The following is a 143,743-nucleotide window of genomic DNA, read 5'->3' as shown; positions in this document are numbered from 1 at the left end:
ACCCAAAAAAAAACCCCCCAAAAACCCCAAACCCAACACTTTATTATATCGATTTTAATGCACAGATTGATGATTTTCAAGGTCACTGGCTATGTCAGGCACAGATTATTGGAGGGAATCCAGCTCTCATGTGGTTGGGGCTGGTGTATGTGCAGATGGTGTGGTTCATAAATCTCATGTGTAAAGCGTGTGACAAGTGCCGAAACTTTAATTTTCCTGCTTTTCCTCCTACCTTGGGCTACCTTTAAAAGGAAAATGATGCAGGTTGCCCGGAGAAGCTGTGGCTGCCCCATCCCTGGAATTGTTCAAAACTGACCTGTGATTTTATTGCTGAACCTATGCAAAAAATCCTCATGGTTTCTGAGTAATGTGGGACTTTCTAAGTGGAGGCTGAAGATGCTGATATAAATGAAATCTGCGAAGGAGTGGCTCTATGACCTGATTCAGGAACTTCAGCAGACTGAACTTAGCAGAAACCTTGCTGAGCATGGATCCCACACTCCAGTGAGATTTCCACAAGCTTCTGCGTTTGTGTGACAAAAATCTGGTTGCTTCTGGCTGGCTGGGCACCTGCATGAGGGTATCATTACTGTTAGTAAGAAGGATTTAGAGGAGGTGCAGGAGGACTGAGTCTGCCCAGGGGTGCAGTGTTCACTGATGTGCCTTTCCCTGTGCCTTCTCCATTTCATGCCTTCAGTGATAACTCATCCATCTCTTTTCCTTAAGAAACCCCTTGGAACCACTGGAAGCACCCACTGTCAGGAAATCCCCCTTGATATTCAGCCTTAACATTTTTCTCTGAAACACCATCTCATTATTTTTATTTATAACCTTGAACAGTTCCTTCCCATTCTTTCCATTTTCAGACACGGGCAGGCAGATACTCACATTCCTCTCGGCATTTACGCAGCCAGGCTCTTCAGAACTTTCCTTTAAACTTTCTTCAAAAGCTTCTGCTTCTGCAAGTCCCGTCTCCTTCATCTTCAGCAGGGTTTTGGGTGGGGAAGAAAGTCTGGGAGTGAAGCTGTGCAGTAAAAAGAGAGCACAAACCAAGTGTCTTTTGGGGAAAGAGGGAGAAAATAGAAGAGAGCATCCAGCAAGAAGTGGTCTGTGCTCTTTCTTTAATAAAAGCTTGTGTTAGAAAAGAACTTTTCGGTTCTGTCGTGCTTTTTTGAAACCCTGGCACGGGCAGGTTCCCCACAGAGCAGTGGCTGCAGGAGCTTCATGCCTCACTCAGCTCCTCTGCTTGATGGTGGGGAAGTTTTTTGGTGCTGCTAAGCCCCAGCATCTGCACTCACTTCCCAGCACGTCCTTTCTCCCACCATGAGATGGCATTTCCGTACCGGCAGCTGGCTTTATCTGCTTCTTACAAATTGACCTTCCAAAAGCTCATTTAAGGAGCTGCAGTGGAAAAGCCGAAGGTTTCAGCCAAATGGTGGTTGGCCTTTGTGACTGAACAAAGGAGCCGGCCAGGTTTTTTGTTGTTCGAATGCCCTTGTCTGAGTTCACAACTTGTAAACCCATTTCCCTCTTCCAAACTAATTCTTCCTGCAGGGGCTCGCACTCAAAAGCTTTTGTTCCGACTGCTGGGGAGTGGGAAGGCTGAGGTACCACCGAGGTACCTAAGTGCCTAATTGCCACCAATTTCAATGGGAGCTGCCCTAAACGTACCTCGAGGGATGCATATCAAAGACAAACTTTCTAAAGGGGATTGCTCTCTATCTGAGTTGATAATCTCCTTAGTTCCTGCCAGCCGTTCTTTTTTTTTTTTTTTTTTTTTTTTTTTTCCCGGTTTCAAAATACTTAATTCGTTCTTTTTCCCTGCTGCCTGGAGAAGCTGAAATGCAGAGGGGAGGAGAACGGTGAGGTTGGGACAAAACCCGGCTTCAAAACCTGAATCCTGGAAAGGAGAGGGTTTGCAGGGGCAGTTTGCTGCAGCGGTTGCATTGCCCACTGGTTTAGAAGGTCCCTGCACATCTAACACACGCTCAGCTTCCTCGGAAAGAATTCCCTCTTGTCCTCTGCTCTCAGCCCGTTCTGTCCCAGCCTTCAGAGCGCATCAGCTGCATTTTCAAAGTGCCTCGAATTAGTTTCCCCTGTCAAAGAGGTATGAGAATAGCAGGGAATCCCGGTGATCCCCTTGCAGCGTTTAGCAAGCAGTGTGTCACTACGGCTCGTTTCTCGAATTTCGCACAGAGGATGCCGGGCGCTGCTTGTGCCCATATGTTACAGCTATAAGGCAGCAGCTCCTTGACCCAGAGTTCTTCTCGTCTAGGTACAGCAAAGCCAGGAGAGGATCAGAAGGAATTCAGTGCTGGTTAACGCATCTCCAGAAGCAGGACATGACGGTGTCAGCCAGGCTGCTCCCGTGGCTCCGCAGATGCTCCGAGGCACCGTGAGGATGTGTCTGCATGGCAGCGCCGCTTGCTGCGCTGGGAGATGTGCCAAGTGCCACGTTATTTATAAAAACCCCACTCTCAGATGTAGAGCTGTTACGGCAAGTCCCTGACACTCAAGGTACGTGACTGTAATTACCTCAGAGTGATTCCCCTCTTTGCTGAGGCGGAACTTCCACCCTGTTAATTTATCTGTACTCCAAATAGCCCAGAAGGCATCACGCACTGAGAAGCCGGTGCTTGTTGCTTTGTTAGGGGCTGCTCTGACTTCAAATTCAAAGCAAAAGCATCTCTTTGGAAGCAAGTGGAATAGTGGGGATATTTTAAAATATCTGGCTTGCATCCACCTTCTGGTAAGTGCGCTGATCAATTAGAAATGCAATTACCTAATCTGACTCGGGCTAGTGTATAGTTAATTTACCTGATAAAGTCAGACAGTCAACATCCATCTCCAACACAGAGTAAATCACATCTGTACATAAACTACTTCACATCCCCCTTGCCCTCGCTGAGCCTTGAGTGATGTCAGACTTAGATGGATTTTCAAAATCATTTTTCCACTTGTGTTTTGGTAAACACTTGACAAAAATAACAATGTTCTGCTTGAAACAGTTTCCCTCTTCTTTCTGTTTCAGTGACTTTTCCAATTTGCTGAAGTGCCTCGTTGTTCCCAATTTGCAGCGTCTACAGATGAAAGCACGGCCGGTGAGGTCGCCCAGAGACAATTTTTTATTTATGAATTTATTTTTGCAGACCATGTAAAAAAGGCTGGAGCTTCCCCACCTCCTGCATCTTCCTGTCCTTTACAATCCTGCTGCTCTCAACTGTTCTTCATCCACGAGAGCAGATAAAGCCCTGTCCTGTGGTCCTCTGTGATGCCTGGTGGGATTTTCTGCAGCATTTCGTGGCTGTCCTGCTTTGTAAAAGAGCATTTTCTGTACATCCATCAGGGAGAAGGTTCTGTCCTTTGCTGGCCTTTGTGCCAAACTCCACGAGCTCAAGGTAGCCCTGAGAGTTTCATGACTTTGCATATTTTATTGCAGCTGCCAGCATCATAAAAAAGGCTAAAACAGCATCCAGCAAAAAAAGAGGGAAATCAATGGAGGATGCATTTGGGGGGTTTGACAGCTCCAGAGGGATGCAGCAGGATTTAAAGCTGGACACAGACAGCCAAAGTGGAGCAAAGAAGGGGGAAAACACATTTTTGGAGCCATGAATTTTTTGTTTACATGAATTTCCTCCCAGGGATCAATACCAAGGCCAGGTTGGATGTGGTTTGGTGGGAAGTGTCCCTGCCCATAACAGGGAGTTGGGACAAGATGATCTCTAAGGTCCCTTCCAACCCAAACCATTCTATGGTTCTGTGGTTGGAAGGACGTGTCATGATTTCGGCTTTCAATCCAAGGAAGAAGAGTTCCTTCCCACCTTGTGTTTTCCAGTAATTATGTGCAATTTCTTAGATGCCAACCAAGGAAGGGTGACAGAATCAGCTCCTTGGATAAATATGCTCACCTTGGCCACTGCTGAAATTTAGAACAATATGTGGAGCATAAATAAATGCATTTGCTGAACTAGCCTGACGTTTTCACTGCAAATTCCCAAGGAAGGTGCTCTTTTAACTGGGTTTTGTTGCTGTAATTCAGTCAGGGTTGCTCTGCAGCTGATGAAAATGATTTTTACAAGTTGGTCTTTACTGAACTATTAAAAAAAAAAAAAAAACAAAAAAACCTGCCACCATTTACCAAATCCAAAATATTTTTCCCATCTCTAGTTCCCAACGTTTTTTTGTCATTGTGCCTGGAATGAAATAATGATTTTTTTTTAATGCACAGGATTTTGAAAGAATTTTCCTAAGGAATCCTTGGAAGCCTTCCACATACCCTTTATTATTTTGACTTTTTTTTAAATATTTTTGCTTTGGTGCAATTTTCATGATGTGTTTGAGTTTATTGAATACTTTCAGGAGAAGAGCAAAAATAGATAGGCTGGGCTTTACTGCCTAAGCACGACTAAATCCAGAGGGCTGCTTTTGAGATAATGTGGACTTTTATGAGTGGGAGTGGGATTACTCAAGTGGAATAAAGTATCCTTAGTCCCTGGCTAAAATACCTGCTGAAGGATTTTTGCTTTTAGAGAGTCAGTTTAGGGAAAGAACAGAGCTTACAATCATATTTTATGATTTAGCCCAGCCCTGCTGGTGGGAGCCAGCCTGCAAATCCCTCTCATGAAGAGGCAGTTTTTGCAGAGGATTATGTTCCAGCAGGACTCCTTGTGCTAACAGCTTTCCAAGATGACTTAAAGTATCATCACCTACCCCTATGAAATATAAATCAAAACTTCAGCCCTTCCTGTGGCAGGGAGCAAGGGAGGCTAAAATGCAGCATGATTTGTAAAGGAATGAGGACCCGCTGAAAACGTATCCAGCTTTCAGTTAGGAAAATACAGGGTTTTTGCAAGAGGCAGAAGATGTAAAATCCCGTTTTCCCATGGGGAACAAAAATAAAACTCCATTTTAGAGAGTTTTCTGCTGGTCTCTTCAAATTTGTTGAGTTTCTCTGGGAGACAGGAATTCCTGGCAGGGACAAGGCCTTTGATTCTTCACCTCTCTGGAAACCGAGCTGATGTTTTATTTTTCCATGGTGCAGCCTGTTCCTGCTTTGTTGACCTGGATATTCCTCCTTGTTTAGAGAACTTTTGTGTTAGGCTGGAAAAACAAAAACCATGGCCTTTTGCTCATTTTTCATCAAGCTAAAATGAAATACAAAAACCCCAAGAAGGCTTTTGGGTTTCCAGAGGCATTTCGGATATGTTAAAAGTATTAAAAATTCCAAGTCTGACAACTGGAGCAAAGGAACTTCAGTTGATGTTTATTTCTTTTGGTCTTTTAAAAGCCTTCCCCTCCCTTGTTTTGTTGGGTTTTTGTGGGTTTCTTTTTTGGGGGGGGAGGGGACTTTTTGGTTTTGGTTGGGTTTTTGCTTTTTTCCCCCCCTACAATGGTGAAAAATAATTCAGGAAACTACAACAGAAAAGGACCCTTTACCTCACTCTTTCTCCCAATATTTTGACTACGAAACTCCCCAGGGGCTTGGAAGGGAGTGATGCATCTCCCATAGCAGGACACTCATCGCCCCTGTTGTGGAGGATACTGCAGTGATGGGAATAGCAGCAGGAGGAATGGTTTTATGGCGTCCTCCTTCTCCTGAGGGCATTTCTAGTCCCGTTTGTACCTCCACCACCAAGCCATGGGAAGGCTGTAAAGCCTCCCCAGCCTGGAGTGTTTGTGGAGGAGCAGGGCCAGAAGAAGGAGGAAACAAACAGCAGGATGGGATAAAACAGCCTCCAAGTATTCCCCTTGCTTTCTCTCTCCGTTCTTGGCTACAAAAACTTGTGGGAGGCTGTGCTTTCCCTGTCCGAGGCCCCCTCAGCAGCCATGGGATCACAAGGACAAAGTGTGGAACAGAAAAAGGAGAGGATTCTGACAACCGATCAGGAAACGAGCATTGAGAAACACAATGTGCTGCCATTCGGGCTGGTGACACCTGAAAGCCTGCTAAAAACTGCAAAAGGTAAAAAAATATAAACTAGAAAATGATCTCATCCTTGATTCTTACAGGATGGGTGGATTCAAGGAGACTGAGATGAAGCGTGGCCCAGGGCAGTGACTCGCTTGCAGTCAGCATCTGCCTGGGGATGGCTTCGCTTCCAACGCTGAGCATTCAGATATTAAATGGGCTGAATGCTTCAATCAACCCCAAATTGAGTCAGCTCCTAGTCAGGGTCTAATAAAGCCTTGATCATTCCAGAAGAAGCTGAAGCTGCAGCACAGCAATCGTCTGACATCCCTTGGGAACGCTGACACACGTCATCGGCAGGAGCAGCTCGGCAGATGAACCAAAAATGTCAAAATGTCACCAGAGGAGCTGAGATGGGAGCTGGGACGGAGGGGCAGGGTGGGTTAAAGCATCCCTGGATGATGCAGGGCTTTGACAAGGGGCTGAACTGGCAAAGAGAGGAGCTGCTGCATCTCGTGCTGCAGGCATGGGCTGGCAGGAAGCTGGAAGGGAGGCTCTGGGAGCTGTGGATGCAGAGGGAACGCGAGCAGAGCACCCTTCCCTGCCTCGGGAGTGCTGGGCACTGCCAGGTGCCTCCAAAGCACAGACTGAGAAATCATCAGCTCAGGCTCAGAAATGAGCTTTGGGCACAGGCTGCAGATACGTGTGGAGGACAGAAAACCAGTGCTGTAAATTAAAGATACGAACAAAATGAGGGGAAATGCCAGCTCCTGCCACAAATGGACAAAAGCAATGTTAATTTTAAAAGGTGATGTGCTACAAGGGAAGAGGCATTAATTACATGCATGGCGATGCATGCATTAACCTTTCACTGTGTTGAAAATATTTCAGCAACAGGCAAGGAGAAGTCTGTGCTCTGATTACCTTGGCTTTGGGTTCACATGGTACAAATGTGAGTGGTGACAGTTTCCTGCTTGACGGGACAAGTTTTGTGTCATTGCTTTAAGGCACAGCTGCCATGCCACGGTGGCACCACAGACCGCATCCTGCAGCACAGGGAGGGCAGAGGGTGCTCCCAAAAAGCCATCCCTGAGGAGAACACGCCATTGGCACCGTCCCAGTGCGGTGCTGCTGTTCATAACACATTTGCCACATTCATCACTGCTGCATCTCTAGCGTGAATCATCGCGAAGCAGTCAAATCCTGACCTGTGTGCACAAGTCAGGAGCCCGCTGCTGACACAGGATAATTTCCCTGAGTGAGAGCTTGAAGATGAACTCTTGATTACTTGATACCTGGCATTAGCAACATTACAGGGCTGATCCTGGTTTCACAATTAGGAGAGCGGGGTTGGAAATCATAGATCACTTGACATCCAGGAAAAATGTGCTCCACCTGTGGGTAAAGATCTTTTAAAAGGTGAGAATAGTACCATCCCTTCTTTCCCACCAGGAGCAATGACATACACTGCCTGCATTCCATTTTGCTCTGCACTGCCTGCCTGGATTTTTGTTTTAATTCTGACAGAGTGCATGGAATTGCAACAGAACTCCCCATGGCACAGGGATAAAAGGAAATCAATCATGTTTTTGACACTTCCTGAAGGAAAGTGTTTAACATACAGGAGATCCATCACAACCGCTTGTCAGATAAGCCACCCTGTGCTTGTGGTAACCTGAATATGTGGCATGCCTTAAGTGAAATTAAGCTGTTATTAAAGGACGCAAAAAATCCAGCTCTGCACCAGACTCCTTGTAAAGCATTCTGCCAATTTCTGCCTGTCTTTTTATAAGCACACCCTTCCTATAACAGGGTACAAATGCATTTAACTTCTGCTGCAGCTCTTGGTTCAACACTAGCAAACTCGCCATTAATCATTGATCTGGCTTGTCAAGTTCCAGCATCAATTATTGCAGTCCTGGCACATGGGGCTTTGGAATTAAAAGCATCCATAACCTTTGTGTGGAAAGGGCCTTCCTCTTTTTGGCTTAGGAATCCCATTTTTCTTCCACATCGCACTCATGACTTCCATACAGGTGGCTGTTTCCCAGTGCAGGCTAAACCTCTGGGGTGTTTAAATGGCAGCAGTAAATGGCACCAGACAGATCCCTCCATAAGCAGAAGGTGGTTTTGATTTTTGTTTGTTTGTTTGTTTGTTTGTTTGCTTTTTTTCTGGAGCTGATGCTCTGTTCCCTCCCCAGAATTCAGAACTCTGTCCCACTCCCTCTGGGGAGAATGGAAACCTCTGTACCCCTCTGGGTGTTTTTGTTGTTTGTTTTTTTTTTTTTCTCCTCAGTATGAATGCCTTTCAGTTTTAGGTTTGTGAGAATATCTCTGCTTTTCATCCATTCTGGCTGTGACAGATATTTGATAGGTAGGAATGGAAGTTAGGGGTGGGAGATGAATCAGTTGACATTCCCCTGGAGTAACAGGATTCAGATTGGCTCCTGGAGGATGGGAAAATGGCTCTGACAGGGAATCCTGAAATCCTGAGCTGGGGAAAGATGGTTTTGTAATTACGCTTGTTGATGAGGAAAGGATAAGCAAAGGATGGAGCAGTATTTCTTTTCTGACTGATCCAAGAAATATTAGCGTGCCAATTTTAGAAATCTATGAAAAATCACCTTGTAGTTATTAGGGCTGGGAGTTACAATGAATTACAGAATCCTTAGAGCAATATTTCTGAGAGGTTTTATATAGACACATTTCTTAGCACTGAAAAACAGGGAAATAATACCACACATGGGATTTGTGGGTTGGTAAATGAAAGCAACACTTGCTCTTAGCAACATGAGTGCATAAAAGAGCTGAGTCTTCACTCTGACCTCGGTGGATTTTGCAATCCACAAATTAATGCTCCCATTCTACCTGCTCCTGGGATGCTGCTCCAAAATGGGCATTTCAGAGGGATCTTCACTTCCAGAAGTGTTGTTTGGTCTTAGGTGTGGGCAGGCAGCTGCCAGGCTGTTTTGTCACCATTTCCTCTCGTGTTTAATGGTTGGATTGGGAATTTCTCTGCCTTCCATGGTTTACATAGCACTTATTTCAAGGCAATTTTCATCCCGCAGTGGCTCCATATACTAAGGTGGATGTGTTTATGGAATGTTAAGATTAAGAAGAAATTGTAGGGTATGAGAATGGGAAGAAGTGCAACCTGCAGCACTTTTTGTTTATTTATTTTTTTCCTCTTCAGGATTTTCCAGCTAAAGTAAATCACCAAAATGTTACTGTTTAGAGCCTCACATGGAGCTCTGTCTCTGGCTGGAAGAGAAGCCGTGGCTGCCCCATCCCTGGGAGTGTCCGAGAACCAGGTTGGATGGGGTTTGGAACAGCCTGGGACAGTGGAAGCTGTCCCCACCCATGGCAGGGGGTGGCACTGGGTAACCTTTAAAGATCCCTTTCAACACAAACCATTCCATGAATCCTCTGAAGTGCATCCAGGTGAATGAGACAAAACTAAAAATCTCATTTATTTCAGAGAGAAAAGCCACGGGCATTTGCACGAAATACTTTGAGGCAAATGTTTCCTTTTCATTTATCTGCTTTATTAGACAGGAAAAATTGATCTCTGGACCTTACCAAAACACATGCCTTAAATCAACTCAAGCAGCTAAGGACATTAGGCCGGTGAGCTCATCACATCCTTTGTTTCATGCCTGACCTGGAAGCTAAATTAGTAAACAGATTTCTGCCTTGTCTGGCCAGTCAGGTGTGGGCACAGTGAAGGTTTGTCCTTCAGAGGTGGGCAGTAAACTGGGACTGCTGGAGGGGTGCAGGGCACATCAGTGTCCAGACACGTCTCCATGGCTTCACTTGGAACCAGCTGGCAGGAATTGCTCAGATAAACTCCGAGGCCGTGGGAGCTGGTTGAACTGCAGTCCAGCATGATGGAAATTCAGGATTAATGACTTCATCCCGACCTATGAGTAAAGCTCTGGCCTTTCTGGTGGGGAGCTGAGTCACTGCACAGCAGAGCAGCCCTCGGTGTCTCACAGACCCACTGCTGCTGGAACAGAGACCCTCCAGGAGCCGGCAGTGCCTTGAAAACCAGGAGCAGCCTTCAGCTGCTGACCCAATGCTCTGCCAGAGGCTGCTCTTGGAGGCCTCAGAGGGTGGAGGTGCTCAGGTGGTATTTGGGGAAGCCTTTGTGCAGTACCTTCCTCCTCCTGCCTGTTCGCAGCAACCAGCACTCCCTTGGTCAGTTGAGATTCCCCAGGAAAAATGACACATAAAGGGCTCTCCGCTCATGCTAAAAGCTGACAGGGAAGGTTGAAGAGGTCGAGGGGCCACAGATGTCTTTCTTCTGAAGAGATATAAAGTTGCTACTTCCTGTTGTTTGATTACGAATTTAGGGGAAATTAAATTAACATCAGTCATTGCCAGGTTGTTTGGGGCCCTGAGCAAGCTGATCTCATGGGTGGCATCCCTGTCCATGGCAGGGGGTTGGAACTGCAGGATCTTTAAGGTCCTTTCCAACCCAAACCATTCCATGATTCTATGATTGCACCTTTCTGGAACGCTCCAAAACCCCATATCCTGGCCTAACCTAAAACAAGCCCGTGGCTTTGGCCGTGTCTTGGCAGTGAAATAGAAGGGATGGAAGGTTTAAATGGTTTGCCATTTCCTCCCCGAAACAAACAGACTCACTCCAAAAACCATGGAAGAGTTTGGGGAGCTTGGAGATAGGGAACAAAGTAGATCCCACTCATCCTCTTGCCATTTCCAGCCCCACGGATGTATGGAAATGCAGAGTTTTCTGCCAGGAATTTATTTCCACAATTGATTTTGTCAATCCACTCGTTTCCCCATCTGAGCTGATGGTCCCACGTGACTCTGAGCTGATTGTGGATGCAGGATCACTCGCTCAAGTGGGGTGTCAGCCCCACATCCAGTGGGGAGCCTTTGCCAGAGCATCCCTGCTCCTGTCACAAGGAGGGCTACGCTGGGAAGAGCGTGTGTGCCAAAAACGGATTAGTGAAACCGCTTATGCCCCGTAACAAGCCGGATTAAAAATAATAAGTCTCATCAGGAGGCTCAGTTTAATTGCTAGGATTATGCCAGCAGAAGAGAGGAAAGCTAATGGGAGATGGGTCTGGAGAAGCGCATTCCCTTGACTTCCCTCACAAACTGGAGGAGAAAACTGGCCCGTGATTCAGTTTTGCCTCTGATTCCACATAATGACTAAATCCTGGGAAGATAATTGGTGTTATGACCATTTGTGCTGGCAGCTGTACTCCAGTACTTTTTAAAATCATTATCTGTTAAGACATTTGCAAATATACAGTGAGCCTTGCAATGCCTCATTAAAGCACCGAGGAAGACAGTCATAAATTTTATTGCCTCAGCATTACATGTTGGAGTCATAATAGTGCAGATCTGTTCTGAATATATAAATTCCCTTATCGCTTCAGCAAAATCTCTTGCTTTTCTGCTTTGGAGAAGGGCATAAAAATGAAAAATGCCATCAGCATTCAAACAGAGAAGTCTGACTGGCTCCATTTTTTTTCATTTAAGGAAAATGCTTGCTCTAGCCACACAGAGAATGTATTTTAGAATGTAACCATACAAAAACATCAGACAAATGCCATTCCTGCAGCAATTTTAGGCAATAGATTGGTCAATGTTGTTTCACTTCCAGCTCGCTGTTTCTCCTGATACACATTAGCTTTTAATTCACGGTCTCTATCCAAGTTTATTGAGGTCAGTGGAAAGATTATCACTGGTTTCTTTCACTTTTGCTTCAAGCCCTTGATCAGGGCATCTCAATTTTTAGTAAGAGAGAATAGAATAAATTTGCTAGTGGTTTAGAAAAATTATTTTGCCATCGGGTTAGAAAAATGGGGTGTTATTAAATGGAGCTGAAACACAGAAATTCATGTGATATAATCCTGTATTCTAGGGACAAATCTCCAGTCCATCTTCAAGAATTTGCTGTTTGCTGTTGTAAATTTGTACGTATAAAAAAGAAACTTTAGAGTGAAAGTTTAGTGCTGTGAGCTTTCCAGACGTTTAATGGTGTTTAATAGTGTTTAATAGTGTTTAATAGAGTTAGTAATCCCATCAAGTGAGTCACCTGTGTCTTATTCCACATAAACCTGGTGGATAAATGAGCACAGATAAATATTATTTAGCCTGATGCAATCCTCATGGGCTGGGATCAGCTTCTTGCTGTTCCTCCTTCCTCTCTGCAGGCCTTTGGATGTGGGGAGGGACTTTTCAGGGTGTGTTTTCTCCCTGATGCGCACACCAGTCCCCTTGCTGTGCAGCTGTGTATTTACATGCATACGCAGGGAAAATAAATCCCCTCAGAAGGAGTTAATCTGTTTAGGATGGAGCCATCCATCCTGTGAGACCAGAGACAGTGGCATTAAGTGACAGGGATGCTGGAACATCCACAATGGACTTTCACTGCCACACTGACATGGGGAAGGAGACGCAGAGCAGGGACAATCAGGTGACACCATCAATATAAAGCCAGCTTTACCATCATCGTCCCCAGTGATTTAATTCAAGGGGATGAGATCATTCACTTTGAGTTAATGCAGAAATACAGCCTTGTGCTTGAAGGTCTGAGCATTTCCATAGAGATAAAAATACCGCTCGTCACAAACCATTCAAAGCCTTCACTTGCTTCTTTGGAGCTGGATTGGCACGAAGCAATCTTTCAATGTTCTCCTAAACTCTGCAGGAGAATGGAATTCCTGCCCTGCACTGTGAAATGGAGCTGGGACAGCATCAGCTGGGATGGAGGAGCACAAAAGGGAAACCCCATTGTCCTTCAGCCTCCAAAAAATGTTCACCTGTGCCCTGAATGATGGAACCAAACTTTAGACTGGTCCATAGTCAGGATCCTTGACATCACACAGCAACTGATCCCTCCACAGCCTCTTCCATCCTCCTGCATCTCTTTGCTACCCTTGTTAAGAGCAGTTTTAAAAGGACAGAAATAAAGCAAACACATTTAGGGTTTGTCATTTCACAGGCAAGACAAAAATCTATAAAAAGAAAACTAAACAAGGAACTGTAGGAAAATCTTACCAATAAATGAGAGGCCTCAGAGTGTTTTGATCGCTGAAACTGTCCAGAGGTGCTGCCAGATTTTTTTTTTTTCCCAGCATGCTGGAAAAACTCTTCCCTGGGATAGATCTGCTTTGTCAAGTGTTGGGAGAATTGGTCTGGCCTTGCTGAAGCTGAGGGTGGAGTTGGGAATGAAGCCTGGCTCTTGGTTGAACCTGGCTTTGAGCTGGATTGCAGAGACAGGAGCCCTTCTTGCTATAGTTTAGGAACTGCCACAAATGTTTAAGCTTCAGACTTTTTTCCCTTCCTTTGCCTTTTCCTGAGCTTTAGGTTTCTTCCTTCCCCTCTTGGACGGTCTCACAATTTTGGGAGCTTGACCTCTGAGCAATGCTGGCAGCTGTGCATGCCAGTGTTGACATCTCAGCCCCGTGCAGCTGCACAGCCTGCAAACCTCCGTGGGCAGCAGGTCACAACACCCCTGGAAAAACAATGAAACTGAGAACCAATGATTGGCCTATGCCCACGCCTTCAGCCTGACCATCTGAATGCAGCTGGGAGCACAACTGGCACCTTTCTAAGGGCTGGCACTGCTACTTCTCACTCAGAGTGGGCAGATTAGGAGGGACAAAGGCTTGGCTTAGCTCCCCGGAATCCCAGACAGCTTCCTAAAACACACCAAGGCAAGGGAGCTGGCTCAGGCTGATTCCTGTCTGCACCAAGAAGTCCTTCAAATCTGAGTCAGATCCTCGTTCTTGCCTTGTGTAGGATGTTGTACAGCTGAGTGCTTGGTGAGGGAACATCCCAGCCCTTGGTGAGCTTCAAAGTACTGTCAAATGTGTTCTTGCTGAACCTCCTCCAGGCCATAAAGAGAGTATTCAGCATCTGCAGGAAATAATTTTAGGATTAAACACAGGAAAGGACTTTCCTTTCTACCCTCTTCCCCCCCCCCCCCCCCCCCCCCCCAACTTGGAAATTAATATATTGTCCCTAGTTGCATAGTTAAGGGATATTGATGAAAGAGAGGCTGATTTTTATCAGATCCCAAACATCTCTGGTGCAGCACCTTTATTTCTTTTAAGGTATCCCACAAGAATATGAGGGTACAGGACAGCAGAGCAATCTGCAGCATGACATTAAAAAAATGGATAATTTCACCAGCACCCAGTGCTGATATTACAGTTTTCATTACATTCCTATTACAGCAGCACATTTCAGTGCCTCCTTTTCAACTCAGCCAGAGACTTCTGTAGGAATTCCTGTGCGTTCTCCCTCAGGCTCAGTGCACTTTGAGGATGTGAGGCTGCCCCAAGGAGAAACCGTGAGAATTGTGTCCTCAGCACAGCTGATGTGCAGCTCCACGTGGGACAATGGGCAGATGTACAAGGCTGCTGTGGCACTGCTGTGAGGTGACCTGCCCTGAACTTTATGCTGGTGGGAACCAAGCAGCTCCAAATGTTTTGCAAATTGACCCTCCTGCCCAGGGAAACCAAAGGCAAATTTAATTTAGGGTTAAGGGGAGAGGTCAAATGTTCTCACTGCAAGGTGAAGGACTGAAAAGAAGCCTGGGCTTTTCAAGGTTCAAACTTGCTGCAATGTACGACAGGCCTCTGCTCCTTGGATCCATACCAGGAAAAGCTCTTGTTTATGTTGGTGTCAAGGATAGCAGCATCTGGCCCAAGACAAGAGGCTCATCCACTCAAGCCCTTTAATAATACCAGACATGGTGCTTATCACTTCTCATTAAAACATAAAAGGGAAGCCAAAAAAGGAAGAGCACAGTTTGTTCCATTTCTACTCCAATTAGATGCACTTTGTTGCTTTCTAGATCGTTCACCCCTGGTTCAGTTTAAGTTTGTTTCAAGGAAGGCTAATCAGCCTTTTAACCAGAGAATCCTGGGCCTCCCGCTGCTCTCTTGCAGTGGTGCCTAATCAGGTAGAAGGAACATTTCTGCTTTGTGTAAAGGCTGATGCTGACCTGAAGAAGTGACCAGCCAGTAAATCACCACTGAAGGCTGTCATGATGCTCTCAGTGATGTGGCACAAATAAACGAGACATTACATGTCCAAGAAAGAGGCCAAGAATCTGGAAATATGTGAGTAAAATGTACATCCACGTCCTTCTTGCTTTCCTCACATTTAATTCTTTTCAAGCAAGGGCCAAAGGAAATTCCTCCTGTGACCAAATGTAGGCTGAAAATAGGCCTTGTGATGAACAATTCAATTTTTCCTCAGTTTTTCAGCAAAGCAGAATACAAGTGGTACCTGTGGAAGAGGGAAGGCTAAGCACACATGGATGTTCCCATGCAGGCAATACTGTGAGGAAACCCACTCTGGGATTAAATTAATTAACCCCTCATTTCTGTCCTGGTGCTCCATTTGCTTTTCATCTGGGCATGTAGAGCATAGAGGAAAGCAGCCAACTCTGATTAAGAGTAAAAAAGAAAAAAAGAAAAAAAAAAAAAAAAGGATCATTAATAGCAAAATCAATAACTTGTTCAATTTGCAAACATCAAAGAAATCTCCTAAGAAGTCCTCTTAAAGAGGACAAGATAATAGACTCTCTTTTACTGTCTATTATCACAGTCCATTTGTATCATGAGCACAAGAGCTCTCCAGGTAACCAAAGCCTTTGCTCTTGATCTTTACTTCCCAGTTTTTCTGAAGTGGTAATGGAAATGAGGCAGACATGATGGTGGTTGGGATTCTGCACTGGAAGAGAGGGAAATTCTTTGCATGTTTAACTCTGCTAACTTCACCAGGGATGATGTTGGGCTATTGTCTTGGTACAAGATGTTTTTATATTTTTATGAATGGGCTATTTATGCAGCTTCTATGGAAGATCTTCATTTGGTGGAAAACAATGGGGAGTGATGAGGATCTGCTTCACAGGGTTACAGATCTGACAATCAAGGGCCCCAGTGAGCCCAGTAAAGATAAAATCCATTGTATTTAGAATTGAATAGAAGGAATGCTCAGACTTGAGGGAAGCATTGCTTGATACCCTGAAGGAGCTTCCCCAGTGCTTTGGTTCTGGGTGAGAGGAGGACAGGTAGCTCCAGTTTCTTCTCCCTGAGAGAAATGAGCCTCTTACTGGGATCAAATAATTTGAGGCAAACGTCTTCTCCAACACCTTATTACAGGGCTGTGCCTGAGCTTGGCTCACTGCTCATAGTGGGACTGTCTTTACTGCAGCAGGACCTTAATTCCCACCTTTTCCACCTCTCTGCTGGCAAATTTCTAAGTAGTGCAATGGCAATTTACTTTTGAGTGGAAACATTAACAGCGTGAATATGTTTATACTCTCACCAGGAGATCTGGCATGGAATAAACTATGCATAGTTTTCTTACATAATTACTCTCAAACAAATTTCGCACTTGGAAAGCTGTCAGGTTTTTTTCCCCCTATTATTTCCATTTTTTTCTCTGTGTCACTTTTTTTGTCTGTTTACCATCTTTGTGACTTCTTGGGTGGCAAACATTGGTTATTTATGTTGGATTTGTGACATTGGCGTTGGTCAGGTTCCTAGAATACAATTGCAATCACCTTCTTTGATCTCCTGCACAACGCAGGCTAAAGGAACCAAGTCAATAATTCTGTCTTCAGCTCATAAAGCACACTTGAAGTATAGCCTATCTCTCAGGGAGTTATTGTCTTGATGCATTGGAACACAGACCTCAAAAAAAGGGAGACTCCACCACATTTTCCTTTCTCATAGACTTCAAATAAAAAACTGGTGAGCCACCATCCCCTAGGCCTAATGTTTTCTGCATACAGCACTGGCAGAGACAACAAGTGGGAAAATAACTTCAATAGGCTACAAAAATAATCGCTTTGAAATTAAGATATCCCTGTCTGATGTAGCATGATAAACTCACCCTTTTACACTTAACCAGCAGTCAGAACTGTGTCCTCGCACCACCTTTGAGACTTGATGACATCCCTGGTTTCCACTGGGCTCGGCTGGAAGTCCTCACAGCAGGAGGAGACGTGGTGGCCCTGTCCCATCCTCTGCGGTGACAGCGTGTGACAGCACGGCTCCGCGCCACGCTCTGGGCCGCGACACGGCACAGCAGAGAGAATGGAAATGCAGGAATTAAAGCTTGGGGGAAAGCGACATTTTCCATCCCTGTGAAGTGCCATTTGTGACCAGCTTCCCCTCCTGACTCCCTGTCCTCGGGCAGGGGAGAAGGCCGGAGTCGCAGCCTCCCCTTGAGCTCCCCGCCCCTCACAGCGGGGTAACAATTAACCAGGGTGGAAACACGAGGGGGGACCAGGCCTCTCCTCCAACCAAACGTGCTGGGCTCCATCTACCACAGAATCCGGGAATGGTTTGAGTTGGAAGTGGCCTCAAAGATCACCTGGTTCCATCCCTGCCATGGGACACCTTCCCACTGTCCCAGGCTGCTCCAAGCCCCAGTGTCCAACCTGGCCTTGGGCACTGCCAGGGATCCAGGGGCAGCCACAGCTGCTCTGGGCACCCTGTGCCAGGGCCTCACTTCCCTTCCAGGGAATAATTCCTTCCCAATATCCCATCTAAACTGACCCTCTGTCAGTGTGAATCCATCCCCCCCTTGTCCTGTCACTCCTGGCCTTTGTCCAAAGTCTCTCCCCATCTTTCCTGTTGGCTCCTTCAGCTACTGGAAGGCCTCAGTTAGGTCACCCTGAAGCTTCTCCTTTCTAGGCTGAGCAATCCCAATTCTCCCAGCCTTTCCTCATGGCAGAGCTGCTCCATCCCTCTGATCAACCTGGTGGTTTCCTCTGGACTCATTCCAGCAGGTTCTTGTCCTTCCTGTGCTGGGGACCCAGAGCTGGAGGCAGAACTCCAGCTGGGGTAGCAGGGTAGAAGGGCAGGCATGAGTCTCCCTGCACAGTTTGCTCCCTAAGATTATCTATTCACGAATGCTCAGAGCAAGAACAGGCAAATTTGTGATTCCTCTATTCATGAATGCTGAGAGCAAGAACAGGCAAATTTGTGATTCCTCTATTCACGAATGCTCAGAGCAAGAACAGGCAAATTTGTGATTCCTGGGGTATAAAATAACACCATCTCCATGTGATGCAGCAGGAATCCTCTTGTTTCTGACAGATTCACGTCTCTTTTGCAGCTCAAAGTACAGCATTGCTTTCTGACTCTTTTATTTTTAATAACCATAGATGTTTAGCTGTCTGTTAAGCTCAATGAGAATAATTAGACTGGATCTGGGGGAACAAAGTAGACACAGTGTTGGTTTAGCACCATGCTATTCCCCGGGGGTGCTGTTCTGGTGGCTGAGAGACTGGAAGAAATCATCTTCAACAATGAAAAAAGACTTGGTGAGTCATTCCAGCTATGAAAGGGATTAAAATATTTTTAAACAGAAGAGCAGTTATTAATAAAGTGCAGGAAATGACAGGGAGTTGTTGAACTTTGAGCAAAAAGACAAACACGACTCCCTCCCACGTAGTACCTACTTTGATGAAACTCTCCCTCCCTCTTAAATCTTATTTTTATTCCCCCTCAACTTTCTTTCAAAACTTGTTTACTGCAGTGGCCATGATGTTATCCTTCCTCTGGGTGGATACTCCTCTGCAGTAAATGATTTCTACTTCTCAGTCTCTGAAACGGGGAAAAATATCTCCACTCTTTGTTCAAAATGACAGAACATCAGTAGCCAGTGCAAGTGTCCCAGACCTCCTGAATCCTCCTGAGGCTCCTTCTTCACAGATTTCTTACTAATGCAGGAAGTTTCACCTGTGACATGTATTCATGCAAAGAAAACTGCCAGTAATTTTGGTCATACTACATAGGAATGGCTGCAGAATATGGTCCCAGTGCTGTTCTGACTGCAAAATTACAACAAGGGGGAAAAAAAAAAAAAGTGATAATTATATTTTCAATGTCCCCCACCAGACAAAACGTACTCTACACCCATTTAACCCATGGCTTTCAGAGATGTCACCTGGCATCTAGGACACAACATTTTCTTCATTCGCTATGTTAACCTTTGACTTCTTTTTTGAAGATAAATTTAATAAATTCAATTACTGCACGAGTCCTTTCACGTGCTGACATTTTCCTTCCCTGCAGATATCATAACACACCTTATTTTTCTCAGTAAGTTTATGAATTTACTGTAACTTCTTGAAGTGTTTTGGCTGTTTCCCAAGGAAATTCAAAGCAATCCACCCAACTTCTGCTGAAGTGCAAAGTCCTGTTAGTTTGAGTGTTTTTTGACAGGAAAGCGTTTTCCCCAGAACCTTTGCATCAGCTCCCTTCTTAACTCGCTGATGCTCCAAATCAAAATGTTCAAACTGTCCCCCACCTCATGCAGAAGGTTGTGCACAGCTCTGGTTTCTGGCTGCAGGAATAACTTTGTTCTGATTTACTCCGCTCCCTTCCTTTCATCGCCAGTAATTGGATCCCACCGCTGGAAACCAGCCCAAACCTCAAGTTTAATTTTAGTCCATGATGCTTTACTTTTGTGATAGCCACTTTGCAAAGCACAACTCCCCTCAGCTACCAGCCCGTATTTATTGTTATAAGTCCTATGAAGCACGGGAGCACAAGGGAAAAATGTCCTTCTTCATCTTGAAAACATAATACTCAGTGGCTGGAATGTGCCAAAATGGAAAAAACCCAATTATTTTATGATGTATTTGGTCCACATCTAGTGCTGTGGAGGGAAGATGCGATCCAGAAAGTTACAACCCACAAAATAGATGTTTCAGAGGAAATAAACAAAAACAAAGACTTATTTTTCTCTTTTCTTTTTTCTTTTTTTTTTTTTTTTCCCCTCTTCTCTTTAAACTGATGCTTCTATTGTCATAACACCTCAAGCCCTTTATAAGAAAACCACAAAGTTAAGGCTCATTCCCTCTCATTCTCTCTGAGTTGAAAGATGAGGCTCTGGGGCATTGAGTTTAATATCCCTATTTAATATCCCTTTAGTCTATCCTTGCTTCCCTGTTTTAACATTTGTGACCCAGGCTCATATTTCCTTTCTGGATGTCTTCTGAACAGTGAGATGAATCTTTGTTTAATTTTGGCTTTCTTCCCCACTGCTGAGATTGTTTTATTTCTTGATCAGCTGTTATAGCAATGATTTTCTGCAATGTTTCTCTTTTTTTTTTTCTTTTGGAAACTGTACATCTGCTCTTGGCATCTGTTCCATATCCTTTATGAACACTGAAGCAGGGAATTTATTTAATTTTTTTTTTCTTGCTGAAGCCGAGTCTATTGTCTAGAAATTATTTTCTTTGCCTTGAAAAGCCAACCGTCTCCTTCATCAACATTTTGCTCTTCTCGTGTTGGAAACACTTCCTATTGCTCATCTTCTGGTGGAATTACATTTTATTCCATGCCATTACTTTCCATGTTATTTCTTTAATTGCATTCAGTAACCATTCCAGCCCTTCCCCCTTATCTATCTTTTTATTTTTCCTTGTTGCTTCTTGCACATTTTTTTTTTTTAAGTGCTACCAGTGTATGTTTAATGACATCCACTCTCTCTGAACCGACTAAAAGCTGCCTTCAAAGCTGTGGCTTTTCTACTTTGTGTCATTTTGACCTCTTTATTCCACAGGATTTCATTGCATTTCCTCTGTTTGAATGCAAACATCTCTTTTTTATCATTTATCCTCCCTCTCAGTATGAAGGAAACCACTCATGCTGAAGAGTTTTATTCTCATTGAAATATTTTGCTCTTGATAGGTTCAGCTCAAGTGGAGGATCCCTCTCTGTGTAGTTTTTTTGCATTGGATTTAGCACTAAAAAACCCTTGTGCACCTCAGCAAAGTGCTTGACTAATGCATTTATTGCTCCAACTTGTTTGTGTCTGCGAAATTACCATCTTTCATCTTGAAGTATTATTACGCACTGCTGGCCAGTAAACTGAAAATGGACAAACACACAGCTTGGTTTATAACAGATCTTTAAACAAATCTTTTAATGCTTTGCTGAAAAATTACCAAGAGAGGCTTTGCTCTCTGGAGATGCCAAGAACTCCCAAAGCTGAACAATTACAAGGCACAGGGAATGTGAACCCAGCTCAGACCAAGCATTTCTAAACTCCAGGGGCTGTGGGATGTGCAAATTCCCTGCAGCTGAACCAGCGACCCTGCTCAGTTTAGAGTGAGGAAAGGGCTCAGAGCTCCTCTTGGGCAGTGTCACCACCGCACCCACCACTCCAAGACTCAAATATCAGGGCTTCAGCACAGGTTGTACCTCTTCTTCTGGCTCTTCTGCAGAGAAGGGAGTGCCTGCCTCTTTCAGCACCCTCTCAAAACAAAACTCGACTGTGGGAAAGTTTGTTTTCTTTCCTACGTGTGAGCAAGAGAAGCCCTGGAGCAGGAGATTTGTACAATCCAGGTGTGATGCAAACCCTCATCATCAGCAAATACACGAGGAATTCAAAACTAGCCCAAAAAAGACACCCAAGATGTAAAAATAAAAAATAAGTTAGAAATTCAGGAAAAGGGGCTAAGTCCAAAAATGGATTTTTAAATCCTTACTAGCTAACAGAAAGAAGGACTCTTAACTTTTTTTTTTTTTTTTTTCCCCCCACTAGGAATTCTGTTGGGAAATTCTATTTATGAATTAGAATTATGAAATTCTAATAATGAAAATTCTGTTTCATTAGGAAATATTTTCTCCTTAGATCACTCTGGAACTTGAGATGCCGGCCTACTCTTGAAATTGACTTCCTAAGTTCTATTTTGAGATGATTATTTAAAACCAAAAATCAGTAAGATGTAACCATCTGCAAATGCTTGCAGAGCCCAGTGGATCAAAGTTTTCCTGACTTTGTGCAGTAAGAGATTCACTTATCCTTCATGTTTTGGTAGATCATATATTCCTCCTTTGGAATATATTTAAAGATTGGAATGGCATCAGAGAACTCATGTCACAGAGAAAACTTTGCAAAATTGTCTGATGTTAGTTCCCCTGAATTCCACATTTCCCATTGTCCTTGGGGATGTGGAACAGATCCATCGCACCGATGCTAAAAAGGTTTATTGCAGTGAACGGAAAGAGCTGGAACTCCTCACCCCGCTGGCGTTTATGGCTGGTGGTGGAAAAGAAACACCTCCTTTGGGGGAAAGGCTGGAGGAGAACTGTGCTGGGAAATCAGCCACGTGCAGACAAAGGGATTTCCATTGGTATTTTAATGAAAAAAAAAAAAAAAAAAAAGGCGAGAACAGCATCCGAACGTTCCTTTGGACAGCACAAACAATCAAAGGGAACCAAAGCAAAAAAGCAAAGACAGTTTGTTGGCAGATGGAAAAGGATTGGGAAGTTAATGGCTTTGGGAAGGGCTGCCCTGTGCTGGAGTACAGCACATCTGGTTGGAGCTCTGTCCTAAAAGGAACAATGTAATTATTGTGAACTGAGCTGGCTTTAGAGTCTCTCACTGAAAAATCTTCAAATAAAAGCTATAGTGTGGATGAGATCAAACTACCATTTCTGCAGAGTAAGGAAATCCACATCAAAACCAACTGCAGCCAAGTCTGACAACATGTATTTTATGAGCAGAAAAAAAAAAAAAAAAAAATCCCCATTCATATCTTCCAGAAATTAGTAGGAAAAGGTGGTTGTTTTTTTGGTTTTTTTTTTTTTTTTTTAATAGAAAAACCTGCTGCAAAGTCTCCAGCTGAGATCAGATCCCTCACAGATTTGGACACTATATTTCACCTCATTTTTAGCTTTTTATTTGTTGCAAATATAGATGTTCCATGCATCTATAATTTTAAACCTTTCACACTAGAATGCAAATTACTTAAACAGTACACTACACTCACTTCTATATAATTTTTGGAGATACGCTGACAAGTACTGTGGCATTTTCTCCATTATACTAATGAAAAATTGGTTTTCAGAGCCTGGCCATTGAAATGAAATTTGCTGTTTATAATAAGCGTGATCTCGTTAACTTGTTGAGGTGGCTGCAAATGAAAACGAATGAATAATCTCAGCACGTGGTACAGAAGGCAAGAAGAAGTTGTGCACGGGAATTATTGGTGACCCGCCCAAAGTAACTCATTGCCGTGTGAGGAAGTCTCTCAACTCCACTGAGGAGGAATAAGGAGTTTAATGATGCCATTGCTGGTGCATCCTTGACAGTCCCCCCTGGCCTCTGCCTCGCTCACCAGGTGACACCTGTGGCCAGCAAAAGCCACCTGTGATGAGGAGAGATGGTGCTACCAAGCAGGAAATCATCCAGACGGCCCAAAGGCCTCCGTGATTTAATTTATTCTCATTTTTTTAAAGCATCATCGGTGCTGCACATTAAGTTAGCTGAGCTATTATCATCATGCCTGTGCCGGGTTGCTCCTCATAAATCAGCCACTGGTTCAGCGCAAACATAACCAGCAGAAAAACACTAAATACCCACATTTCCTGAGCTTCTCTCTTTGATTAATTTTCCTAAAACTTTCATTAAGCAACAGAATAGTTTTCTCAAACTAGCAGCATCACACAACACAACCCCTTCTTTTTCTCAAAGCAATGCACGCCACATATAAGTGCATGGCCACTCACTTTTTAAATTAAAAGTTTCCAGATTTCTCTGCTGCTGCAATGGAAGAAGAAAAGGAGATTTATCCACGTCCTTCCCTTCTGACCATGCCTGCGTTGAAGCTGAGGCTGGGGACCACACTGAAAATCTGGTTTGATTTATAGCATTCCAGTCTACAGTCTGCAGCGTTCTTCAGCCACCAGGAAGACGAAGACAGCTCTGCGGATATTTAACTTTATCACTCTGAGTTGTTAATTAACATGAGTAAACACTTTGCCTGCAGAGGACAGGATAATGAGGTGAAGAAGTTTGTAAAGTGACTCACAAGAGCCATAAGGACAGAGCCACGAGAGCTGGGGGAAGCTTCCAGGAGCATCTCTACCTCCTTTGATTATGTGTTCCTGGAGCAGGTGTTTTCTGTGATTCTGATTTCTAAAGAGCTCATGTATTTTTTCATCTTGGTTACTGAAGTTCTGAGTATAAACAACACTGAAATCATCAGCTATTTATTTTGCGTTTGGGGACTGTCAAGAGGAGTAAAGTGATCTGCATACACAGCTCAAATCAGCATTATTTGGCATTTTGATGCACTCAGGGCACTTAGCCATGAAAATCCTGCAGTGTTGAATAGGCAATTTTACAGCTGGGAGACTTTTTAAACTTTTGTTTATGATTGAAGCTACAAGTCACAGCCTATCCTAGCAGAAAGGCTGGACTAAAGCCAGAGTTTTGAAGTTTTCTGAAGTGGGCCACAGCATAAAAAAAGGTGGCACGTTTTTATTATAGCCTTAGTTTTCATGGGGCAAAAAGAAGTGAGTACCAAGTCTTCTCTCAATCCCTACACCACATTTAAAACACCTTTTCTGAAGTTTTACAGTTAAGGGCCTTATACTTGTTACAGACTGCCCAGGTAGCAGCTATTTCCTGGAACAGTCTAATGCTTGTCATTGTAACAATCTCTTTTCAATTGTAGGAATTAAGGAGATACGTGGTGGAAAAAAACCGTACCCCCTGAGCCTGTAATCAGCAGCTGCCTCCAAGGAGCGGCCTCAAATCCTGACATTTTTTAGCTTTGCTGTGTGAAACGCACCCATTTCAGTCAGGGTTTGCAATTCAGCTGCATCACTCTGCCTGGGCTTCTCCAGCTTTCCAGGGTAAGGGCTTTAATCAGTAAGGGCTTTAATCCCCTGGCTGATGGGACAGAGGGGCACTCCTGAAATCACTGGGCAGACAAGAGAGCCCCAGCTGAGAGATGTGAGGTTCCTTCACCTGCCTGCATGCGGGAGAAAAGCCAGTTTTTTTCTGTGCAAGTGGAGCTGACAGAAGTTATCTCGCTCTGCCAGCCCAAAGCAGGCACCAGCTGGCCCTTGCTGCACCTGGGATGGTGCCAGCAGCAGCTCTGGGCAGGCTGTGAGACGCCGTGGGCATCCCTCACCCACCACAGCAGCTGCTGGGGCAGGGGATGGCAGGGAACGAGAGGAACTCGGTCATGGATGGGCTGTGCAGAGAGAGGAGCTGGAGAACTGGTGAGCTCATCCTCTGCAAGGAGACTCCGTGGAGAGGGAGCTTGAAAAACAACGTGAAGGTGTGAAGTGGCATGAGCGCCCCAAAAACTGAGTCCCGGGCAAGATGGCAATTTTAGCGTTCCTCTCCTTGCTGTGGGGTTACATTACCCAGCAGGCATTTGTTGGAGTCCAGGGCATTCCTTTGGCTGCCCTGGAGGGTCAGAGACCTGGACAGGGGGGTCTGGGACCCTGGCCCAGAGCCCAGAGGGACACTGGCTTTGATCCCTGTCCATGGAAAAGGCTTCCTGCACTGCAGGAAGGATTGCAAGCCACAAGAGTGTGAAAGATTGGAGTTTGGCTTATCACAGGGTGAGAAAACAGTAGGTTTGTGTTTTTAGTATGGAGGTGAATGGGAGCAAGATGGAGGATTTGGGGCGTTGTCTCCTGCTTCTTCTTTCTTCTTCCCTCACTCCATTTTCTGCAGTGATGGTGGCACAAGGTAGTTTAAAGAGATTGGGTCAAAGTAGGGATGACCTGTTTAGTATAAATGATAGGTATTGGCAAATAATTATAAATAAAGAACACGTAACAATTAGTATAAGAGGCAGTGACAGCCCAATGAGGGGGAGTCGTCAGATGCCCGAGCAGATGCACAGATCTCAGCTGGGCACTGAGAGAATTGTAAGATAAGAAACAATAAACAAAGCGCGCAGCCTTGAAAATCAGAACCTGAAGACTCCATCTCTTTTTTACATCTGGCTCAGGGCTTTGCAGAAGGCAAAAAGACTCTAAAACCACCTGAATCTTGGAACTAAAAACCAAGAGGCATTGTCCCTGCTCATCGCAAGGGGGGTTGGAATGAGGATTTCTGGGGGTCCTTTCTCACCCAAGCTGTTCCATGAGCCTCAGTCATCCCTGTGCAACATCAGGGACAGCCTCACATCTCAGCTGGTGCTCTCTCACCTGCTCTTCAAGGATAAACTCCTTCCAGTAATTAACTATTCTTTTTATTAGACTTTTCTTGATACTTAACTTGCCTCTTCTGTTGTATCCTTTATGTTTACTGCATCCTTTATGTTTATTGCCCTTTCTCCTCTAGGCATAAGCATTTATTCCCTCCCTCTTTACTGCTGCTTTTACTTATTTGCCAATATTTGTCCCGACAGGCTTGTCTTGGCTGAACACACCACAGACTCTTCAAATGCTCCCACTTTTCTTAGCTGTGTGATCATTCCCACTCCATTCACCTGCAGAGCAAGGCCAGGTGGGGCCATTCTCAGCACCCAAAACAGAGGAGCCCAAAGCTTTGCTAGACTCACAGAAAGAAAGAAAGAAGGACTCAATACCTGAGGTGAACAGCCAGATAAAATCTCAGCTCGCTTTGATTCACTGTGGAATCAGCTCAATCAGCTTTTACCTAGAAGTGTAAAATAATGGCGATCCCCTCTCTTGAAAGGTTTGACTCACCTCCCCAGCACCTGGCACTGCTGCCCAGATTCCCTCTTCTCCACTTTTCATGACAACAATCATTTATCAACTTTCTCAAGCAAAACAGCTTAAGCTGGGCTGCTGCTGCTCATCCTAATGAGCCAAAACCTCTTCATATCTTTAAAAGGATTTTGGCTGTGGGAAGGTCAGAGGTAAACAATCCACTGTGTCAGGCTAGATTAGATTTCATTTTAAGGTATGACACCCTTTTCTGTTATTAATGCTGCCAGGCACTGAGGAGATTCATTAACTGCCTACAGCAAAGCCAACATGATTTTTTTTTTTTTTTTTTTTTTTTGAACAACAGAACAGCCAGTAACATGCAACAAATATTTGTGTTATAAAAGGAGGTTACCTTGAACTCCTCAATAAACTTTGGGGGTTTTTTGTTGTCTGCTTGCTCCTCCTGATTTGCTCTGGAGGTAGCCTACCTTACTTAGTGTCCTTCACAAATGTTGATGCCTTTTTCCTCTTGGGGTGGCGGTCAGTGTCCGTTGCCATCTCGGGGAACTGCAGCAGCTCCCCCAGACTCCAGGAGAAGATTCATTTCTTATTCTAGTCCTTAGTTATTCTTTAGGCCATCACAGTCCATTAATTTACACCTTGTGCCTCCTTTCATTTGCAAAACCTTTTCTTGAGTGGGTTTATCCATGGCTTTTCTAAGACCCCAATAAAGGCCCCCTGGTTCCATCTTGAATCTGGCCAGGGTTAAGGGAGTGTGACAAGCATTTCCTGGAGTTATGGATTATAACACTTAATTAAAATGTACTTCCACGTTCCTTCACTTGCTCTGAGCAGTAACTCACCTCCTTCAACAACCTCTGAAGATGAACAGCTTCCTTTAAGTGTTGCCTCTGAATAAAGGAATTCTTGTGAAAACAGCAGAAGCACCCATTATATAATTAAAACTTCCCTGTTTACATGGAAAATCACTGAGACTAAAGCTGCAGGAAGACGACTTTAAAGGGGAGAACCTTGACTTTCAAGTCCTGCTGAAGAACATGAGTCATCTTTGGGAATGGGATTAAAGTAAATTTCTGCTTCTGCAGCAGGCTTTACTTTGTGACACTCCTTTTCTCTGCTTTTCTGGCTGCTTGATGTCTGTGCTCAGAGTCAAGGTAGGAAGGGGAGAAAATTAATGCCATCAAGGCAGCAGCCTCTCAGTTGAAATTGGGGATGGGAGATCTGCATCACCTCCAACAAGATTATCTTGGCTTCTCCAGGTCTCCCTATTCCGTGCACTGATCTGGTGTCCCCAAAGCCCTGTGGTGGTGATCCCAAAACCAGTCATGTTTTGGGATGGGATGTTCTCATTCTGAACTAACTGGTGTGGAGAGAGAAGAAGAAAGTTCATGAAGAGCTTTGATAAAGGAGACTCTGCTGGAACTTTTACTCGGCGCTGTTTTTCTGGTGTTGCTTTTTATTACCGCTTGTTTTTGAGGTGGTGGTTGAATTATCTATTCTTTTAAAGGTCATAGGCAATAAAAAAGGTAGTGCCAGCAGTTCACTGCCTAGGATAAGATACTCTCAACAACACAGTTAAAATAGAAAGGAAATATGAGTTATTTTATTGATCCCTTAGGAGGAAGCAAAGCCAAACAGCGAAAAAAAAAATTCTGCAGTCTTTGACCTTTATAACATAGGTAGCTATAGAATAGGGGCTTGATCGTGCATCTCTAGATGAACTTCTACAATTCATACCTCATTTAAGGCGTTAAAAATGACATTTTTAAAAGCATGCTGACCTTTGCTGTTTGTCAGTGTGTTTAGAGTTTCCATCATCCCTGAAGGTGGAGGAGGCAACTCTTACTTCAAGGGCTTGTTGAGGTGGCACTCTCTCCCAAGAAATCTCTGAAAGACCAGGGAGAAACTCCTTGGTGAAAGAGGAAGCTATTCCAGAGAAAAGAGAGGGATAGGAGGGACAAGAGATGGGAAAAGAAGTTGCAGATGACTTCTCAGAGAGTCCCTTTTGTGAAGTCTGTGAGGGATCACAGTTATCCCACTGGCCCTTGGAGAACCCTCAGGGCCAGGATTCCTGGTGAAGGAACTTCTGCTCACCACATAAGTGATACAGAACAAAGTGCAACATTTCTGAGAAGCTGTCAGAACGGATTCTGAGTTCATCTAGCAATTCCCACACCTCTGTGGGAGCAGTTCTGTCACAGTGAGGGGAACCACTTGAGGCAGTGCAGTAAAACATCCAGGGAAAGGTGTGGGGAGGACTTGCACTGCCTGCAGCAAATCCATATTGCCAGATGTGGTAGCCCACACTGGAGTAGGGGAATTGGGGGGATTTGGAAGACATCAGCTGAGAAAATTAGACAAGGATCAGAGGAAAGCAATTCCAGGAGCTGTGTGGACACAGAATGATCCTTTAGGAATATGGTGAATATAAGAAACCTGAACCTAAAATGTTTTGATGAGCATCGCTTTGAAAACAACATATTAAAAACCAGAGTTACTGAAGTCTGGTTTAAGGTGAAATAGGGACACTTGGTGGAGAAATATTAACACTTAACCCAAGAACACCTTCCAGCAGAACGTGTCCTTCAGGACACACCTGAGCTCTGAGAATCTTCTGCAGGTGTATTCCCCAAAGAGGTGACACTGCTTTGGAAAGGCTAAATTCCAAAATCAATTAAATACTGACAAATGTGGGAGACCAGGGGGGTGTGGCAACCCCTCTGCGTGGAGATACTGTTGTGGAATATTATTGGAGTGCATGGATGTGATTTGAAAACTACTAAAGGAATAAATTCCCTGGCAGTGTTGTGTCATCCCACTGACGTCTTGCTGGTGTTTATGGGACATGCCTGCTTCCAGGGTAACCTGAATTCTGCTTTATCTTGTAAATAATGATTTTTATTCTTATTTTTATTCCTATTTTAAGCCAACCAGGCTGGTCAGTTGACAAACAATGGATTTCTAGTTTCAGATTTTAACTGTACAAGCAGTTATTAAGAAATATCAAAGGATTTACCTGTTCTTTCAGAGACTGGTAGCAGGTGACCTTTGTTTGAGATGATCAAAAATGTTATTCTTGGGTTAGGGTTAGAATTTCTGGTGAAAACAAAACTAAGTGAGAGAATAGGAAAGGTAAGGAGTTGGTAAAATCTACTTTTTTGGAAGGGAAAAGGTCTGAGGGCAAATCCCAAGAAGGGTTGTGGTGGTGTGAGCAGGAAAAAGACATGTTGTTATTTTCATGGAGGCTTCCATCCCTGGGTGAAGGGCTGCTTGGTGTGTTATTCACAGAGAAAATGCCAGCTGGAGATGAGTTATGTTACACTCAGCCCCAAAACCGTGCTCGAGAATGAATCAATTCTGAGTTACAAAGTGTAAGAAAAGCACATAATATTTATGTGGTGTCAAGTTTATGCCCTTGAAAGTGCAGCTCCCAGGACTGGGGGCTGAGAGGCTCCACAGGTTTCAGGGAAGATCTATGGACGCAGCCCAGCTGAGCCACAGAAAATGCTTGTTCCCTGATGAAGTAAGTGCCATTTATCTTTCCAAAGTTACAATCAAACCTAGAGGAGGCAGCCAAGGCAAAATAGGCAGGCTTAATTTTTTTTTTTTTTTAAATCTTTTAACCCATTTTAGATTCTGTTAATAAAATAGTTTTCAACTGTGGCCTTGCATGGGTGTTAGGAACTCTATTTATTTTTTCTGAGTAGTGATTTAATACTTTTTGATGGGCCCATATTGCAAATGGGTGCTATAAATCTGAACTCCTCTTTTCGGCACACTTGATCACCACCCTGATTATACAGAATGGCAGATTTTGGGGTAACATTGCTGGAAAATGGTCTGCAGGAATAAATTTGGTTGTTTTTTTTTTTTTTTTTCCTCAAAATAGCCTGACAACACAGCCTGACAGTCTTTATGCCTGTATAGAACAAACTTTCCCATAATTGTCAGAGGCTGGATAGGTTTCTGGGGCTGGTTTTCAATGGAAATCAAAATAAATAAATATTTCACTCAAAGTGCAACACATTTACAAGTTTCTGCATGCCTGGGGAATTTAGGTTTTATTTTTGCATAAATGGTCAGGTCGGGTGCCCACAAAGAAATGGGTTCTGCCACCCTTAATTCCTGTCCCACTCACTTTACTGTGGTAAACGGTTGCCTTACTTTCTATGATGAAATTCTGCTTTATGTCTAATTTTCTGTTGCTGAGCTTTGTCACTATTGAACAGGTAAGTGTGAGACTGAAATCCAGGATGGATTCAGGAGCTGATGAGCTCCCACTTGTTCCTCCAAAAATATTTATCCACACTCCTGGGCTTGTTTCATCCCTGAGGTTTATTTGGGAGATGGGGAATGAGGGATTCATGCTGTCTTGGGTCGAAAGGGATTTTAAACCCACATCACCCTGTGCTAATTAACAGCTCAAGAAGACAAATCTACTGCCTCTTCTTCCAGAAGCTCAACCATGCCCCAGCACCCGCAGCTGGGAGTTGGCTCAGGGCCATGGATGGTGGGGCAGGCACAAGCCCAGCTGTTTGAAGGGACTTTAATACCTGCTCCCCATCCTGCTGCTCAGCCAGCAATGTCAAATGTGTGTCAGCACTCCTGTTTGCATCGTCTTTTTCAGGCATTTAATTATTTCCATCTATTTTAGGAGTCGCCGGTGCGCTCTTGCATGTCTGGCCCCTGAAGCTGATGTGTAACTGCCTCTTCTTTGGTAAATTTAAACAGATGCATTATCTGACGAAGTGCTTTGTGTGATTTAGAAGCAGCAGTGGGACTGAGCGCAGCCATCAATCAATATTGATCATCGCACTTTTTCCTGGGCTGGAGAAAAGTGTTCTGCAAGGAGGGAGTGCTTCAGCTCTGCTTCAGCCTTATCCCTGAGAGAAATCAAAGTGAGGGTAATTAATGCTGCTGGCATGAACATTAATTCTGGACTGGTGATGATAGGGCCATTTAGAGGAGTGTGCAGCCTCTCCCATAATGTATTGCACAAAGAGGGTGAATGTATATTTGGCTGGATTGAGGTTGATGAATTATCTACCTCGGTCCTGCCGCCGATATTTTTCTAAAGCTCGTTAAACACAAAGTGGTGGCGAAGCCCCGGGTTTTGCCTGCTGCTCCTGGGCCACTCGGAGCATGCCTTCCTGAGCCAATGTGTGTTTTCTCTCCAGCTGTGTAGGAAGAGCAATTGAGGCTCCTAAGTGCTGCATGCAATAAAGAGCTGTGTTAAAAAGAAATAGCGTTACCTCAGTCTTCTCCGGGTAAACAGCGCTGGATGGTTCCTGCGGCGCTTGGGATGTGAGGGGGGATGGAGAGGGTGTGATTTTCTGAAACAGCCCTTTGCTTCTGTGTGTCCTTGATGTCAGTCCCACCCCAGCCTCTCCCTGCCTTGCACTGGGGGAATTGCTGGGCATTCTGTGCCCCCCTGGCCTGGGGTGAACTCGCCTTCTCTGCTCTCTTTTGTCCAGGGTCCAGCCACAGAGGCAGGTTCAGATCTCTCGCAAATCATCCTCTGAGCTCTGGTGGCTTTTGTGTGTGAAGATCTCACAGCAGAATGGGTTGCCACATCGTGGTGACAGCCTCCCTCTTCTCCATATCTCCCTTTTGAAACTGTAAAAGCTCGTTTGTGCCTTTAAAAATAATAACTTCCATAGATTACGGCCTCAACTGCATGCCAGCCTGTGTGGCTGCAGTATCTGAACCCTCTTTTATTCCAGAGACTTAATATAAAACTCTTCTGATTCATTGTAATGCCCTGGAAAAATCTTGCTTTGAGTGGGTTTAAGGTGCCCCTATTGCTCTTTAAAGCAGTAATCCTTGTACCTGCAGCTCCCTGGGCAAAGCTCCTGGGATGCTGAGTAAATGCTCCTGGCACACCCCTCGGCTGGGTGCCAGCCTGGGGAAAGCTCTGGAATCAGGGGATCCTAAATCTAGAGAGCTGCCAGCTGTTTTGGGAGCTGCTCTGCCTGGAGGGGTTACAAACTCTAGAGTGGGAGTGGGAGAAGTGGGAGAAGATTTTAAACTCTGGGGGTTCCCACTCCTGAGGTGCAAACTCTGCTCGTGGGTGATGATGGGGACACTTGGGGACAGCTCTGTGGGTCCCTGTGACCTGCTCCAGCTGTGCCCTCGTGGTGCTTTGGATGGGAGGTGTTCAGGAGAAGGCATCCCTGGCACCAGCAGGCTGTAATTAGTTATTTGTAGGAGTTCTCCAGCAATCTTGCTTTCATCCATGGCCAATGGTAATATTCCAAAGTGGAAATGCAGAAATAACTTGGAGCACAAAGCAGCTTTTGTTCATTTACCGATAGAGAAACTCCCTTTTTCGCCTGACACACTCCAGGCACTGAGCAGGAGTTATATTTTCATTTTCCCTACAAGTATCTACATCAGCTGAGCTCATGGTATTCTATAGGTATCCTCCAAAAGGCCAAGTGGTTACAAAAAAGAAAGCTGATGCACGCTGTCCACGCAGGTCTCAAACCTTTTCCTCTGTTCAAGATGAAGCCAGTGGAGTTGAGCTCTGTCCACCCACAAATAATGAGAGTTCTGCATCTATAAAATTTGTTGCTGATATGAAAATAATCTCATCAGTTTCACCCTAACCCTCACCTTTTCCAAAAGTAACATGTCTGGGGACAAAATACTGACTCACACAACTGCTGAGGCTTTCTGATCTGTGTTTGAATGAATTCTAAAGTTCTAAGCTGGAATTTATTTATATTTTTAGTGTTGCTTTATCAAAATGCCTGTCTCCAGCTAGCTCGTGGTTGCTCAATCTGCATTCAAAGCCTCTTATTAGCTTGATACTATCAAATTTATTTAACGATTCTTTGCTTGCATATCAAAGACAAATACTACACGGCTTGCTCAGAAAGCTAGATCTGATCTCGAATCTTGTGTTAATTCTTTGATCTGTGTGCTTGCAGCGCAGTGTAAAACAACAAACCGCAGCATTTTGATTAGGATACGCAAGTGATACCATTTCCTGAGAAAATAAGATTTTATTGCCCGATCTTCTTGCGGGGGTGAGCGAACACGAGGCCTGTTCGTGTAGTGCACGAAGAGGTCGGAGACACGACAAGGCTGTTTATGAAAGAGCACATTCACCACTTGAGAAAACAAGGAGGGAAGCAGAGCTACCTCTGTGTGCAACCCCACGGGGACGGAGGGGACACGGGGCAGGGACCACCCAGGGCAGCGCCTTGCAGGGAGCTGGGGAGGGGCACAGGTAAAAGGGAGGGGGAGGGAAGCATTTCCAATCATGGGTCGTATAAAAAATTCGGTTAAACCTGCTAAACTGCCCCAAATCTGGTTTGGTGCAGTAGGGAGTTTGTTAAACCTGCTGAACTTCCCCAAATCTGCCCCAAATCTGGTTTGGTGCAGTACAGTGTCTGTTAAACCTGCTAAGCTGCCCCAAATCTGCCCCAAATCTGGTTTGGTGCAGTAGAGTGTTTGTTAAGAATTAGGGTTTATAGATTGTCTTGGTTTGGTGCTCCTGATGAGGAGATCTGAGCAAGGGCATAAAGAAAAGAGTAGCAGCAATGCATGGGTGCAGTCCAAGTCGTGCCTCACAGCACAGAGCTTGTAGACAAGACTTTCCCCCTCTCCCTAAGAGAGGACTTTAGCAGATACTGAATTTTTCCCAACCATTAGCCTAACTATGCACAGCCATTCATAACCCTGCTCTGAGGGAGAAGTCTATAAATGCTTTCAGCATCTGAAGAAAGGCCTGTGATCACCCCAGCGCTGCTGTAATTCCTTCTGCAATATCTGTACCGCTGGCAGAAGCCACAAATCCTCACATCTGTGCTGTGGTGCTGGTCCAGCGCCTCGCGGTGCCCAAACTGGTGATTGATGGTGACTAGCAACACAGCGCGGAGGAAGGAAACCTTCAATTGCTGTCATCCTGTGCCCCCCTGGAGAGCGGAGGGGCAGGAGGGGCTTTTGAGGAGGAATTCTTTGAAGTTTTCCATCAATGGCTGCAGACAAAGGGCAGGACGTGCCCGTCAGCTGTGGGTTGCAGGGTGGGATGGCAGACTGGGAGGGAGCCCACGTCTGGCAGCGAAGACTGAGCGGTTCCTTAGTGGCGCTTGAAAATCCCATGTAAATGTGATTACCTTTTATTTCGCTGCTGTAATGGCTGTGGCTGGAGCCTGGAGGAGCAATAAACCCCCTGTCACTTGGGAGCCAGGCAGGGATGGAGCTGCTGCGATGCAATTGCCTAATGGCAGCAAATGGGGTGGTGGCCTTCCCTTGGCAGCTGCCAGAGGACCGCAAATCCCTTCCCTTCCCTTCCCTTCCCTTCCCTTCCCTTCCCTTCCCTTCCCTTCCCTTCCCTTCCCTTCCCTTCCCTTCCCTTCCCTTTGCCTTTGGGGCCATTTCTGATGCCTTTGGGGATGAAGGATCCTCCACAGGAATAGGGCACAGACTGCATTCACAGCCCAGGCGCCTTGCCCAGATCTTGGTGAGCCATTAAGGAGCTTTTCTCCTTGAAGGCTGGGAAATGCCAGCAGTGGATGGGGATGTTGGAGCCCTGACTTTTGAGAGCCAGATTCAAAATTGTTTCTTTTATTTATTTTTTTTTCCCCTTAATCTGAAGTTCACAATCAGTACTCTAGCTAGGCCATGCCTCAGCAAAAACTCTCATTCCAAAACCTTCAGAAAGGGACGTTAGATTCAAATTTTGGGACTAAGCTGAAATTTCTCTAGGTATGCTGCAAATCTCTTCCATTTTTTGTCAGATTCTTGAGTTCTGCTTTTCCTAAAAAGCCTATTTTTTACATGAAGCTGGTATTTAATGAGCTTAAAGTGCATTAGGCAAGCCTGAGGATGCTGCATTCATTGTTATTTCGGAGCCAGCAGAGGAGAGGAGGTGCCTGCATTAAAAAGGGAGTGGGACAATTTGCCATTTGGGGCTTGCTTAAACTAATCAATGACATGGGATTATGAGCAAGATTTGCCCCAGGCTGAGGATTTCATTAGAACACTTGCAAATGATATTAAAGTGAGACCTCCAACAACGCTCTTGATGTAATTTAGCCTTTCTTAACTAAGGAGCTGTGATGCATTTCATCCCAGAAATCCCCTGGATGCCAAGGAGCTGATTTCTGCAGCCTGGAGAGGAGATCAAGTCCCTGACATACACCAGCATGGCTCTGGTCACATAAACTGAGAGCTCTTACCTGTACTGCTCTGCTGATGTGATTTTTCTTGCAAACGTCTCTGTGTACAGAAAATCCAGCCCTTCCTTTTCTTTAACACCAGTCATCTTGGACAGGCATGAAAGCATTCCTGTGTTTCACTGAGCAAACTGCAGCAAAGATGTGTCTACAGCAGGTGGTTGTGGTCTGGTTTTATTGTCAGGATGTGGCTTCTGGTGGGAAGGTGTGCAAGGTGCTGATGAGAAAGGGAGGGAAGAAACGGAGCCATGGAAAAGCAGGGGAGAGTTACTTGCACCTCCATCATCTTGGGCCAGCTCGACTTTCCATCGCTCTTACAGAGTGCTCATAACAGAATTAAGGGAATTGTATCTTGGCTAATCAAAGAAAAGGAAAAGGAGGGTGTGCGGGCTGAGCGACCTCCCAGGATTGTGTAGGAGGCTGCTGTCAGATGGGAGCCAAGTTCAGTATTTTTAGCATTTGGTTTTTTTCTCCTTTATTGTGTTCTGGGGTGTTTATTTTGTCTTTTTGTTGCTGTTGTTGTTTTGCTTTGCGCTTTCTTTTTAACCATCCCCAGAGGAGGAAGGAGAGGTCTGACAAGTCATTTGAAGGCTCCCTGAGAGCTCTGCAGGAGCAGCTCCAGCAGAGCAGGTGCAGCCTCAGCTGCAGGTGTTGGGGAGGATCCTCCCACCCCAGATGGCAGCTGATTGTTCCCTTCCCTGCCCTCTTTGCTCCTGCTCTCACCTGATCCAGCCGGAGAAGCTGATGTCACCTGGCAGCGACGGTCACCACGGCCCTGTGTCACTCATTGGTGCTGTACAGCAACAGGGAGCTGGGAGCAGCTTCTAAGAGAAATTCTGAGATAAATTCCTGTCCCAGAAATTTGTGTGTCATTCCCCCCCTCCTCCTATTTTAAAATATAATGCCTTTGGGAATAATTCCATACCCACAGAAAGGAGGTTGGCTCCGTTTAAAGCTGAGCTTGTCCCTAATTATCCTTTCTGAGATTTGAAGTGTTTTGAGAATACTAAAAACATAAGATTAGTCTTTTTAGGGAAGGAATCTCTTTTCCTCTTGCCACTTTGCCCTGAAATCCTTCTAAAATGATTGAAATGCCTCCCTCAGAGTGCTATTTCATCTTTGCTTCTCTTTTGTGTCCCCTTATTTTTTATGGAAGCAGCTTTGCTTTCTCAATAAACAAGAGCTGCATATTTTCTTGATTTCATCAGGCTACCAGCATGAGCTGCTCAGGACTCAAGACTCAGTTCTGATTTGCTGCAGACTCCACCAAAACAGCAAATCAGTTAAAGGGATGAGGTGTAGATCTGATGCTACTGTGGGCACAGGCAACGGGGATGAGATTTGCTATCAAATATTTTTTTTTTTTAAATTGCTGAAATATGATAAACTATCTGAGATTAAAGTGAAACGACAGGAAGGATTTTTGACAACTACAGATATTTTTTAGCTGCATCTCCCCAAATCCAGCTCTGATTTTCTGACAGCAATGTACCTTCAAGCTCAGAAGTAAGGCCATCCTGAAAGCCACTGGAATAACTCCTGACTTTGTAACAATCACCCCTGGAAGTGTTCAAGGCTGGGATGAAGGGGGTTGGAGCAACCTGGGATGGTGAAAGGTGTCCTTGCCTGTGTCAGGGGCTGGAATGGGATGAGATTTAAGGTCCATTCCAACCCAGATCATTTTAGGGCTCCATGAACTACTGTCAGGACTGAGCCCTGATGCCCAGGTGCAGATGAACTCCAGTCCCTTTACCTGGAATTTGCCTGTGGTTCATCCTCATTTGAAACCTAAACCCAGCAGAAAACACTGGAAGAATGTGGGAAAATTTTAGGCCCCCAGAATTTAGGTTTGTTTTGTTGTTGTTTTTTTTTTTCCCTGCATTCCTCTCTGCTCTAAGGAGGCAGCAAAATCCAGCACACTGTGTCACTCTTTGGTCTACCTCGTTGCCCAAGTGGGAATTTTTAGCAGCACAGAGCAGAAATTGCCCTCTAGAATCCAGGGAGCACCAAAGAGCTCTTTCCACAGGAGATATCTGGCTGAGGACTTTGGCCAGGATCTGTTGGGTCACTCACAAACACGGGCTGTGATTCTCTTTGAATTACCTCATGAGTTTTACAAGGTCAAGAAACACCAAACCCACAGTGTTTTATAGTACCTAACAGATTTCCCCCCCTCCTTTCTAACACTGATATGTCACATCAGCTTGTCTGTTGGCAACCCTCCCCAGGTTCACAGCCAGATCAGCAGAACTCCATTTATTCCAGGGGAAGGATGCCAGGTGATGCAGCAAGGCCCTGGCTCTCTCATCTGAGCTGGAGCTATCGTGCTTAGCTCAGCTTATTGGCCATTTTTTGCCTGAAGATTTTGTGAGAATCAGTTTTCTCACACACAGATTCAGGTATTTCTTGTTCCAGGACGGTCTGGAAATACCCCATAGCAGATGTTCTGGTGCCTCAAATTACACTTTCATTCCAAGTCTGGCCTGACCTTGAAAGAGCCAAACATAAAACAATAAAATCACAGAATGGTTTGGGATGGAAGGGACCTTAAAGACCATCTCATTCCACCCTCTGCCACGGGCAGGGACACCTTCCACTAGACCAGGTTGCTCAGAGCTTCATCCAGCCTGGCCCTGGACACTTCCAGGGATGGGGCATCTACCACCTCTGTGGATAACATCAGTGGGGTTGGCCATCAGCTTCAACAGCAGCAAAATCCACTCAAATGTTTCTCCGCCCTCGTTTCCCGTCTCTTTCATGTGATGTTAGCTCTTGAGCCCTGCTGCTCTGGTTTGTATCCCACTCCCACCGTGGATGGTGGTCCTGAGGTAGCAGAGCTGCCCTGTCCTTTTCTCCCCTCCCCTCCATGTAAGCTTTCCTGTGCTTAGTGATGTCCCACATGGAAATCCTTGTTAGCCTCGCTAATTACTGTTGTACTATTTAAAATCACTTTATCCTTTTTATTTTGGCCGCCAGGACAGGCTTTTATCCTTGGGCCAGCCTGATTTCCATCGTGTGGGTTTATGGGACTGCAGTGCAAGGCTCTGCCTGGCTGGGCTTGCTGGTGCTCCGAGTTCTGGAATCACAAGTGAAAAACCAGTCCCTGCTCGATCCTGGAGTCTGAATGCGTGTTCCACAAAGCACACGAGGAACGTTCCAAGCAAGGGCTCCTTAGAACAGTCATCAGTTGGGATTTGGAAAGTGGTGCTGGCTGTGGGAAGGGTTCCCTTGTGCAGATGTAATGTAAAGCACGTGTACATTCGTGTCTGCTCGTGTTTAACAGTGTGTTTGCCAATAATGAAAAACACACATGTCCAGCACACAGTCGTGGTTAACTGCTAAAGCTGCAAGGCCCCGTTTGTTCTCTATGCACAATTACCACTTCATAAGATTTAAAGCTTTGTTTTTCTTCTTCTAATGTGTTTTGTTTGGTTTTTTTGTAACCTGTACTAGCAGAAAGCTCATCTATTCAAAAAAAAAAATCTGTTCTTTTAATGCTCAGGTATCTCACAGTATTCATGGATCAACTTTTCATGGTTTTATAGGGGTGGTTATCACTCCCCTGTAAAACATTTGTAGCATGTAAATGGGACAGACAATCTGGCGTGATAATATGGTGATAAAATATTTACTTTTAATGTAGCATGTTTACTATTAGATATCAAAACATTTTATGTGAAAAATAAAGCAACAAACCTTTACTTTCCCTAAAGAGAAACAAGCCAGAAAGTTTAAATTATTTATGCCAAATCCATTACCAGCTCAGTGGCAGGATCGGAAACTGATGCTAGTTTTATGATGTTTGCCAACCCTGTACAATGCTCAGAATATTTCAGTTAATGAAACATAAACCAATAAATAATAAACCATTAGCAAGTCCTAGGCCTGCCCTGGGATTTCAGTGGGAAGAGACTCGGGCTGTTATTGTGAATTGTAGCAGCTGCTTCAGAAACCTGTGCTGTCCTTGAATACCTGGCTGAATTTTGGTGCCCCATCCTTGTCACTGAAGCACAGTTTATTTAATCCATGAAATGCCATTTGCAAATAGTCCCTCAAACAGTTTTGCTCCTAAGTTATTGCATTTTTCTACATTTTTGATGGATGTGTTTATAGCTGTTCTCCAGGTCTGCAGGTAATCTTGTGGGTGATGAAATGATTGAAATCCCCTTTTTCTTAACACCCTGCTGTGTTGTTCTGCTGAATCTAATCCAAATCACTCCCCTCCTTTTGTGTCTGGGCTTTCTTGGATTGTAGAATCATGGAATGGTTTGGGTTAGAAGGAAATTTAAAGGTTCCAACCCCCTGCCATTGTCAGGGAAAAGCCCTATCCAACCTGGCCCTGGATGCTTCCAGGGATCCAGGGGCAGCCACAGCTGCTCTGGGTACCCTGTGCCAGGGCCTGCCCGCCCTCCCAGGGAACAATTCCATCCCAATATCCCATCTCACCCTGCCCTTTGTCAGTTTGAATCCATTCTCCTGTTACCCTGGTTTTTCTGAGCCTTTTGATTTTCTTAAATGGAGTCAGATATTTTTAGTTATTGTACAATATTAGAGCACTTTTCTACCTTTTCCCTCAGATGTAACATAAACAAATCCTTTGTTTTTCATTCTCTGTCCTTTGTTTGCATATTTCAAACCTGAGAACAATTGTAACTGACAATTGGTCTGGCCACTGAGGCTGAGGGGTAGAAACCCCAAAAAGCCAATCTTCTGCTGGACCCACAAATGTATAAAAAGTAAGAAATAAACAAAAGGGTCTCTTCTCTCCGCTCTCTAAGCTGTGAGCTGGAATCGGAAGGACCTCTGCCTTGCGAAAATCTCTTGTCTGCGTGTGACTGCTTAGTGTGTCTCGGTGACATTCTCCCTTGTCCTGGCACTCCAGGCCCTTGTCCAAAGTCCCTCTCCATCTTCCTTGTCAGCTCCTCCAGGTACTGGAAGCCCTTGATTTTATCGCTCTGAAGCCAAGGTGACAAATTCTTCTCCAGGCTGAACAATCCCAATTCTCCCAGCCTTTCCTCATTGGAGAGGGTCTCCATCCCTCTGATCAGCCTGCTGGCCTCCTCTGGACCTGTTCCCCTTCTCTTCCACCCTAGGTTTGGGGTGGGTGGTGGAGCAGAGCCCACCTGGGTGATCCTTCCCTGGGCGCTGGGGATGTCCCCAGGGCCACACTGGGGCAGGAAGGGCAGCAGAGCCCTGCTCCCACTCACGTTTGCCAGCATCATCCCTCCACCCCAGCTTTCATGGGCCAAGAAATGCTGTGATCAGGCTTCCCTTGCAGCCTGGCAGCGAGGGAGTAGCACATTCAATCTTGACATCTGCTCAGAAAAGCGCCTTATCCCATGCTCCAGCAGCAGAGCAAACGCAGCCATGGCACGCGGGAGCTGTGCCTGAGAGGACGTGTGCTCCAGGAAATGTGTCTGTGCCTCAGTGAAAAGGCATGCTTTCCATTCCTGTCATCCTGAGGTTTTCTTTACATTGCATGCAGCAGCTCTTAGCTCATAATTGCAGGCCAGCGGTTATTTAAGGCAGCGCAGCCTGTTTCTTTTCACCTAAAATAACTTGAGAACGTGCGTTTATCCCCTCAGAATGGGTGGGATTGTGTTACAAGTGGAGCCCTGAATAACCCCACTGAAACACAGCTCAGAGCCACGCTGAGACACTGTAATCGAAGAATAAACTCTCTGTAACCTTCCCAGAGCCACCTTCCTTGGAAGCTGCCGGGAAAGGTCAAGCCTGCTCTTTGCCCAGAACCTCCCTAAAAACCAGGAGGAGATGTTTTGTGGCAGCTTCCTGCAACTGCAGTTGTGAAAAGGCAGCGAATTCCCAATCTTGGTCGCTGTTCTTGCAACAAAACATTTGTTTCCACCCCGTCCGCCACTGAATTTATTTTCTCGGTAGAAAACCATTCCCTGGGTAGTTCCAACCACATGTGAGATTTTTTTTCCATAACAATTTCTGCAAGCATCCCTTGAAACACCCACAGTAATTTTCGTTCCCGCTTCTGAATTGGGGCTTTACATCTCACAAAATGCCGCTTCCATTTGCTTTAATGCTTGGAATTCAATTTATGGCTGGAGCTTGGATCTCACGTTTGCCCGCCTGGCCTGAAAATTCTGCCAGGCTTTTTCCTTGGGTTGCCCTTCAGAGGCCACCATGGGAGGGAAGGAAGAAGAAGCAGCTTTTCCATGCTGCTCTCCTGCTCTTCCCAACTTCCCAGCACTCTCCACCACAACCCTGAGGTGTCCTTATCCTCCACAAATCCACAAAAAAGTTGCTTTATGGGCTTTGATGTCTTCCCACGGAGAATGAAATGTGAAGAAAGAAAATTAGCTTAGATGGAAGGGAGAAATCCATGAGGGCAGGATCAGTGTGGGGCTGGGACAATGTCTCAGGAAGTCGAGGCAATTCTGTGCCTTGGCTGGATCTTGCTGAGCTTCATGGACAATTGTCATTGCCTTTCATCAGCTGGGTCAGGGATTTCTGGACAAGGGCCTGGAGTGAAGGAACAAGGGGCAATAGCTTCAGACTGACAGAGGAGAGGGTTAGGTGGGATTTTGGGAAGGAATTCCTCCCAGTGAGGATGGGCAGGCCCTGGCACAGGGTGCCCAGAGCAGCTGTGGTTGCCTCTGGATCCCTGGAAGTGTCCCAGGCCAGGTTGGACACTGGGGCTTGGAGCAGCCTGGGACAGTGGGAGGTGTCCCTGCCATGGCAGGGGTGGAACAAGATCTTTGAGTCCCTTCCAGCTCAAACCATCCTGTGATCCTGTGCTTCAGGCTTCCCAAGCAGAGATTTTCCAGCAGAGCTGCTCTCCTGGCTCACCAGCAAATCCCAAAGGCAAATGTCAGAGCTGCCTTTCCCCTTTAGGATTTCACACCTTGCCAAGGGGAGGACAAATTGGCCATTTCACGCTGTGCTGCACTACAGAGGCTGCTCAGCTGAGCATCCGGGCGTGCTGGACCAGCCTGGAATGCTCCTCTGCCGTGTCACCAGCCGTGCTGTGCATGTCCTGTGTGCGCTCAGCTCTGGGAACCACGAGATGGAGGAGCCAGAGGAAGGGAAAAATCCCTGAGGTACCCTGGGAGAGCTGCAGGGCACAAATTTTTTCAAAAAGCCACCAACAAACGACTTCTACCTTTGTGCTGTGCAATCAATTGAAGCTGCTTTTTAAATATTTCTAATAGAAAGTTGGGGTTTTTTTCCCTCTAATTAGCATTTTACACTTCTCTTAGGTATGGTCATAGATGGAAAGGAAACCTCGGGTAGTATTTTAATTCTTCGGTTGCAAAGGAGGGCATTAAAAGAAAGACTTGCTTTCTCTTCTGAATACATTTATGGCATGTAACACAAAATTCAGAAGGGAAAAAGGCAGAAACCAGTTGTAAAATCTTTTGAAACGATATTTATAATTCTGGAGGGCTAAATAGTCTGGGACTCACTGGATGTGTCTTTTCTTAGGCAGCAGAAAAGCACTGGAAAGAAAAACCAAACTCTTCAAAACTTTATTTTCATAACAGGGCAGTCTAACTACCATAAGAACCATCTGCTAAAACTGGGCTTTTTTTTTTTTTTTTTTTTTTTTTTTTTTTTTCCCCCCTTTTTTTTTTTTGACAGAAACAAATGTGACACTGGATCTGGTTTGAACAATGCACAGTTTTAAAAATATTTTTTGTCCTTAACAAAAGGAGAGTTATGACTCAAGGCAACATGTTCCCACAAAACCCAAAGGCTGGGCCTTGCTAAATCACAACACTTTCGGTTTTAAATCACCTCCTTGATGAGGACATAGCATTCTATTGGGCAATATTCCACAAGAGCTTGCCTTGTAGGTGATGTGGTCAGAGGGAGAAGATGTAGTGAGGCAGGAGGGGTGGCAGGGTATTGTTAACCCTGAGAGTTTTCGTGTGAATAGTCCCGGTGAACAATTTAAAAATAGGATTTGTAAGAGCGAGGGTAAATCAGCGTCTCCTCTGTCCGTGTCTTCCTCCTGTAAACTGCGACGTGCTGGAGTGGCCTCTTTGCCCCCTTCCTTCCTGCACTGCTGCTGTCACAGGGCTGCTCTTGGCAAAGAACACCCCAGATTGGGAGCATTTTAGACTTTTAAGTAATTGCAGGAGCCTGCACAGCCAGGTAATCAATGAACTATGTAAATGCCAATACTAAAATGAAATGGTTAATTGAATTTAATTTCCCCGGGCTGCTGCTTCTGCATTCTCCCAGTGTGCTGCCCTAGGACAGACAACCCTTTCAGGAACAAAGAGGGTCTTTGCATCCAGTGGAATAGCATGAAACCCATTAAAATCCCTGGGAGTCTTTCCATGCTATTTAACAGGTTTGGCTCATCCCATTTATGAGCTCTAGGGGAGAGTGTTGCTCTTGGACCTTTCTGCAGAGGCCCCTCTCAGGGGTCAGCATCTCATCCCGCGTGTCTGGCTTGGGGGGAAGTACCCTTGGAAGGAATTACGGTGCAGGCAAGTGGCCACAACACTTTTTCTCAGGTGTTTTTATGCCTCCTGAGAGCCATGTGCTGGGCAACTCTGATTTATTGCAGCGGGAGTTGGCACCGCGCATAAAACACCCAATGTTGTGCTCAAAACAATTCTCACAACTGGTCTCTCTGAGGCAGTGTTCCTGTTTGCTGGCAGCTCGGGGTAATTCCGATGACAAATTAGTGTGAATTTGTGCCTGCTGAAATCTCCCCTCGCCCCGGCACAGCCTGGGAACAGCTCAGAGCAGAGCCAGCTCTATCAGAAGTGATTTGTCACAAATCGTTGGACATCTAGAGGTGAAGGAGACCTGCAGGCTTCAGCATCCTCGTCCTCAGCCTCTGCTCCTTGTGCCAGCACTTCCCAAGGGACTCTCAGCGTTATCCAAAGGCTACCCCTGGTGTCCCTGGGGATGGAGGTGGCCCTGATCCTGATGGGGTGACGCTGGAGGGTCACAGCTGCAGGGGCTCTGGCATTAGTGCCTCTACTTCCCTTGAAGCTTGTCGTGCACGGCCTTCAACAGTCTTTGTTCTCTTTGGACTTCAAATTTTTGGTAGTGGAGTTCTCCATCTGTAAGTAAAGTAAGTGTCATCTTTACCTCCCCTTGCCTCCTCTGGAGCATCTTTGATGTGTTTGGGCAGGAAAACATCGAGCTGGAAGAGCAGCAAGGCCTGTCCTGGTTGTTCTTGTGTTTTGTGTCCTCTGCTGCTTTTTGGGGGCTCTCTGGCACTCCCACACAGCCCCTGCTCTGTTCCCAGTCCCTCTGATAACCCACACCCCCTGCTCACTCCCATTTTTTGCTCCGTGTCACTTTTCCTTCCTCACCCTCCCCGTTCTCACTGGATATCCATGGCATAAATCCTTCTCTCCCCAGCAGTCAGGCTTTTAGGGATTTACTGCTTTGCTCATCATTTCCCTTCTCTTCAAATCTGACATTTTAAAATACCCTATTGCAGCAGGCTTTTGTCAAAAAAAATCTATGATAACCTAAAGCTTTAAGGTCCATCTGGACACATTCAGCCCTAGATTTTGGTGATTCCCCAGTCTAGGAGTGCTGAAGCTTTTCTTCACTTGGAGAGTGTGAGGCTCAGAGAAGCTGTGGCTGCCCCTGGATCCCTGGAAGTGTCCAAGGCCGGGTTGGATGGGGCTTGGAGTAATCTGGGATAGTGGAAGGTGTCCCTGCCCATGGCAGGGGGTGGCACTTTGAGTCCCTTCCAACCCAAACCATTCCAGGATTCTTTAATCCTAAGGCTTTGCTGTGGTTCATTGTACAGATAGGAACACCCTGCCAGCTTCAGCCTGAGGGACAAAGAGTGCTGGGGGAGAATTAGGAGGTGGATTTGGGGGTTGACTAGCTGGAGTGTTTGGCTTTGGCTTGCTCAGGGTGCAAGGTGAGTGTAACTGAGCCCATCTGCAGGTTTATCACACCCCCAGCCTTTGCTGTGCACAAAATCTCCCCATGGCACAGAGTGACTCACAGCACATCTTCAGCTCCCTTCCACGAGCTCTGCATATTCTAAAACTCCCTGAGAAGCCACCTCCATCCCCACAGCTGCTCTTGTCAGCTCCTTCCAATCTATTTTCAGGCTCTACCACTGCAGGCTGTACCTGCTGGCTCCCCTTCCAGAAGGGATGAGCTCTAATTGTTCCAGTTCCTTCTGAGTCTCTCAAAAGGCTGAGCCATGACTTCTCCAAGTCGCTGCAGCCTTGAGCTCCCCACGGCCATCAGGTATGCAAAATGCATTTCCTCCTGCCAGAGGCTTGGAAATTCCTGTGCACCTGCTAGGATCTGGCTCTGGTGCACCTTTCACAGTGTTTCATGTAAGATCAGAGCTTTTCTAGCCTGTGATGTAATTCTGCCCGAATTAGGAAGCTTAGTTCTCGGCTTTTTGTTATACAAAATTGAAGTTGGTGACATTTCGTGCTTTGAAAAGCTGCTCTGAAGAAGCTAAGATATTATTAGGTGTCATTTGAAAAGCATTTAAACTGTCCCAGCTCCATTTTTCTCCTAGACTGTTGGGATGAGAACATCTGGCATCGGTGTTTTCTCCAATCTGGAATACCCAAGGTCAGATGATCAGTGGTGGACAGAGACTTCTCCAGGCTTTCTTTTCTGGGAGAATCAAACTGGGCTCAGCCTGTTTTGAGGTGGGATTATCAGGGAAGCACAATTGCAAGGAGCATCATTATGAAGGAAGCATCAACTGGTAGCCTCTGCACTGCAGCTCCGTTCTGTCTGGATCCATCAGCATGGATCTTCCCCAGCCTGAATCCTTGGGCAGATTTGACATGTTTCATCGGTTATTTTTATTGCATACATTCTACCCTGGTGCTTCATTTACGCTTTTCTATTCCTGTGAAAAAATCCCACGGTTCTGGAGAATTAACCATATTTTTAAACCTACCTCTACCGCCTTTTTTTTTCCTCCCCCCCAAACCTAATGACCTTCAAAGGTTTTAACTTTTAATTGCAATTTTAATTGCAAAGGTTTTTTGCAATTTTAACTTTAACTCAATGCCTTAGGCTGCAGAACCCTTTGGTAGCAATTTTTTTCCCCAGTGTAATATTTCTGCTTTACTGGCCTTTCTGGTTGATTTTTAACACTATTTTCTGGTATGACTCTTACCCGAGTACCAGTTTATGGCACACCTGAGTTGAATGGTTCTTTAATGAAAGATTTCATTCCTCTCCTACAGGATTTTGTCAGCAGGCACTCAGTGTACATTTCCCTTCTCTACCAGTCTGAATGTCCTTTGCTGGATTCTCATTCACTTCTGCTCATTTGGCTGCAAATACTTGGGAAAATTATTGCATTTCTTTCAGTGCTTGCAGTCTTTTCCCTCAAAATGGGCCATCATGAAGCCTCTGAAATCCATCTTTGCTGTTCAGCAAAGGAGGGAGGAAAGTTTCCATGTTAAGCAACTTCTTGGCAGCACCAGGCATCCTTCACCTATTTTCCATTGTGAAAATATTTCCACCTATCTTTCACAGTGAAACGTGAGGGAAGCTAGAGCATGGGAAACCCCCTCTTGTAACTAATTTTAAATGCTTTGTGCCTGGAAAAATGACTGACTTGCTCACTTCTTGGCTCTCCAGGTTTCTTGCATGAGAAGAAGGGCACAGATGACACGAAAGCACAGCTTCTGTTTGCTGCCGGGTTTTATTTTCATCTACATTTTATGTGAAATGCTGTAGCCTCAGCCAGCCCTCTCCTCAACACTGGTTTTCAACAGGATAATCCCTTCTTCCCATGGCCTCTGGGGTGAATTAAAAGCCCTGCCATCTCCTCGGGGTTTGCTTGGGTCTGGCTGAATTCTGCTGGCGTGGTCTCTTCCTGAGCTAGGAAATGGCTCCGTGTTTTAAGAAAGAGCAATAAAGTGTCAGGCTCAATAAAGTGTCAGTAGGCTGACAAACGCTGGCCTGTGTGTTCAAACAGCCTCAAGTCACACATCCTGACCGGTCTCAAACCAGGCAGTCCAAATTTTCTGCCTAAATTGCTGCTTGTGGCTAAAAACCCAGGCCAAGCTGCCTGGGCATCTCTGTTATCTTCCCCAGTGTCTGGGCCTTGCAACCAATTTTCTGTGTTTTCCCTTGTGTTTCGTTTTGCATCTTGCACAGAAAAGTCTCTGTGCATTTCATTTAAGCTGGAATTTACCGTTCATTTCCCTGCTGAAATTAATTGAACTGTTTTCCTGGAAAAGTTGCAGCGTGCAGAAGCTCTTGCTCCGTAACATGTCACGGATTTCCATGCGCTTTGTTGGAAAAATTGTTCCTAAAAAAACCCATGCAAATAATTGAAGATAGCTGGGGCTGCAACTCCAGGTTGTGATGAGTTGAGGACTGAAATTCCCATCTCCATTTGTGGCTGCAATTTGTATTTTTTTCTTATTTGCAACATGAAAGCGACATTCTTCTGCCGAGAGATGGACCCAGCTGAGTTGGTGGCATTGCTGGAGTGAGGGCAATATTCTCACCTTTTCTTGTTGATTCAAGCTGCAAGTCTTTTCCACTCTGAAGGATTACCATGAGTTTGGTTTTCCAGCCTTGCTAGGAAACGTCTTGTATCCTTTGAAAATAGGAACATTCGAGTTGCAATTGGCATGGGCTGAGAAAGCCCTTATTAATGAACCATCCTGGTTTTTCTGCTGTAACTCCCCTGCCCTCAGAGTAGGAGCAGGAGGTGACACCTGGTGACATCAGGCAGGGTGGGAGCTCAGCTCAGCTCAGCTCCCCTAATAGATCAGCTCTAATTCAAAATGTGGCCACAAATGAGGTGGCCATCATGCCTGGTTGGGACAAAACTGCGAGTCAGGAGCTTCAACTAGTTTATTTATTGATAGGAAGAATTGCTGTAAATCTGCTTTGGTTGGGCTGGTTTTTTTTTAAATAAAAAATAAAGACACATTTGTTCCAGTAAGAAACACTTCATGCAGCTGAGCCGTGAATAAAAGTAAAAAGGGAATAGAGGAATTCGGTGCATGATGTTATTTATAAAAATGGCCTTCACATTTCTGTGGTTTCTCCAACCTGGAAAAGCAAATTTGCCCAAGTTTTCGTTTCCTAAGAGGAGATAAGAACCCCACTCCCTGGAAAAAGCCCAGTGAAAGGCTCAGCCTTGATGTGTGCTGGCTTATAAAGCACTGCTATATGTAAACCACAGAAATGGAATGTAATTGCAAACTCCTGCTCCATCCTATATATACAGCGCCTAGACAGTCTGGTCAGCTCTGCCCAAAGCAGGGGTTTGTTCTGAGGGAGCCAAAGCTGTCTGGGTGTCTGCTCACCTCTCCGTGCCCCTTCCCTGCCTCCTCCCTGTGCCCCTGCCTCCTTCCTCATCCTTCCCCCATGCTTAGGGAAGAGCTGGTGCCTTCAAAATAAACGAGAGATGAGGAGGGTGATTTACTCACTTTGCAATTCTCAGCAGCGTTTTTTCTCAGTCTATCAGAAATCCTGCTGTAAACTGAAAATTGTGAGACATCAGGGTGGCAGCCCTGGCTCTGCAGAGGGGTGTCAAAGAACCTACCCTACAGCTCCCTTCCTCCCCACACTAACACACACTCCAGTTTTTCACATTTCTCCACTCTGAATCCGACTCCTCCTCACCCCATTCAATAGGTGATGGCTGAGTGGGTGGTACAATCCTTTTTTCCCCTGGAATTGCCCCAGATGGGATCAGTTGCCCCAAATGGGATCAGTTGCCCCAAATGGGATCAGTTGCCCCAAATGGGATCAGTTGCCCCAAATGGGATCAGTTGCCCCAGATGGGATCAGTTGCCCCAAATGGGATCAGTTGCCTGTTGTTGCTGCAGCCCTCAGAGCTGGTGTCAGGAAAGAGGTTGTTGTCCGCTCAGCCCTCCTGTATCCCCTCTGACCTTAGATCCCAATCCTTCCATCGCTCTTCCTGACTCTTTGGAAGACAAGTTGTGGTGGACTGTCACCAACACTGGCCTCGGGGCCTGAACCCCTGTCACAGAACCACTTAAGCTGGAGAAACTCTCTGAGATCATCGAGTCCAGCTGTTTCCCCAGCATTTCCAAGGCCACCAGTAAACCACGTCCCTAGTGCCACATCCACGTGGCTTTGGAACGCTTCCAGGGATGGTGATGGGCAGTCAGTGTTCAATGTTCATGCATCACTTCACATTGCCCCTCCCACCCAGTGCCCTTTGCTTGGGTCTGTCTGCATTGCTTGTCGTGAAATTATTTGGCTCCTGGTTATCAGCAGATAAACTTTTCTTTCCTTTTTTTTTTTCCCCTTTTTGTTTTGCGTGTGTGGGTTTTTTGTTTGTTTGTTTGTTTTTTGGTGTGGGGTTTGTTTTTTTTTTTTGTTTTTGTTTTTGTTTTTTTCCCCAGTACAGATTTAACCTTGCTGGTTTTTGTCTTTGCTCTCAGCTGTCTGAAGCAGTGATTCAGGTGAGCCATGACCTCTGGAGGATTGTGGTCCTCACGAGGAGGTGCCTTGCACCAGCTCAGCTCCAGCCTGTGGCAGTGCCAGACAGGCCAGAGCACAGGGCCACCACGGAGCCATTCCTGTGTTAAACCACATCCTCAGGGCTCTGTTTATTGAACTGTGCAAACAGCACCTTGAGCTAAATGTTGGGTACTCTAGGAATGTCTTTGTCCCTGCAGGGGCAGGATTTGGGCATCCTGCAGGCAAAGCACCCCGGGGTGGATGAGCAGGGTTCAAAAGCAACCCCAGAATGGTTTCTGGAGGAGGTTGTGCCCCAATCCCACTGGGTTTGCCTCTTCTGGGATTTCTGCAGCAAAGCCCTGTCTTCTCTCCCCTCCCCAGCTCCTCATCCTGGTGGATCTCCCGGGGCTGGGAGCTCCTGCAGCTCCACAGCCTTGGACAGAGTTCCTGCAGGCCACAGGAAAATACCCAGCTTTTAGCTGCTGATGGCTTGAATTGGATTTAAACTAAAAATAAAAGACCCTCCAGTCATTGCCAGCCCTCTGCAGTTCAGGCCTGCCACACTCACTGCATTTCCAAGGCAGCCATGGAAATAAACTCTGCATTTTGTGGACGTATACCCTTACACTTTCACCTCAGCCATTTAGGATCACATGAACCTTTAAAAGCTTTCCCAGGCTTCAGTCGCCTGAGCTGATTATGCACAAATCTGATTTGGGTGCTGGCTCCCGTTCCTGTTATCATCCTCTCCTATTTCAGCCACCCCTTCCATCTCTCCCGTAGTTATGGAATCCAGATTTAAGGGGATTTGCCAGAATGTCCATGAAAACCTGTCTTGCTGAATCTGAAACTGATTCCAACAATAATTAATCTTTCCAGCAAAGCTTCTTTTGCAAAAGTTGTGCTCTCACTTTGCCCAGCTCCCAACATACATCCCAGTCCCTTTATTCCTTTCCTGCTCTGTTTTATGTGTGTTTTTCTAAGGAATGACTGTATTTTATAACACCAGAGCAAGCAGGGCTAGCTGTATTTCAGTAAAAGAGACAAACAGAAGTTAATTTACACTTGGCAAGCTCAGAGATAAAGTGGGACTACGGAAAATCAGGTACTGAATTTTAGGTTGTCAAGTAATGAACGTTTAATGGCAGAGGGTTTTTTTAATGGAAGAAAAATTGCATATACTTCTCATATTCTCTGCTGAGGCTGTCAAAATTTGGGGAAAAATGCTACACAAGCATTTTTCCTCCTGAAGAACAAAAGAACTGCACAATCTTTCATTTCATCCTAACTTCTGTTTGAAGCTGCCATAATCCTCACCCCCGCCCACTCCCTTCAGGATTATTTTTAATGGCATTTCTCTCTTCCTTCATTTTGCAGGAGTAGCTGGAGCATCACCTGTGCTCCTGTTTTTGGGGGGCTGCACACAAGATGCATCAGCTGGTGCTGAGTCCCAGACACGAGGGTGGGAGAGCTGCAGCACTGCACAAGGTTGCCTTCTAAAACCTGCACATAAAGGATTTAAACTTTTTCCTTTCTCTATAAGCTTAGGGAGACTTAAAAGTCATTGGGAAAATGTCTAAAAAAGAGATGAAGTGTTTAATAATGCTATTTTTGTCCTGGACTCTGTGAATTCCTCACGTCTCCCCCTCCCTCCCCTCTCCTCTGATTTGCACTGTGGGATTAAGAAACCGATTCAAGTGCAGATTTTGGACCTGAGAGGTTGCTTCTTTCTTCTGCTGAGGTCCATCCCCCTCCCAGCCAAGCTTTGGCCTGCCCTTGCATCCCAGCTTTGCAGCACCCAGGGAATTGCAGGGGCTGATGCTGGGGGTGCTGCCTGCCACAAACAGGATGGATTCAAAGGGGGACCCGGGAACCTCGACCCCCAGCGCCTCGAATTCCTCCTGTGCTCATTCAGCACTGAAGGAAGCGCTTCAGGAGAGGGGAGTTTAAAAACAGGGTCCCTGTTTACGGGCACCGAGACAGGCCAGCCTCTCTGGTTCCCTTTGTCCCAGCGTGTTCTTCCCTGTAGGTCTCCTCACAGCCTTGCCATGGCTGATGGAGAAAGTTCTTCCCTTCACTCGTTTCTTCTCATCTGGAACAACTTTTTAGCTTTCCTGCTTCGCTGGTTCATGCATTTCCAAATCATCCCTGTTTTCTCCCTTGTGCCAATTAAATTCCCTCCCTTCCTCGGAGTATGAATTAAAAATATTAAAATGTAAAACCTGATTTGTGCTAATCTTTCAAAATCAGTGAGGGCTTTTGGGATTCTCTGAGTGATCACGTGTTAGAGACAGAAAAAAATCTGCAGTTTGATGCTGAGAATTGCCCTGGCTGCTTTGCACCTGGGTGACTCCAGCCTGAGGCTCTCCTTAGACCTCTGCTCTTTTTGGGCCAGGTGAGAAGGAAATGCAATAATTCCTTCAGCAGGATTAAGGGTGTGATAAAATATCATAAATTGGCAGTACTTGTACTTCATATCCTGCTTAAAACTAATTTGAGATAGAATAAGGCTTAAGTCTCCTGATTAAAGCTTAATGAAATATGAGAAATTACAGAGTTAGGAGGAAGGAGATGAGCCTCTGTGAATGCAGATGATCTAGAGTACACTTTATAAAATTTTTACATTACACTACTTTAACTGATGGATCATCCAGCTTATTTAGAGGTAATTTTCTAGTCTGGCATTGTCACCACCTGGATAATTAGTTATTTGAGGGAGGAATAAAGGTATTTTGTTTTCAGCGTAAATGCATCACCCTTAAGTAATGCAGGTACCTTTTGCCAAACTTATTCCAAATGGCCTTAGGTGCTGAAACTTCCTCTTTGAATATTGTTAGGAAAATAATTAACTCTCAGAGGTGCAAGCAGAGGTATAAAACATGGAAACCATGTTGTGGGCTAAAATTTTAGCAGGAGCTGCACAGTGTATCACCATTCCAGTCCATCTTTGCCCCAGAAAGTATTTGCTCTTGACTTATCTTCATTTGGCTTTGGTTTTGCACTAGAAAACCCAAACAAAATGATTTCACATTTGTGTAATATTTTAAAGCTTACCTATCCAAAAGCCACAAAACCCAAATAACTCTTTGCCCTGTTTTCTTTTGTTTGTTTGTTTTTGTGGGTTTTTTTTGGTTTTGGTTGTGGTGTTTTTTTTTTTTTTTTTTTTTTTTTTTTTTTTTGGGTTTGGTTTTTGCTTTTTTTTTAATGATGTGGTGAAGCACAAACTTACCAGAGGAGACACAGACAGCACATACTCCAGAGATGTTATTTGCCACGTTGCTTATCCTAATTTAAAATGGTTTTTTTGGGGTTTGGATGGATTGAAACCATGGGACAGGTAACAGCAGCTGCACCCTGAGCTCCCAAAGGGATGGGAGAAGTGCTTTTCCACCCCAGTGAGGAGTTTAGGGGGGCTCCAGTGTCTCTCCTTGGCTGCCACAGCCTCAGAGCCCCTCCAAACCCCACCCTGTCGGTCCTCTAGCCAGGGCTGATTCCTTCCAGGATTGCCTGAGATTTTGGTGCCTTAATTTTTCGCTTTCATATATTTCAGGTTCTGTGCTGCCAGGGTGCAGCTCTGAGCTCACACTCAGGGGCACTCAGCTCTCTGCACACAGCAGGGACACAAAACAAATCCTGTTCCTGCTGCACACCAAGGACAACTTTCAGAACCAAAAGCACAAACAGCGGTGGCTGGAGGGAGGAACAAGAAAGATGAGACCTCAGAGCCTGGAGCTGGGATGGGACAATTAAACACCAATGTGCAAATGGACCAAAACTTTTCAAAGTGTGAGACCTCATGACCAGTCAGGCATTTTGTGACCATTTTGAGTCCATTTTGTGACCACTTTGTGTCCATTTTGGGTCCATTTTGTGTCCATTTTGTGACCATTTTGTGTCCACCTTGGGTGTACCCCTGGCCAGGCTCTTGTCCTGCCCAAGGTATATCCTAAAAGGACTTTCAATAAGTATCTACTTTATTCTCTGGCTCTTGTCCAGTCTCTGTTCCAGGTCAGCCTTCCCAAGGAATCACTTTGATCCCTTGCTTTTGTGACCCGAGCTCAGGGATGTGGTGACAAATCCTGCCAAGCCTTTGGACTGACGGGGCAACCAAGGGGGCTGCTCCTTTTCATTTGCTGTGCAAACGCGAGTGTTGAGCTTTGATTCCTCTGAAACCCGTTCTGTGCTGGAGGAGGAAGGGCAGAGCCTCCTTGAGAGGAGCTTTCTTCTGCATTTAAAGCCATGTCAGATCGCCTGGCATCACGGCGGCTCAATAATCAGGATTTCCTCTATAGTTTGGGATCAAAGCCGCCGGTGCTCTCCAGCTGCTTTGCGCGGTGCTGGAAATGCAAAGCAGCCCTGAACTTGGCTCGGGGCAGAGCTGTCAGCTCTGTGTGTGCTGCTCGGCATCCCCGGCCAGGGCACAGCAGGGATTCCAGCCCTGGGAGGGCTCCTGTTATCCCAAAAATCACGGCAGGGTTGGAGTTTCCCTGAGGAGAACTCAGCGCTGCTTTGAGACCCAGCAGAGCCACCCGAGCATCTCTGCGAGGGTGGGTCGGGGTGGTTTGTGCCCTCTGAGCCTCCCAAAACACCCCAGGGGATGGAAAAACGGGGGAAAACCCGCAGAAATTTAGTGGGGAGCGTTTAACTTCGAGTGTGGCTCCACCACACGCCAGTGAAACACCTCACCTCGGCTCCTGGGTGTGCGTGAGCTCTCTGCTAATTCCAGAGGCAACAGCTGCATTTAGGTGGTCAGCATCTACTTAAAATTAAAAAAAAAAACAAAAAAAAACCCCAAAAACAAACAAACAAAAAAAAACCAACAAAAAAAAAATCCTGACAATACTCGATGGATTTTTCCTGGATTAAAACATAAATTTAAATCCATTTATTTCCCTTCCCCCACATAAATAAATAAATGAACATGGCATTTTTACCTTTAATGCTTTTAAGAAAAAAAAAGCATTTCTCAAGAAGTTGCAAGCAGAGATTTGTTACTTTCCATTTAAGAAGATTTATGGCCTGAACAAGCTCGCTCCTGGTAAAAAATGGTTTTTTCAGGTCTCTGCTGAGGTTTTGAAGGAGTTTTTAATTACATAAATGAGATACAGAAAGAGAAAATTGTGTGTTTTCAACCCTTGAGAAATGCTTTCTCCGAGTTCTGCACACACTGCTGGACTGGTCTGCTGAGCACTTGCAGCAGCACAGGTTTGTAAAAGCCTCAGGAAAACAGTTGCATAATTATAGTTACTGAATTTTCCCACAAAGAGCAGTTTTCCTGCCTGAGAAAAACGTTTTCATTACAAAAGGTCTAAGTAAATACAGTCATGTTTCCAGAATTTATTGCTTCTCGGGGAAAACATTTTATTAGGAGTTTTATTCCATTACAAATGTTGAATAGGAATTCTGGAGGAGTTGTGTTTGTTTTCTGAAGCATGCTTAATTTAAGCTTCACCATTGGCCACGACTTCTTCATTACCATACTCAGTAATGGGCTTGCATACATTAACATCCATTTCCAAGTCCCTAAGAAGATTTTCAGGGGAAAAAAATGAGCATTACATTAAATACCTCATTTTCTACGAGAAGGAAAAGCTATGGCCAATTAGGGATGTGAGATCCCAGCTCCCAGTGATGTCAGAGAGCCGAGAAAACAGGAAGATGTTTCCTGTCTGACAAATTCCCTCAAGTAACTTGTCATTTATCAGCTCTGTTTCTCTCTGTGAGTAACCCAAAAGTGACTTAAGTTTTTGTTTTTATTCAATTTGTAGTCAGCTAATTCCCTCTGCGGAAGCAGAGCTGATGAACAGAGAGGGGAGATTTTGGAAGTCCCATCTGGAAAAGTTCAGGGATGGCTGATGAACTCAAAAATGTGGATCCCTGCTTTGGGGTTATCTCCAGAAAGCTGGGAGAAAAAAAATGACAGTCAGTGCCAAACCAGCAGACACAGATTTGAGCTGTATGAGGAAAAAGTGGGATTTCTGTTTGAGGCTGGGTGGGGGAGCAGTCACACACTGCAGCAGGAGATGCACCTCCTGTGTCAGCTCATCCCTGTGCACATAAAGCCAAGGGGCTCAGGAGGTGGCTTTGCTTCAGAAATATGTTATTCACTCACAGTCTTCCCAATCTTCTTGGCTGTTTTTGTTTTAGTTCTTTGCTTCTTTTTTTTTTTTTTTACCTGGGATTACAACAACACAAGTGGACTGAGTCAAAGGATCTCATTAGCAAGGGAGGAATTTCTGTCAGATGTCAACAAAATAAACCAGAAGAGTAAACAGCCTTTAGGAAAAAGCTTCAGGTGGTGGAGCCACCCCGAAGAAGAAGCTGAGGAATGGTTCAGCTGAAGAAATCTGGTAGAGGGAGGCATAATACTAAACACCAGGATGTGGCATTTCTAAGAGCATTTACAAGTGTATAATGGCCATACCTAAAAATAATGCCTTTAGAATGAGCTGAGGGCTTCAGAAAGGTTGAAAAAGAGAGAAATAAAGCAAAAGTTTTGTGTGATGCAACACCTGTGCCTGGTGCTGGGTGTGGAGAACTAAGATGAGGGAAAGCGTGGGCTGACATTGCCCAGGGTGGGGTATAGTTGATGTGATGTGCTGTGCAAAGAATTGTTCAGGAGCAGCAGAAAGCACTTCTTGGCTTAAAAACCACTGAAGGGTGCACGAGAAAGAGAGCTGCTTCCCACAGACATTCACATCATTTGGTGTGGTGAGAGGTCTGAGAAGTCTGTGCGCAATCACAGAATTGTTTAGGCTGGGAAAGACCTCTGGGGTCACAGTGTCAGTGATTAACCACTGCCAAGGCCACTGCCACCCCTTGTCCTCACAGCCACACATCTTTAAATCCCTCCAGAGGCTGTGAAATTAATGCCTTGGGAAGACTGACCTGAAACAGAGACTGCACAGAGCCAGGGAATAAAGTAGATATTTATTGAAAAGCCTTCCAGAGTTCACCTTGGGCATGACAAGAGCCTGGCCAGGGCTACACCCAAGGTGGACACAAAATGGTCACACAAAAATAGCTGACCAGTCATGAAGTCTTACATTTTTATAAGTTTAGGTCCATTTGCACATTGGGGTTTAATTGTCCAATTCCAGCTCCAGGTTGTGAGGTCCCATCCTTCTTGTTCCTCCCTCCAGCCACTGCTGTTTGTGCTTTTGGGCTGAAAGTTGTCCTTGGTGTGCAGCAGGAACAGGATTTGTTTTGTGTCCCTGCTGTGTGCAGAGAGCTGAGTGACCCTGAGTGTGAGCTCAGAGCTGCACCTTGGGCAGCACAGAACATGAAATACATGGAAGATAAAACTGAAGGCATCAAAATCACTGTCAGTGGCTCATCTTGGGTAGAGGCAGGACTGGACTCCTGCCCAGGTGCTCCCAGCCTTGCCCTGTGCCAGTGCCATCCCCGTGGCACCCCCAGGAACCACCTGCACCCCTGCTTTGGGCAGCCACTGGCACGGCCGAACTCAAGGCTGTGAATTATTCCAGCAACAGCCAGCTCCCAAAGTCAGCCTGGGCTCGAGTCTCCTGTGCCAAAAAAAAGCAGGAGATGAAGGCTGAAATCCTAGTGGAAGTTAACCTGTGAGTGTTGGTGCTGGGTGTGCTGGACCCATCGCATCTCTGTGTGACAGGCAATTCTAGACCAGCAAACAAGGAAAATAACTTGCCAGCTCTATTTTCTTCTGGGACAATCTGTTTAAAAAACATCATACTTTCTTGTAATTAAAGCTTTGCAGAGAGCTTGAGAGCCACTTGCTCAAAATCTTCAGGAACAGCAGAGAGCACAGTCCTTTCCAGGGTTCCAGGTCATGCAGGGGTTCCATGAATGCTCTGGCAGGAGGGATCCTGCAGCCAGCCACGGGAGGTGCTGTGGAAGGAGCACACGAGGCTGTGGAGGCTGAGGTGGAACATTTATCCACCTGGAGATCCCAAGAACCCATCAAGGAGGAAAGCCCATGAAGCTCTGGGGCACCTGGTGCAAAGGCAGGTTGGAAGCTGGTGGGCTTTCCTGTCCCTCCCAACCCGAGCTACTCCGTGATTCTGTGATTCTGCGAGAGGAGGTGAGCACGGGTAGGGTAACTAGGAACAGGATGTGAACACTGGCTTGGCTGGTGCTGGAGATGTTCCTCCAGCAACCCCCGGGGGTTGCAGAGCATTTCTGGCTTTGACCAACAGCTCCTTCTCCTCAGCAGCTGGAATGGATTCATCATTCCCTGCCACAGGGACAGCACCCTAAAACAAACCTCCAGAACTAAGGCTGCTATAAACGGCAGCAAAACCAAGAGGTTTTCAACTTGCAATTACATTTTCTTTGCTAACCACTTCTGGATGGGGAATCCCAGCCCTTGCTCCGAGCTCTCAAGTCGTTTTCCCTCTTCCCTGTGCTCGATTTGAGCAGGTCCCGCTCCCATACCTGGCACACACAGAGCCCTGGGCATGCCTACCTGCTCCTGCCACTGCCAGCACTGGCTGCTGCCTGTCTACTTGGAGCCCAGCCTTCCCCTCTTTTTCTGGGATGCAGGAAGGGAGAGACAAGGAGGCTGGAGTGACTCACCGAGAAGACAAAAGGATTGTTCGTGTTTTTCACACTCACTTTTCGTGGCAGCCGCTCACATCCTCCGGCTGTCCCAAGGCAAGGAACCCAGAAAGAGGTGGAGTCTCCACAAGCCAGACTTGTCTTCAAAATAACAAAGAATCGTGGTTTCTATCTCTTTTTTAAACATCCAAACTCCGAATCTTCTAAGCTAAAGTCTGTTCTTTTGAAAGACAGCGTGCAAGAAGTTTTTAAACATTTAAATTTTGTCTGGGCAGTAGAAGAGCTATCTGAGGGTCTTAGATACAAATCTACAGCTGATAAATTAGAGGTATGAAAATCAGGCAGAAGAGAAAGGCTCCCAGATTTACGTAGCTGAAGTGGATTTATCTGAAGAGGAAGGCTTTCCATCTCAGTTGCAAAATGAGATTAGATAAAAATCCACCAGCGGATTGGGTCAGGTATCACAAAATTAGCCTTCCATCTTTAAATCCGTGCAGGCAGGGAAAAAATCTCCTCAGTCCCTGACTCCTCACCCACACAGGTGCTGGGATCTATCCAAATCCTATTGCTTGAGGCAGCTCCAGTGACATAAATCACCAGCAGCTCCTGGCCTGGCCCCTGACATTGTGACATTGAGCACTTGAAGACAGTGAAGCTGCATCTGCCCCTCTGACAAATTAAGTGCAAGAGCTGTTAATTCTGCACTCACATATTCTTCTCCAGCTCATAAAATGCACCCACAAAGAGTTTTGTAGAGCTTCAAACACTGGGAGCTTTTGGGGATTTGATCTGTGAGGATCCCCAGCAGCTTTCACCTTTGTGGATCACTTTCCACGCTGTGCACCTGGCACTAATTCCATCCCAAAAACACTGACAGAAGGAAAGGTTAGTAGAAAATCTGTAGCTCTGCAGAATAAAATTTGGAAAAAAAATCCGAGGGGAAGAAAGATGAATCCCTGATTTACGTCTCAGCCAAAGGTTTTCCTCCTCTCTTGTACCTTTTGTGGGTACAAAGTCGGGGATGTGCCTCATATTTAGCGTGTACCCACAAGCAAATCCAGGTGTGCCAGGTCCTCCCAGCTCTGTTCTTGTGGTGGCACCTGTGAGAGCTCTGCTTTATGCCCCTGGACAGAGAAACAAAACTTCCCTGGCTTCTTGAATCACCAAATGATGGGGAAAGGCTGCATTTCACAAGACTCCAGCTAATTTGGCTCACCCCTGTGAGTAGGATGGGTGTTTGCTGCCCCTGCAAGAACAGACTTGAGGACAAATCACTGCTTGTCTGTGTGGCAGGATAACCCACACAAAAATAGTTCTGATAAAAAAAAATAAACAGGTTTATTGCTTGCTAATTTTAAATCAAATTACCTACAGATTTGCTTATTTGGAAACAAAGCTTGGCTGATTTCAAACCCAGCATTTCAACAAAAATGTGTGTTGGTTTTTGCCTTGAAAGAATTTCCTGTGTTAAAAAAACCCAGGCTGCATTGTTATTGGAAGTAAACAAGGCGAATGTTTACAAATAGCCCATATGCAGTTTTGGTTTGGGCAGGACATTTTCATTCCACCCATCAAACAACTGCAAAATCCATTCTCCTTCCGCTGCTCTCTTTTAAAGGCAATACAATGAAGCCAGCAGAACCCAGCCTGATAACTATAAAATAATACACAGCGTAAAATTAGATCTTCAAATACACACACATAACAGTACTTGACTCCATCAGCATCTTGGAGTTTACATATAAATGAGAATATGATGATTTAACATCCACTGATGTACGAGGGCAAGCCTTGACACACTGTAGAAGCAGAGAAATCTTTCAAATGCAGCTCACATCTTTCACTTAAATCACAGAATAACGCATTTAGGGAAGGAAGATCAATAGCTCCGTTGCTGCCAGCCCTCTCAAACTCAAACCGGGCTGTTTTCTCAAAAGAAAACTCTTGCTTCTTGAAAAATCAGAGTCATAGGCAGGCTTGGGTTGGAAGGGACCTTAAAGATTGTCCAGTTCCAACCCCCCCAAAATGACATCGTGGTGATGGAATGCTGTGATCACCACGGCATTGCAGGATTCCTCTGGGCATTGCTGGAGCTAGCCCAAGCTGAGCAACACAGGGGCCAGCAGATCCAAGGTGGGAATGAATGTCAGGATTCCCAAGGAATTCCCACAGGCCCATGGCTCCAGCTACAGCCTGAATTTTGCTCTCTGCCTCCACAGTCTGGGCTCATGCTGCGTTCAGAGGGAGCACAGCTCATCCCCAGGGGGTTTGAGGTGCCCTCACTGAGTTGAGCTGCACATTCCACTGATGTTGGACCCCTGTCACTGCTTAAAACAGCCTCTGCAGCAGGTCAGCGTTCCCTGGGGCTGAGGGGGAAACAGGAGAGTGGAGATGAGAGAGGGAACCCTCCCACTTCTCCCCTCTGGGCGATGGCGGGCTCGGTTGCCTTCTCCACTTTCCAATATTCCACTGCAGGCTGAGAGGCATCGAGTTTTATGTCTGAGGTAAACACAGTGGAAGGAAAAGGAGAAGTCTTGCCAATGTTTGTGTAGCCTTGCTGCCTGATATCCTGCAACTATCGTACCGGGATTTGCATCATGTGCCAGAACTTGATGAGAATGATATTTCAAGATCAGCTCAGAGCGTGGGTGGATCCTGCTCCAAGACATCATTTTTTTCTTACTTGAACTGGAATTTACTTACTGGAGAGCCTATTTACACTGCTGGTAGGTTTTTGTGCGCTAAGGACCAGGTTAAAATAAATGTTATAAGGAGTAGAGGCAAGCCAGGGCAATCAATTTAATAACTGTGACATTTCTGGGGCAACTCCGGAGTAGATCACATCAGAGCAGTAATTAACTCGCCATTATTTATGATAACGTCAAGCATTTGGTGTGAGTGAAGGATGTAGGAGAGTTTTGACTGACAGCCTTCCATTATCACAGGCTGCAAAAGCATTTGTAAAGTTGTCAGGCAGGAGTACCTGGCGTGTTGGATTTGTCAAGCAGATGTCATCGTATCTGTCTGCGCCGATTGCTGGGGCTGTGGGATTTACAACTGGGGAGCATTTCTCCACCAGAAGAAGCATTGGCAGCTCTTCTTCAGCCTGGAAGATGAGCTGGCACAAGGACTGCTTGCTGGGCCCGTGCCTGGATGTACCACAGCAGCCCATGGGTCTGGTGAGCTCCGATCCCAAACAGGATCCAAGGGCACAGGGAAGGATTTGAGCTCACCAAACTGACACTTCCTTCAAAGAACAACAGAAAAAGAGTAATTCACACCACCTCAGTGACACTTTAATTAACTTCAGGATGTCCAGAGCGCAGAGAGCTCACTGCAAAATCCCCATGCCGCAGTCACATCTGTGCTGAGTTAATGCCACGTGGTGCGTCCCTAACGCGCTCACTCGGAGTTTATTTCTGGCCAGGTCAACCCACCAGGCAGAGGCTTGTTTTGGAAGCTGATTTGAGTCATCCCAAATATTTGCTGGGGAGCTGCTGTGTCCCCACCTGCGTGGGTGAGCCCTGCAGCTGCTCAGCAATCCTGGGAAGCACCCATGTCATGGGATCCCAGTGGGACTGGGAAGCCCCAGCTCTCAGTCATCCTACTCTGCTTGCTGTCTCTTCCAGGGTCAGGGGAAAAAAAAACAACCTCACAGGGGTTTCTTTGAGTGTGCAAAATTAACAAATATGGCAATCAGAACATTTTTTTGCACTTGAGGTCTATGGAGAAGAGCGCTGGGAAAATGGGAACACGCCCTGAATAAACAACAGTTCTGGTATGAGTGTGATTGCTTTAAAAGCTGTGCACAACTGTTTGTGCTTCCCAGGTAGTTCCTTTGAGATTAATTAGTGCAATATTGTTTGTTAATCTTGTGTCAGGGAGGAAGTTTGGAAGAAACAGTCGCTGCTGGCCTCAAAGTTGTAGGTTCTTGAAAAAACTGAAGCAAAAATACTTAACGTGTGCGTCTCTCTTTAAATCTCTTTAGACCAATCCTGTTTCCCTGAGTTGGAAAGTGACATTTGAAAACTGCTGATGGAGAAGAGAAATCTTGGAAAGAGTTTGTCACAGATACCACATGGTGGAAATGGAGAGAAACTTCAGTATATTTATGCTAAAGCATTTACATGGGAGGAGGACACAAACTGAATGGAGTGATATTTTCCGTGATTCCAGGCCTGATAAATAAGGAAAGCACAGGGAGCACAATGCAGCATCTCCCCGCTAGAATCTGAGAAAAGCAGGCTAAAAATAAATGGTTTGGAGATAAATACTCTGTATTTATGTGCTGAGTACTGGAGGCCGTTGCTGGGCCTTTGTAGCTGCTGGTTGCAGCAGTGAAAATCACACGCTGAGGGAACGTTCGAACACCACGAGGTTTCAGCACGAGCCCTGAAATTACCAAGTATTTTTAGAAGGTATTTTGCACCACAAAGAACCCGTTGGAAGCCCACTGGGTTGCTCAGGGAGGCTGTGGATGCCTCATCCCGTGTCCAAGGCCAGGTTGAACGGGGTTGGAACACCCTGGGATAGTGGAAGGTGTCCCTGCCCATGGCAGGGGTGGCACTGGATGGGATTTAAGGTCCCTCCAAACCCAAACCACCCTGGGTTTCCATAAAAATCAATCAGCTTCCAAAGGGGTGGGCACCTGGTCACATGAGATGTTATGAATTAAAATCAGCCACTGTCCAGAAAATATTCCATAAAACCCAGAATTTTGGGTACCACGAAGGCAAGAAAACCCCATCGCTTCCACCATCCACAAAGACTTTCTGGTTGTTCCCTAAAGCTGCGAGGATTTTTAACCAGCTTGCCGTGGTTTGTATTCACTACCTCAAAGGATGAAGGCACGTTATTAACATGAAGATTTCAGCTGAACCCTCCTCCAGTGTCCAGAAATCCATGGAGAGAGCACCCAAGTGCTTTAAGAGGACTGCAGGGAAGAAAAGACCATTGAGAAGACAACAAGGGAATATTAAAAATATTTGTTTTCCTGCATCAGTAATCACTTCCCTCCGAGTTACCATTAAAGAAAGCAACTCCAGAGCAGAGGATTTTGAGCAGCAGTGGAACCATAACACCAGGGAATGTTATTTAATTACAGAGCCATAATAATGGCCGGAATTTCAGCAGCCTTACAACATAAGTCTTAGTTCAGTAACTTTTAGGGTTTGTTATTCTTTGCCTTACCTTCGAGTTGTAACATCGTCCAGGTGGTTATCGCTACAAGGTTTAAATTTCCAATCTATTAAAGACATCTTAGCCATCTATTATTTCTAGGCCATTGAGGGAAGGTTAAAATGAAAATTACACTGGAGGGAGTAAGTTCTGTTCCAAGTACAGGTTGAAAACACCTCAGAATTGGAAAACAGTAAGATTTCGGTGGAAGGAGGGAAATGGAATGATTGATAACAGTCATTTAAAGTGATTTAAAGTGATTAAGGCAGCTTGAGAGAGGAAACGTGAAAAGATTTTTTTTTCCCCGCTAATGTAAGGGGGAATTTTCAATGCATGGTTTAGACAGCTCCTACCTCCGAGCTGTTTTTGTACGACTGAGTTAGGCTTTCAGCACTACATTACAGGAATGGAAAATTTCATTTTCAGGAGTACACAAGAAGAGCAGCATCCATCTCCACACAGCCATCCGCCCAATTTAAATAGAGCTGCGTGGCACCGGAGAAGCAGAGAATAGAAATATTTGGGAATAAGAGTGAACCCAGCTGAAGAAAGATTCTTTGACATTAAAACCCCATGGATCCCAGCTGGATAAATCCCCTTCACGACTTATATCCATGTAGCTCTGATGGACAGAATCCCAGAAGGGTTTAGGTTGGAAAGGACCTTAAATCCCATCTCATTTCAACCCCTGGCATGAGCAGGGACAGCTTCCATAGAAGCAGTTGTGCCACAGACATAGAAATGCTCTGTTCTGGCCAAGCTGAGTGTCATTTATCTAATTTTCCCCTGTTCCTGCAAGTGAGATAAATCCCAGGGAACAAAACCCATGTGTACCTCTTGGTACAGAAACAGCAGCAACAACAGAACCTTGAATAAAAAAAACCCTCAAGGCCAGGTTTGTTTATTTTTTGCTAGAATAGCAGCAGTTGATTTTATTAATTTTTATGGTGCTATTGGGAAATTTAATAGTCCTATAAAAGCCAGTTTAAAACTCCGATTGTCTTATCTCTTCAAACAAATGGATACTCTGGGAATTAAAAAAAAAAAACAAACCAGAAGAAACTGGATGGGGCCATTACCCCATAATTTCCCTCTTGCTCAGCTCCAGAGCCCTGACACAATAGACAAGAACCTCCATGGTTTTTTTGGGGGGGAACATGCCAAGGCTCACTAAAAAGGGTGTTTTGTTCCCTGACCCCCGTCTGCTGAGGGCTCCCTGGGAGCTGCCACGAGTGCGGAGCAAATTGCAAGGCACCGAGGGCTCCTGTCAAAGGAGCGACTGCACAGCGAGTTGTTTGGAAACAAATAATTCAGTCATTTCGTGCATTTCCACACAGTAAAACTGGTTAGTGGCTGGTGGGGATGAATGGCACGCTCAGTGAAAGGAGCAACCAGTCTGGGGCCACTGGAGCTTGGGCTCGAGGAGGTGAGGGAAGTTTTTGAGGGTCCCAATTTAGGTAGAGGGAAGAGGGAAATGGACATTTCAGGAGTGTTGAGGGTGAGAAGGCTGCACCTCTGTGCGCCCTCAGAAATGTCACTGTGTTCATACAAAGGGCTGACACCCTGTGATTTGTAAAAAATGGAGTGGCAGGCCAGATGCGAGCAGTGGAGATGTGCCTGTGTCTGCCATATCTCTGTACAACACGCCATAGACACACAAGAGTGTGTAAAAACTCAATTTTCTCCTTTTTATTTTATATAACCCCAAAGCAATACCATAGAGGTAACCACTAAGTGCAAATTGCTGCCAGGCCTGTTTTGCTTGCTATTGTTGTGGCTTTCTCATCTTTTTAAAGGACAGCCAAGCCTTTCTAGCTCGTCCCTTCCTATTACACACAGCAGGCAGCGTGTCCCAGCTCCATCCCAGCGTGTCCCAGCTCCATCCCAGTGTGTCCCAGTCCCTCCCAGTGTGTCCCAGCTCCATCCCAGCGTGTCCCAGCTCCATCCCAGTGTGTCCCAGCTCCATCCCAGCGTGTCCCATCTCCAACCCAGTGTGTCCCAGCTCCATCCCAGTGTGTCCCAGCTCCATCCCAGCATGTCCCAGCTCCATCCCAGCATGTCCCAGCTCCATCCCAGTGTGTCCCAGCTCCATCTCAGCATGTCCCAGCTCCATCTCAGCATGTCCCAGCTCCATCCCAGCGTGTCCCAGCTCCATCCCAGTGTGTCCCAGCTCCATCCCAGTGTGTCCCAGCTTCATCCCAGTGTGTCCCAGCTCCCTCCCAGTATGTCCCAGTCCCTCCCAGTGTGTCCCAGCTCCATCCCAGTGTCCCAGCTCCATCCCAGTGTGTCCCAGCTCCATCCCAGCATGTGCCAGCTCCATCCCAGCGTGTCCCAGCTTCATCCCAGTATATCCCAGTAGCCACTCCAGCAGTTTCAGGGCTCACCACCACCCTGGCTGCCCGGTCTGCTCCAAACAGGGTTTGTTCCCCAGCTCCTCAGGGCAGTGTTTCTCACAGATCATGTTTCCATTCTGTTATTCTGGGTTTCTGATAATGCCCTTCACTGCTGCAATTCTATCTGAGGTAAATGAGACTTTTGAGGCAGAGGCTGTAATGAGGAGGCTTTGCCTTCTGGGATCATCTCTCCTACTGGCAGAAGCTCTAAGATGGATGTTTTATGCTCTCCTGCACAAGAGGGAAAATGAGAATGAGAGCAGCAGATCTTGACCGGAGTTTCTGTCTCTCTCCATGAGCTCAAACCCTCGGGCTGGGGCCAGGGTGGTTCTGCTGTGGGCTGGAGCTGGAGGGATGGGGAAGGACACGGGGCCAAGAGGTGACAGACCAAGTTTTGAAAGAGAACGTCCCAGGCTCACTCTGTGTCCTCCAGACGTCCTGAAGCGCTTGCAGAACACCTTCTCTCCATATACTGTTATTTTACTTTTAAGTTACTATGCTTCCAGTTTTTAATCTAAAAGAGGATTGATTTAGGTTCGATAGAAGGAGGAAATTTTTTACAATGAGATGAGGTGGCATAGGGTGCGCAGAGCAGCTGTGGCTGCCCCAGGATCCCTGGCAGTGCCCAAGGCCAGGTTGGACACTGGGGCTGGAGCAGCCTGGGACAGTGGAAGGTGTCCCTGCCATGGCAGGGGTGGAAATGGATGGGCTTTAAGGTGCCTCCAAACCCAGTCCATCATGGGATTCTCTGCTCTACCCCAAACCTCCCCTGGACAGGAATAAATTGGATTTGGCCCAATCGTGTAAATACTTAAGATGTTGCTCTCCCTTCTTCAACCTCCTCTGCATGCTGAGCATGCAACAGGCAGATACAAGCTAATTATTATTTTTTTTTTAAATTAATATTTTTCAGAATGAAAGACGCCATCTGTGCCATATCCTCCTGTTTATGTCTGCTGCATCTCTGCAGGCTGGAACTTGTTGTGGTTGCCAACACGGAGCCTCTCCAGCTGATGAACTTCTGGGTTTGGTTTTTCTGATTTTCTGTTTTCTCACAGGCATGACTCACATGAGAGTTCAGAGAGAAAGAAATTTCCAGTTGCAGGGCTGTTTCTGAGAGTGTGCTTGGCACCTGTGCTGAAATCTTGCCTGAAAGAGAAGGGGTAAAGTCCACAATACCCAAAGGCAGCGTCCTGATGAATTCCTGACAGGGAGGGTTGAGTGGTAATTCATCCATCAACCTGGGGAAGACTCTGTACCTCTCTTCCAGATAATTGAACTTTAATTTATTTAAATTTAATGGAAAACCATATGGAGAGGAACAGAAAGCTAATTTAAAGCACTGCTCAAAGCAATCAATATGTTAACAGATTCCTTCAGCATTTCACACTCGGCTGCTGAAAAATGTTTAAAATGTATGGGGTTTTTTTAAATTAGTATTGTGAAAACACAGGTTTTCTGGCATGTTGTATTCAAAACTCAAGAGCCAAAATAAGCCTCTGTTGTGAAAATTGAAATACACTCTGGAAGCACAAATCATTTTATTGGAAGTGGAAGTGACAAGTGTTTAATATTTTACCAAAAAATGCACATGTCTGAAGACATCTAGGAGGAATCCTATAAATCCTAAAGGGCTCACATCACTGGGTTTCATATGGCCCTGAAATAAAAGCAGTAAAATAGTTGTAGGAGTTGCATTAAGAGATTGAAGTTGGCAGGAAGATCACACGAAGGAGCCTTTCAGTGTAAATGGATTAAATACAGATTAAAGAAAAAGAATGCAAAATTCCCAATTATGCACATCAAAATTTTAATTATTTTCATATTTTCCCGATTTCTTTGATGCTCCTCAAGGTCAGTTCTTTCCATTCTGAGTTTTGAAAACGCATCTTTTGTCAATGGCAGGATAATTAACACTCTTCTTCTACTCTTAAACGTTGATCTCCTAACACTGACCACATCCTGTCCCACAGCCAAATGCTTTTTTATTCAAGGTACAACTTAATTTACTTTTATATTAAACAAAAAGAAAAATCTGCAGGCAATTTGAGATCCGAGAAAAGAATGAATGTCCCAATTACATTTTACCCTATAAAAATATAACGATTTAATGGTGTTGGTGAGTTTTTTACCTGCAGTTCGTAATTTTCATTATGGTTTCATCTTTGTCAAGCTTGAAGAGTGCAAGCTGTAAAAATAAGTGAAAGGCTGTTCTTTCTGAAACTCTAATAACTTGGGGTTGTTAAGAAGGCTGGAATCTGAAAGGAGCAGTAACTCCCTGCCATGAAATTTCAGCAACCCGAACAAAGTCTCATGGAAATTCCATAAATAGATTGCAGTCAAACCTCATTGAGGGCAGGTCTGACTTTCCTGTGGCTTTTTTAAAAAAACCAAATTCTTTTAAGCACCCTTTTCTAAAAGTTTTGTTGTTGTTGTTGTTTTTTTTCCCCCCTCTTGGTAGGCAAATGATCCTGCAGCCTTTTTCATGTCAGATTTGCAAAGTCCTCTCCCAGAAACTTATTAGCATGATGGCTCAGCTTTGCAGAGACTAATAGCTCCAATGGAAAAAGAGCAAATAATGGCTAAAATATCTGTTGTTATTTTATTTTATTTTATTTTATTTTATTTTATTTTATTTTATTTTATTTTATTTTATTTTATTTTATTTTATTTTATATTTTATTTTATTTTATTTTATTTTATTTTATTTTATTTTATTTTATTTTATTTTATTTTATTTTATTTTATTTTATTCTACAACGTAATATTCCTTCGTTTTCTTTGTGTCTTTTGCCCCTCAGAGATTTTCAACCCCTTGACATAGTCCTGACTATAGAAAAACAGACAATTAAAATGCTGAGCTCCTGCAAACTCTGCTTATTTCTTGCAAGATCAGTGTAACAGTAAATGGTGGATGGAATAAAATAAAAACGAGGGGCTCTTTTGAATAAAATGCATCATAAAATTGGTCTAATTAAACAAAATTTGTCTTTCATTGGCCAGTCTGCTGGAAGGAATTTCTCTTACAGTGGAATGTAGAGGAACTGGAAATTGCACTTTCTGTGAGCATTTTAAGGCTGCATGAAATAAATTTCAATGATCAGTAGGAAAAAAACCTTAAAGCCACTAAAATTCCGACAGTGCCAAAGGAGGGGGGCACGGCCAGATTCCAGGATGGGTGGGAAGTGAGGTGTGAGCTGCTGTTCGATGTGCAGGGTGGGAATCCCTCCCTCCCTCCCTCCCAGGCATTCCCTGCCAGGTGCAGCTGGAGGGATGCTCCTTCCCGAGCCGAGAGCTGATGGTTTCCTCCCTTGGACCATCCACGCCATCTGCACCCTGAAAATATTTCTGGACCCAAGTGGGTTCATCACACCCCTCCAAACATCCCAGCTCAGAGTGGGACCAGCCCCTGATGATTTGTAGGGACACAAGAAAACCTCCTCCAGTCCAAAGGTTCTCGTGGTCTTTCAAGCCACTAAAGCTCAGAAGAACATAATTATTGAATAGCCTGAAAATGGTTCAGTCAAAATTCATTGACAACTACCCGGCAAATATCCTTTCATCTCCCTGTGGGGAAAACCATCTTTCAAAACCTTTAATTTCTATTTTAAGATTCCTTCTGTTCTGTTACCAAATCCCACCCAGAAAGCTGCCAAGATCCATCTTAAAACAGCTTAGGTTCCTTCTCCGGGCATTATCTTTGATGGAGGGTTTCTAAAATTCAGTGTGGTGATTAGAGACCTTCTAATTCCACACTTAAATGAATTCAAGGCATATATATATATATATATATATATATATATATATATATATATATACACACACACACATATATATACACACACACACACACACACACACATACCCATTTGATCTTATCCTACCCTTCCATGCAGATAATTCTTCTGGTTATCCCCAGATGATTTTTTTAGAGAAAATTATCATTTCCTTCTTGGTCTTTAATCTCCTGATTTCTCTGTGATACCTGAGTGGCTGAGCTGGGTAAGCCACAGGCTTCAGCAGCATCACGTGAGCCACTGTGCTGATTTTCCTTTACCCTCGTCCTGCAGTTCTGGTGGACCAGTGCCTGCTTTCACTGCCCTCCTCGAATTTTGGGGGAAAATTTGGGGCAGCGGCAAGGGGCAAACGGTGACAGAGCGTTGCTTTGCTTGCTAAGCGGATCCCCTGTGGCAACAATGATGATGGTTTTATGAAATTAGCAACTTAAGGGGATGAAATGATGAAAGGAGCAGGAAATGGGATCTTAAGCAAGTATTTCACTTGGGATTCCAAGGGCTTGCTCAGGCGGTGAATTGGTATTTGTATTTTTATACAGTGAGCAGTGATTTCTTTTATTGACTCGAGACCTCTTACAGGCCTATACCCAGACTCTGGTATTTGTATTTTTATACAGTGAGCAGTGATTTCTTTCATTGACTCTTATACCCAAACTTTGAGATTCCTCTAACTTGAGACACCCGACTTTGGAAATAATTTCCTGGCAGAAGCCTCAGTGACCATCGTTTGGGGTGGACACTGAAGTGGTTGGAAACCCCACGGGTCTCCTGTCTGTTTCTCTTCAGCCTCCTCCGATCTTGGCTCTCCAGACACACGGCACGGAGCGCCCGTGGGGGCTTGGAATGGGGAAAAACCCATGGGAAAGCAGAAGTGGTGATGGCCAAACCTCCCCTGGAAGCTTTCCCTGCCTGTGGAGCAGCAGCTGTCAGGGGAGAGCTCTCCGGGCAGCAGAGCCACCGGCGCTGCGTGGGTGAGAGGGAGGCTTTGACGCAGCCCAGGGAAGCACATTCCAGCTTGGAATGGTGTGCTGTGCCAACAGGAGGGTGCCGTGGAGCCCGGGGGAGAGGGAGGGATGGAGGAGGTGTGACTGCTGCTCCCAGGTTGGGAACGGAGCCTGGGAGCTGCCTCTGGATGGCAAAGCCATCTGCCCTGGCCTCAGTGGCTGCTGACGAGGGCCCAGACTACTCTGGATTCATAAAAACACTGACATTTTTCCAGAGTCATGGCATCACACAACGCTGCCAGGGGCTTCCTGGGGTTAAAACCTCGATGTGTGTGTGCCCCAGTGCCATCCATCACCAGGAGAGCACATTCCAAGCTGAAGGCAACGCGAGACCTTGATGTGCTGGATGCCCCCAGGAGCGTGTCCTCTCATCCAGCCGAAGCCTGCACTCCTGTAAAGTGCTTCTGACTCGGGCTTTTTAACACTTCCAGGAGCAGTGGTGAACATTAGAAAAATAGTGAAGACATAATTGCATCTATGCTGTGATGTCTGAGTGCATTTGCATAATTAAAACATGGAATTCAGCAAGAGAAGTCGCCTTAATGGATGGCTCCCCTCACCCTCTTACAACCAAGCACCATCTGTCACTTACAAAGAAAACTGTCTTTTCAACTAAGTTCTTTCTTCACTGGAATTGAGTGGTTTTTATTTCCACGGCAGGAAGCCTTTTCTGGTTCCCAGGGTACAATTTGGGATCTATAAATCAAGAAGTGCAGGAAAATGTCTGTCTTCTAGAGCATTTCTGGCATGTGCCTGTGCCCAAGACGTGGACTTATTTCTGGAAAACCTTGCTGAAATTGGGAAACCCCTGTCCTGACTGACCCTCATATTTCTTGGATTGCACACGGGGAGCAAATCCTTTCCTCCTTCAGGATTTCCTTCCCATCACCTGTGCGTTCCCTCCCTCCTGCTCCTCACCTTCACACCTGCACTCCTGTCTGAAAGCAGAAATAACATTGGTCTCTTCCATCAGGTTCTTGCAAGCTGGAAAGAAAAAAATTAGTTGGCTTGCTGTGATTCATTGTTGTTATTTCCCCTTTTTTCCTTGCTCAGTGTGGGCATTTAGAAACTATCTAGCAGAGAGAAAGCTGAGGCAAAAAGGAGAGGCAGGGCTGTGGGTTTGATCTCTGTACATGACAAAGGAAGAATCTCAGTTCCTTCAGCACTTCTGCTCCTTTTGGGGAAGAAAAAACAAAGTCTGGTCTCTTACAAGCTGACATATTTTCAATTCATCCCCTCTGAATTTTTTGGGAGCAATGCTGCCAAGTGAAGCAATGCTCCCCTAACAAAAATTACACCGGGCAAAACCGGAGACCCCAGAATTCTCTATCCCTGTTTAATAAAGAAATTTATTTCTACCTCCTTTTGTCCTGTCTGCCCACAGCTCTAACTGTGCTGCCTCAGTGGCACAGACTTTTCAAACCCTCTGGTCAGGGAGCTGCTGTCCCTCATTGTTAGGGACAGGGTGTGAAAACCTGAGAGGCTGAGATCCCTGTGCCCTCTCCTTACACATCTGGGCTTGGGTGACACGGTCCAAGACAGCAAGCAGGGGTCAGACGTGGTTTTTCCAAGATCCCCTGGCCACCATGGATGAAGAAGGAAGATGTGACCGATGCTGGACCACCCTGGATGCTCCACCCAGCACAGGGCAGAGCCCTGGAGCAGCTACACTCCATCACCGCTTCCTGCAGCACCAGGAGGTTCCCAGCCCTGGGTTAACACCTCTGGACTGCCTCAGTGGCAGAGTGTCCCCATGAGAGCAGCTTTGCCACGGCTGTTCCCAACTCCCAAACCCCACGGAGTCCCTGATTTCTGCACAGATTGTCCGGTTCTTGTAACACACAGCAAGAAATTCCTGTGGTGGTGTCTCCAAGTGCCAGCACATGTGGGCTGCTCCCTGGGTACATATTTGTGCTCTCTCCATTTCAGCATGATTTAAGGCTGTGGGGAAAACTGTTACAAAGGGGGAGAAAAACAAAACCAAACCCCAATCTCTCCCAGGCTGCTGTGGCCACGCAGCTGAATTTCATACTTACCCACCCTGAGCTGCTCTGAGATAATTGGCCTCAAAAGTCAAAGGAAACGAGCCAGATGTTCCCAAACCTGTTCAGCAGAGATTCTGCCTTTGATTGTGGCAGTTTAGCATATGAAATAAAACTGTCTGGAGATGGAACTGGAGTTTAATTTCTAAGATGGTTAAAAAAAAAAATCTGCTTCATAGGAAGAAACTATCTCAGGAAGGAGCATAGAGCTTCTAGAAACCCGCAGGATAAAAGGCACAGTTAAGTAAAAAATTAATGAATTTTACCCTCTGTAGAGTTTAAGTCCCAGCTACAATAGAAATTGGAGTATATGAAAAGTGATTATTCACACAAAGATACAAATAAAAATCCCGGTCCTTATGATCTGCATCTATAATAACAATAACAATTATGGGAAACAAGTGTGCAGACCATCCCTGCCCATTGAAGAATTTGAGAGGAAACACATGGAAAAGCCATGATACTGATGGTTTTTCAGCTGAATTTTCAGTATTTTTCTTTTAACTTCAGTACTAGGCTAAAGTCAGCAATGACACCATGAGCTATCCCATCTGAAGAGCTCACCTCATTATATTTGGGGTTCTTTTTGTGGATCTCAGTTCAGAAAGCAACTGAAGGGACTGTAGGAGGACATGAGAAAGAAAAAGGAAAAGTATGAGAGAAGAGGCTAATTAAGATTCTAGACTATTGGAAAATCCCAATGCCACAGAATATGAAAGGTCAGGTAACTAAGAAACAGTCAAATTAAATTTACTTTCCCCTTTGGCTTTCCAAGAATGCTTCTGCAGCCACAGGATATTTCACCCAGAGGAAAACTGCATGGAAATATTAGGTGAAGTTCAGAGAAAGGGCTCATTGAAATGCTTTCTCAAGAGCACTGGAGCACTGCACAAGGCTGCACCGATAGCTGCAAAGTGCTAGGACAGAAACCTAGCTCCTAGGCAAAGGAGCACTCAGGGTGATTATCTGATTATCCCTCCTGATGTGGACACACAACAAAGCCTGTGCTGCTTGGAGTCCACTCTGTGTGTGACCTTTCCTACTGCACTGCTCTAATCCAATAACTCCCAATGCTTAATGTGAAACCCGTGGTCATGGATAAAATCTCTGCAGAGCAGTCAGGAAGAGGAATGACTGCAACTCTGCCAAAAGGAGAGAGGTTCCCAAGTTCAAATCTTGATTGTATTTCACTGCTGGGGGAATCAGTTACATCCTGCCCGGTGGCAGCTGGTGTCAGAGCTCATCCTCTGACCAGCCAGCACTGATGTAGCTGATCTGTAAATCTGTGAGCTCTATTAATCAATTCCCAGCTGGAATAATTTACTGGGCTGACATAATCTAATAGCCCACTGCAATATCACATACTGTGATATGATTTCCTTTCTGATAACGTTTTTAATTCACAGTCCATAATGATTTTTTTCTTTTCTTTAATAAAATGTCCCACTGAGTTTGCACATCTGCTCGAAGTTATCTAGAATAAGTTTGTCATAATTTTGGGTAGGATGCTTTTGTAACAGGAAGGATGATTTTGTAATACACTGTTGTACAATAACAAACAAATCTCTTGCAGCTACAGCTACCCTGGATTGAGCAGAGTCCTCAAGCAATTGTTCCCAATTAATTCTCATTCTTCTGCTTCCCTTTTAAAAGGCATCCTTATCTAGATTTCTGCAAACATGCTAGCAAAGCCCATCTGAGACCCATTCCTAAGAAAAACTGACTTGAATCTGAATTTGGCTGAGCCTGGTATCGTGGAATCAGAATGGTTTGGGTTGGGAGGGACGTGAAGCTCATCTCCTTCCAGCCCCCTGCCAAGGCCATCGCACACATCCCGTTGCTTAACCCTAAGAGTCAGTGTTCCATCAGGTGACACCAATGAGGATGGAAGAAAGGACAAAATCCTTAAATATAAATATGTCTAATTTTCTAATATTGCCTTGTCTAATGATGAAGCACCAAGATTCCCAGTAAAACTGAACTTTTCTCCTGCTCTATCAGGGTGCAGGCAGCAACCCCCTGGATGGCTGCAGCTCCCACATCAAAGGTAGATGGGAAAGACTGAAGGCAAGCTGATTTTCAATAGTAGTGAAAAGACCTTTAAAAATGTGACTTGTGGAGGAAAAAGCACCTGCAAAGGATGTTCTCTTTAGATCCTTGGAAAAAAGTCACCGCTGTCTCTTTGCTGTTTTTCAGGCTGATACCTACTCACTCTGCTTGGTTAAAGCTCATCTCTTCCCTGTGAAGGAGGAGAGAGTTATCTTCATTTTTCACAGAGCATGGCTGAGTTTCAGAGACTGCCTTATCTCAGGTCACACAGGATGACAAAAGTAGGCACAGAAGGACGTCCAGACCACTTGAAGCCCAGCCCTGTGCTGAAACTGTTAATCTTCTTCCCTGTGAGCAGGAACTGGACTCATAGCTGTATAATATCCTGTTTATTGGGGCCACTTGACATAGAGAAATGTTTTCAGGGAAAATTCATGTTTAATGAATTAGTAAAAAGAAAAGCTGCTCTTAAAATAGCTTCTGCCTCTAATTATAGCAGGAAAGGAAGAAGCACTTTAGCTTCTTTTGCAAAATTCTATTTTGCTTTAGTTTGAACCACACCAGAACTCAGATCCTGCAGGAATACAGTGAAAGATTACATGTGTCTTATTTAAACAGTATTTGTTGTCTTCTTTAACAATACTTGACCAAGACTTGTCTTCATAACCACCTTCCTCTAAACAGAATCCACACAAAATGCAACTACAGTTATTTGAAGGAATGCATGTGTTTCTAGCACTCACTGCTCTGACATACAAATGTTAATTGGGTGAAAATGCCTCCCAATTTAATCAGTTCAAAAAGAGTCTGTGCCTATTCTATTGATCAGAATAATACAGTGAAATGCAGCTGAGCATCAGACACAGACAAGTGTCGTTCCTGACAGTCCAAAACTTTCAGCGAATTAAAATAATCTTACATTTACTGCTTGGAATGCTGTGTGGAAATATGATCAATGGGGCTATGAGGATGCAATTCTGGCATTCAAAACTTAAGGGAATAAATGAATTTTTAAAATACATTTCCAGGCTTTGGTGGGCGAGAACCGAGCAAACACAGCAGGTCACACTCGGAGCACGCACTCGGAGCAATGGTCCCTTGGTCTCTGCCTCATCATCCCTTGGGTCTGCCTCCATGGAATTTTTCCAGACAAAGTTCAAGCTGCAGGGAGGCCTTTGGGAGGTTTCTCATGGCCCATCCCAAGCGTGTCTTCCCCTGGTGGAGATGTCTCTGGCATGTGCCTTGCTCCAAACAGAGCCGATGGCTTGGTCTGCTCTTGGCAGATGGGGAAAAAGGTCGGTGAGTCAGGGGGGAAGTGGGAGCTACATCATCTGCGAGCTCCACAGGTCACATTTGTGACAGGATGAAGCCAGCTGGACATGGGCTTCTTTTCCACGGGCTGGAAAATACGTCCTGGATTGTGCAATTGGTGTCTGTGGCGAGGGGAGCCCGGCCGTGACACAGACAGGGTCACGCAAGAGAGGACTCATCCCAGGAAGCGTGTGCCATCACCCGGGGTCATCTGCCGTGGAATGTTGTTATCAAGAGAGACAAAACCCACACAAATCCAGCCAAAAACTTCTGTGCTGCTGGTGATGTGCTCTTGTGTTTAGAAAGCAGCAGCACCAGTGTTTCCTTCCCCAGCACTCACCACCTTGTAGGTAAACACGAGGGAAGGAGCTCCACAAGCTGTGAGAACTTTCCTCCTCTGTGTCCTCCTTTTCTGACCTCTCTGGGTATTCCCACTTGGCTTTTGCAAGCACTGATACCTTGATTTCTCCTTCTCCACTGCCAAGCACATCAACATCCACTCTCCCCTGTGCAGAACCAGGATTTGGTGATCCTTGTGTGTCCCTTCCAGCTCAGGATATTCTATAGTTCTATGATCTCTGACTTTTAAGTCCCTCTGTGTGTTCTTCCTCGACCCAGATTTGACCTCTTGCTGGAAGACAACAACTTGTTCATAAAATGTTTTCTTTGTAAGCCAGTTCTTTATTTAGGCAGCTGCTATTCTCTTTCTGTCTGCATACCATGCTAAAAAAGAAACAAAAAAACCCCCCAAAGTTGCAGATTGTGTGTATGGTGTAAACCTCCACAGTTCTGCTTTTTACTTTCAAGCCTTGCAGTACCTTTCACAACAAGGACACTCCCACCCTTGTGGGATCTCTCAGTTTATCCAACAGATTTTTCCTGAGTTTTCATTTGGGGTGAAAACTGGAGACACTCCCACCCTTGTGGGATCTCCCAGTTTATCCAACAGATCTTTCCAGTGTTTTCATTTGGGGTGAAAACTGGAGATGGGTGACTCTTCGGGCAAGCAGGGAAGAAAAAATGAAAACAGTCAACAATAAATTCCCTGGAAAACAGTTCAGATTTTTAAATATTCTTAATTTGGTTCCTTAATGTCTTTTTCCAGGCTGAAAAATCCCCCAGGTGAGAACTATGTTTCACACATCAAATAGCTCTCCACACCTCTGCTTTACTGGGAGTCTTGGAGAGGACACAGGAGCTATAACCTGGCCAGGAATTGCCTTTAGTCCCCTTCTAAACACCCTTTGCCACACTGTGAAATCACAGCCTGTGTTCTGGCCAAATTCCTCCAAAATCTACCCCTCAGTTCACAGAAGAGTGCTATCAGCACATGTCAAAGTGAAGGGAAATAGGGCTGAGCTCTACAGCATCTTCCAAGGGTAATTGGATAACCAGAGCTCAGGCTTGGGGCTGGATCCTTAATTTTTAAAGTGGAGAATTGAGCATTAACAGGGATGGAAGCCCTCATGAAGCAAACCAAAGAGCCTGAAAATGTGAGTTGAAGCACAAGCAGTGCCAGCAGAGAGATAATTGGGTGCACTTCTGGCCTTATCTGCAAACTCTGCTGTACACAGAGTCATTAGAAGCAATCTCCCGGTGAAAAAGAACGCCCGCCTCATATTGAGCTGTTTAAGTGGTTGCTGTAATTATGCTTACAGATGTTTTAAGAATACATGTGTAGGAAACTGCAGGTCTTTAATTATAGGTAGGCTGGCAGAGGGTGCACTCTGCTCCAGAGCAAACGGGCCTGTGCTGACCCGGGAGTGACCTCCCAGCGTCAGTTTGGGGAAGACACAGGCGGCTTTCCTTCTGCATCCCAAATCAGCTGCAGTGCAAGGACCCTTTGAAAGCACTTCCCTGCTCCAGCTCTCCGTGCTGATCCCCTCCTGGGAACGTCATTCTGGCAGGATGGAGGGATGGATGATGGATGGATGGATCCATGGATGGCTGGATGGATGAACGAATGATGGATGGATGAATGATGGATGGATGGATGGATGGATGGATGGATGGATGGATGGATGGAGGGATGGATGAAGGGATGGAGGGATGGAGGGATGATGTGTGGGAGATGGATGGATGGATGGAGGGATGGAGGGATGGATGGATGAATGGATGGATAAATGGATGATGGCTGGATGGATAGAGGAATGGATGGATGGATGATGGATGGATGGATCCATGGATGGATGATGGAAAGATGGAGAGACGGATGAATGAATGGTGGATGGATGAATGATGGATGGATGGATGGATGGATGGATGGATGGATGTAGGGATAGAGGGATGGATGGATAGATGGATGATGGATGGAGGTACTTTTTGCTCCGGCCACTTCTTCCTGAGTTTCTCAGGCCAAACAATTGCCCTGGTCCTGTGGGGAGAGGTAACGAAATAGGGCTGAACTTTCCCCTCTCCCTCCAAGTCCAGCCCCACAGCTCTCTGAACCTGCTGCCCCCTTGTCTTGTCACTGAGCTCATGGGCTTCCAGAGGATGGGGAAAAGTGGCAATACCAGAGCCCTTTCCTGCTCTCCCTCTTCTCTTGCTTCTCTACCTGCTGGAGAAATCCAGCCCACAGAGACAAGCAGTGCAAAGAGGGAACTGTGATAATTACACGGTGTGTGGCATCATTATATTTTCCTTGGTTCTACAAGAAAATCACACTCCTCCTCTGCCACTGGTTTGGCTTCTTGCACCCTTTCCTTTCTTCAGGGCAATGTCCCTGGCTATGCACCATGAGCGTGCAAAAACATTAGGAGTGGAATTAAAATGCATTAAGGAGAGCAACAACACCAGCATGCTTAAAAAGGTGTTTGTCTGAGAGCAGGGGCTGTGCAGGAGATGGAATCTCTTTCCCAAAATGATGCCTCTTGTGCATCCAGGTACAGCTCAGCACTCAAATGCTGCGTCACTTTTTAATGATTTTTTACTTCGGTTAGCTTGGCAGAACACTCTTAATGGAGAAAATCAGAATTTATTCCATTTTCTGTGCTGTTTGGCAACTTGTTTCCTGTGCTCAGGCCAGTTCCTGGCTCTGGTGGTGCCAGGGGGTGAAGATGGGACAGAGCTGTTGTCCCAGTCTGGCTGTTTCTCTGTGGTTGTGGTACTCTCTGCATTCACCTGGAACACAGTAAAAGACAAGATAAACTTTTACTCTTCCCTTTTTTCTGATTTTCTAATTGCAAACCAAGGTACTCAGGATGTAATGATTTCATTAAGAGGGTTAAGTCCTTTCTTAAAATGAAAATTAAATATTTGGAGACAGTGAATACCATGCAACTGCCAAAAACATATTGCTAGTATTTTTATTTTATTTTATTTTATTTTTTTATTGGAAAGCATTCTGAAAGAATAACTTTCCCCTCTCCCAGGCTACCTGTGACCCACAGGTGTGGCAGATACACCTGTATTTTGCAGAGAAAGATTTTCACACCCAGGTACCTTTTTTTGACCATTAATTTCCCTTTGAACTGAGCAGCCCTGGAGGGAGAGGATCCTAAAGAGGAGACTAAAGAGGCTGAGCCTGGGGGAAGTCCTCAAAGAGGTCTCCCCTTAATTTAGTAAAGGAAAAATGCCCAATAAACAGGAAGGATGTGCATGTGGAGAGACCACAGTAGATGGAAATAAAAGGGAGAAAAGGTTAAAGGGTGGTTGACAAATTTAAATGTGAATGTTTCCAGACTCCCTTGGAACTGGATGAAAGGTGCTGATCTCCTCCAGGCTATTCTCAGTGTTTTGGTTCAGGACTGAGATTCTGCATTATGTAAAATACGCTTTCCTGCTACAGTTTCACCATTTCCTGACCTTAAAATCCAGAATAATTTAACTATTTCAATTGGTTGGCCACAGTGATGTCTACTGATAACTTGGAATTAAGGCCTTTCCCACACTTGAAACCTGTCAGCACAGCTTTTTTACTAAAATTATACCAGTTCTTTACCAAATGCCTTCAACGGCAAAGAACTGCGTAGAGCATACACAGAACCATTTGGGTGAGGAGAACTGCTGTGCCAGTGTTGGGGGTTTGGCAGGGGAAGGTACACACATAAATGAAGTTTTGAAAACAGCCCTAAAAGTAGTGAATAATCATAGAGCAGAACTCCAGGAGCGTCTGGGCAGGAAGGGAACTTAAAGCTCATCCAGTTCCACCCCTGCCATGGGCAGAGACACTTTCCCCTGTCCCAGGCTCCTCCAAGCCCTGTCCAACGTGGCCTTGGGCACTGCCAGGGATCCAGGGGCAGCCACAGCTTCTCCAAGCACCCTGTGCCAGGGCCTGCCCACCCTCACAGCGAACAATTCCTGCCCAATATCCCATCCATCCCTGCCCTCTGGCAGTTTACACCCATTTTCTCTTGTCCTGGCATAAGAGGAGCTGATTTTTCTATTCAGGAGAACAGTAGATGGTTCTTCAGCACTTCACCCTTCATGTGGATTAATGAATTTTTGGTTGGAATGTAAGTGAGCACCGTCTTGGACCGAAAGGTCTAGTCTGGACAATTCATCAAAATGAAGGTGCTCATCCTATGGGATTTTTAAATTGAACTGCATTTCAATTGTAATTGAAGTGTAATTGTAATTGTAATTTTGTCTCCAAATCTGCAAGCTCATGGGTTATGAAATGTCAGCACCATGAAACCCCTGCAGGTTTGCAAGCTCCAGCCTGTGTTCTTGGAAAGCGTGTAACTTGGGTTTATTCTCACTTTCCGTGAGAGTTAATGGAGCCCTCCAGCCTCCAGAGGCTCTGGGAGAAGCCTTGGGCCTAAAGGGCAGCTTTTCCTATCCAGTGGGGTGTGGGAGCTGGTGATCCAATGGAACTTTCAGAGCTGAGACACATCCTGCAAACACCACCTCTGAGTGGGTCTTGCCTGGAGTTACCCTCCCTTCCCCACTGCATTGAAATGAGGAACAGATTATGCAACAGAGCCCTGCCACTTCTGTTCACTCTGCACAAGTTTAGATAAACAGATTCCCTTCTCCTCTTCTCCATCATCATCTTTGGAGTTAGCCATGGAATTTCAGCCACGATGGTCCAGGGTTTAAGTGGAGTAAAGGCTTTTAGGAGGAGAAAGTTTATCTTTTATTGGATTACTCTGGAAGAACAGATAAGCATCCAGGCATGCAAGTCTGAGTGTTTGGAAAGGAATTCCTTCTTGGAGACCTTGGCCTCTCTCTCCAGCCTTTTCAGTTTGTCTAATAGAAGTATTTTTCCTTGCAAAGCTTGCCATGACTACTCCTGAGATGCTACACAGAAGTCAGGTAGCAGCAGCCTGGCTTCCCAGTCAGGAGAGGCCCAGAGGCAATTTTGGAAGAGTTGTAACACCAGCCACAAACATGAGTTACACGTAGGTCTCAGGGGCTCAGATAGGAGCAGGTCTGATTTTTATTTTTTGGCTGCAGGCACTCAAGGCCATTCCTTGGCAGTGTTACAGGAGCAATATTTACACAAGGATGAAGGACAACTTTGTCAAGGCATTTGCACAAATTAAAAACTTTATTTTCCCTTGCTATTATTTATAATAGCAGGCTGAAAAAAAAAACCCAACAAAAAACAACCAACCCCAAAACCAAAACAAACCCAACCCAAAGATGGTTTCCCTATGAAGGAATTTTAATTGCTTTTCATGGTAGGATTGAGTGACTGTGTTTTCAAGGCATCTTGAGTGAACTGTGAGGATGAGGAGGAAAAGAAAAGTATTTTTCCTTTTTAATGGGAATTCTGTATTGGTAATGAGGAGCAAAGGTTTTAACACAAGGGATTTATGCTGAGTGATCTGTGCTGAGCTGGAGAATGAGCCATTTTTTCACTCATAATATGAAGAAAATTTAGTTTGGCTTCAGGCTGATCCCTGTATATATGATAATGTAGATAAAAATTTATTGCATTTAGTTTCAACTTTAAAAGAATAAAAGAAAAAGGAAAAGTCAGTATTTAAAATCTGTGGCCACATATGGACCTTGGTAAGGTCTGTTGATATTGAACACTCTGCTGGAGCTGCTCAATACACAGGAGATACACTCTGTGCACCAAAGAGCAGAAAAATAACAATGGACTACTAAATTAACTGCCCAGATTGCTCTAGAAATGAACATAATACATTACATAAGCTTCTGAAATGAGTGATCCCATAGACCTTTCATACAAGAAATAAACCTGTACACCTGCATGGTTCATAATGGATGAAAATGGGACAGTGTCCTTGCTGGCTGCTTAAAGCTATTTAGAAAACAGCAGTTTGATTTTGTAGGTGAATACTGGAATCCCTTTTTCTCTTCTCATTCTAAACTGGAATAAAATGTTAACATTTGCTGGTGCAATAATCACTGAGTTAGCAGTATTGTGGTTTTAGGGTTGAAAAACCCCAAACAAACCCTAAGAAAAACTGAAGGTAACATCTTAGTGAAATGAAACATTGACAGATTCGTCAGGAAATGAGAAACTGAAGTCCAAATTCATTTGTCAGCTTAAACACTGCTGTTGTAAATCCAGTCTGGTCCGAGTGCTGCTCCATATCTGTCTTAGCAAGAACTGTTGGATACAGCCTCAGATGTTCTCTGTTTCTGCCCCAGCAGCACCCAGAGGGTGTGAGACACAGTGAGCTTCATCCTGATGTGTTTTGGGGTGAAAAAACCCCAGTATTTAGGAATATACCATGTCTGTCTTTCTACTCCCAGCCTGACTTCCTCTCTGAAGTGCAGATTTGATCTCAGCACTTCAGTTCTACCTCAGCCCTGCAATGAAGCAGTGCTGGAAATGGTGGGAAGCTTTATGGCTGGCAGACACAAAGGGTGAAGCCAGTCCCAGAAAGTCCATTTTGCTCCAGAGCTCTTTAAAGTGGAAAGCCTCAAACATTTATTCTTGCTGACAGAGCTAGAAATGTATGAGGCTGTCAAAACCCAACTCAGATGCAGTGTTGTGTCTGTCACCATGTTGGTGGAGTTTAGATAGGAGTGAGGAAAAGGATTTGTTTCCTCGGCAGCAGAAAATTGCTTATTTTACAAGGTGCCACGGAGAGTGTTATCTACTTGGGATTTATGGGGTGGAGGCTTTAATAATGCATTTCAGCAGGAAAGGAGCATTTGTTTTATGACATCCTTCCCAGGGTGGTGCTTGGCTTTTAGATGCACTGTGGCTTGAAAATTACCCACGCACCTATCAGGGAGCTGAGACACCACTTAACCCCAGGGCAAGGCTGGATCTGCAGAGGGGTGGGAGCCCAGGTTTTTCCCAGGACTTGGGGGCAGCTGGGCTGCAGAGGCACCCTGGTGGGGCAGTGTCAGGGACAGAGCATCGAGCCACTAAATGCAGCTCATTATTTTGGACAGCACCCCTTTGTGTGGAAGCACCATTAGCAGCAGCGGTGGGGTTGGAGCAGCGAAAAGCCGTTTGTGTGGGACAGCACCAGGATCCAGTGAAACACCGATATGTGATAAGGACAGCGAGACAGCACCAGCCTTTTCAGCCAAATTAAGGATAAAAATGATGCTGTTGCTTCTATGTTGAAGCCAGAGGCTCAGCAAACCGGCTGTAATGTGCATTCTTTTGGCCAGCAGCAGCTCTGTCAGCTGAGTGGAACGGCCACAGCCGGCTGAGCAGAGGGGAAGCGCCGTGTGACAAACAGCCAACAGGAGGGCAATATCAAGTAGGTGCAGAGAGTTATTTGTTGCTTAATGAAGAGCCTCTCGAGGCTGAAAATTTACAGCGCTTTCACGGTTCAGTTTTGCTGGAGTAGGGGAATAAAAATAAGCCCCGAGTGGAGCGCGGTGACGCCGTGGTGCGCAGAGGAAGCGGCACAGACCCCGCAGACCTGAGGCCCAAAATTATATTGACAAGGGAAAGGCAGGCTGAGAACACGAGCCAGCAAAGGTCAGCCAGGGCATAGTATGGGGCTGGTAATTAGGCCACTAATTAGATTCTCTAGGGCAGGCTGGGCATGGAAGAATGCTTTACAGTAGAAGAAGGAAGAAGCGAATTCCCAGTTCACTGTCAGATGTGTCCCTTCAGACCAATCTGCCTCATGATTGCCGTGGAGAGCCAAGTCCTGGTGGAAATGAGGAGCAGCTTGAGCAGCTGGGGGTGGGATACAAGGACCTTGTGACAGGAGTGAGTGGGATTTCTCCACCAAAGAAACAGTGAAGTTCAGAGAAGGACCTGCTGTGGGTCCTCCACCATCCCCGGAGGAAAGTCCTTGGTCAAACAAGGGGGGTCAAAGCTGGGTTTTGGTGAAGGAAGGGGAGGAATGGAGGTGTTCAAGACAGGAATGTTCTCTTGCAAGCCAGAGTGCACTCGCTGTCTCCATAATGTGTAGGTAATGGGAGTAAGGTGAGTTAAAAATGCTGAAAATATTCCCCGGAGAAAACCTGGTCCCTAGTGAGTACAAGAAACAGAATTTGTTTATACAAACACTGCAAGTTGATTTTCTGAGATGGATTCTTTGCAGAAGAATCACACTCCCAACTGACTTGTGCTTGGTTTCATCCTGATCCCCTCCTCCTTGTCAGATTTAAAAATCACATTTCATCTTATTTTTCATTTCCTGCGCTGTGAGATCAATAGTCTAGTCACACATAAACATAATCCAAATCTTCTTTTTGTACTGTTTTTGTTGTTGTCACAGAAAGGACTTGGACTGAAAAGAACATTTCACAAAAGACTGTTGATTCTGCTGGGAAGGATCAAAGCTAGAGCTGTAACACTGAGGGAAGAGAATTCAGATAGAAAGGAAAAAGTGAAGGCAGCTGGGACATACAATGAGTGCATCATTTTATCTATGATTTTTCACCTCTGTTTTACCCTGTTCATAGGAAAAAAATTCTCTGTGAGGGTGGGCAGGCCCTGGCACAGGGTGCCCAGAGCAGCTGTGGCTGCCCCTGGATCCCTGGCAGTGCCCAAGGCCAGGTTGGACATTGGGGCTTGGAGCAGCCTGGGACAGTGGAAGGTCCCTGCCATGGCTGGGGAGTTATAAATGTGAATATATGTGATATTTGTGAATGTATCTCCAATCTATCCTCAAATAAAATAAGTGGACTGTGCTGGGCCAACCAGACAGGAGGGAAACTGAACCTAGTCAAGATTACACTCTACTCTTGTGGTGTTTGTTTATCTCTGTACAACTTGAAAGTAAATTTCGGACTCCAGGTACAGATTATACTGAATGCACAGCGTGGAAAATCCTCCCCATAGTCAATTACCCCCAACATTCAGATCTGAGGGGGAACAATCTTTTTTGTGGATGGTCACTGGAAAGAGCACAATGCCTTCAACTCTGCTGAAAAGAGTTCCCTGTGGAAAAATTGAACTCCAAAGAAAACCCCCAAACCTGGTGATGGAACTTTTCTGGTTGTATCTTCCTGGCATTCAGATACTTTGGTCAGAATTGCATCCAGTTCAATTAAGGCCAATATAGTATGTCGGCAACACTTGTCCTGTCACTTTTTTGGCCCAGCTCCAGGATGAAAAGGGGGAGCCTTTGGATAAGGGAGAGGACTTTTGGAGCAGTTAATAACCGAGTTGTGGTCCTTGGCTACAGCACAGTGACTGTAAGAGGTCGTTGGCCCAGAAAGTTAATCAGAGGTCACCTTTTCAGCTCCCCAAAGCAGAAAGCACCAGCAGCCTTCGCCCAGCTGGCGACCAGTTGAAAAGGAAAAAATAGATTGTCATTTTTTTCTGCAGCAGCACTTGCCAGCCTCAGCTGCAGCCAGTGGTGAGATTCCTTGTTGCCTGAGGAAGTGTCCAGCAGAGCTGCAGGGAACATAGAGTACAGAGGAAGGACTGGCTCTCTGTGTTCCTGGAGTTTGGGAATGCTCTACCTTCATGGAGCTGCCAGCCCAGCAGCCGGGGTCAACGGCGGAGCATAAATCCAACCACAATTTCTCCTGGCAGAAAAAAGAGAAGAGAAAAGGAGCAAGAATAAAACTTGATCGTGGAATTGGAACTGGAGGGATGTGGCAGGAGGGAGAGAAAGAGGAGTGCCCCGTGTGGCCAGGGCAGAGGGCCAGGGGGTGAGTGGAGAGTTGGAGTGGAGCATCCCGCTGCACCCCCTGGGAGGAAGCCCTTGCCAAGACAACAGGAAAGGCTCAGCAAACACGAAGCCTCGGGGACTGAAGCAAATGCTTCATCTTGGGATGGAAGCGCTGACGTTTCAATCAGTGGGGCCACAACAATGATGGGTTATTTTTATTTCCTTGAAGGAAGCGGGAAATGGGCAGAAGTGGGGAATTTTATCACCTCTCACCCTCAAGAGATGTGCAGGGGGTGCAGAGGGAGCTCACAACACCCCGGTGGCTGCTGAGTGCATCCCCAGGTTCACTGGGCAATAACTTGTATTATTTGCTGGCAGTAATTGACAGCAGCAGTTTAATTAAACAAAACCAGCAAGCCAGTTTCTTGTTAAAAGGGCAGGCAACAATAATTTTCCAGAAATGGATCCTTCCAGCTTTCACTGAGGATAAACACTCAGAGCTCTTGCAAATTCTGATAAGTGACTTCAAGTCTGCCTTGTTATCTTGCCTTTTTTTTCTTTTTTTTTTTTCTAATACTGTGAAGTTGTTGGGAGGAATAAAAAGAGCCAGAAATCTTTATTATTCTTCCTAAGGGATTAATTGCATTCTACTTTACATTGCTTCATCTTATTACCAATTTTCACTGTACATGCTTTTAATAAATACTTATTGCTATAAAGATAATGCCATTCTTATCACATTAATGGCTTTGCAGTGGTGTAAATGAAAATTAATATTAATAACATTAACAGTAACCTTGATAGAGTAGAATACCAATAACTGGGAAATTTTTGAGTGTTTTACAATGCAAGAAACCTTTCTTTTCTGGTTTTCCTCTGCCAGCGCTGGAAGGGAAAGTAGGAGAGACAGAATTTTAGATATTTGTGGAAAAGGCTCGGTGATTATTTCCCATTATAGATCACTGCAGTCTGGTTTATTAAAAATATCTTATCATCCCCAATTCTTCCCTGAGGTATTTCTGCTGCCTAGCAGCTCTGCAATGAATGAATGCAGACACCATATGGGCACTTGTCTTCCAGGCTGTGTGTGGGTCTTCTGGGGCTCTGCTCAGATTCCAGCAGATGGGTCAGACTGACATTTCTCTTCTGAACTAGAAGAGGAAAAAAATAAAAATGGGGCTACACAGCCATTCTAGGCCATTCTACATCTTCTCATCCAAAAGCTGAATGAATCAACCACAGGGAATTTTGTTCTCTTTTAAGTTGCATCCCTTTGCATGAAAGAAAAAGTCACCTGTGAGTAAATCATCAAACATGGTGATTTTTGCATGCCTCTACATTTCCCAAATATTCTTCTTTGTTCATATGTGGGCTGAATTTGAGACTGGGAGCACACGGAGCTGAGCACCAAAGCTTTTTTTGCATGACTTTTTTTCCACCTGTGTTTGCCTAAAAAACTCCAACAGGAGCCACTGGTGCCAGTGGCTGTATGTTCTGCAGCAGAGAGAATAATCAATTCTGAGCAAAAAGCTCTGTGTTAGTACAGCATGAGAGGAAATTCCAGTGTGCTGGGAGTGCAGTCGGAGGGAATCGGTACTGCAAAATTTCCAGTACTAAGCAGAGATTTTAAACTGCAAAACCAAGGGTTTACGTGAGGTTAAGCCTTGAGATTTTCAAGTCTGAAAAATCTGATAATATCCAAGTTATTGTCTTTACTGGGCTGAATCCTGTCACACTGCTCATTTGTTTTCGTAGTTTGGGGACATTTTTACACACCACGGAATCAATTGAACAGAATAAACAGCAATGTAAAAAACTACAGATGGTACCTGCAGAGCAGCCAAGCACTGGCTCCAATGGTGAGTTTAACATTAGGGCTCCCTGCTTCAGCAGATGGCAGATTTCAGGCCTGACTTTGTATTGATGTAACTTTGTGCAATCCTTTGGTGGTGGAGGGGTCAAATTCACTGAGATTTTGCTTTATCTGACGGTGTCATTGCCTCAAACACCAAATATGTATGTGGATATGTAACTCATCTCATCTCATCTCAGGTGATGCCTTGGGAAGGCTGACCTGGAACAGAGCCTGGACAGAGCTGGAGAATAAAGTAGATATTTATTGAAAGGCCTTTAGGATCCACCTTGGGCCGGGCAAGAGCCTGGGCAGGGACACACCCAAGGTGGACCCAAAATAGACACAAAATGGACACTAAATGGACACAAAATGGACAACCAGTCAGGAGGTCTCACACTGTTACATTTTGGGCCATTTGCATACTGGTGTTTCATTGTCCAATTACAGCTTCAGGTTATGAAGTCCCATCCTTCTTGTTTTCTCTCTTCAGCAACTGTTGTTTGTGCTTTTGGGCCTGAAAACTTGTAACCATTGTTTTTAGTCTCCAGCAGGAAAAGGATTTCTTTTATCTCCCTGCTTTGTGAAGAGAGCTGACTAATACAGAATGTGAGGCTCAGAACTACACCCCTAGGCAGCACAGAACATGAAATACATGAAAGCGAAAACTTAAGGCATCATTTCCCCCCTTTAGAGGCCTGACGAGGCATCACAGGTGTTTGGGTTTTCAGTTTGGGAAAGGCAGCTGGATTTTACAACAGGATGGAGAGTGTCAGCCAACATCTGGTGACAGAAGTTACAAGACATGAAATGAAGAATTCCTTTTATATGACCACGTAGAATAATGCATTGCTCTGCTTCTAACTGGAGATGGAAATAAGAAAACGTGCTGTAGCACAGTAGGAACCTGCATTAACTCCATCAATGACTCCTGCAGAGCCTGAGGAGCTGCACAAGAGCCTGACCTTGTTGTCACATATCCTTCTTTTCCACACCATTATGTTTTGTTCCTATCACTGGCTATAAATGAAAAGTAGATGCATTTTACAGGAATATGTAGATCCCAGCAGGCACATTCACCTCTCTACGCTGGCACCACTAATCTGTCTCTCTCCATCACTCTGATTTACAGCAGTCCTCAAAATGCAGACTAAGGCCTCTCAGTAGCGTTTATCTCACTGTCACTTTGTCACTTTGTCTTGCTCCTATGCCTCCAAGCAGGCAGAAGCTGGCAGCCACAGTCTCCAGCATAAAAGTGGATTGAATAGATTAAAAAGTGGCCAAAGGGTGTTGTGGAAACCAGAGGTGTGAAGGAAGGTGACCAGCTCTCCAAACAGAGTGATTAAAGATGGCAGTGCAGCCTTGGTGGGTTAATGCAGCATCCACTGCCCACAAATAACACCATAATTTCACCATACAGAAATACTCCAGGGAAATAAACATTTCTCATCATTGCTAGGAAAGCCGAATCATTAAGGAACAGAATGATGATGAAATGCAGAAAGTCTTGCTTCTTGAGCACAGCACATTAGTTTCTGGGACATGAGGCTCATTTGTAACAGGGATCTAATTCATATAATCAACACCAAGGCTAAACACTGAAGAGAAGATTTTCTGAAATAAAGATTGATTTCTGTGCCAGCCTTTCCATGCTAAACACAGGCCCAAATTGCATTTCTGTGTCCAGGAGCGGGCGTTTAGAAGCCTAAATATCAATTTGTGCATACCAATGGGCAGCTTGCCTGTGCAAGCCGAAGAAAAGCAAGAGAGGGATGGGTTTTCCAAATCTCAACTCCCTGGTGGTGCTTCTTGGCTCTGCCTGTGAGCAGAACTGGCTCAGTGTGCCTCTCAGTATTCCTGGGCAGGATCCATGAGGCATTGAAGTGCTCCATGGCACCACTCCGAGCCCTTTGGACTGGGATGAGGCTCTTGCTCCGTCTCATCTGCTCCTACAGCAATGCTTGACATTAATATTTCCCTCTTCACCACGAGTTCTCAAAGCCCTTTTCAAGCCTTATTAAGGTTCACATCACACTCAGGGATGATGCAGAGGTCCTGGTGACAAGGAAAAATGAGGACAAGAGAAGTGACTTGCTCAATGTCACACGATTGCAACCCGGAGACTACAACAGGAAGGTTTGAATCTCAGTGGTTTGCTCTGAGCCCTAATGAATACTAATGACTGGCCATATTGATAATGCACAGTGCTTTCACTGGGCTTAACACACACAAAGTGCTGTTGAAACACTCCTTTTTTCACCCTCTGCATGGTGTTCATCCCACAACCCACTCCACTTTGCAGATGTGGAAAACCACTGAGGGAATCAGACACCGTTCCACCAGGGAAGAGCGTGGAAGAGGTTGCAGGATGAGGCATGAAAGAGGATGTTCACGGTGTCTGGCTTCTGGCGTGTCACCCCATGCCTGATGGAGGGGGGCTGGAGCTGAGAACTTGGTCTCCCTGGCTGCCAGAAGAGGAGCAAGCTCCATTAGACACCCATTCACAGCATCTGAATTAGAAGCTGTTTCTCTCTGCTGAGCCTCTGGAGAGATGAACATTAAAGGTCTCGAGCTAGACACGTGAATATTCTCCCTTAAGTGCTTATTATTATTCCCATTTTGCAGGTGGGTGAACTGGAAAGGACAGGACTGTGCTAAATTAAGCGAGCTGCCCGCGCTGGTTAGGCTCCCTCTCTGCTCCCCCATAAAACTGGAAAAGTGTACGAGAGAAAAGAATGTAAAGCTGCATAAATCTCCAGGGGAATATGTTTAGGTTGTAAAAATACAGAGACAGCATGGAAATACCTCCAAGTGCTCTGGGAATATATGGTGAGTCATGAGCACTGTATATTAAATGGTCAACGCTTCTCCAACAGAAGCAATTCCTCATGCGAGACCACAGGAGTCACAGGAATTGGCTTTGCCCCAAATTGCCTGATTCAGCAAGATAGCAGCAGCCTGCAGAAACCCTACTCTTATGTTTCAGCTTTTAGGCACTGGGAAAAAAGGAGAAACTGAGAGATTTTTGATGGATTCGAGCGTGGCAGTGTTTTAGCTGTATGAGTAGGAACTCGCCAGAATAATAAAATGCAGTAAGAATTGATAATCACAGAACCACAGAATGTTTTGAGCTGGAAGGGACCTTAAAGTTCATCACATCCAACCCCCAACACCTTCCACTAGACCAAACTGCTCAATATAATTATTGTATGGAATGCATTCCTCCCATGCTATTTCTTCTGTCTCTCAGTTTTCTGCCATTTCTGGCATTCTTCCTAAAGCCAAAATTCATTTTGCAATCGTGGTAGTCATTAAAAATTATCATCTAAGAAAGTGTTTATCAGCTCTATCATTGCAGGTGCACTGGAAGAATGATTGCAAATTAAAATGGCTTTGTAACAAGGCCTGAGCTAGCAAAAAAGGGGAGAAAAAAAAGGCAGAAAAAAGGTATATTAATTTTTCTGAAATTAGAAGATAGAATAACACTCGCAGGAAACATTTATCATTATGTCAGAAAGGAGGTTAGGTGATTGATCTTTTTAATAATGGTTTTCATAACTTTGAAAGTAAAGACAGTTGGTCTATCTTGGTATTTTTCATAGAACATCTAACAAGTTAAATTACTTTATTTGTGTGTCTAAAATGAAGGCTAAAGGAGGCTTGGAAATTAATCTCTTTGCAGTTGTACAGGGGCAGAGCCCATCTTCTGCTGCAGAAGGAAAAAATCAGGATGGCACAGGCCATGTCTGTACAAGTAGACCCCACAAACTCAGCATTAACAAATCAGCCTTGCTATTGAAATATTTATAAATTATGGATGAAAGAAACAGCCTTTTTTTTTTTTTTTCCCCACAGCACTATGAAATGTTTGTCCAGAATGTAAATAATTTTTAAGGAAAGATTCATATGTGCATGTACACGACTTGTATGTAAGTGTGCTTCATGCCACAAGCTGTTTTATTAATTCTTGAGCCACTGTTGAAGGCTGGAGTTTGCAAGGAGCTCCACAAGTGAAGAGCAACAGATGGGAAAGAGGAAAGACTGGGGTATGTAGGGAAAAGAGCCTATAAAATGCATTTAATCTGTTTTTTTTTTTCTGGATGTAGACCAGAAGGTAGAAATCACTTGAGGAAACAAGGCACACATGTAATCCAAGCAGTCATTAGAACACATCCCTGATCAAATTTTAAAGGCTTCATTTTGAATTCAGGAGCTGGAGGAGGAGTAATAAATGACATGACAGTGAAAGCTCAGGGCGTTGGAGTGTGCATGTAAAGGCTCAGTGACCCTCAATTCCCCACCAGCAGCTCAGAGACCAAATGTGACAACACAAAACAGAAGTGGAGAGGCGCAGTTTGTGTGGCACAGAAAAGGAAATGATGTTCTGTGAGGGGAACAAAGCACCTCCAGGAGTAACATCCTTCCCTCCTTATCCACCAGAGCAATGTGAAACCACGGGGTTGTTCAGATGGGAAAAGAGGAACCAGGAGCAGAGATCCTCTTGACTGCAGCGTGTGCCTTGAATCAAAACCACACGTGGTGGGAACAGAGAAGCCACCTGATCATTTTAGCAGATCTGAGCAGTCTTAGAGCATCTTTCATCATTTAATCTGCTGCTCAGCTATCTCAAGCTCTTCATTAATCAAAGCTCAAAAGCATTGCAGATTTCTAAAGACTTTTTTTTTTTTTTTTTTTTTTTTTTTTTTTTTTTTTTTTTTTTTTTTTTTTTTTTAATTAAGGCAAACTGTTTAAACAGAGCTTGAAGCTACCTAATGTCAAGCTCTTGGCTGCTGCCTCCTGCAGTTTTGCTACTTCTGTGGGCCCTTGGGTGCCGTCACCTCTCTGGGGGTTCCAGAAGGAGCAGAGTGGAGCCCTCAGGCCAGCAGCACACATGAGCTGTTTATGGTGCCAATCTGAAGCATCTCCATCCGTCTTCTGGATCTTAACTCCTTCACATCCCGTCAGAGGCTCTCAGAGCTGGGTGTGCAGCAGGTTTCAAAGCTTTGCCTGCTCTGGGAATCACAAACACGTGCTTCCGGAAGCAGCAGGTATTCACAGGCTCCAAGGTTTTTTGCTGCACACGGTGCCATGAAAGAATTATAGTAGTTCTGAGCACTGAACCATTCAAATTCTATTTTAATTTATTCCCAGCTACCTCACAACTCCAGCGTGTTGTTTAGTCGGCGGTGGATGAAAGTAGCAGGAGGTAACATCTTCTGCATTGCTGCAGGGAGAGCGTATCTGAAACAAGGCAGTAAATCCTGGGCGCCTCATTGCCAGAGAGATGCAGACAAATTGGAAGAAATTCATAAGAAGAGTAATAAAAATGATTAAAGGTCGGAGGAGACTGAGTTATGAGTGAAGATTAAAGGAGCTTAATATGCATGGCTTGGCTGAATGATGACTGAGAGGGGAATGATACCCTTCAACAAGTACTTGGAGGGCATAAAGATCACCAGTACAAGGGAGCTCTTTAGGGCGATGAAGGACACACAGCTCAGGATGAAAGGATGGCATCAGGCAAAAGGCTCTCGGCTGCCATCATTAAAATCCAACACACCACTTGTGGGAAACCAGATTCTGCCACATTTACCTAATCAAGTTTCAGTTTTAATCTTTGCCTGTTCCAGGGACAAAGGCATTGTCTTCAATTAAAGGCTGAGCATGAATTCCCAGAGGCATTCCAAGGATGCCAAGAAGAGTAATTTCCCAGCCCAAGTCGGGAAAACAGCAAAGAAGGCATCCAGAGCATCTGAAGGTGAATATACCCTTCACTCAGAGCTGAAGGATGCACAAGACATGAAATTGATGATGTGAATGTGCCTGTTGCCAGGATACCAGGGCAAAATGAGGGTAATAATGCATTTCTTTAAAACGTACACATTCCATTAATTCCGGTGAGAATTACACCAATATTGTAATGGGAGAAGAGACAACTAAGAATAGCAAGTCTTCTTGCGATTTTCTCAGAGCACCAACTCACAGCTTGGAGGTGGGAGAAGAGCTGAAATGATCTCTGGGGGTGCTGGAGGGCTGTGGCAGCAGCGGGATGGGAAATCTGCCTGGAATTCGGCTGAGCCCTGCTCGGTCGAGAGGCTCAGCACAGAGTCCTAAAGCTGTTAAGTACAGCATCCCTATCACCTGCTGGTTTTCCAGGCTCACTGCACGGAAACTCCCGGCTGGATTTACAGGTCCCCACCCGGGGAGTTGCTTCAGCTCCACCACACCTCTGCTTTCCCTGAAAAAAGGGGAAAAAGGTGCCGGGTCAGGCAGCTCTCCTTGGGGAAGGTGGCAGGTCCTTTGTTCCCATCAGCTGGGGGCACAGAGGGGACTGAGAGGTTTGGGGGAAGTTTTGGGCTTTTCCTGTCGCTGCCCACCCCCGTTTCTGGTAGAATTAGGATTTGTTGTAAGGATACTACTTCGTGCTGGCACCCTGCAGCAACATCTCTGGAGAAGGGCTTTGGGAAGCGCTGCCTGGGGACGGAGGTCATGGGAAAAGGGCTCCCCAAAAGCAGCCGGGGCGGGAAGCAAAATCCTCCTCGGTCCTTGCGGGCAATGAACTCCTTCCTCTGCTTTATGAGGTTGGGAGAGAGGAAGCACAAAGCAGAAACATCTGCATTTCTAAGCCCTCGCTGTGAGAATAACCCAGAGATGCTGCTGCTGGAATAGGCACGTGGAGGAAAAGCAGCCCTTTTCCCAGGATTAACATCCCATTACAGCTGTGCTCGGAGGACACAATCTGATTGATTTATCCCAGAGTTAAATCTGGCTATAAATGCACAGCTCTGCTGCTGGCAAACACAGCCACTGGACCTGTCCACCGGATTTCTGCCCCAAACCACAGCCAGTAGCAAGGAGAAAGGACTCATGTGGTTAAAAAAATATCACCTTTCAAATTCACAGGTTTGCACCACTAATTGTGGGCGCGCTCTTCAACACTGCTAAAAGACTCTCCCATCTTTTTTCACCACATAAGCCTGCTCAGAGCTAAGAAATATGTACAAACTTGTTTTAAAAGTGGGATGATTCTTCGTTTGTTGCAGAGTAAGCATGGCAACCAGCAGAAATCAGATTTACAGAGGTGGAGGTCAGGACCTTTCTTTTTATGAAAACCAATCTAATCAGAGATAGCTCTACTATAATTTCTATATTGAAACTTCTTCATTTCCTTCCTCTTTGAACTCTGAATCATGAGAATTAAAGGTCAGTCTTCGCTTTTGGTTTTTGGGTTGTTTATTCTGATTTTTCTTCCTCTGGCAATCATTACAAGAGCATGTAGTGACAGGACAAGGGGTAATGGATTCAAACTGACAAAAGGCAGGGTTAGATGGGGTATTAGAAAAAAAATTTCCCTCTGGGGTTGATGAGGCCCTGGCACAGCGTGCCCAGAGAAGCTGTGGCTGTCTCTTCCCTGGTAGTGTTCAAGGAAGGGTTGGATGGGACTTGGAGGAACCTGTGGTAGTGGGAGGTGTCCCTGCCCATGGCAGGGGCTGGGACTGGATGGGCTCTAAAGTCTCTCCAGGCCAAACCATTCTTTGATTCTGTGATTTTTCCCAGTAACACCGTTCCAGGAGAGGGCTTTATTATGACATTAAAGTTTGTGTCTGCCTCCCCATCTCTCCAGGTAACACTGAAGACGGTCTGTAAGTGTCTGTGAGATGGGCAGACTCAGCCTTCATGGAGTGCCGGGAAGTTTGAGCTACCACGTGTGGAAAACACCACCAAGATTTCTACTCCAGCTGCTGCCTGGTGAGGAATAATGTAAATAGAGACTTCCCCAGGGAACGGAGAGCTTGTTTTCATGACAGCATCTTTGATTTTTTTGTTATTTAAAAATACAGAAAAAGGAAGGGAGTGTAATTACACAGAAATCTGGCTAAGGATAATTGCTATTCAGAGCATCCCACGAGGCCAAAAAGGGCCTTGGAGGGCAGCATGTTTAACTCAGAACAGAAAAGATGAATTATGTGTGAGTATTTTATAAATCACAGGTTTCACTTCTTCAGGGTCTTTATTCTGGGTGGGTTTTTTCTCCTAAAAACCAGGTGAGATTCAGATGTGATCCGAACCGAGATTACGTATGTGGTGCTGTAGGAAATGCGTGTATGTGTGGCTTTTAAAATATTTTCAAAGTTTTCATGTGGTCTTACAGGTGCACTGTCACCTGCTTGAAATCTTTTAATTCGTTTGGCTCCCAGTCAGAGCTGTGTAATTTGTAAACTTCTGTTTTGCATTTTACTATTAAGGTACATATGGTTTCACTGCAAAACAGATTCCCACAGAGCTGGGTGAGTTTTAGACGCTTCTGAAAGTTAAAACCAAAGATGGGCTTGATCACAAAAGGAAGTACTAAAATAGAGAATTCACAGATCTTTCATGCTCAGCTCGTGCTTCATCACTTCAAACGCTTGGAAATAATATTGCTGAGTATTAAACACGTGGATTTAGGCGTAACAGTGTGAGGAGGGAAATATGAAGAGTCTTCCTTTTGATAATATTGGCTTTGCAAGTGTTGCATTAAACCTTTGAGGGCATGTGCTGCATCTCAGAAGGGATGTGTGTGCATCACAGACTTAACAACCAGACTATACATTTACCAATATATTTATCGTCACAGAACCAAAGAACAGTTTGGGGTGGGAGGAACCTTAAAGATCATCTTGTTACAACCCTCCTGCCACGGGCAGGGACACATTCCACTGTCCCGGGCTGCTCCAAGCCAAACCTGGCCTTGGGCACTGCCAGGGATCCAGGGGCAGCTACAGCTTCTCTGGGCACCCTGTGCCAGGGCCTCAAACACCCTCATAGCGAACAATTCCTTCCTAAAACTTCTTCTCAGCTTGCCCTCTGAGAGTTTAACAATTTTTATGTATATTCACTTTACATACATACATACATACATACACACACACACACACTCTTTATATATATATATATATATATATATATATGTATATATATATATATATTTTTTTTTTTTTTTTTTTGGTAGGATCTCTTGTTTGAGAACAAACTGCATTCAACCGAATAGAAGACTTTGGCTTCTTAGCCACCTTTTTTTTGCTGTTGCCATTCCAAGCCTGGAGCAGGGCAGCGGCTGCTGCCTGCAGCCTTGCCAGGTGTGCAGCAGGGAAGGTCGGACTCTCTCCAGCCCCGGAGCCTCGGCAGCATCCGAGCCGTGAATCTCCTCGGCCTGACCTTTCCCTGCACACCCGAATTCGGGATGCCGTCTCCGCTGCTCGCCCGGCACAGCCCGAATTCCCGTCGGACGGCTCAGGAGGAACCCGTCTCGTTCTCGATTCTCTCGATCCATCCCCCGGCGGTTCTCGGGGACCGGGATGCCGCGGCGGATGCCCGGGGGATGCCCCGCATCCCACCGCGGGGGGTTCCGCGGCACATCCCCCGCTCTGCTGGCACCCCATCCCCGCATCCCACCGCGGGGGGTTCCGCGGCACATCCCCCGCTCTGCTGGCACCCTTTCCCCGCATCCCACCCCGGGGGTACCCCCACGCCCCGGGGAGCCGCGGGCCGGAGCCGAGCGGCGGCACTCCGCCTCCCTGGCTGCGCAGCGCGGCCGAGGAGCGGCGGGGCTGCTCCCTCCCCCTTCCTCCTCTCCTCCTCCTCCTCCTCCTCCTCGTCCTCCGCCCCCCTCCCCCAGGGCAGAGCCGGCGGAGGCGGCGGGCGCGGGGCAGAGCGAAGCCGAGGCGGCGGAGGTAGGAGCGCGGGGATGGGATGGAATGGGATCGGGATGGGATCGGGATGGGGGTCCCCAGGCCGCGGCTCCCCAAGTTTGGAGGCGGCGGGACTTTGCGGGAAGTTGGGCGGCAGCAGCCGCGGGGGCACCGCCGGGCACGGCCGGGCTCGGGGGACGCGCGGCTCCAGCCGGGGCGCACAGCACCGTCCCCGCTTCCCGGCGGGCTGGAGCACCCCGGGCTCTGCCAGGACACCCCCGGAGGCGCGGCAGGAGCGGGGCAGGGCAGGGGGACTGCCCCCGGAGCGGCTCGGTGCTCGTCGGGACCCCGCGGGGACAGAGGTGGCGCGGATGCTGTCACTGCCGCGCCGGGCAGGACCCGCAGCCGCGGATGGCGATGGGCTCGGGGCGTTCGGAGGAGCAGGCGCTCGCAGAGGGGCTTTCCTGAAAGAGCCCTTCCATCCCCGCAGCGCATCCCAGCCAGGATCCAGCCGGGCACGGAGGTTGCCATTGGCCGCGAATATTTTTGGGTGAAGTGGGGTATTTCTTAAATGTAAGCTGTCGGCTGTTAAAAATAGCTTCATAGCTGCCGAGAATGCAGGCAAGGTTCAGTGACGGGTTATTATGGTCAGAGTCTGTTAAGCAACAATTCACCCGCTGAACTTTGGCGGTCTCGTATATGGGCTTCTCTTCTTCTTCTTCTTCTTTTTTTTTTTTTTTTTTTTTTTTTTTTTTAATTTTCCTCTGCTCCTTCATTGTACTACTACAGCCGTACTCGGCAGTGATCTGGCTGTTTTAGGCACAGACAGATTTGTAGGTTAATGGGATATGTGAGAGCATTGCTTGGGTGGTGCATCCAAACACCTACCAAGCTCTAAGATTTGTAAATATTTTTTAAAATTTTATTTATTGTATCGTTCTGTGGCCTTAAGTCCCCTTCACACTGACTTCCTTGCATATGACATCAGAATGGTTTCACTTCTTGAATTGTTAGCCAGACCAAAACCCCATTATCATCATCATCATCATCTCCTGTAGAACAAACATGTTCTTTTCTGTTTTGAGACATTCAAAAAAAAAAAAAAAAAAAAAAGCAGAGTGGGCAGCTGGGCACATCACAGATTAAATCTCAAAGTTTGCTGGAACTGTTCATGAAAAGTAAATATTTTTAAGGTTGAACTGAAAATCGTATGTGCTCATTTGGATCAACAAACACCTGATTGAACAGCACTGCACTTGATACTAACTGGGGACTGCTTGATCTTTGGCAGAGAGGGAAATTTCCACCAATAAAACGTCCCCAAATGTACATGAACCATGCATATATATATAGATACATATCTATATATATCTCTGCTATTTATAGACATAGATACTTTTTTATATACAGTCACTTGTAAACAATAAATCTCACTTAAAACCAGCAAGCACTAATGGGAGTAGCTGCCTTGAAGCCTCTTTTTGTCAGTGATTAAAATGTTGTCACACGTCTCATGCCCTGAGAGCTTCTCTGCTGCTGCTAGTGCCATTTCACTCTTGGGCATTGAGTCAAAGGATTCATCTGGCTCTTCACATGCCAAAGGAAAGAAAATCAATTTGAATGCAGAAAGGAGGAAACTACTTGTACGAAGATTTAGTAGTGAAACTACCTTCTTTCTTCATTTTTTTTAATTTTTTTTTTTAATAGCACTGAGATCCTGTGCCTGTGAGTTGCAGCCACCTTGCAGTTCTGAAATCAATAGCAAAATAGTTTTATGGTTCAGATTTTGTCATAGGAGGACTAATCTCGAATTCAGAGTGTTTTATTTGGTGGTTTGTAACAGGGGCATGATCAAACCGTGGAGATTTACATTGCAAAATGCTTAATTCCACTAATGCAATGGAAGGCAGTAATGGATTTTTATCCTCATTGCTAAACTGAAAGTAAGTATCTGGAAATCATATAAATGAGAAGGGCGAAGCAGACTCTCATACTTGAATTATTTCATGTGGTTGAAGGGGGAGGATGAAGGTGTGTAATCCACCAGCAGCATTAACAAGGACGGGATTATGTAGGCATAATCACAGAAATGCAAATAAAGTACTGCTTATGTTATATTTTAACGTTATTTTAAGCAACCTGTGGCAGGAGCTCTGTGAGAATGAGGAGTTTCAGTGGTCAAAGCTTTTGTTGGCAGCCCAGGAGATTTCAGTGTTACTGAAGGTGTTTTTAAGGATGGGCTGTGGCCTGGTGCTGAAGCACCTCTCAAAGCACTGGTTTATATTGAAGATCAAGGGGTTTGGGGGATGGCAACAAACTGTGCCAAAGTTGATGAGTTATTGCTGGCCAACAAGGATTTCTTGTGGAATTCCTCTGCTGACTAGGAAGGGAATCCCTCCTGCTGTAAACCACACTTCCTACACTGGGTTCTTCCTTATATGTCCATGGAGGAAAACCTCACCGAGCTGTAACTCAGGGTTGTGTCACCATTGGGGGCTGATAAAATCTCTCCAGAGGTGAGCTGGCAGCAGAGGGCTGATCTCACCTAAATGACACGTGGATTTAGGAACTTGGAACGCCCAACTGTGCTTCCCTTCCAGCACAGATGCATCACTCAGGTGAAGAGAAGCCATGACATGAACAGATACTGATATCCCCCGCTCCCCCCTAATTGCTCCCACAGTTAATGTATATCCCACATAAATCCAAGTGCTCTTAAATCACTCAGTGCTGCTCTGGGTACTTGCCTGATGTGGAGCACTGTTTCAAACATCTCAGAGGGTTTGCAGATGTACCCTGATTTGAGCTAAGCTCATTAATTGCTGTCTTCAGATTCCCGTTTTCCCCTTTAACCCACCTGTTTTCCTCCATACCTCGCACAGGAAGGGGGAATTCTAAATCCCCCCCCCCATACTCCTTGGCTGGAGTTGTGTTGCTCATCTGGAAGAATACAAAGTGCTGTGGAAAAACATGGTAGATTTCCAATATGAGAGCATTTTTTTCACTGCTTCCCCCCACAAATTAGTATTTTGTTACCCTGGTTTTTCTGAGCCTTTTGATTTTCTTAAATAGAGTCAGATATTTTTAGTTATTGTACAATATTAAGAGCAGTTTTCTACCTTTCTCACAGATGTAACATAAACAAATCCTTTGTTTTTCATTCTCTGTCCTTTGTTTGCATATTTCTAACCTGAAAACAGTTGTAACTGACAATTGGTCTGGCCACTGAGGCTGAGGGGTGGAAACCCCAAAAAGCCAATCTTCTGCTAGACCCACAAATGTATAAAAAGTAAAGAAATAAAAAAAGGGGCTCTCTTCCTTCTCTCGGCTCTTTCAGCTGGGAGCTGGGATCGGAAGGACCTCTGCCTTGCGAAAATCTCTTGTCTGCGTGTGACTGCTTTGTGTGTCTCGGTGACAGTATTTCTTTTTTTTTGTTGTTTTTTTATTTTGTGAAGTTTTTCTTGTTGACCAAGTGTGGTGTCAGATCTGGAGTCTAAATACAGCTATTCAAGGGAAGGGATCTGTAACCTCCTGCAAGTTCTTATTTGGAAGCAGCCTGAGTTGCACCCATCCCTCCACTTGCACTGCAATTTCACTAAAACAAACTGATGATCTGGAGCTTTGCTGAGCCGTTCTCTTAAAAAGTTGTGTGGCTGCCCGTGTATCTGACAGGAAACGTGTCGTGTTTGTCCCCACAGCCTGTTGGGTTGTGTTTCCTGGGCTCAAAGGCACGATTACAATTCTGTCCTGGTGCCTGGGTTGGGTTTTTACAGGCGAGGGACACAGGGAAGCTCCCGAGGAGGGGGAGAGCCTTGCAATGGGAGCACTGTAATCCTTTGATTACACAGCTGTGCCTGATGTGCCACTGAACAGCACTTCAGGGGCAAGCAGTTAATGCAGCTTTTCCGTGGAATATTTGTTAATTTATGTTACACCTGGTTTCCAGCAGCTGTCGAACGTGGCTTGTAAACTTTAGCTTTGAGGAGTGTCCTCCGAGGGAAGATAAGCAGGTGGTGCCTTGCAAGAGGAAACAGGGGGAAAAACGCTGTCCTGGTGGGTACTGGGGGCTGATGGCAGTGACAAGGCAGCTGTGGTGAGGATGAGAGGCCAGATGAGGTGGTGGATGTGGACAGAGTGAGGGACCCTTGGCACACTCTGTCCCACTGCCTCTGTCCCGTCTGGTGGCAGCACACCAGAGGTCGCAAGACAGAATCTCAGGCTGGTTTGTGTGGGAAGGAGATTTGAAACTCATCCAATTCCAACCCTGACACCTTCCACTGTCCCAGGTTGCCCCAAACCCATCCAGCCTGGCCTTGGACACTTCCAGGGATCCAGGGGCAGCCACAGCTGCTCTGGGCACCCTGTGCCAGAGCCTCACCAACCTCACAGGGAGGAATTCCTTCCCAATATCCCATCCATCCCTGTCCCCTGGCAGTGGGACCCATTCCCTGTGTCCTGTCCCTCCATCCCTTGTCCCTAGATCCTCTCCAGCTCGCCTGGAGCCCCTTCAGGCACTGGAGGGGGCTCTAAGATCTCCCTGGGACTGTCCCCAGGCTGAACACCCTCGCTCTCAGCCTTTCCTCGCAGGACTGATGCTCCAGCCCTCTGATCACTCTGGCCTGGAGCACCTCTCCTGCCTGCATCAACCCTCCAACCCCAACCTATTGCCTCTTCTCATTCCCAGATCCATCTTCCTCCAACTCCCACAACAGCCTGAGCTGCCTGAAGCACTCGTTTCCCAAACCTTGGCACCTGGCTGCTGATTTCTTTCTGACCTTGCAGGAATGAGGTGCTCCACCTCAAGCCCAGACACATTTTTGGAGCTCCTGGTGGTGTGGATCTTCCCCTGTTGGTTTGGTGAAAGCAGCCACAGCCCCTGCAGTGTTGGGAATAGTGGGGGCCATGTGGCTGCGTCCTGTGCCATGGGTTTCCTTGGAAATGAACCCAATCCTGGTGGGATAGAGTGGCGTGGAAGCAACCCAGGCTTTTATTTGTTTATACACCAAGCAGCACCAAATACACACTTAATAATCTAAATCTGACTGTGCCATCATTTACTCACCAAATAAGCACAGAGTTTTATAAATAAATGGGGTTTTAGGCCAAATCTGCATCTAAGGTGGGTTGTTCCTCACTAAAAGGTGCAGATCTGTACATAAATAACAAAATACTCAAACTGACATTTTCCATATTTGCTTCATGCCTTCCCGTAGGAAAAATTAAGTTTCACAAGAAGATATTTTTTTCCAGTAGAAAAACCTTGATTTTCAGTGTGGGTGAATGTACCCTGCTATCTAACCATAAAATTAGAAAAAAACTGACGAGCGTGAAAAAGGCTTTTGTATTATTATATTTTACTTTGGTTTTGCATTTATTAGTGTTTGGCTTAAACACGACAAGTCTAATTTAGGCTTGTAACTTCTCAGGATTGCACAGAATAGAGGGAAGGTCATTTCTTTCAAATAAGTCATTGAGTTACAGGTGAGTTTGAGCTGGGAAGAACTCTGAGGTCAGACAAGAGCGAAGATAAAATGTAAAGTTCAAAGTCATACAGAGGAAACAAGATAAGACTGCTTTGAAAAATGAAAAAGTCTGCAAGACACAAAGGAAAAAAAGATTTATGTGCAGCATGTGTACTTAGGAGATGGAAGAAACCTCGTAGTATTGAAAGAGTGCTCTGAGGGTGGGCAGCACATGGATGTGAGTTTGTAATATCGGATGGTTTGCCCAATTTCAGGTCTTGGAACAGCGTGGAGGAAAAGCACTTAATTAAAGTGCTTTAGAACTGGCACTGGATGAGTAGTTGGATACCAACAAGTAGGAGAGACCTCAGGAAAAAAAAGAAAAGTAGCAGAAATCAGGATTCTGGAAGGTTTTGCCCATAATTTGGAGGAAATGTATGAGCCCAGTGTCAACCTCGCTGTGCCTAAATTGGGATATAATGGTCTGAGTGCCAGAATTTATTAATCAATAGAAAAAGGACTCTTTGACTGGTGCAGCCAGGAGGTTTGTCTGTGTAAAGCTGGAAATAGGAAGGAGTGGAGAAGGATGGTTTAATGGTTTATTAGGAGAATGTATCACATAATGAGATGGGTTTGCCTGCAGGCCCAGCTCCTCACAGGGGAGCTTCATCTCCTGAAAATTCTTTAACAGCTCTTAAAACCAACATTTCCTTGCAAGCCTGTCCAATACCTTATCTGATATTCCTTCCTAGCCTCTTTGATTTTGGTGACTTTTTAGTTGTAATTTGTCTTTTTTGCTTAGCTCTGTAGATACTAGGTAATGTTAAACAGATATTGGTAACGTTAAGTAGATTAAATGGATAATGAATCTCAGAGTTTTAAGTTCATCGTTTCCTGGATGTATTTCACTGAGCTAGGCTGGTGATTGGGCTCCTGCTCTTGTCTTCCACCCCTTCCTAGTGCATTTTTAGGGCTGCTGCTGTACAGCTCATCCTTGGGATTGCTGCAGCCTGAGGACATTTCCTGGGGCTGCTTCTGGGAAGGATTTTGGGTGCTGCTGTTGCAGTGGAAGAGGAGCAGGTTTTGAACGTGTCCATCAGGCTTTGAGCCCATGCCCAGGCGGTTCCAGGGCAGGAATCAATACTGGTTCACACTGTCAGATTCACACCTTTAGGATCAGGGATTCTCTGCCTGCTTTGTGTCTCCCTGGAGCTCTGGGCCGGGATAACACTGAGACATCTGGGTTGTAACTGCATCTATTGCAAGCGATAAAAATTCAGATAAAAACCCTGCTGCGCATTGAGGACTGCCAATAGAAACTGCAGCACGAGATGCAGTGATGGGCTCTTAATTTAAGAAGACAAAAACATGTTCTTGAGCACTCCAGCATTGAGTACTACAGCTTTATGCCCTGAGCGACTCATCGGAGCCGTTCGTAAAGTAAATAATTTAGATGAAAAGTTTCATCAATTATAAAGCTCTGAAAACAGCTTTTCAGGCTGAGGATTAACTTGCCTGAGGATCAGATAAGGATAAATCAGAATGAAACAACTATTGCGCTTGACATTTAGTATTAGAATTACTTTGTAAAGCTATTTATACTACCTTTAAAAGAAGAAATGAGATGTGAGAGGTGAGCAGAAGGGAAGAGCAGAATCTGAGCTGATCCTCTCTCTCACCGAGGAAAAAGGAAATAAAAATTTGTCTGACATCAGGTGATTTTAGATAGGCACATTTTTAACCCTTCAGAGTAGATTTTTGAGCATTACTGAGGAGATCAGCAAAATGAAAAATGCACAGCAGAGTAAATGCAATCTAGATTGGTATCCATTGAAATCCCACGTGGATTTATCTGACATTAGGCTAGATCAGGAGTAATTCACCTTTTGGGTTTCCCTGGTGTGAGGGGGACCAGACTCCTGTGGCAGTGGGAACAGTTTTCCAGTTGTTTTGGAGGAATTCAGAGCCCATCTGCTCACCAAGGAGTGTGGCAAGGCTGGAAAATCTGGGTAACCCTCCAGGGCTTTTAGTCAGGGAGCAGCTTTTGCCTGCAGTCAGTAACTCTCTCAGATGGGTTCCACTCACCTGCTGCTCATTCCTGCCTTAGCTGTAAAAATTGAGAATTCTCCTGGTTTAGCATCAGTCAGAATGTTGCAGTCACTCATTTTGGTGTAATACAGGGGAATGCATAAAAAGCCTCTGCTGAGTTTTGATAGTGTTTTCCTATAATGATACCCATTAAGTGGGTGTAGTCATCTCTCCAGTTCTCCATTTTTTTTTTGTCTTGCTGTGCTGGTACATTGGATAATAAATGAAAAGAACAAAAGCAAAAAACAACCCCCTTAAAAATGTGCCGTTAAAATGCTGATAAATATGTAAATACTAACACTGTCTTTTTTTGACTATTACAATTCCTACATTCTAAAGCTTTCCGAAATGAACAGGCACTTTATGACAATTAATATTGATGCATTAAAAACATGCCTGTTACTGAAACAAGAGCATCCCATCCATCATCACCAAACATTTTACAGTGCAGAACTTTAATACCCCCCTTTCTGTATTTTCAAAGATAGCAAATAATTCCGAAATAACAAATATCATTAAGTTGCATTTAACAAAAAACCTTGTAAGGTTTCAAATGAGATAACATAAATGCTGTGTTCATTCCAAACAGCAATTCTCTGGATGAACCTCTGGCTTCATTAAAGTCAATGAAATGTCTTCCTGCTGACTTCAGCATGCCAGCATTTCAAAAAAAAAAAAAATTGAAATGGGATCTTTAAAAGTTTTCTTCTTGATGAGTGGCTGGAGCTAAAGCCATTCAGCTGTGCTTTTCTGTGCATATGTTATTTAGCTCAGCCAGGAGGTCTCAAGGTGAAGATAATGTCTGGTGGGGACGAGGGAATGTGAGCAGGAAATAATATTTCTCTTTGAAATAATCCATCAGTAGCTGTGCAATCCCAGAGGCCCCTTTTTAAGGAGATCTTGCAGATGTGGAGCCCCCTTTGAGTGCTGAGGGAAGCCAACTGTGCAGGTGGACATTCCTCTTAAGGATATTCAGGCCTTAAAAGTGATGGAAAAGCCCCAACGTCCAACTCTTTTATTGATTGCACGGCTGCAGGGCGCAAGTGCAGCGTTCAGACGTGGCTTTGGGGACATTTTTAGCTCTGTCCTTTTGGCACCAGGGGTTTCTATGCAGCAATTGAATAGGAGGAAGGAATTAATTTGATTTAGCCATGTCAAGCAGAAAATGAAGTTCCTCCTTGCACATCCTTCGAGGAACCCTCAATGGTCTGGATTTAGCTGCCATCCGCTCCATTTTTACTGGCATATTTTTGGATTTCCTCTGCTGATAAATATTTAGAGTCTGTTTATCTTTCATCTCATTTCTGTTACATGGTGCTTACAGATCTTTTTTTTCCCCCATAAATACTTATTACTGCAGAAACTGGTGTTGCAAGCCTCGATATTGCAGCGCCAGCAATTTTGTAATTTTAATTGAGGCTGGCTGACAGTACTCCTATTAATTATCCAGGAGAGGCTTATGGCTTTCTAAAAGAGAAGTGTATTTCTGGCTGGAGGAGTTCGAAGGGGAGTTGTAATTGCTTTATGTCTGGAGTGCAGGTTTAGGTGCAGGAGGCTTGGCTGGATTAGATGTGGCCATTGCTGAGGATCAATAAAGCATGAAAAGGGGAAAAGCTGTCTCAAATTTGTAAAAGTTGTAGCCACCAGGACGCTGCTAAACTCAGAATGAAAAATGCAGCTGTTTCTTTTGGGTGCACTTAAAATCCAATGAAAGACAATTCAGGGAGACCTGAGTTGGTATTAATTACATTGAGCATGTGAATAATTGGAGCAGGTGGAGGATTTCCTTCACAAAATTCTGCAGAGCTGTTCCTCATAGCCTGGCTCTGTGGGATTCTCACTGGTGCTGCCCAGCTAAATCTTAGTGCTCTTTTCCTGTGCCTTCCAAATTGCTTTGTGGAGTTGTGCTTTTCCTGATGTGAATATGACAGTGCCACTTTAATTGGATAACAGCAGCTGTCACCCTGCAAGAGGGACTGTGATGCCCAGGGGCCTCAGAAGTATCTCGGCAAAAATAAATAAATAAAACCTCTAAAAAGCTTTGCTAAGAAGCAGTAAATTTAAAAATTGATTTGGTTAACAGCGTTGAAATGAGGTGCCTTACTCTATTACAGCATAAAGCCACCAGATGTCACTTATTTTGTGCACCACTGTTCTGGGGAGAAGCATGCCCTTGGCATGGGAAAGATTAAAAACAAAAAGGGGCAACTTACTGTAAGTGGCTTTGTTTCTGTTTGTGTTCCTAATTGGCAACTGTCTTCCTTGATAAATATTTTCATCTTAAAATGGATCATATAAACTAATTTCTCACAGATCAGACAGACTTTCATTTTTTATGAGCCTTAAATGTCAGCAGTGCCATTTCGAGATTCAGTCCTTAAGAAAATAATTAATAGGCTTACTCCACCTTCAGAAGTGGAAATGTACATTTTACGGATAAGATGGTTTTATTTTTATGAACTGTTCCATCATTAAAGACATTTAATGGTGGCTCACACAGATATTCATCTTCAGCCAAGTTAAAAGCAGTGAGAGGAGTTTTAAAACTGTACAGAAGTTGGAATTCCTTGTGGAGAGGGAAAGGAATACTTCTGAAATCCGAGACTAGCATCTGCTTCTAGAGTGGTGCAGTTCATCCTCAGGGTTTCCAGGCTTTAAGGAGAAGTGGAGCAAAGGGAGGTGGGGATGTGTCTCTAAAGGGGAAAAACAACATTGGTACCCAGTGCAAAGCTGGATTTCCTGGCTTGGATGGGCATGGCCAGCATCAGGGAGCCTGGAGGAGGTGACAGTTCCTCACTATTGAGGGCCAGCACAGAGTTCCTTTTCCTGGGTGTGTCCTGCTCCCTTCCATTACCAGGGATGCCAAACTGAGAGCTGCAGGCCCTCTTTCTGCTCCTGGGCAACATAACCCCTCTTGCCATTTCATTTTTTTGGCCTGTACTCAAAGGCAGCACCATTAAAAAGAGGAAATTTAATTTTCTGGACTTGAAGCAGAAAGGCTGAAAATTGAGTGCTTTTGTGAAGAGTAATGATTAGTGATTTTTTTTCCCCAGCGGTAGTACTGTCATTTATTTTTTACATTTTAAATATGTCTTCTCCCTCAGATTTCAGCTTGGGATGGAGTCCTACTTGCTCTGTGGATCTCATGCAGGTTGGAGGACGTAAATCCACAGCTCTGAGTGAATGATGTGAGAGTTGCTCTCCAAATAATTTTCCATTTCAGTCCTCAGGAGCAGCTGTGCTGAGAGGCTACCTGCCTTCATTTTTCATCTGAGGTGAAAAATGTACTCTAGCATGGCATTCTCTAGCTGGAGGCAGCGTACATGACACATTTTCCCCTCCCTTTTTCCTCTGTGCTTGAGCAAAAATAGAGGTGAGCAAAACACTCCCTAACTAACAGAAACAGTGTTCCCTTCTAAATGCAGAAAATTAGTGTTTTAGCACCTCGTATGAAACCAATTATATTAATTAGGTCTCCAGTTCTTAACTTGGAGTTGTTTATGACAGGGAGGGTTTCATTTCCTACAGCAGGTCTTACACTGCTGCTCCTGAAAGTGCCATCTGCCAGCTTTGGCCCCAAAAAGTGCTGCCTGCCACAATTGTGTAGGGAGATTCTGGCACAGCTCTGGGATGGGGAGCATGATTGTGGCTTGGGAAGCTGGGAAAATTCACTTTCCCTGTCTATTGAGCTTATGAAAGGCTGAAATTCGTTCTGTTTAATATGGTTACTGGGGCGAAAGTCAGAGTCAGTGCTGTCTGCCTTAGATGGTTTATTTAGAAATTGGATTGCTGGTGGTTTTCTAGCTTGTGTAACACACATCTGAATTTCATTCAAAATCCCTCAGTTCCCAGGTAATGGGATTCTGGATGGTGAGTTAGGAGAGCTAGGTTTTTCTTGGACTCCTACCATTTTATTGCAAATTATATTACAGGTTGACACTTGTCAGAACTCTGTCATTTTGTCACCCAGAGATGGAGAAGCACCTTTGAAAAGCACTCTTGAGATTTGATGTTGGGAGTCACACACCCTTTCTGGACCATAACCAAAACCCAAAATACATTTGAGTGCTCTCTGGCCTGAGGCTCCTGTGTGTGGCACCAATGGTTACAACTACATTTCTCATTTAATTTGTTTTCACCTTGGGGAGAAGTGTCTCTGTAAAAACACTGATAAAACAACGCATATTGTATTTAAATGTCCATGTTTGGATAAAACATTTTGTCTTTTCCAGATCAGTTTTGTTGGCCCTATATCAGTAACCTAAAGAGGAACAGTAAGAATAATGTCAAATGCACGTTTTCATATGCAAAGAAAGAAACCCATATAATTGTAAGGTTTCATTCTGATTTGCTATTCTTTTCAAAGTGTAATTTAAACTACTGAGCCATGCAATAAAGAAACTGAGGTGTGTTATCAGGGTATGATTTATTTTTTCACTTAATGAGAAGAACTCTGAATTTTTTGAGTTCTGAACTTCTGTAGTCAGTTACTTTGATTGGAAATGGTTTGGATGCTGAAGGCATTTTCCTGGATTTCATGCAGGAAAACTGCAAATTAAATCAAATGATCCGCAGTGAGACTTCTCTCCTGCACCTAGGATGGTGTTCTAGAATGCCTAATTTTCCACATACTGGTGAAGTAACTGCCATGAAAGGAGCAGGACTTGGTTATTCACATGGAAAAATCGTAGAGTCACAGCGTGCTTTGGGCTGGAAGGGACTTTAAAGCTCCTTTCATTCCAGCTCTCCCACTATCCCAGGCTGCTCCAAGCCTTGTCCAACCTTTCACTTTTTGCCCAGGAGGGCCAGAGATCCCATCCCTGGGTGCCTTCCCTTGTGGGCTCTGGTTTGGAGCTTGGCAGAGCGTGAGCTGCTCTCCTGCAGCATGGAGGAGATGCACCAAGGGATCACACTCTCGAGATTCCACCTCCCCCTTGCCAGCAGCAGCAGAGAGAGGAGCTCCTGGAACAGTTCTCTGGCCAGAGGGTGGAGGTTTTCACGGCAGGGGCACCGCAGCAGTCCACGATGCAAAAACCCAACCAGAACAGCCGATTTGGCCTCAGGCTCAGGAGCGCTCTCCCAGCTGGGTGACGGGGCTGGAGTGCTGATCACGGCCTAGTGCTGAGGGCGGCAGCTTGAGGGTGATGGTGGGACTCAGTGATCCTAAGGGTCTTTTCCAGCCTTGACAATTCTCTGATCTGGCTGCTGAATTCACCCAGGAGCTGTTGTTGTTGAAGCCAGGGAAAGCCAGAGCTGTGGGGTGTGTGGGCACAGGAGCTGTGGGGTGTGTGGGCACCAGAGCTGTGGGGTGTGTGGGCACAGGAGCTGTGGGGTGTGTGGGCACAGGAGCTGTGGGGTGTGTGGGCATTGGAGCTGTGGGGTGTGTGGGCACCGGAGCTGTGGGGTGTGTGGGCACCGGAGCTGTGTGGTGTGTGGGCCCCAGAGCTGTGGGGTGTGTGGGACCCAGAGCTGTGGGGTGTGTGGGCACCGGAGCTGTGGGGTGTGTGTGCACCGGAGCTGTGGGGTGTGTGGGCATTGGAGCTGTGGGGTGTGTGGGCATTGGAGCTGTGGGGTGTGTGGGCACAGGAGCTGTGGGGTGTGTGGGCCCTGGAGCCGTGGGGTGTGTGGGACCCAGAGCTGTGGGGTGTGTGTGCACAGGAGGTGTGGGGTGTGCAGGCACCAGAGCTGTGGGGTGTGTGTGCACAGGAGCTGTGGGGTTTGTGGGCATTGGAGCTGTGGGGTGTGTGGGCACCAGAGCTGTGGGGTGTGTGTGCACAGGAGCTGTGGGGTGTGTGTGCACCGGAGCTGTGGGGTGTGTGCACCGGAGCCGTGGGGTGTGTGTGCACAGGAGATGGGTGTGTGGGCCCTGGAGCCGTGGGGTGTGTGGGCCCCAGAGCTGTGGGGTGTGTGGAACCCAGAGCTGTGGGGTGTGTGTGCACAGGAGCTGTGGGGTGTGTGTGCACCGGAGCTGTGGGGTGTGTGGGCATTGGAGCTGTGGGGTGTGTGTGCACCGGAGCTGTGGGGTGTGTGGGCCCTGGAGCCGTGGGGTGTGTGGGCACCAGAGCTGTGGGGTGTGGGCAGCGTTGCTCTTTGGATGTCTCCTGTAGAGGACATAAAGCAGAGTGGAAGAGGCTGCAGTGTCCAGAACTGCTCCAGCCCAGCTGCTGAGTCACATTCCCAAAGATTTGATGGAGTACGTGGCATTTCTTGGCATTTTGTTGCACGTTGCTGTCTTTAGCTGGGGGCGTGGGGTGATCTTTGCGGGAGACAATGATTGATACAGCTTGTGGTGGTACCTGCTGTGCTTTTTAAACACTGTTCTTGAGGGTGGAAAGTGTTGAGGAGGCTGAGCACAGGACAATGTCTTATTCCCAAAACCATACTGCTCCTTTTGGTACCCACTAAAAAGCAAGTCAGTAGCATTAGTGATAGGACAGCTGAGGACAGAGCTGTTTTTCACATTTCTCTGGATCTGAGGCGCCAACAGAAGTGTTTCCTCTTCCAGCTTGATGCATCTGTTGGGCTGAGCTCTTCTGCTGGCCAATAACAGCCTTTTTCTCTACAGTTATCTACATATAATTTGCAGATTTTATTTATCATTGTTTCATTGTGGCGAGGTGTCACTTTTGAGAAATGAACATTGCATTCCTCGAAGCTTGAGTCCTCACTTACCTGATAAGGCTTTAGGGGTTTTCCTCAGTGTTGTTATTTAGGTTATATAGCAGGGCTTGGAAGGCATAAATGGAAGCCATGGAAGCCATCTCTTCCAGCCTAAGGCACCCCAGGAAGCTTTTATGTCAGTGTAGTCCTTGCTTCAGAAGGAGATTAAGGCTTTTCTAATTTATTTCACATTAAAAACATCCCCTCCAAATGTATCAGTATGCTCTTGATGCCATCTCAGTCTCCTGTGTGTTTGAGAGCTTTGAATGCATTAACAGCCTAAACCAAGTTATTACATTAATCTCATGAAATCAAAGATTCATACCTTTGACTCAAGGTAAACACCATCAGCAACAGAGAAATTTAACAGATGGAAATGCATTTCAAAACTTGGGAGGCATTTTTGCTGGAGATTTTTTTTTTTTTTTTTTTTTTTTTTGTTAGATATGTTAATTCTGCTAAAGTTGGATTTTGTAAGTTCCTGCAAAGTATTTTGTGGGGTGTATTCTGGAGATGCTTCTAGTTCTTTGCAGTTTCATAATGTTAGCACAGTTTCAATCTTTCTGCATTAGAAACTCAGCTTTTTGGGTTATCATTAACAGTCATGCATCTGTTCTTGAAGATCTGGCTGCCAACTGCAGCTGATGGAATTCGTGTCACTTCGGATTCCTTGTGTGCTGTGCCTCAGTAAAGGGTTTATTTGAAGCACTGGAACCTGAGCTCAGAACTCGTGTTGGTGCCATTTCAGCTGCAATGTCCTGTAGCGACTCTGTGCCTTCCTCTATTTGTCTGGAACCAAATACATCAACAAGCACTGCTGTTTAAAAATAAAACCTCATTTTACTTCCCACTGCTCACTTTTTGTGCTCTGCTGCCTCTGCGGACATGGGGATTTTTCATGGGAGTGAGAGCTTTCTGGCTGGAGCAGAGCATTTGGGGGCAGTTGTGCTCCTTTTCTCCTTAGAACTCTGGGCTGTCTTAGGAGATGCTCTGTCCCACAGAGCAGATCTTGGGGCATCCTGGTCCCAGGCATCCCTGTGTAGCTCCCAAAAGGTGTTCAGGTAGGGATCAGTAAGGATCTGAATAAGGCACTTTTGCTGTCTCAAAGCTCCATCTGGGGTGGGCTTTGTCTCGTCAATTTCTCACTTCAAAACCTTAAAAAGTGAATTTTGAACCCTCTTCAGCTGAAGCAGAGGGATAGTGGAAGGTTAGTTCAGGACAGTTTCCCAATAACAGAAGCTAAGTAATTAACATATCCATTGGGAAAAAAAAAAAAAAAAGGTCTCTTGGAGCATTTGCCTTGGGTTTCCTCTGCCCACAAATAAAGACCATCTAGTTTGCTAAGCTAAATGTTGTCTTTATATTGCAGAAAATGTTGCAGAAGAGGCAGGGTGTGAGGGAGTGCATGCCAAATTTCTCTTGGTACATTCATCATTATGCAGAGTTAGAGTTTTGGTTTGCTTTTTTAATTTCTTTTTCCCCTTGGTTTCTTTTCATGGAGATTGAGTTAAGAACATTCTCAGATTTTTATCTTGTTTGTTTACAATCTGGAGGCCAGCTAAGTGTGGTGTAAGGCATGAAAAGGTATTTGTGGTTGTGTTCTTTCCAAGTGGAAAACAAGCACACTGAAGCCAAACACGGGAGAAACCTGAAGGAATAGAAGGTCAAGTCAAGGGAGTCAATGGTTGAGTGGCTGAGGAACAGATTTTCTTATTATTGTCCTGGATGGGACAATATTTACTCACTGGGTTCCATACTTAGCATGGAATATTTTCCCCTTTGTCATGGCTGTTGTAAACTGGGGGCTTTGTGCAGTTGCAATATTTCTGGGCTGGATTTTACCCTGTTATGAGAACAGCATCAGGAGCTGTGGTATTTTTGAGAGGCTGGTGTCAGAGTACAGTGCATCTCCTCTCCTCCACTAGTGGAAATCAGTAAGATATTCGGATTTCTTCGAAGCTTTTGATAGAAGTGTTGTTCTTTAGATGAGATGACATGAAGATAAGAGAGGACAATCACGAGAGTTTAATCCATTATCAAATGGCTTTAGGTTCCACATCAAGTGTATGCTCCGCCAACCACCATACCTCTATAGGCCACAAAGCCTGGGGTGTAGAGCTGCAGAAACTTCTTCAGAATGATGGGATCTTATAACATCTTTAATAAAAATTTATTGCATTTTTGTGTAGTTAAAAAGCACAGACTACAGAGGAGTGAGTGATGGAGCCCAAGCCTTTGATGAAACACTTAGGAATAGTGGTAGGAGACTTTGGAAGTAAATGTTGCTTGACTTCTGCAGAATAAACACTTTCCTAGGAAGCTGGAAGCAGTATAATGATATTATATCAAAAAGGTTTTGCTTAATTAGGTGTAGCCAGCGGTTACCTACAAGAATTTTATCTGGTGATATTTTAGAGATAACTAATTAGAAATTTCTTGAGAACGATTACAGCTTTCTTGGGTTGTTCACTTTGGGCTCTGAGTCTGCTTCACTTTGTAATAAACAAAGTGATTTCTTGGTTAATGGGCTGAGGTTTATCTGATGTGTCATTGCTTAAAAAATTAAAGTTGTTGAACATTTAGAAAAGTTACTACTAGGCTTGGAACAGAGCTGGGTTTTTTTAAAAGTGCTGAAACAAAGCCCCAGTTGTGATTTGGCATCAATGAATAGTTTGAGTTGAGTAATTTTTGTTTGAATTTACAAGAAACTTTAATGACAGACTCTAATGCTGAGTTTGTCTTTTCAGGATGCAGCTGTGTATGTTTCCTTTCACCCACTCAGCACTAGATGAAAGATGAAATGCCCTATTCATGAAAAAGCACTTACATGGTACTTATGTACAGATGAGATACATTTTTCCATCCATTTCAATGCATGTCTCACAGAGAAGGTACCATATATGAGTCACAACAAAAAGAATTCAGATGACTCTGTTAAGATAGTAAAGTTTACGGAGAAAATTCGGCTTGGGGGTGGAGGAAAATCCCTTCCCAGCCACTAAAAATCAAATGAGCAGCTGGGAGCATTTACGTTGCTTTAGAATTGCCATAACTGTATTGTGTTTAAAGCAAAGCTAAGCCACATGTAGCATGGATCTCCTTTCAGAAAAAACTGCTTATATATGAAGTGTGAAGGTGTATCAGATGAATTCTAGTAGATACCATTTGGCTGCATTATTGCATGCAAAACCATTTTACCACAGCAAGAGATAAACAGGCACCAAAGGCATTACGTGATGCAAATGCTATTTATTCCATATGATGTTATTCATCCCTCAAAAGCAGCCTTAAATTAGCAGCTGATCTCTCACAGCCCACAGGATCTAGCAATTTGTGCTGCATACCCCTTGAAAAGTGGCAGAAAGTATTAGAGATCAGATGGTGGATGGAATATGTTCCTCACTTTAAATCAACCTGAGGTAGCAGCTGCTAAAATCCAGGAAAATCAGATGTGTAAAAGGAACAAGATGGTAATCAGAGTAACTCATAACTGTGAGTTATGCCTGCTATTTTGCAAGGCTGAAAATGCTTGGCAGGACGTTGGAAATACTCTCAGAACATTTTTTTACCCACGTACTGGTTCTGGACCAGTAATCAATGCAAGAGACAAAGAGCTGGGCTTAAAATAACCCTTCAGCACTGACAGATCCCTTCCTGCAAATCCAACTGTGCTACAGCAGCTCCCCACCTCTCCCCTGGGTAAGAGTCAGCTGGCACACTGATTGTGAGCGTTTATTTTCTTTTGCACAGTGAAGTGATTCCGTTATCCCAGTTTGCTCCAAGCCCTGTCCAGCCTGGCCCTGAACACTTCCAGGGATGGGGAATCCACCACCACTTTTTCTCCCGTTCAGGAAGAGGGATGAAATCACTGTGCTGCCTTCAACCTAACTGAGCTCTGCATCCAGGGAAAACCTTGTATCTCTCTCCAGGAAGTCGCTCCAGAGGAGCTGTTTGAGTAAATTGCAGCAGTATCTTTCCAGAGAGTCAATGAAGCGGCCTTGGGAGACTGAAATTAAACAGGATTCACACTGGATAGGAAGAAACAGGTAACTACAAAACAGCTGGGTTTGAGATGTAAGCTCTGTCAATACCAGACCAATTCTCTGCCTTGGGTGTTTTCTGGAGATAAACACTTACTTATTTCTGATTACAGCCTGACTGCAGGGCTTATGAGAGCTGTATTTAGAGATGATTTTTTTTTCTCCCTCTTGCCAACCCCCAAACCTCTTCAGTTTGTTCGATAAAAATAACTGCAGTGAAAGAGCTTCATAACAGATTCAGCCTTCGTGCTCTGTGGTTCCCTGTTGCACTCGCACACAGAACAGGAATTCGGCTGATTTGTGGGATGAGAGTGGGATGTGTTCCTTGAAAGAGCAGGCAGGTAAGAATTTCTATTATTGTAAATAATCGTGATGTCCTGTGTTGGAAGTGAAACTTCAACAGCTGTTTGGTCTTGTTAAAAATGCAATACAAACATTGGTGGTGAGACCAGCATTACCACATTGACTTTCTGCACCTGAAGTTGTATTTCAGGTTATTTCTGTGGCTTTTATTTATTTTTTTTTTCCCATATAACAAAAGAAAAGTACATAGGGCAAATTTAGACTGAAAAATTCTCAAGGATATTAAATCATTGCAGGGATTGTTTGACCTTCTGCCTCTGTCTCTATCTTATTTTGGCATTGGTGTTTCTCTGGACATTTAAGTAGAAGCACATTTTCTTAAGAAGTGGTAAAAATTAACTCCCAGTGGCATCAGTACTTTATTCTGGCTCTTGGTGAATCGATCATTTAAATGAAGGACTGCCTGTTTTTTGTTAAATAGATGCAATTTCTGGTTGCGTTCTGAATGTCAGAACTTTCTAACCTGGCTCCAGGTTTTTGGGAAGGGAATCTGTGAGCCCCATGGGATGAGTGCATTGGTTTATCCTTGTTTCCATGGAAGGAACCCCAGGACCACGTGGGGTCTGTTGGGAGGTTGCTCACAGTTACTGTGGGGATTGACAATAAAGACACAAAACTTCCGCCATGCAGAATGATTTCTGAAAGTGGATTAAAGTGGCTTTTTGTGAGAAGAAATGCACTGGAGTAATTTATGTAAAGACACGGGTTTTTCCTACAGCGTGCAACTCTTTCATATTCAATATAAACCTGTCAGCGATTCTGTAGCAGGGCGCTATGTGAGATGAATAGGAACTAAGGGAAGGGAAAAGATGAATTGCTGGAACTGTTGCACATCGTAGGCAGCAAGTTTTGATCGGGAGTTGAGAAGCCAGTGTGTACTGCAGGCGAAATTCTGCTCCGAACATCCTCAGAAATGTATGAGAACAGCGCTGTGCTCCATGTTTGTACAAGAGGGAGGATTTAAACACACGGGTGGGAGCTCTGCCCTGACACAGGAGCCCCAGGCGTGTGCTGCCACAGGTTGGGTGGCTGCTGCTGGTGCTTTTATTCTTCCAGGGCTTTTGGATCTGTATTTCTAGAGAAGTTGCTGATTTTTGGTTCTATCTTCTTTTCCTGTCAGCAATTTTTATTCTGAAAGTAGACCAAAAAAATAAGTGATGAATCTCATTTAGACTGACTGAAATCAGATAGAACAGAAAGAAGGAGCGCTAAAGTCATTAAGTACAATTAGTGGGTTGTTTTTTTTTCCTGCTGAATAATGCTTTAATTTAAAAATGGGTAATACTGAGTTCTTTTATTTTCACATTCTCAAGGCAGACCAAACCATAACACATCAGAGCATGAGGCTGTGGCATGTTAGGAGTGCAAGGAGCTGGAGCTTGGTAATTTCCAGGAACTTGCACAAGACTTCACGTGCAATAACAGGTTTCTGGGGAAGGGCATCACCCTGCTGGCACTGATCCCGGTCAGGGAGCTCCCCTTCTCAGTCCTCACTGTTTTTTCCTTGCTTCCAAGAATCTGTTTATTCAGGCAGTGTTTATGCTCTAATTGAGTGGTGATCCAAGCTCAATAACTACTTCCTGAGCATCACAGCCCAAATAATAGGAGTCATCCTTATGTGATTGAAATGACTACTGTTTTGCTGATTTTAGGGGAGTGTGCTGATCATTTTTGCACGTGGAGCATGGAATTTATTCCATTCCCACATTTTATTTGGAAGTGGACGGATGAGGAAGGAGCAGATGTGTTTGGATTAGATTCTGAGAAAGAAACCAGCTGGGTTATGGAAGAAGCCACCGTTGTTTTTTAGGCGAGATTGCTGATTCAGTGGTGATTCAGGAGGTTTTCTTTGGCTTTAAAAGGCCATGAAATGGATTCTTTAAAGACAATTTTAGACTTGAACAAATGTTCAACAGGTTGAGTGTGCAACCACGGGCTGTGGCCACCTATACTTTTTTTTAGGATGTACCTGTTTTCCAGCTGAGCACCTTGAAAGTGGTCCCATGGGTTTATCCAGCGTCTTGGGAGTTGCCTTTATTGATAATTCTTTAAAAAATAGGGGGGTTAAGTAAATAAGGGAGCTTTACATAACTTCAGTCTGCAGGAGGTTGCTGAGCTTTGTAATGAGTCCTGTGGCTTTTCTAAATCACTGCAATTGCTTTTTGCTTGTTTTTATTGTTTGGGTTTGGGTTTTTTTCCCCTTTTTCTTTCTGCCAGAAGTTTGCAGAGGTCAGTGATTCATGATCCTCTTTTTATTGACTTATCATCTTTCTGGCATTTCTGATTTCTCTGAGGTAAATAGATGTGAGTTCAGGCAAAGTTTATTTCCAAAAATGTTAACTTGAGGAGCCAAATATGTCCAATAAGCAGGAGAGAGAAAATCTACGATTATTTCTCTCTTTTCCTTACATAACGGTCTTTTTTTAAAAAAAAAAATAGTTTAGATTTTATTATTTCTAGTGGGGTATTTTTTATTGAAATGGTACAACCTGCCCACTCACAGGATGAACTTCCTCCTGCTGTACAATACAAATACTTCACTACCCTTGTACAAATACTTCAGGTTGTTTTCATGCTGCCTGTAGTCTGCTTCCATCCTAACCATTTCTAGGAAGGCTGATAGCTAAAAAATATCTGTAATTGTAAGGTTTTGTGGGGTTTTTTTGTGTCCAGAGGTCATAAATTTATCCTGCTTGGGCTGAAGAATTGCTGTTGTACATGGACAGTGTTGCACTGGGTGATGGAGGAATGGAAAAGGAATTCCATGGCTGTGCTGCCTTGCTACTAAATATTGTCGGGCTTTTTCTTTCCATCTGAAGATGTTAGGAGGATTTCACTCCACCAGCCCAACTTTGCCCTTTCATATTTCCATTCCTCTTGATGTGAGTCACGGAAAGTTTATCATCGTAGGACTGTGGGCAGCCCTTCAGTTGCAGACCTACATCTCCCTGTGACTAATGACAGCCTCGACTTCACAGGAGCTCTTCAGAGGGAAACGTTTCCACAGGGAAGTTCATTTCTGGAGTGTTCGTGGAGGGCGTGGGATCAGCTTTGCTCTGAGATTTCGAAAAACGTCAGCAGTGCAAACTGAGAACTTGGTTTAAACAAACCTTCCTGATTTGGCGGGGAAGGCACTTAGGCAGTAGGAATATTTATCCAGATTAGTGGAAACAATTAGGGGACTAGGGATAAAATAACATAGCTGTTACTCTAAGAATGGCATTAGGTATATTAAATTAGGAGCAATGTGATGTTACTGGCCAGATGATTCAGCAGTATTATCATTTGCCTAGTCTTTTGTTTGGGGTTTTTTGGATAAAATCCTCAATATTATAGCATCTGCAGGTTTTCAATTAGGCTTCATCCCATCTAATCTGAGAGCTGGTGGATTATTTTCTCACTTGCCTTAAACGTCCATATTTCAGGTTGTCACCTGCTCATCAGGACTGATTTACCTGAAGTCTTCAATTATATTGTGTGAAGGGAGGAAACAAAGTGCTGTAGCTCCACTGCATTTATACCCCAGGATGAGAAATGTGTTCCTGGTGTACCTGAAATGTTTTTAAGAGGTTAACAGACACCTTTTCGTGTGGTGGGAGGAGAAGCTGACTGTGATTAGAAGTAACAAGGCTACTGTAAAATTTAGCCTGAAGAGCACTACCAAAAGTTTGATTTATCTTTATTTTAAAGAGTTTTGAAAGAAAGGAAAGCATATTAAATATGAAGGAACTGGTGACCTGGAAAACAGGTCATACACATAGGTGTATATATATGTGTAAAATCTGTTAAATCTGTTTTATCTTATTCATAGAGGAGGAGAATTTTAGCTACATGACTGAGCATATGAAAGTAATTGCTTTTTATAGCCTGTTGGTCTCTTCTCTCAAGGGACAAGCATTAGGACAAGAGGAAATGGCCTCAAGTTGCATCAGTGGAGGTTTAGGTTGGATATTAGGGAAAAATGCTTCATCAGAAGTGTTGTTGAGCACTGGAACTGCCCAGGGCAGTGGTGAACTCACCATCACTGGAGGGATTTAAAAGCTCTGCAGTTGTGGCACTTGGGGACATGGGGCAGTGCTGCCTTGGCAGTGCTCAAATAATACTTGACCTTGATGATCTTGGGGAGCTTTTCCAACCCCAGTTATTCCATGATTCTGAGATTCTGTAGCCATTTTGGTTGCAGTCTTCCCTTACAATCTTTGAAGAGAAAGGGGAGGAATTTTATGAATTGTTTATTTAATAGGAAAAATACAGAATTTCAAATATTTTCTATGCAGTCAACAAAACCCTTATGGATGATGAAAAATCTTGCATGTTTTCTTTTGAGGGCAGTGTCTCTTTTTACCCTGTCTGTGAGGTGAGTAGGGCCTGGTGGATGCTGTATTTTTAGTGCTTTGGTGTGAGGCTTGAGCAGGCAGCTCAGCCTTTTGCTGCTTGTTTTTGTGGTTCCTGCCAGTGTTACCTGCCAGCCGCCTCTCCTGCATGCTGAGCCCACAACTCATTGGAGTTGGAATGCAGCAATTGCTCAGGGAAACTGGCATTAAAAGATCTCACCTGTTTGCTATTAGGTTTTGAATTGCATATAAATACCTTTGTTAGCTTGAGCCTGCTTCAGTTTGGAGCAAAGTCCCCCTGGCTTCAGTGGGAATATATTGAAATCTAAGAGAGCTTTTCTTTTCACCCCCCGATTCCGCTGAGTGTCGTCTTGTGTCATCCACATTTCCTCCTTAGGCTATTCCCAGAGATCCTTATTTTTATGAGGAGGGTTGCTTTTGGCCAAGGAGCTTGCAAAGGTTGCTGTTGATTTCTGCTCTGTGGTTAGGGCTGGCACACGTTAATGTACAGCAGACAAATGCAGTATGGACGTGGTCATAAATAATTCACCGTCCCCTTCAACAAGGGGAAATTACATGCTACATTATTCAATATACAAAGACACTGCTTGTTGTGTAAAGAGAGTAATTTTCTGCCAGTGAACAGCCAGCAGCTTTGCAGCTAAAATGTAAGGGGGCACACATGGTTTATTACCAGCTCAAGCCTCATAACCTTCCCTCTGCCTGCAATCCACATCCTTCTGCTCTCGGGAGTGGAATACAAAGAGGTGACGTGTGCTGGTGGCTGTGGTTGTGGCTGCTGGGAGTGTTGGATGGAAGGAATGAAAACAAGGCACTGTAGATGTCTTGATTTCGTGGGGTGAATGAGGGAAATGAGGGCTGGGGGAAGATCCTGCCCTTCCGGTGAGCATCCTTCATGCCATGGTGAAATCATAGGGAATGAGCTTCTATCAAAAACTTCTTGGGAACGAGAAGGGTGTGGCACTAGGGAATTATATCTTTTTATGTGTTTATTACAATTCAATTTTTTAATTTAATGAATGTGACATGTAGTAGAAAATAATGTAAAATGGTGTGTTGGCAACTAGCAGTTATTTAAAAAAAAATGAGATCAATGTCTCTATTCTATTAGCTGAGTGATCTGTCATTGTCCTGTGATAGGTCATCAAACGGATCATCTAATTAAGCATCCTGATGCAGTGCTTGTGCATGAGCTGGCAGAGTTATGGTTGCTGGTGGAACTTTAAATTCCCCCTCATGTGTGATTAATACTTCAGTTTTACTGTAGCCTAAACATATTTCTGGTTTTTCCCCCATGTATCAGCTACCTGATAAACCATTTTTTTCATCCAGTCAAAGATGTAGTCAACATGGTTTTTCCTTGGCTTTGTAATATTTGTAGCAGATTTTCATGAGAAGCATCTGCATCTGGGAAGGGTTCAATAAATTCCAGTCCAATTTTTTAACACACAAATGGACATAGGATAGGACAGGGAAGGTTATGTGGTTTTTCAGAGGTGGATTGTATTCATTAATGTATTTCTGATTGCTCATTTTAAAAATTTGAAAATTGATGTCAAATACACAAACCTGGAATTGATCCCATAAGGCTGTCTCAGATAAATCTGCTCAGTCAGTGTCACTGAGCAGGTTCCAGATCCCTGTTAAAAGAGAACTGGAAGATAAATTGGATTATTTCTTTATTTTAAATAGCCAGTGCATTGGAACTGGTCTATGAAAATAAAAAGCAAGGAGCTGGAGAGCAGAGGTACTGGGGTGGATATCAAAGAGGAAGATTTCAGTGTAGAAGGATTACATAAAAACAAATGTGTAGAACCTGAAAAATGTAATTGAAGAGATGCTGTAGGGTGGGTTTTGGTTACCAGACCTTTTCTAGGTATTGTTTTAACCTGTAGCCTCTTCTTCCTGCTTCTTTTTCACAAGGGGCTTTTTTCACCTTCCTTTTTTATCTTTTGTGATGAAGGCACTCATCTCCACCCTCTCTTTTTTACAGGGTTGGGTTGTTTTTTTTGAGCCATCTCTTTTTTCATGACTTCCTCTCTTGGATGTGGATGCTGCCTGAATCTGCCCTGACAATGCCTCTGTCTCTGGCCCACTCTGCTTCCTCTTTGAAAATGTTTGGTCAGGGTCTTATTTCTGCCTGAAATATTTACTTGGGAAGTGGAAACTTCTTGCTTTTTGTCAGGACTTCCCTTTCTTGTCCTCCTTCTCACCACCATTGGTGGTGTTTGGACAGCCATCAAGACCTTTACAATCTTGGCTCCTTCCATAGTTCTTTTTTCTTTTGGACATTTTCCAGGGGAATATTTTACGCATAAGAAAGCATAAACTTTCTAGGTTTAAAATGACCCATATGAATCTGGTTTAATATCTCTAGTTGTTCAGACTTCTGTCAAAATCATCACAGTTTGCTCCTTTGGAGAAGTTTTTAAGACTGGTCACTTTGAGAACTCTTTCACTGATTTGTTTTCCTTTGGTTTAAACATAGTCAGTAATGATTATGCTGCAATTTCTGTCTGCCTCATCTGGCTTAGAGAATAAACTCATTAAGGAAATGAACTTTTTTGGTGGGGGGGATGAAAGTATTTTGCAAATAATTTTGTTCAATATTTGTCTAATTATTCTTGAATCTGTGAGACACAGCCTACTTGCTCTGATTGCAGAAATCCTCTAATATGTGACAGTGTTCAGTGGGAGAAACATCGGAATACAAATAATTTTAACAAAAGCGCTTTGTCTCCTACAAAAATGCAGCCAGAAGGATGATGATGAATGTGGGATCTGAAGTGACTGCCCCATTTGATCAGGACACTTTTGTAGGAATGAACCAGGAGTTATTATCTAGAATTATAGCAGTGTTGCTTAAGCATTAAAAATAGGTGTTGATAGAGCTAAGGGCAAAATTGTGGGACTCATAATAGTAATGATTATACTTCTCTGAATTGGTGAGTAATAAGGGGACCCATCATTTCATCCAGAAACCTGAGATCCTGTCATTAGTCTTTCCCTTGTGTCTATTTTGTCTGTTTTTTAATCTCTTCACTTTGCTGAATGTTTTACTTGTGGCTTTTGATTTTCTTTTTTTTTTTTTTTTTTGGTTTGGTTTGGCTTTTTATATTCCAATGTCTGAAAGAAGAGTGTTACTTTATCCCTGCCTCAGACAGGCTCCTACCCCACTTCAGGACTGTTAATTTAAGGTCCTCAGGAACAGATACAGTGTAATTATTTAAATCTATGTCACTGGATACTGTCCAGAAATGCTCCCATATTTCAAGAGCAGATTAATATCTGTTGGGTGGGTTAGTGAGTCGTGTAGTGTTACCTGTGGTAGCAACCCGTCATAGATATGAGCAGATGGGTGATGGAAAATCAGGGGCAGCTTGCTGTGAACCTGGAGCCAAATGTTTCCTGGGTTTAATATCCTGAGTGCTGTAATTAACAGACTTGGCAAACGGCAGGCCTGTTTCAAATAGAAATCTGAAATGACTCGTGCCGGGCTGTGCTTTGCAGTGGCTGTGGACGATGTGGATATGATGTCTGGGTGGATATAAATATCTGGCTTTGTTTCTCTAGGTTGTACAATGCATCTCTTTGGAACCACCTGGGGGAAGATGAAGCTTCCAGCAGCCGTAGTGCGGTTTGGAACCTGGTGGTTTTAAGGGAACCTGGAAATTTCTACCCATATTTGCCTATTCCAGCATAAAGCACAGGACAATGAGTTGTTTTTATTTTTTGCCTATTTTCACACTACATAAGAATTTTTCTTCCTTCTCATTTTGTTCAATGGGAAAAACTTGAGCCAGTTTTGTAGCTGATCCTTACTTCGCCACATTCCTCTTACTGAGCCAAATTCTTGGGAACCACATCCAGAGTACATCTATTTTTGTGTGTTGGTGGTGGTTGGGGCTTCTTTTTCTTTCTGTGACAGATGTCGCTTTTTATTCTGTTTTGAACCTGTCCTTTTGCATTGCTGAGTAGTTGTAGAACCACTCCAGGAACGAAATAATTTCAGACTTGCAGAAGATGACTCACATGCTTCAGAAACGTTTTTATGGATGTGCCTGGCTCATTAATGTAGGACTTTAATGGTAGTAATATGAGGTATTGCATTAATTGCTGCATACATTTATTACCAAATGACTTGCACAGACAGTGTTTCAGATGCCGTGGACCTGATCACAATAACCAGAAGTGTCCTGTGTGCAGAGGAGAAAACAAAATCCCTTTGTACACCGACAGGAGGCAGATGAAGTGGCTCGCGGTTCTGGAAGTGAGGACTGATCACTGTGAGAGCTGGAATGGGTTCTTCTGCCTGAGGAAGGGGAAGCTCTGCAGTTTGATGTTTGGGTTGATCATAATGACTCTGGTGATGGTATCCTATATGCTGACTGGAGCCAAGCATGGCCTGTTGCTGATCCCATCTCCCTTCCATTACGGAGCTTTTGCCAGCAATCCCAGCTTAATGGACAATGAAAGCCTTAGTGACATGAAAGACTATTACCAGCCTTCAAAAATGAATATTTCATATGTAAAGGATTATCCAAGCATTAAATTAATTATTGACACCATTACTTCAAAGATAGAGTTTATAACGAGGCAGCGCCCTGATTTAGAAGAGCTGAGGAAGCAGGAGCCACATGTAAGTATGAATTGAGGCGTGTCTTGAGCTGCTTTTTATGTCCTTATTTCAAGGCTTTTGTATCAAACTTTTGCCTAAATATAAAAAAGTGTAACTGCTTGGATGTTCATACAGTGCTTTACACCATCTAGAGTCTCCTGATTCACAGCTGAGAAGTTGATATTGTAGGTCTCACCCCTCTGAGTCACGGGCAGGATGGATGGGTTCTATAAATGGTCTTGACACCTGAAGCAAAAAATCAGGCAGTCTTCTGATTGCTATACAATGTCACTGAACTTTTACCTTCTCTCATGCAAAATCATTGTGACTCAGATTTACCTGCCACCTGAAATGATAAATAAGAAAAGAGCCTTTCTAATAACTGCTTGCCAGGGTGTCTTCCTGAAAATCATTGCAAACCTTGTATTTCAGAGTTAAAAACGGCAAGGTGATTTGATTTGAGTTTTAGGTGTTTGACTTTAAAAATCAGTTCCTGGGGTTGCAGAGGAGTTGGGGGATTATTGAGCCCTTTCTGGCCTTCAAATAAAATACTTGTCTCCTAATCCAATGGGTTGCACAGGATTTGCTCCTGGTGCCATCAGAAACAATAAACAGGGTCAACTTTATAGGTAGGAATACCCAGGTAGTGTTTCTGTTCTCTCGCCATGCCAAGCAAGAAAATTATAACTTGATTGCTTTCTGTCTTGACTGAAATTGTTGTTCTTTATGTTGCAGATGTTTTCGGTAATTCCTAACAAATTCCTCCCAAACAGCAAGAACCCTTGTTGGTATGAAGAGTACCGAGGGAACACAACCACGGATCCTTACGCCACCAACTCCTACGCCCTGTACTCCAAGCGCTTTCGGATCATTTTTGATTACCTCAGGAAGGTGTTTTGGAACCACTTGTACCACTACAAGGACAAGCACTACCGCCTGCGCTGCCTGCCACACTTCTACATCATCGGGCAGCCCAAGTGTGGCACCACGGACCTGTACGACCGCCTCAGGCTGCACCCCGACGTTCGCTTCTCGGCCATCAAGGAGCCACACTGGTGGACCAGGAAACGCTTTGGTGAGTCAAAATGTCCTTTGCTACCCAGGCAAGGTCGTCTCTCTTAAAAGTTCGTAAGTATTTGGGATGAAGTTTATAGATTTGCTCCGTGTTGGCTTGCTGAGAAACTGCTGGAGTTGGATGGTTTTGAGAAATCTGGATGGCGGATGCTCCTGCAGCCTGCTTTTGTTCAATGGTGTTCGGGGTTAAACCTCTTGAAAAAAATGTACATTTCATTTGGTCTATTTGCAGCGGTTTGGGAAATCTGAGGCAAAACAAAACCAGTGCATAAAACCGACCTTGTGAATTTGTAAAGAAGAGAAACTGTTAGGTTGTCATGGGGGAGTTGAAGAGCAGCAGCGATATTTTGTATTGCAAAATTCTGTGAAGCCTTTCTTACATCAATAAATGATGGGTCACTATTTAAAATTTCAGTCCTTATGATTCAACAAATACAGCTGTGGCAGGAGCTTCATTAGTGCCACAGCTCTGGCCAACACTGACAAATAGAGATGCTCTGCATGAGGAATCTCCCTCGTACTGAGGGCCCTGCACAGGTTTTTGATACTTTTCCTGGGTGATATCAGTATTTCCATCTCTGAAGGCAGGCTTGAATAGCTGGGGTTGTGGCCAACTGGAGCAAAAGGCATCTACCCATTATGATTGCACCTCCAAAGGGTGTCTCGGGGCAGTGGGGCTGAGCACAGAATTTCATCTATCTGAAGTGTTTTCCTCCTTCTTATCTCTCTCTGGATGCTGAGGAAGGCCAGTCTTGTGGTTAGACATAAGATAAGCTGCAGAAGACCCATTTTAATTTCCTAAATGCTCCCCTCTATGTGCGGATGTGTGTTGTGCCTTCTGTATTCTACCCAGGCACTGGATTTTCCTCTTCTTGGGTCTGGCTGTTAAGTGCTGGCATGCCCTCACTTTGTATGACTTTCGTATCAAAGATCAAAGACTTTTCAGTGATTTTACTGTTTCCAAGAGGAAGATTCTGCTTATTTTAGCGACATCTTAATTTCTGTTTCTCATTTGCTGTTGCTTTATGGCAGACACAGACTTTGGAACAGGAAAAAATGGCACTGGAGGGTAGATGAGGAGTTTCATCACTACTTTCTTTTGGTGCTTTTCTAAGCTTCTTTGGAGTGGGAAAATAATGAATTTCTGTGGGTAAAGGCAGGAAAGGACACTTTCTGTGGCATTGGGACACCAGCAGTGCTGCTTCTGTTCTTTATTTTGAGATCATACCTCAAATTCTTTATTTCTCCTACACGTGGTCTTGTAATTTCCATCTTGTTTCCCCATGCCCTGGATCCCAGAAGAACTTTGAGCTCCTGCAGACTGGGTTTTGTTCGTTGCTTCTTGGTGAGGATCTCTCAGCCACAGAGATGGGATTTCATGATTTTGCTGTTAAATTTTCAATTTTCTTCCTTCTCCAAATGCCATAAGAAAGTTGCCAAAATAAATACGTTGGACATTTTCTAAATACTTTGTTGTAAACTAAGATGTAAAGCAATGTGACGAAAATACAGCTTTGCTTTTGAGGTAATTTAGTCATGTTTGAGAAACGGTGGGGACGCTGGTGTGAATTGAGGAGTTAAATCCAGTCAAATGAGGAGAAGCATCATGGTGCTCCTTGAAGACTCATGAGAAGGGACTTGATCATCACAGCTGCTGAAAACAAAATATGGGAATTACAGAATAGTTTGGGTTGGAAGGGACCTTTAAGCTCATCTAATGCCACTCCTGCCATAGGCAGGGACACCTTCCACTGTCACAGGTTGCTCCAAACCCTGTCCAACCTGGCCTTGGACACTGCCAGGGATCCAGGGGCAGCGACAACTATTTCTCATGTTCAGATAAAAACAATATGGACATACGGAAACAATGGACTGTCAGCAGAATCTGTGGAGGATTTGGTGCTGTATGGTAGTGCTGGCAAGAAAGGCTGAACCCAACTGATACCTTAAACTAAAATGTTTTACACCAAATAGTTCCCTCCACTTACACTAACCTCAACATAAATGTTTGGAATGAATTTTGGAGGATGTAATGCACCCAGCCTCACTTCAGCAAGACTGGGCTCATTAAAGATCTGAACCTGACCTACCAAACAGGCAGAAGAATGTAAAAAATCAGGCTGGAGTGCATCTAACTTGAGAGCAAGAGAGAATTCCTATCTCTGTGCTGGCATTCACAAACCCTCCACTTGCAGAGTCTTGTGGTCAGCCACTGGGGACAAAGTGCTGATCCTTGAAGAGAACATTCTTTGAATAATTCAGTTTTTTTGAAGTCATTTTGTAAAGCTGGAGAATGAGGAAAACATTGCAGAGCTTGTGGTCTCATGGGAGAGGGATCTGTAGGGATGACCTTCTGATCATCTCATCTGTCTGCCACTGAGAATGAAAGATCAGATTTATTCCTGGTGGCTCAGTCCTTTAATTCTGCCTTAAAACTACATTACCTCATGGCTACTATTTAAGAATTAAAGAAAGAAAAACGGAGAATGTGACAGACACACAAGTGAAACTGAGACTGCCAGTGAGTGGCTGTGACTCCTATGCTCCTGGCTATTGACTTGGTTCAGTTTCCAACACTTAAGCTGGACAAGAAAGTCTCTTTGTTCAATGGCATCCTCTGATTCAGTGGATTTTTATGAGACTGACTAATTTCGGCTGAAGTTAAACAGCCCTCTGGGGAGGCCCCATTTCTCAGCTCACTCCTTTCCCATTCTGCTGCGATGGTGGATGCTCCACAGGACTTTGTCTCAGCTTGACTGTCTCTCTCTCCTGGCCCCTTGCCACTGTTTCTGTTCCCAGGAGTGGAGTGACAACAAACCAAGGCTGTCTGTAGCACCACGCTTGCACTTTTTCCCTCCCTCAAAACAAGTCAAAATACGCTGCTGAACTTTCTCCTACCCTCATTAAATGCCACTTTCTTAAAGGGGAAAATCAGAGGCAATGGACAAAAGAACTCCCTTGCTGGGCTTTCCTCTCACATAATTGATAATTATTGGCCTTGTGGGAACAAGAAAGGGAGATCTGAGAAGTCCTGTGGGGGGAGCATGTACAGCAAATGGAGAAGTGAGACTGGATTTGGAAACAAGAGTGGGAAAAGGAATATAAAAATCACAGGAGGAGGCTCAGGATGCTGAGAAACACAGGGGGAAAGTGATACTGAACTCACATTGGAGTGTAGGGAAGAAGAAGAGAAAAATAAGATACTACCGTGGAGCTTTATTTGCATACCTGTGAAAGGAAAAAAAACCCATGAATGATTTCCCAGTGTGTGTTGATTTGCATATTTGGCATCAGAGCCCGTGCTCAATCTCAAAACAGTAAATCTAGTGGGAGTCCAATATTACTGCAATTTACATGGGTGCAAATGGAAGCAGAATCTTATCTTCTATATTCCTTCCAAAAGCTAAATTTAGAAGAAGATAAATCCAAGCTCATTCATGCAGGGACTACAAAACAGAGCACTTGAAATATTTCCCATCACTGCGAATTTATGGCATAATCATTCAGTATCTCAGATCTCAGCCACTCCATTATTGGCACTTGTATCTGAGGGTTGCGCTCAGTCGGTCTGACCTCGTGCTGATGTTGTCTGGCTCTGGGCCTGCCACATCTGTGAAACCACCCTGGTTTGCACCAGTGGTTAGTCTTGCCCTGTTGTTGTTATAATTGCTGATTTTAATCCTCTTTCCTTCTCTGTTTTGGTTTTTTTTCAGGAATCATCAGGCTGAGGGATGGATTTCACGACCGCTATCCGGTGGAAGATTACCTGGATCTGTTCGACCTGGCAGCGCATCAGATCCAGAGTGTGCTGCAGAGCGATGCAGTGAAGGAGAGGGGCAAGAGGAACAACATCATCATTGGTAGGGCAAAAACAGCCCTCAAATTCCCTGTAGCTCCACATGGGCAGCGCTCAGAGTTGCCCCTGACGTTGCTCTTCTCTGGGGTGCCTGGAGGCTCTTGGCTTTCTCTTCCTGCAGTCTTTCTTTTCTTTCTTTCTTTGTTAAGAAGCTGTGATTATCTTTAGAAAATTCCTGAGTGAGTGCTGTTTTTCTGATGAACATCAGCATTTAATTAATGTGCTTTTGGGTTTTTTTTCCAAGAATGAGAATGACCTTGGTGACTCCTTCAAACACAGTTTTCGTTTTGTTTTCATAGAATAATTTAGGTTGGAAAAGCCCTGTGAGATCATCACATCCATCCATTCCTCCAGCACTCCCAAGGTCACCACTAACTCACGTCCCCAAGTGCCACATCCACTTTAAGTACAATTATGAGGGGATTGCCTGTAGTGCTGGGGTTGTGGCTTCAGCTCCAAATGCTGGAGCAGTGTCTGGGATAAATCAGTAGCTGCGGTGTTATGACACACACTGGGTGCTGCAGAAATCCTGGAGCATGTGGGAGATGTGCTAGCAAAAACTCCCAGTGGCTCTTCTTAAGCTCCAACAGAAGAAATGGATATAATTAATTGGTATTAAATTACCTAATTACCATTAAAAATGGTCTAGTAGTGCTGTTTTATTGTACTTTATGGAAGTCCATGGCGAGCACTGGGCTCTAGGGAGGGATCCCTGGATTGCCTTTCCATGACACACACTGTTCAATCCACTGGGCTCGTCCACTCTAGTCCATGGTGTGCTGGTTTACAGTGCCCAAGAGGAGCATCAAAAACTTCTAAATTCTGCTTTTGCTGTCTGCAAAAACCAGAAAACTGAGGAGATGGGAATTTTACCAGTCTTATTTCACAGGGAGACCAGACACATTCCTTGCAAAAAGTAGTTGTGCAAGTGACAGTTCCCTGTCAAAAAGAGACTTTTCAACAGAAAATTCTACAGAAAATAGAAACAAGATTTTTTTGCTGCCTGCTCTCAGAATTATTGAGGGTTTGGTCTCATTATAACCTGAAATTTTGACCTATTGCTAGCTGGATGAGATGGTGATGATGCCTTAGGTTGGTTAAACCAGAGCCTTGTCTGAGTCACATTTGTTCAATACTTCCCCAGCCTCCATCTAGGTCCATCATTCACTTTATTAAACATTTGCAACACTGAGCAACATCTGCAAGACGGGGTTCTCAAGAAATGCTGCCATCAAGGACATCTGCAGATTTTCCTGCTACTTACAATAATATATCCTGTCCTTTCATGGGTGAAGTGCTTATACTAATTAAATTTACTAATCTAATTGGCAACGTACATCTTTGATTACCCACCTCCTGTTGCAGCTTTTTGCAGAGTTCACTTTGTGTTTCTTTTTCCTGTGCTCTCATTTCTTGTTTCATTAAGGTTCTGCTGGGTTTTCTTATTAAGTTTACAGGAAAAGTCTTGAATGATTATACTCATTAAGGCAGTCTTTTATGACCTTGGTAAAAAACAAAACAAAGCCATCTAGCATATAATGAATTTGTATGAATACCAGGTTTGCTCATAATCTTCCTTTTCATATTTCAGATGACTGCAAAGAAAAAATCAAATTAAAACTGTAAATATTTCAATAGTTCATCGTGTTATATTATCTTGAAAAGTTAGGCTTCTTTGGATATTAAACCTAGTGGGTAATAACTGCATTTTCCAAAGAAAACCAAAAAAACAACCTAATATCTGTTTAGAGATGAACCTGAGAAGACAGGGCTGATCCAGCCCGAGGTGTTCTGAGCAGGACTTTTTTATATGGGATCGTTAATAAGATAAATTCAGATGAATGACTTGTGAAAACACAGTATGATGTTATTCCATTAATGACTGAATGAGGAGGTTATGTACTATTCTTTAGGCAGTTTAATAACTCATATCATCTTTAAGTCCATAAGAAAGAAAAAAAAAATTCAGTTGCACTGGCACAATTAAACATAATTAATTACTGGCGATTAATTTATCTCATGTTTAGTATGACTTGTTCTCTTTGCCGGTATTAAACCTGTATTATAAACCAAAACCAAACACTGTCAAATTGTCAGGAAAATTTTTGTTTGCCTGCTTCAGGAAATTAAGATCATAAAAGTCAGCAGGGACCAGAATTATTATTATATATTTTTAATATATATATTTTTCCCCCTCATTACATTTGTGGCAATCATCTTGTGGGAAGATTTACCTTTTTGTCCCTAGGTTTGCTGGGCTGGAGCAGCACCCTGAGCCCTGTTAACGCTTTAGCATGATTTGGTTTTATGCCTGTGGTCTTGGGTTGGACTTGACAATCTTGGAGGTCTTCTCCAACCTTTATGATTTATGGGATTTTCCATGGCTTGTGTCCTACCTGCAGATTTCAGGTGATGGAATTCACAGTTTCTGTGGAATGTGGTCTCTGATGTTAAGAGGACCTGCCCATTTATGTGTAAATGTCTTGTTTGGGCTTTTTTTGTAGTTCACATTGCAGAGGCATAGGGAAGTGTTTGCAGGTTTGGCCACGCTAATTGGGATAAATCCAACAGAACATCCAAGGTGATCAGGGAACAGAGCAGAGAACTGTGAAGGATGATCGCATCTAGTCCAGAGAGGAATAGGTGGCTCGATGAGGTCATAGACTTTAATTACTTTGGCATGATTTAGGCAAACATTCTTGAGGGCGCCGTTCCAGCCAGGCTGTGCCTGTCAGGGAGATGGAGCAGGGACTTCCCAAGGTCTCTCCCATCCCTGGAGTGCCCCTTCCAGCAAATCCCTGCCTGCAGGTGCTCGTGCCCTTTGCATTTCCCCACGTCCTGGTGGCCTGGGAGAGGTTTCTGTGGCAGGGCTGTCTCAGCTCCTGGCCTCTGTTCAGTCCTTTGTGTTTCTGCCTCACCCAGCGTGGGAGCTGGGCTAATTGAGTTTTAATTGACAAGTTGAAGCCCGCTGGTGATTAGGCAGTGCTTTGGCTAATTAATTTAGAATGGGAGAGCGGAGCTGTTGTGGACACCCAGCTATAGCCAATGGACCTGATCTCCTCCTCCTGAAAAGAGGCAAAATGAACGTGACAGAAGATTAATGTGTTTTCTAACAACTCCCAGACTTTATTAATGAATCACATTATGTTCAGCTGAAGTTTGGAGCCAGTACCTTTCTCATGTCGTGTTTTGTCCATCTTTTTAAATCTTTATTGGGCTTTCCCAGCAGAGGAAGGAAGAAAAAATAGGGAAATAATGTGCAAGTCTATAAGCCTACAACATTATTATTTTTTTAATCTCCTTTCCTTTGATTTGAAAAACCTCATTAGCAAGAATTAGCTTTCATTAGACTGTCAGAGAGCATAAGTCCCCAAAATCTTCTCTACATGTTTTATTGAACAGTACTGTGCCACATAAACACCACAATTACTTAAGAAGACAGAGAAGGTTACAGAATTCAAACCAACATATCAGATCATTTATTTAGCAGCTGAATTATCATATACCTCACTCCAGCAGAGATTTTACTGAATGTATTTCTAGCTGTAACACTGCATTCCGGGTGAGCTTCTTCAGACACTAAAGATGCCAGAATCTGGTATTTTACCAAAATGTGCTGTTTATTCTCTAAACCCTTTCTCTATTCATAAATAGTTGACTTGTTCTACATAAATAATTTTATAAAAAATAATATTTCAAGCCTCAGTGACACATCTCAGCCACCTTTTTAATATTTCTTATATGCTCACTGATTCTCCTGATTGTGTTTTCCACGCTGTTGATCAGCAGGGGTGGTGGTTTCCATATTTTTCTCTGGGAAATTTTACAGCTTGTTTGCAAGCTGCTGCTCTGAGGTTTGGGAGCATCAAGGCCAACCCATGGGTGCTACAAAGAGCATTTCAAAGCTTCAGCAGGGACAAACTCCTGCCTCCTCAAGGCCAGGCTGGATGGAGTTTGGAGCCACCTGGCCTGGTGGAAGGTGTCCCTGCCCATGACAGGGATGGGAACAAGATGATCTCTAAGGTCCCTTCCAGCCCAGATCATTCTGTGATTCCATGATTCCTCACTGGAAAATGTGCCAAAACCCTGAGCAGTCCATCCCAGCCCCAATTAAATCTATTTGCATGTGTTAGCCACCAGCAGAAAGCAGCGTGGTTATGGAGAGCAATATTTCAGATGAAATTGCATAAAACCTGCCTTAACCATCCCTGCATTCCCAAAGGCACAGGGCAGTGGGATTGCTACAGCTCTGAGAGCTTTAGCCAGAGCAGTCTGCAAGAACTAAGGTGTGTTGAAATTCATGGAGTCAATTTTGATCTGCCTATAACACTTAAAAATCCAGCCAATTTCCACTCCAGTGTGAAAAATGGAATGAGTTACCAGCAGAGATGTTTTTCGTTTCCAGGGGAGGCCAGTGCCTCGACAATGTGGGACAACAATGCTTGGATTTTCTTCTATGACAACAGTACTGAAGGAGAACCTCCCTTCCTAATCCAGGATTTTATCCATGCCTTCCAACCGAATGCCAAGCTTATCATCATGCTGAGGGACCCTGTTGAAAGGTGAGCAAGAACATTTTCTTGTTGTAACAATATTTTTAGTTCTCACTCTCTTGGATTCAAGTAAATATTCACGCGGTGTTTGAGAGCTACTTGGTTGTGGTAAGAGGGGTTTTATTCTGTGTATTTTGGCACAGGTAACAGTGATAATGTTTAAAGAGAGGCATGTGAGTGTGAATGCCATGAGTGCCATGCCTGGACTCCTGAGCTACTCTGAAAAAAATAATACAGAGTTTTCGAAATGCAGTCTAATGCCATTACCTGAGCTAATATGCCCTGATTCTCAGCAGGGCTCTTTAGATTAGGAGGGCACTGCATCTTCAGATCTCAGCAGAACTGGTCCTGGGAAATGTTTCATTTTATTTAAGTAGTAAAATCCATGTTTTCATGAGGTTTGCAGTTGAAACTGATTGCATAATAATGATTAAGGATGATTAAATAGCTCCGGAGTCAGAAAATGACACAATTTTTTTAAACTCTTTAAAGCGCCTGGTGACACAGTCTTGTAAAGTTTCACTGGGAATTTGTAGCTTCCCCAGCCAAGAGCTAGAGGAGTTCATCCTTGGTCTTCTGACTTTGTTTGCAGGGAAGGGTCTTGGCTTTTGCCAAGGTATGGCTGTGGAGAGTCAGGAATGTCCAGCTTTCCACTTGCATTTCACTTTTTCTCTCCAGTCTTCCTCCAGATTTCTGGGACATTCCTTCCCACTGTGTCCTCCGAAGCAGGATGATGCTGATGAGGGTGATGGGGAGGGTGGAGGGGATGGAGGCAGACTCCACAAGGATCAGACTGAGGGGGTGTGAATTCCTTCTCACTGTAGCTACATAGGGATATTCAGAATACTTGTGGCAGGGTCAGAATACTTGTGATCAAGAGCAAAGCACCAGAAAAACTCAGGAAAGGAAGGGGATGCAGATGATGGTGAGGATGAAGATGATGATGGGGATGCAGGTGATGATGGGGATGAAGATGATAATGGGGGTGCAGGTGATGGTGAGGACCAGTCTCTGGTGGCTCTGGGAGAAGAGCAGACCCGTGGTGCTTGTGCAGGCAGCCTGTACCCATGGCCCAGCAGCTTCCAGAGCTGGGGTGGTGCTCCCCAAGGAGCTTCCCTGCTGGCAGGACGTGGCTGTGGTGAGAGCAGGGCTGGGAGATGTTTCCCAGCTCCTCTGGAAGCGCAGCTCTCAACTTCCCCGTCTCTCCTGACCGCAGAGTTAACAGATGGAAATTTTATGCGAGAGAGCGGTTGGAGTGGTTTCCTCATGAAAATTAGTGACAAACTCCCTGATTGCCTTAACCCCCCTCTGTAATGGGGGTGGAGCTCTTTGCCAGCTTTAGCAGGGGTGACAGGAAAAGTCAACTTCATCTCCTTTACTGTGTTTATGACAAATTGGTTCCTTTTCATTTGCAATTCCCTGCGTTCCTGATGGCTCAGCTGAGCTGCAGGAGCAAAGGCAGAAGGGACAGCCCAGGCATCCATTGGTGATGCCAGGCAGTGGGACGGGGTCCTTGGAGTAGCCAGGAGGGCAATGGGCTGGCACAGGCTCTGATCTAACCTGCACAAAGTCTGGGCTATCCCCAGCAGGGAATATTTGAATGATTTTTTTTTTTTTTTTTTTGAGGTGGTTGTTGTTGACTGGTGTCGTTATTTCATTGGAATGGGCAGAGGTTGAAGGGAAGGACTTCAAGTAGCTAGAACAGCTGAAATCCTAATTGGCAAATGCAGATGTCCCCAGAATTAAAAACAGATGCAAAAAAAAAAAAAAAAAAAAAAAGAAAAATGGAAAGAAAATCTCAACTGCCCTGCAGAGGGAGAACTCTTCTTCAAGAATGTAGTTTTTCATAAGATGCCATCAAGTCTGAAAAATGATGCGTTTCTTTTGATGTATGGTTAGAAATACCAAGCAATCATATTAAATCCTTTTAATGACATGTCAGCCTGGCCCATGCTGTACCTGATGCCCACTGGCTGATTTTTCCCAGGAAGAATCCTTTCACCACCCAGTCCCACCATCCCTGGGACAAGCTGAGTCCTGATATCCACATTTCCTGCAAGCAGGAGATGCTGTTTTGTGTCTAATTTAGGTGAACTCAGCTGGCCTGGTCCTTCAGCTTTTCCCTTTCTTCCTTTTTTTTTTTTTTTTTTTTTTTTTTTTTTTAATGAGCGGAGAGTCTTCCTTTGTTTCACATGGGAATTAAAATCCTGTTCTTGCAAAACACTGACATAAATAATGACTGCAAAGGGGCTATTCCTGTGCTTAAGTGCTTTGCTGGATTAAGGCCTGAACTTTCCAAATGAGGTGTTTTTAAGTACCCAAGGAAATCTAAGGAAGTTGAAGGATAAATAAAGTAAGTGCAACACAAAAGGTTACTGCAGTAATAAGTGAGACCTAAATAGATAAGTGTTTTTTTTATTTCTTAAACACCTGTGTTTTTTTGAAAGAGGCTGAAAAATATATGGGATTTCTGGAATTTTGGGTAGTATGGAAGCATCAGATCTGTGCTGCAAACACACTTGGGGGAAGTGACTCCTCGAGTGATACAAAATTGTCTTCAATATCCTGTGGTATTGTTGTGGTTCTGGTCATTCTAAGCCTAATTATGAACGAAAGTTAAAATACCATGTTCAGCAGATCTAATATTTATGTCCTGTCTGAGCATTTCCTTTGTCTCTTTAAAACATGTTTATCTTGCAAAAACCTAATCAAGGTTCCAGGGGTTAATGCTAAAATTGATATTTTTCTTGCCTGCAGGTTTTGGGTTGTTTCACCACATCACCCCCAAAGGAATTTGAATTTACATTGTCATTTTTAAGTGATTTTAAGTACTTGTAAAACTTGTGCTAAAAGTGTGCAATGAGGGGATCATGCTCTGTAACTTGGAGAAACTCCTGCTTCATCTTAAAAAAAAAAAAATAGAAAATCAACAAGTAGAATGTTGTAAATTGGAAGTTTTTGATGGAAAGTCAACATAAGATTGGAGGTGAAGCTTCCTGTAAAAGGAGTGGGAAATCTGGACTCCTTCTTACTCAGGATGGTAGCCAGCTTCGGTAATAATATAAGAATTACTCTTTCTAACCCACCTAAAGTTAGAGTTTCTAAAATCAGCTTTAAGCTTTAGAGACAAGGACTGATCCTGTCCATGCAGCACCAGGTACAGAGGGGCAGCAACTTCAGCCGAGACCAGTTCAGTCCACAAAGGATGTGAATTTAAAGTCTAAAAGTTTCAGGAGAAAACACTGGCTCACACGATCTCTAGGGTCAGGTCCCCAGGAATGTGGACCTTGAAAGTGGGGATGCTGTTCAAAATCCCCTGGAGAGGGTTTTGCTGTGAGCAAAAACTCATAAAAACGAACAGAAAAAGTGTCACTGGGCCACAGGCTGTGGGTGGGATGCTGTTAAACACACGTCCCCCTCCCCTGGTTTCCTGTAACCGATGGGAATTGCCGAATTTGTGGTGCAAAAGAAGTTCTTCCATTCCCCCAGCCCCTCAATGCTGTGTTTTTCCCCTCACAGGTTGTACTCTGATTGGAATTGCCAAATTTGTGGTGCAAAAATCATTTTTCCATTCCCCCAGCCCCTCAATGCCATGTTTTTTCCCCCCTCACAGGTTGTACTCTGATTGGAATTGCTAAATCTGTGGTGCAAAAATCATTCTTCCATTCCCCCAGCCCCTCAATGCCATGTTTTTCCCCTCACAGGTTGTACTCTGACTATCTGTACTTCGCCAGCGCCAACAAATCGGCGGAGGATTTCCACGAGAAAGTGGCGGAATCGCTGCAGCTGTTTGAGGGCTGTGTGCTGGATTTCTCCCTGCGAGCCTGTGTCTACAACAACACCCTCAACAACGCCATGCCCGTACGTATTCCCAGGCGCTTCTGCCTCCTTGCTGCTTTAACCGGCTGGAAAGGTCGTCCAGGCACCGAAATCCCGTGCGAGGAAGCGGCGAGAAATCCAAACTTTCCCCTTCTCCGTTCGTAAATGTGAATGTATGGAGGGTGTAAATACGCATGTAAAAGATGGTGTGGGGGCCCAGCTGTCTCCTCAGCCTGTTCCCTGGTGAATGCCAACAGGGATAACACAGCCTTCCCATTGTGCAAGTGCATGGGGAGCGCATTTAGTGAGGATTACAATTTGATGTGCACGCTTTTTGCAGATGTCTCCAAAAAAGTAGCTCTGGCAAAGATCTCTGCAGAACCAAATTGCCTCAAAATCAGAATAAATTATGTGTTCTTTTGTAAGAAAATGCTATCAATAACTAGATAAAATCTTTCTTTTTTTTTTTTTCTTTTTTTTTTCTTTTTTTTTTTTTTTTTTTTTTTCAATTGTGCATGCCAGAAAATTATACAAGAAAACACAGAAACTGCTGGCAGGGGAATGGATAAGTGTTACAGGCTTAGGATTCCAAAATTCACAATTTTAGCATAGAACTGACTTCAGATTTTGCTCAAGGGCGGAGAATAATACAGAAGAGATTGACTTGAAGTATCACATCTGGCCAGTTTGCCATTCAATCCTCCCTTATTTGCTCAGGCTGTAAAGGATTCGGAGGGAATAGTTCCCCAGTTGCCTCTGGGGTGAAGTTATTGCCTCTTCCACTGGATAAAAAAACAGCACCAGAGTGTCTTCCATGCAGCAGCAGAGCCAGCAGGACACTGCTCTCACTTACCAGGGAGACTGGAGCTGCTCATGGCTGACTGCAGCCCCCAGGACTTGCTCACACACCAGTTGCTGCTGGGCAGCATCACAGAATTTTCCAGCCATCTGCTTGCACAAATGTATTCCTTGCAGTGTGGCAGAGAAAGGCAGAGAGAGAACCAGAAGGACAGATTTTCCTCTTATGTTCATCCCCAGGGTGCAGAACCCATCTCCGTTTGCTGTCTTCGGCAGCCCTCTTGAAGAAGATGCTCTTGGAAGCGAGCAGAGGAGGCCTCTTTCCTTCCACAGAGCCACAAGCAGGTGTCTGTAATGAAACCCACATGCCAACTGTGCTCCTCAATGGCCTTTTTTAGCTTCTTCTTCAGCCAAGTTGCTAAATCCGTTGTGCTCGTGGCTTGCTGTGCATTGAAGAACTGAGGACTGTTGTCCCTGGTGAGCTCGTTAGGCTGCTAACTCTGTGACTGTGCCAGGGAAAAAAGGGGTTTGCTATTTGTTAAAGTGTTTCTGAAACCAGAGTGGTGACCCAGGCATCGCTGCTGCTGATGGATGCTAAGGAGGAAGAAAGGGGCGTCTGGCACCTGGAATCAGTGGAAAGAGCATCACCCAGAGAAAGGCACAGCGACCAGGGTGATCCCAATCGTGGCCTGCCAGCACCTGAAGGAGTGCACAAGGAAGGTGGAGAAAATATTTACAGGAGCCTGGAGTAAGGAAAGAACCATTAAAGACAGGTTTGCCCCAGTGCTGAGCGGAATGAGGCACTGACTGAGGGCTGGGGTGCTGCCCTGCCAGAATTATCAATCAGAAGTTCCAGATTCTGGTGTTTCACATCTATAAAGAAATCTGCTAAATATGGAGAGTTATGTTACCAGCAGCCAAAAACACGCATCAGAATCACACAGGATAATAATAGTAATTCAGCAATAATCCAAAATATGGCTTTTTTTAGAGAAATTTAGGTGTCAGTGTAGGTCACGGGGCAGTGTCAGAAGTGAAAGGGGCTGTTGTTTGACTTTGTGGGCTCTGTTGTAATGTGAGCCGAAAATGTTAAGTCTCTTTTATGAAAGATGCTTAAGACTTGGGATTCATGTTCCTCTCCTCTGAGCCTGAAGGGATTTAGAAAAATATTTATAAGCACAGTTGGAAGCTGGACTTTTTAAGAACACCAAGGCTATTCTTTTTATGTTTCAACTTGTTATGTAAAATTGAGGAGGGAAGAAAAACAGAGATAAGTGCAGGAGAGGCTGAAAATGTGCCTTTCCCCCTCTCTGGTCTGACAGAATCTGGCTCTCTGGGTACTCACACAAGGCACCATCAACGCTGCTGCAGCTGAGATCTCAACGTAATCATTGCAATCAGAGGATGCAGAAAAATGCACCCAAATCTAGCACCTGACAGCGAGGCAGAATATGTGTCCTGCTCATGGCAGTGTGACCTGGTGCAGCTGAAAATCATGGAATCATTTAGGTTGGAGGAGACCTTTAAGGGCATTGAGTCCAAGTTTTAACACAGCACTGCCAAGCCCACCCCTAAACTATGTCCCCAAGGTGAAATCAAACTGAAATAAGCAGCCTTAGGGCCTGGAAGAGGTAACAGGACTGAGCACCTTCCCTTGAAACGCTGTTCATCCAGGGACTCAGAGCCCTCAGTGTCTCCAAGAAGGCTCCAAGCACGGAGCAGCTTGGATGTGAGGTGCCTGAGCATCCTTCTGCAGATAATTGTGTCTGTGCAATGCTTTTACACAGACCTGTGGCTGGTGCAGCAAGTGCAGCTTGGTAAAATGACATCTCTCACCAGCAGAAAAGCTGTTTGCAAAGATTTCTTTGAGCTGCTCAGAAATCAAGAGGAAGATTGAAAAATATTCACATGGCTTTCTTTTTTGTCATTCCTTAAAAGCACATTTTGGGGACTTCTTTTTCCCAGATGACAGAGTTGAGTGTTGTTTTACAGCTAGAACTGTTGTAAGGTGGATTAATTTGGGGTTTTTTGTATTTACAGGTGAGGTTACAGGTGGGGCTCTACGTTGTGTATCTCCTGGACTGGCTGACAGTTTTTAACAAAGATCAGATCCTTGTTCTTCGCCTGGAGGACCATGCATCAAACATGAAGTACACCATGCACATGGTGTTCCAGTTCCTGGATCTGGGTAGGTGCTTGCTGGCTGGTTTAAGTGTGCAAAATCATTATTATCCTCCTTCTTTTAGGTTAGTTTTGCTTTATTAAGAGACAGAAAAAGAGAAGCAAAAGAATCTGGCTTGAAGGGTGCATTAATCCCTTTGCCTGGAGTCAAGCCAAATTAAATCCTCAAATGCCTGGTGTTAGAAGATCTTAGTAAAAAATCCAGACCACTCAGAACACAGGGATTTATCTTCCCATACAGAAGCCAGCCCTGCTTCTGAAGGCACTCAAGGTTTGTTTGCCACGGGCCAACGGCGATGCAAAGTCATCCCCCACAATTTTAACAAACTGAAGTGCTACCAGCCCAGAACCTTAATCTGAGCATGATGAAAGGTTGTGTTTGTAGCCGAGGAGAAGGGGGGGAATTGTGTTTTTGCTGTGTTGATGGAGACATCTGTTGCTAATCCTCGGAGAAACGCCGGCAGACAAAACGTTGCCCAATGTTGATTTGACAGTAGCAAGAGAATGAAAATGTGGCTGAAAAATCGCCTGTCTGGTCCAAAGATTGGTCTAGATGATGAGAAAGCTTGGATGGAGCAGGCTGAACAGATGAAAAGCTTGGCATTTGCTTCCTGAATATGGATTGTGCGGGAAAACTCCGTGGGTTTTTATCTTGCTGATGCACATTTATTCCCAAAGTGGGGGCATCACTACACCTGTGTCCACTTTGATCCCACTGCCAGCCTCCCAAATAAACAAAACAAGTGCTTCCCTGAGTGCTGAGGGAAGCTCGTAGGGTTTCTGTTGGGGATTAGTCAACCCAAACCATGAAATTAAATGAAATAGCAGCATAAAATACCTGCAGATCCAGAATGAATGGAAAGTTGTCTTCAGTCATTGGGTTTTTGTTTTTTTTTTTTTTTTAAAAAAACAGGTATTTTCCTCTAGAAGTGATTTATGCTGCCGTTTAGAGAGATGATTAATTAATGGAAGAAGAACATGTATTATTTCCAGATTTGCTAGTGCTGATTTATTTTACTGATCTAAGCCTGTATTCAATATCCTGAAACATTGTGGCTGCTGACAAAAATCACGTTTTTCTCCCCATGGAAAACCTTCTGATCTAGTCATCATATTTCTTGAGGATGGACATTTTTGGGGAAAATATTTGAAGATAGTGTTCTCTTTTTCCACAGGACCTCTGAGTGAGAAACAAGAAGCTCTGATTACCAAGAGTCCTGCATCAAACACCCGAAGACCTGAAGACAGAAGCCTGGGCCCCATGCTGCCAACCACCAAGGCAATTTTAAGAGATTTCTATAGGCCTTTTAATACAAAACTGGCACAAGTTCTTTTTGACGATGCTTTTTTATGGAAGAGGACATAACGTGTAAATTTCTTGCCACGACTACCGTGCTTAAAGGAGTTTTTATTTTTTTAAATTCTATTTTTGTGCGTGGATATTTTACATTTTTTTTTCTTTTCCCATTCCAAAGAGCAGCCGATGGATGAGCTAAGAGTCTCACCTTCAGCCAGCACACGTCTCAACAGCTCTACCGCGTTTTCCTTGGGAGAATGGAAAGCATCTTGCTTTAATCAGATTATTGCAACTTCTTTCACCCCTGCAAAGGAGTGGACAGGCATTAGGACAATGATGTCTTGCACTCTTCCACAAGAGTGTTGAAGTGTAACCTTCTCTGAGATGCTGCAACACGGATTTAGCATCAGTTTCCTACAATTACACTTATAATCTCTCATTTTCAATATATGTTATTCACTCTTTTTTTTTTTTTCAAACAATCAATGTCATTTAGTCATTAAAATTTTTAATTGAATTGAAAACCTAAATTTCTGTTTCTTTTTGTCAGCCTGCTTACAAATGGTCTTCTGACACTGAGTGTGTTTCCTTAGTTCGGAAAGAAAGATGAAGTGCATTCACATAAATTTCCAAGTCTCCTTTATATCTTCAAGATAAATGGACTTTCCTAGCCACAGTTCTTGTAAAGAAAATTTTATAATCCAGGTAAGAATGGATGGCTGAAACCCAAACAGGCAAATTTGATGTATAGCATAACACATTCATTGCCTTCCATATTTGGTTCATGTAAGTACGAATATGTATAATTTATTCACATCACTCATGAACTTTCC

General features: G+C 44.7%; 1 protein-coding gene across 2 annotated transcripts; it reads left to right on the top strand.

Moving 5' to 3' along the window:
* Positions 1 to 97,722: 97,722 nt before the first annotated feature.
* Positions 97,723 to 143,434, top strand: CHST15 (carbohydrate sulfotransferase 15). 2 transcript variants are annotated; one of them, XM_040072048.1, is made up of 8 exons: positions 97,723 to 97,788; positions 124,288 to 125,353; positions 126,068 to 126,407; positions 130,120 to 130,266; positions 134,668 to 134,824; positions 138,520 to 138,676; positions 141,473 to 141,620; positions 142,789 to 143,434. In XM_040072048.1, exons 2-8 carry the CDS (start codon positions 124,811 to 124,813, stop codon positions 142,977 to 142,979), a joined length of 1,683 nt encoding a protein of 560 aa, XP_039927982.1. In that variant the 5' UTR covers positions 97,723 to 97,788; positions 124,288 to 124,810; the 3' UTR covers positions 142,980 to 143,434. The 2 variants fall into 2 exon arrangements, with proteins under 2 accessions (XP_039927982.1, XP_039927984.1); XM_040072050.2 differs by lacking the exon at positions 97,723 to 97,788 and adding an exon at positions 115,786 to 116,002.
* Positions 143,435 to 143,743: the final 309 nt, after the last annotated feature.

Source organism: Hirundo rustica, chromosome 8, assembly GCF_015227805.2.
Source record: "Hirundo rustica isolate bHirRus1 chromosome 8, bHirRus1.pri.v3, whole genome shotgun sequence".
NCBI classification, from domain to species: Eukaryota; Metazoa; Chordata; class Aves; order Passeriformes; family Hirundinidae; genus Hirundo; species Hirundo rustica.
The sequence above is the reverse complement of the archived record's forward strand: the minus strand, read 5'-3'. Positions and strand labels throughout refer to the sequence as shown.

Excerpts from the sequence above, each read along its gene's own strand:
- CHST15 (XM_040072048.1), top strand. The coding sequence starts at position 124,811 with ATGAGGTATTGCATTAATTGCTGCATACATTTATTACCAAATGACTTG. Across the intron at positions 126,408-130,119 it reads GTGGACCAGGAAACGCTTTG|GAATCATCAGGCTGAGGGAT; the intron begins GTGAGTCAAAAT and ends GTTTTTTTTCAG. Across the intron at positions 134,825-138,519 it reads CTGAGGGACCCTGTTGAAAG|GTTGTACTCTGACTATCTGT; the intron begins GTGAGCAAGAAC and ends TTCCCCTCACAG.